This window comes from Anastrepha obliqua, chromosome 6 (assembly GCF_027943255.1).
Source record: "Anastrepha obliqua isolate idAnaObli1 chromosome 6, idAnaObli1_1.0, whole genome shotgun sequence".
Taxonomy (NCBI): domain Eukaryota; kingdom Metazoa; phylum Arthropoda; class Insecta; order Diptera; family Tephritidae; genus Anastrepha; species Anastrepha obliqua.
The window spans coordinates 26606129-26750307 of record NC_072897.1 but is presented as its reverse complement, the minus strand read 5'-3'; the positions used below and the strand labels follow the sequence as shown (position 1 = coordinate 26750307).

Sequence of the window (144179 nt, the reverse complement as noted above, 5' to 3'; positions counted from 1 at the left end):
ATATGCAGGGCAACGAAGTACCTAAAACACCCAAAGAAGAGAAGTGTACCTATTAAAGATTGCAATGATAGATGGTGCAGAACAGATAAGAGCAAAGCTGATGCTTTTGCAAAGCATCTAGAAAAAACTTTCACAGCCTTTAACAGCAGTAACAATAACGACTCTGACGTTCTTCAATTTCTCGATGTCCCGTGCCAACTATCGTTGCCAATTAAGCATATTACACCTGCAGAAACTCGTACCGAAATAGAAAACTTAAGTAAAAATAAGTCACCAGGCTATGATAAAATTGATTCTAAAGTGGCAAAGTGTTTACCAAAAGTAAGTAAAAGGCATTATGCTGCTGACACATATTTACAACGCTATATTAAGATTAAACCATTTTACTACACAATGGAAATACGCGGAAATTGTTATGATTCCCAAGCCAAATAAGCCTGAAAATGAAGTAACGTCTTACAGACCAATAAGTTTACTGACACTTTTCTCTAAAATATTTGAGAGAATATTTTTACGGAGAATATCGCCAACTTTAAAACAACTTAATAGGTATAAAACCTGAATATCAATTTGGTTTTCGCCGACACCATGGAACTCCCGAACAATGCCACCGAGTGGTTAACTTCATTGTTGATTCTTTCGAGAGAAAATAGTATTGTTCAGCTGTCTTTTTGGATATCAACAAGCATTCGACAAAGTTTGGCATCATGGTCTTTTATACAAATTGAAAAAGATTTTCCCCTCACAGATATATTTAATTCTAAAACCGTATCTTACTGAAAGATCATTTTACGTGAAAGTGAAAGATGAAACATCTAGCATTGCATACATCAAAGCTGGGGTACCTCAAGGAAGCGTACTCGGTCCAGTTCTTTATACTATTTTCACATCAGATATGCCAGTAACTGAAAATATACTTATTGCAACATATGCTGATGATACCGCTTTTCTAGTACAAATTGCATTGAATTACTTGCAGGTCTGGTTAGACTGCTGGAAGATTAAAGTTAATACTACGGCGAAATGACTGTCCTGACTTGCAGATCAATGGAAACATTATTCCTAAATGTAACAGTGTAAAATATTTAGGCTTACACCTAGACATGGAAGTGTCATGTACAAGCTAAAGCTAACCAATTAAAAATTAAAACAAGAAAACTTTATTGGTTACTTGGACCTAAGTCACCAGTTTACCTTGAAACCAAATTATTATTATACAAAGCCTTATTGAAGCCAGTATGGACATATGGCGTACAACTTTGGGGAACAGCCTCTAATTCAAATATAGAAATCTTACAAAGATATCAGTCGAAAACCCTTAGATTGATAACGAGTGCACCCTGGTTCATTACCAATAAAGCCATTCATTCAGACTTACATATTCCTTTCATAAAAACTGAGATTAATAGATTCAGTACAGTATATTTGCAAAGGATCAGCTATCATGAAAACCCACTTGCAATAACTCTTTTAGATGAAACTAATGAAATAATTAGACTGAAAAGACAACATGTTCTAGATCTCCCATTTCGTACCTAATCACTATTTATTAATATGTTTACAACATATTCATATAACGTTATCACATGTATAGCCTTAACTTTGTATAAATATATGTATTACATATAAGTATATTATTATTGTTTTCACTGGAGATCAATAATACATGTCAAATAACCACAATGTTATATAACTTGATTATTGTTCTTAGAATAGATTGCAAATAAAAGTATTAAAAAAAAAAAAATACATGCATATACATACATATATATGCTCATTCAAGTAGGAGAGAGCCAGATTTCGAACGTTGCCGAACGCGGAGGCCGATTGCGCGTCTTTGTCGTTCGTTCCGAGTTCTCGCTTGCAGTTCACGCATTAGCTTACATTTGCTTGCGTACAGAATAGATTCGTACATTTGATATGTCCATATGATTTGTATGCACCTTTACATATAGATTTGTTCTTTTTGTATATATTTGCAATCGTAACAAAATTTTTTGCAGTCATAATGGCAAATCACAAGCGACTTAAAAAAACAACAAAACAGTAATAGTACATTATTATATAAATAAAATATGGGAAGATAAAAAGAGCATATTTAATGAGAAGGTTGACATTCTGACTCATCGATAATTTTTTAATATTTGCAGTATAATTTGATACAGTCATTCGAATACAGTTATCCAAATGTATATCTGTAAGCCGATTGCGGTATTTATTTTTAATAAATTTCACATTGGAAAAAGAAGATTCACACAAATAAGTTGAACTGAATAACGCTTTCACTTTCAACGCAACACGACATAAAACTGAATACTTATCTTTACTTACTAAAGTCCATATACATTTTGTATTTGAACCTAAAGGTTTTAAAGTCAAGTCACTTTGAAAAGCAATCAGTTCCATTTCTGTCACAGCAATGTCTTCGCCAAAGTTGTTCATAACACAAGTTGCAAACTGTTGTATATCAATGTCCATGAAGGGTGAAACAACAAATTGCGTCACTAAAGCAATTTTGCTGAAATCCTTGAAACGATTTTTGAAGTTTTCCTTCAAGTTTAGAAACTCTTTCCATATGATATTTACTGTCATAGGGCCCTAATAGATTTTTGGATATCTTTCCGGAAAGAATAGGAATATGCTTAGTATCGCGGTTTTTTAGGTTTTGTTCGTAAAATTCAAGTTTTGTAATATATGCATTTATATCAAAAATCATTTCAGCTAATTCTTTATCCCTGCCTTGAAGCTGCAAGTTAAGCTCATTTAATTTCTCTGTAATGTCCACAAGAAAACCAAAATCTCTGGACCAAGTCGAATTTTCCAGCTCTGGACCAAGTCGAATTTTCCAGTTCAGGAATCGGTTCATCGCGTTCTTTGAAAAATTTGAGTATAGCAGGCAGGACATCATTGAAACGTTTGAGCACTCGTCCTCTGCTTAACCATCGCACTTCAGAGTGAAGAAGTAGCTCTCCGTATTGACAGTCAATTTCATCAGCCAAGGTTTTAAATAATCTTCTTTGTAACGCTTGAGCTCTAATCTTGTTCACAATTTTCACCACCAGTTTCATAACGTTGTTCAAGTTTAGAAAATTTCCACATGATGCTTGCTGATGTATAATACAGTGGTAACTAAGAAATTGTGGAAAACTTTCATCCTTATGACATAGCGCCACGTGCCCCTTATAACAACCCACCATAGCTGGAGCACCGTCAGTTGTCAGGCCTACCATTTTTGTTATTGGAATTTTCTCAGAAGAGATGAGATTTTTTAAATGAGAAAACAGCTCTAGCCCAGTAGTATGTCCTTTGAGTGGAATAAACTTCAAAAGATCTTTTTAATTGTAAAATCACTAAAAGCCATCCTGACAAATATGGCCATCTGTGAGGTGTCAACTACATCTCTTGATTCATCCAGTTGCAATGAAAAATAAATACAGTTATCTAAGTCACTTGTTAACTGTAAAAAAATGTCACTGCTCATTACTTCTACTCGTCTCATCTCTGTATTAGCAGAAAGTTGCATAGATTTTATAGCAGACCCTATTTCGTCTTTATTTCTAAAGTTGGCGAATAAAGAATCTGCAGCTTCCAAAAATGCTTGTTTTATGATTTCCCCGTCTTCATAAGGTTTTTTCTTTTGCGCAATTATCTGGGAAACACGATAAGATGCTTCAGTTGCAGCCTTATTTTTGTCGATTGTTTTCAAAAATATTGACTGTTGTCCAATTAACTGGATTTTTAAATGTTTCAGTTTTTCTTTTCTGGTGGCAGAATTTAACGGGAATGCCTTCTCAAAATTCGAATGTCAATATTTCTCAATATTTCCTTTTTTAGGAACTGACACAGATGTATTACATAACAAACAAACACTTTTGCCTTTAACTTCTGTGAAGAAGTATTGTTCTTCCCATTCCGAATGGAAATGGTATGTCTTCGCCTTCTTGCTACTGCCTTTCATAATGTTTCGAACTCTAACCCAACCGCTGCACGCAGAACGTTGATAATGCCGTTCAGTATTAAACTGAGCGCAATGTCGACGTGCATTGCGTATATATAAAGCCAACAAATTCTCGAACACGCTAATCGGTTCCAGCCGATCCTAGAACGGAGACGCGACTTCGCGTCGTGTTTGTCGGCGCGAAATCGCTTACCGCAGTTTTGCCGCTGTTTATCTATTTATTATGAAAATGTCTGAAATTTGCTAATACTGGTATGATTTTCAGACTTTTGGATTTTTTGCAATGTGAGCAGCGCGAGCTACCAGAATTGCCTTTGCGAGCTACCGGTAGCTCGCTATCGACGTGTTGGCGACCACTGTTATAAGGTATAGTATGTGGTAAATATTACCATACATTTTTTCCTTCATATATAATAATAAATTAATAACAAAAACATTAAAACAACAGGTATTATTAACAACTAGTCGTCACTAATTCTAAATTCAGTAAGGATGATGATGATACAATTGGTTTTATTTTGAATTCGGCAAGTAATTTGAATTAATAATCCTCATAGAGAAATGTTTCATTACCATACACATAGGAAGAAGACATATGCAAATACAAATATGTGAATTTACGATATATACATATGCGCATATACCTGTACATACATATATTTGCTCACCCAACTAGGAGAGAGCCATATGTCGAACGTTGCCGAACGCGGAGGCCGATTGCGCGTCTTTGTCGTTCGTTCCGAGTTCTCGCTTGCAGTTCAAGCATTAGCTTGCATTTGCTTGCGTACAGAATAGATTCGTACATTTGATATTACCATATGATTTGTATGCATCTTTACATATAGATTTGTTCTTTTTGTTTGCAAATCGCGCGAAATTGTATATATGCATGTTTATATATATTGGCATAGGACATATGTATATTAGACTATGAAAATTGCACAAAAGTATATGTATGTATGCATGTTTATATGCATATATTAGTATACAACATATCTTATAAGGTATGTGGTAAATATTACCATACATTTTTTCCTTCATATATAATAATAAATTAATAATAACAACATTAAAACAACAGGTATTATTAACAACTAGTCGTCACTAATTATAAATTCGGTAAGGATGATGATGATACACTTGGTTTTATTCTAAATTCTTCAAGTAAATCAAATTAATAACAATCAATAAGAAGGCATATGCAAATGCAAATATGTAAATTTATATACATATGCGCATATACATGCATATATATGCTCATTCAAGTAGGAGAGAGCCAGATGTCGAACGTTGCCGAACGCGGGGGCCTATTAATTAGCAAGATAACGACCACTGAGCAAAATAACGACGAATGAGCAAGATAACGACGATACAACAATAATATATATAATATACAATATATATAATCACATCATTGTTATGTACATAAATATAGTAACGCACACACGCTCACAAACCAAAATATAACAAAACACAACATAACATAACATAACGTAACATAACATAACATAACATAACATAACATAACATAACATAACATAACATAACATAACATAACATAACATAACATAACATAACATAACATAACATAACATAACATAACATAACATAACATAACATAACATAACATAACATAACATAACATAACATAACATAACATAACATAACATAACATAACATAACATAACATAACATAACATAACATAACATAACATAACATAACATAACATAACATAACATAACATAACATAACATAACATAACATAACATAACATAACATAACATAACATAACATAACATAACATAACATAACATAACATAACATAACATAACATAACATAACATAACATAACATAACATAACATAACATAACATAACATAACATAACATAACATAACATAACATAACATAACATAACATAACATAACATAACATAACATAACATAACATAACATAACATAACATAACATAACATAACATAACATAACATAACATAACATAACATAACATAACATAACATAACATAACATAACATAACATAACATAACATAACATAACATAACATAACATAACATAACAACATAACATAAGCATATTATTGATTTTATTGTATTTTAAAAATTAGCTTTTAACTACGATGTAAATATTTTTTGTATTTTTCTATTTTATACGACGAGAAATTTTTGGCATAACATAACATAACATAACATAACAAGCAGTTCAAGCAAGGTAACGCCGCATGAGCAAGATAACGACGCATTTTTTGGTGCGTGCAGCCGGCTACATCGAATTATAAGACGTTATCACGTCAAAAAATCCTTCGATCAAGCACCAGTTTTTTATGTTTTTAAAAGCAGTCTAAATTTTATTGAAACCTGAAATTGTTGAATAACTCGAAAAGCATTTGTGGGATTCATTTCATAAAATACATATATAAGTATTGTGTATGTAATACTTGAGTTAATTACTTATCTCATATACTTAGTCTTACCATAAATTCTGTGACAAATTTTACAATGCACACGGCGAAAACAAATTCGCAGAAAAAATATCCGTTATTTTTGTTTTTGTTCGTATGCATTGTCAACTCATAAATTATGCTCTGCCTGTCGGAGAGGCCGCCACTGTTCTCTACGGCTTCGCTAAGCCTATGCTTTATCAGTTTCTCAAAGAGTTTTCCTGCGCTATCCAGCATACATAACGGTCTATAAGAGGACGCTAATGTTGGGTCTCCCTTCCCCTTACTGATTAGTACCAGTTTTGGTTTTTTCCATATTTCTGGAAAATTTCCTTCTTTTAGGCATGCGTTGTACATGTTTAGCAGCAAAAGAGGGCGTTCGATTGCCAATAGTTTCAATATTTCTGCAACTATGCCATCAGGTCCTGGCGCTTTATTGCATTTCATTGCTTTTGCAGCATCTATTAGTTCTTCTTCTGTGAATGGGACAGGTTCCGTTGCTTCATGCTCGAGTTCTTCCCTCTCAGCACAGTGTGTTGGGAAGAGTGTGTCGACTATTTTGCTTACCACTTCGGTTTCCATATCAGCAGCAGGGGATTTGGCTCCTAGCTTTTTCTTAACGATTTTGTAACCCAGTCCCTATGGGTTATTGTTTAGATCGTTTCGTAGCTCTTCCCATTTGTCTTTTTTGCTTTGACTTATGGCTTTCCTCAGTTTTTTTCTGCTCTTTTTGTATTCTTCGGATTCCGGTATCGCCGGGCCCAATCTTCTGGCTCTAGTATACTTTCTACGCTTATGGATGCACATATCTCTAAGTTCTGCGATCTCATGTGTCCACCAGTATACAGCATTTCTTTTTTTGTTCTTATCTATTTTAGGCATAGATGCGTTGCAACCTATCGTAATGCATTGCATTGTGGTCTTGACTAGTGTTTTTGCTGTACTATTCGTACAGATCGTCGTTTTATTTTCGTCAATAGTTGCAAGGAGCGTCGCTGGGTTTAGCTTGCTTATGTTCCATTTGCGTGTACTTTTATTTCGATTTTCACGCACTCTTTGGTTTTCCATTTCAATGCAAAACGTGATGTATTGATGGTCACTCCCATTGTAATCTTCCAGGACTCTCCAGTCTTTAGTAAAGGAGACTATGCTTTCCGATGCTAGGGTTATGTCGGGTGTTGTGCCTTCACAACCTGGCTTTCGGTACGTAGTCGTTCCTGTGTTGAGTACCACTAAACCTAGTCTGGCTGCCATGTCCAGCACTCGTCTACCTCTTGAGTTCGTTGTCGTCGAGCCCCATTCGGTTGCTTTTGAGTTAAAGTCTCCCGCTATTATTAGTCGTCCCTCTAAACTAAGGGCTTTGTCTTCAATACTTTCCAGTTTCCGGGTGAATTCATCTATATTGTAGTTCGGTGTAAGATAACAGCTTATCATTGTGAATTGGCTGTTTTGAACGTAGACGAAACCATCGCCTGATCCTTTCGCGATTATTACGAAATTTGTGCCCCTAGGCAGCCAGATGGCGGCAGTTCCCGACTCGTCTTCGATCCAAGCTTTCTCGGATTGAGCGTATTGTTCGCTTATCAATACTGCTTGAACTCCTTTTTCTAAGACCATCTGCTCCATTAGCAGGTCTGCGTTTTTACTCCTGTGCATATTTGCTTGAAGTATAATCATATTTTTATCTTGTCTTGGCATATTCTTTTGTCATCGGGCATTTGCCCGAGCCTGGCATATGCTTTGTCTCGCTGCGATTGGCATCAGTGCATAGGCAGCATTAGGGCTCTTTGGTGCACTCTTTCATTTTGTGCCCAGCTTCTCCACATCGGATCCTTTTCCGCTTCTGTCTGGTCCTTTACAGTTTGATTGAAGGTGTCCGACACCGAAGCACCGGTAGCAGCGCTTCAGAGATGTGCTAGCTCTCATCCTTGCACTAACCCATCCGATTTTGATATTCGTTTGCTTAAGCAGCTTTTCTGCGCTTTCAATAGCGAGAGTAACATAAGCCCGTACTTGTTGTCGTTCATTAGGTTTTGTGATCCTAACATCGATATTTTCATTAGTGCCAGCTAGCAAAAGAGCGCCTGTTTTGGTTCTTCTTATGCCTTTCACCGTTGTGGTTTCGTCTGGCATGGTCTTTTCTCGGATGCTTTTGAGGATTTCAGCATAACTGTGGCCCTCTACCGGCTTTACCAACACAGCCTCCGATTTTGGTTTTCGTACTCGTTCATTCTTCTTTTGGCTGCTTTAGCCTTCCTTGCTCCGTCGTTTTGTGCTCCATCACTTCCTTTTGGCACGGTATTGGGCCTAGATTTTTGCCGGCTTACCACTTGCCATTTCTCAGGCTCTCGAACTCTTAGTTTCTTCGAAGAGTCGGGTGCGGCAGGACTTGATGCATTCCGTTTTGCGGTTCAAGGAGTACTCTCCTGAACAACACCTGTTTTTCGAGCTGTTGCGGGGGTGTCACCTCCGATTTCTTTCGTGGATGTGTCCGGCAAGAGACGACCTTTACCGGCTTTCTCAGCTCGGATCCAACCTCTTCTGCAGTTTTTCATGACGTCGAACAGTTCGTCAAGCTCTGAGACTCCGGTCTTTATTTCCGTGGAGGTATTCCTACTCTTCAATATAACTGCTTTCATCTTCCTAAGCACTCTCAAACATTTCTCTACAGCTTCCTCTTCTTCAGCTCGCATTTTGAGAATAAACTCTTGTCGCGGAGATGCATTGGTTTCCCGTTCTGTGTTTGCGTCCTTTGCAGTTGCAGGGGTATGTGACGGCGTATTGGGCGCATTTGCAGTAGTTTTAACCTCTTTTGACGTTACTCTTACGTCGAATTCTTGAGGCGTCTTTTCAGGTCCTTCATTGACCGTCTTTGATTTTCCTATGTTTTGCAATGTTCCAGTCGTAAGGGGCAAATTCGCTTTTTGTGGTGGCGAGCGAAGCAGTCGAGGTTTCCTTACGAAAGGGCTCTGCTCTATATCTCCATCAGTAATGGCCTTCTGCTGTTTTTCTTCTTTTTGTCTTTTTTCCTTAATTGTTTCCATTCTTTTTTATTTAAGTCTTTTAGTCAAGAGCGGGTGTACCCTCGGAGGCAATGCTCCTACCCCAGTTCCCTGAGGCCTGACCTACGCTTTACCGATCCCGGAAAACACGGACCGACCGGCGCTCGCCCGGAGCAACGAAAGCTACTACCCTTTCGCCCAATGAACACTTCCTTACCAGGGTCCAAGGCGGCTGGTTACTGATATACAACGAAGCTAACACATCGGCAGAGCGAACTCACATCACCCCTTTGAGGTCGCAGGTGGAAAGCCATAACGACCTATCCAGGGACTCCCAGTGCGCCCCGTTGCATACCGGTCATGCTTTTACAGTCGCACCTAACATGGTGAACAGACACTGACCAGCACACCGCCCTTGCGGGTCTTGACTAGGGTCCGCGGGGTCGTCGTACCCGTCACCTCCTTGTGGGAGATGCCCTTGCGGCATGTATTAGCTATAGTAACACTGTTAACACCAAACAACGAAAGTACCACATACTGAATAACGAGAGTCAAATTCGTAATTTTCAAGACAGGTTAACGCAAAATATTGTACTTAACATGCCAATCAAAAACCCGAGTGAACTCGACAATGCTGATGAAAGTTTGATACATGATGCAGCTCTTGCCTCTACACCTAAAAAAATAACAACGATAGTCGACATACCTCTGTGCATGTTTCTTCAGAAATTAGAGCCTTAATTCAACCAAAAGAGACGATTACGAAGGAAATGGCAAACTAGTAGAAATCCAAGAGATAAAACAGGGGCCGAATCGTAACAATCGTGAACGAGCAATTCTTATTAGTTTCTTTCTAGGTATACGCAGATCAGAAGTACAATGCGAAAAGAAAGTTGTCCTTCAACAAAATTTCAAAAAGGCAAACAGGCGGATGGCCTTACCAGCAGAGGGCTTTAACTCCAGCTGAGGAAGTAATAGTTGAAGCTGCTGGTCTTGAAGCATCTGTTTCAGGAAACAGCATGGTGCAAACATATGGTAGTTCATAACCTGCAGCAGTCGCAGTTGCTTCAAGACCAGCATCAAGTGCTTCGGCCTCAAGCAGGAGCAGTGGACGTAATTCGAACCATTCAACTAGTAGTGTTCCAAGTCGTTCCTCCTCCAACAGCCCTGCTTCCTGTACGCCTTCTCGTCCAGTCGCTCCAACTCCACGAAGAAGAACAATAAATAAAGCTTCGCTGCTGGAAGAAAACATAAAATTGACAGCAGATCACCATAAAGCTATGAGGCAGAAAATCGATAGGCTGCTTCAAATTAAGGAGAGGCAACTAGAGATTGACGAGAGGCAGCTTGAAATAAGTGAACGACAACTAGCTGTCTCTAGGAGGATTTTGGCGATGAAGGAGGAGAAGCACCGAGCTATAATAGTTGTAAAAGAACTTGATTTGAAAATAAAGAGTATTGAATTAAACCAATTGAAGGTCAATGGAAAAGAAAAAAAATAGTGTCCCTCCTTCTGAATTAAAATCCTCTTTGTAAATATGTATATATTCAAAATTGTTATTCAAGTCTTATGTAAATATGTATATATGTAATTGAAGTTTTGTTTAAGTTTTTGTAAATATGTGTATATTCTAGGTTGTACTTAAGTTTTATGTATATATATATTTGAAGTTTTATTTAAGTTTTTGTAAGTATGTATATAAATATTTAAGTTTTATTTAAGGTTTTTGTAAATATGTATATATGCATTTGAATATTTATTTCAGTTCTTTTCAAATAACTATACCTGAAGTTTTGTTCAAGTTTAAATTAACTAAATTTTACGTTTTTAAATGGAGTAAAAAAAAGCATTAAATGAAATTGATTTTGAATAAGTATCCATTAGTGTTTCGAGTTATTTTATTTTATTTAGGTCGGTTAGCATTATACTTCAAAAGCATAATAGTACAATATGAAAACAAGATGGTTATGCCGAGTTCATCAACGAGATTTTAATTTGATCTCTGATTGTTTGGCCGATTCTAGTATACTGGCCTTCTTCAGACACTATGGCAGATGCGGTTTGACTCTCTGAATTTGTTGCTGTAAAGTTCACATTAAATTGTATACAAATGTTGTGAAGCGCTGCACACACTTTCGCAAACCTAGCCACTTTTATAGGATCATATCTTCCTCTTTTGTTGTATTCTAGGATTCTCCACCGACCTTTCAGTATACCATTAGTTCGTCCAATGATGCACCGTGCCTTGGAATGAATTTCATTGAACCTTGCTTCACCTGATCCGTCCGATGGATTTCTGTACGGTGTTATGCACCACGGCTCAAGTGGATATCCAGAGTCCCCTATTAAAAAAAAACAACACGTAATTTAGCACAATCTAAATCAATTGTAATTATATATGTATAACACATACCTAGCAGCCAGGCATTGTCACTCCTATTGTGCAAAAAACGATGTTCCATAACCATTCGTTCGTTTGAATGCTTCCATATGAATGAGTCGTGGGCTGCACCCCCATATTGGCAGTTTATTGCGAGAATTTTCGTAGTGTGGTCGCAAATCTAACAGAAACAACCTTAAAGTAACATTCCATCTCTTTATTAAAAAACTCACCAACATCGCATTTATGCTATGAAAACCCTTCCTGTTGAAATACATGTGCTCGTTGACCGTGGGCTTTTGTAGTCCAATGTGGGTGCCATCAATGCATCCAACCACTATTATTAAAAAACGAACATTAAATAAATTTTTCACAGCTAAAACATGGATTGAATTTACCTCCTGGAATTTGATAGTTCTCAACAAACCACTCTTTGCACCTTCTCGAATCATCTGGCTCAAATTTAATATGTTTAGGACACAATTTGGCTTCAATTTCTTCCAAAACATTGCCCGTTAATTTCGAGACAGTGCTCTGGCACATTCCTATCAAATAGTCATTGCCTATTGCATGCTGATAGCCACCACTTGCGAGTACGCTGAGACACGCAGCCAGTTGGAGCACCGCCGGAACAGCTTTTGTGTCTTGGCAATTTATATTTATGTTATTTAAAACATAATTAAATGCTTCTTTGCTTAAGCGAAACCTTTTGATAAACCTGAGGAACTGATAAAGCGAAGGATATTTTTTTACCTATTTTTCGTCATATATAAAGTACTTACGCATTGTTTGATAATGCTAGCGGATTGCTTTTGTCTCGAAGTTATTTTCGCACAACTCTTTCATTATTTTCTTCATCGCTGGAACTTAAATAAAAGAAAATACTCGGATCCATTTAAACTTTTTTATATTTTCGTTACTTTCTGCGGTTTATTTTGACACTTCAAATTCTATTGTGACTTAAAAAAACGAAGAAGATGAGAAAAATAATCGATAAACAAAATTACAATTACGATATGTCTGCTTTCGACTGTTATGATCCCAACTCGTTCATTCGATTATCGACTCACGTAATTTGTGTTCGAACGATTGTCGTTTCGTTAACGACTGTCACGATTCGACCACAGTTCTAAATAAAGCCACTAGTGAACTCAAAGACAAATTGAAAGACTTTAGAAATAAATCGATCTCAAGCTATATTCAAAACCTTAATGACAATAATAATGATGATTATAAAATATGCAGGGCAACGAAGTACCTAAAACACCCAAAGAAGAGAAGTGTACCTATTAAAGATTGCAATGATAGATGGTGCAGAACAGATAAGAGCAAAGCTGATGCTTTTGCAAAGCATCTAGAAAAAACTTTCACAGCCTTTAACAGCAGTAACAATAACGACTCTGACGTTCTTCAATTTCTCGATGTCCCGTGCCAACTATCGTTGCCAATTAAGCATATTACACCTGCAGAAACTCGTACCGAAATAGAAAACTTAAGTAAAAATAAGTCACCAGGCTATGATAAAATTGATTCTAAAGTGGCAAAGTGTTTACCAAAAGTAAGTAAAAGGCATTATGCTGCTGACACATATTTACAACGCTATATTAAGATTAAACCATTTTCCTACACAATGGAAATACGCGGAAATTGTTATGATTCCCAAGCCAAATAAGCCTGAAAATGAAGTAACGTCTTACAGACCAATAAGTTTACTGACACTTTTCTCTAAAATATTTGAGAGAATATTTTTACGGAGAATATCGCCAACTTTAAAACAACTTAATAGGTATAAAACCTGAATATCAATTTGGTTTTCGCCGACACCATGGAACTCCCGAACAATGCCACCGAGTGGTTAACTTCATTGTTGATTCTTTCGAGAGAAAATAGTATTGTTCAGCTGTCTTTTTGGATATCAACAAGCATTCGACAAAGTTTGGCATCATGGTCTTTTATACAAATTGAAAAAGATTTTCCCCTCACAGATATATTTAATTCTAAAACCGTATCTTACTGAAAGATCATTTTACGTGAAAGTGAAAGATGAAACATCTAGCATTGCATACATCAAAGCTGGGGTACCTCAAGGAAGCGTACTCGGTCCAGTTCTTTATACTATTTTCACATCAGATATGCCAGTAACTGAAAATATACTTATTGCAACATATGCTGATGATACCGCTTTTCTAGTACAAATTGCATTGAATTACTTGCAGGTCTGGTTAGACTGCTGGAAGATTAAAGTTAATACTACGGCGAAATGACTGTCCTGACTTGCAGATCAATGGAAACATTATTCCTAAATGTAACAGTGTAAAATATTTAGGCTTACACCTAGACATGGAAGTGTCATGTACAAGCTAAAGCTAACCAATTAAAAATTAAAACAAGAAAACTTTATTGGTTACTTGGACCTAAGTCACCAGTTTACCTTGAAACCAAATTATTATTATACAAAGCCTTATTGAAGCCAGTATGGACATATGGCGTACAACTTTGGGGAACAGCCTCTAATTCAAATATAGAAATCTTACAAAGATATCAGTCGAAAACCCTTAGATTGATAACGAGTGCACCCTGGTTCATTACCAATAAAGCCATTCATTCAGACTTACATATTCCTTTCATAAAAACTGAGATTAATAGATTCAGTACAGTATATTTGCAAAGGATCAGCTATCATGAAAACCCACTTGCAATAACTCTTTTAGATGAAACTAATGAAATAATTAGACTGAAAAGACAACATGTTCTAGATCTCCCATTTCGTACCTAATCACTATTTATTAATATGTTTACAACATATTCATATAACGTTATCACATGTATAGCCTTAACTTTGTATAAATATATGTATTACATATAAGTATATTATTATTGTTTTCACTGGAGATCAATAATACATGTCAAATAACCACAATGTTATATAACTTGATTATTGTTCTTAGAATAGATTGCAAATAAAAGTATTAAAAAAAAAAAAATACATGCATATACATACATATATATGCTCATTCAAGTAGGAGAGAGCCAGATTTCGAACGTTGCCGAACGCGGAGGCCGATTGCGCGTCTTTGTCGTTCGTTCCGAGTTCTCGCTTGCAGTTCACGCATTAGCTTACATTTGCTTGCGTACAGAATAGATTCGTACATTTGATATGTCCATATGATTTGTATGCACCTTTACATATAGATTTGTTCTTTTTGTATATATTTGCAATCGTAACAAAATTTTTTGCAGTCATAATGGCAAATCACAAGCGACTTAAAAAAACAACAAAACAGTAATAGTACATTATTATATAAATAAAATATGGGAAGATAAAAAGAGCATATTTAATGAGAAGGTTGACATTCTGACTCATCGATAATTTTTTTAATATTTGCAGTATAATTTGATACAGTCATTCGAATACAGTTATCCAAATGTATATCTGTAAGCCGATTGCGGTATTTATTTTTAATAAATTTCACATTGGAAAAAGAAGATTCACACAAATAAGTTGAACTGAATAACGCTTTCACTTTCAACGCAACACGACATAAAACTGAATACTTATCTTTACTTACTAAAGTCCATATACATTTTGTATTTGAACCTAAAGGTTTTAAAGTCAAGTCACTTTGAAAAGCAATCAGTTCCATTTCTGTCACAGCAATGTCTTCGCCAAAGTTGTTCATAACACAAGTTGCAAACTGTTGTATATCAATGTCCATGAAGGGTGAAACAACAAATTGCGTCACTAAAGCAATTTTGCTGAAATCCTTGAAACGATTTTTGAAGTTTTCCTTCAAGTTTAGAAACTCTTTCCATATGATATTTACTGTCATAGGGCCCTAATAGATTTTTGGATATCTTTCCGGAAAGAATAGGAATATGCTTAGTATCGCGGTTTTTTAGGTTTTGTTCGTAAAATTCAAGTTTTGTAATATATGCATTTATATCAAAAATCATTTCCGCTAATTCTTTATCCCTGCCTTGAAGCTGCAAGTTAAGCTCATTTAATTTCTCTGTAATGTCCACAAGAAAACCAAAATCTCTGGGCCAAGTCGAATTTTCCAGTTCAGGAATCGGTTCATCGCGTTCTTTGAAAAATTTGAGTATAGCAGGCAGGACATCATTGAAACGTTTGAGCACTCGTCCTCTGCTTAACCATCGCACTTCAGAGTGAAGAAGTAGCTCTCCGTATTGACAGTCAATTTCATCAGCCAAGGTTTTAAATAATCTTCTTTGTAACGCTTGAGCTCTAATCTTGTTCACAATTTTCACCACCAGTTTCATAACGTTGTTCAAGTTTAGAAAATTTCCACATGATGCTTGCTGATGTATAATACAGTGGTAACTAAGAAATTGTGGAAAACTTTCATCCTTATGACATAGCGCCACGTGCCCCTTATAACAACCCACCATAGCTGGAGCACCGTCAGTTGTCAGACCTACCATTTTTGTTATTGGAATTTTCTCAGAAGAGATGAGATTTTTTAAATGAGAAAACAGCTCTAGCCCAGTAGTATGTCCTTTGAGTGGAATAAACTTCAAAAGATCTTTTTTAATTGTAAAATCACTAAAAGCCATCCTGACAAATATGGCCATCTGTGAGGTGTCAACTACATCTCTTGATTCAGCCAGTTGCAATGAAAAATAAATACAGTTATCTAAGTCACTTGTTAACTGTAAAAAAATGTCACTGCTCATTACTTCTACTCGTCTCATCTCTGTATTAGCAGAAAGTTGCATAGATTTTATAGCAGACCCTATTTCGTCTTTATTTCTAAAGTTGGCGAATAAAGAATCTGCAGCTTCCAAAAATGCTTGTTTTATGATTTCCCCGTCTTCATAAGGTTTTTTCTTTTGCGCAATTATCTGGGAAACACGATAAGATGCTTCAGTTGCAGCCTTATTTTTGTCGATTGTTTTCAAAAATATTGACTGTTGTCCAATTAACTGGATTTTTAAATGTTTCAGTTTTTCTTTTCTGGTGGCAGAATTTAACGGGAATGCCTTCTCAAAATTCGAATGTACAGTTTTATGATGCCTCTCAATATTTCCTTTTTTAGGAACTGACACAGATGTATTACATAACAAACAAACACTTTTGCCTTTAACTTCTGTGAAGAAGTATTGTTCTTCCCATTCCGAATGGAAATGGTATGTCTTCGCCTTCTTGCTACTGCCTTTCATAATGTTTCGAACTCTAACCCAACCGCTGCACGCAGAACGTTGATAATGCCGTTCAGTGCGCAATGTCGACGTGCATTGCGTATATATAAAGCCAACAAATTCTCGAACACGCTAATCGGTTCCAGCCGATCCTAGAACGGAGACGCGACTTCGCGTCGTGTTTGTCGGCGCGAAATCGCTTACCGCAGTTTTGCCGCTGTTTATCTATTTATTATGAAAATGTCTGAAATTTGCTAATACTGGTATGATTTTCAGACTTTTGGATTTTTTGCAATGTGAGCAGCGCGAGCTACCAGAATTGCCTTTGCGAGCTACCGGTAGCTCGCTATCGACGTGTTGGCGACCACTGTTATAAGGTATAGTATGTGGTAAATATTACCATACATTTTTTCCTTCATATATAATAATAAATTAATAACAAAAACATTAAAACAACAGGTATTATTAACAACTAGTCGTCACTAATTCTAAATTCAGTAAGGATGATGATGATACAATTGGTTTTATTTTGAATTCGGCAAGTAATTTGAATTAATAATCCTCATAGAGAAATGTTTCATTACCATACACATAGGAAGAAGACATATGCAAATACAAATATGTGAATTTACGATATATACATATGCGCATATACCTGTACATACATATATTTGCTCACCCAACTAGGAGAGAGCCATATGTCGAAAGTTGCCGAACGCGGAGGCCGATTGCGCGTCTTTGTCGTTCGTTCCGAGTTCTCGCTTGCAGTTCAAGCATTAGCTTGCATTTGCTTGCGTACAGAATAGATTCGTACATTTGATATTACCATATGATTTGTATGCATCTTTACATATAGATTTGTTCTTTTTGTTTGCAAATCGCGCGAAATTGTATATATGCATGTTTATATGTATTGGCATAGGACATATGTATATTAGACTACGAAAATTGCACAAAAGTATATGTATGTATGCATGTTTATATGCATATATTAGTATACAACATATCTTATAAGGTATGTGGTAAATATTACCATACATTTTTTCCTTCATATATAATAATAAATTAATAATAACAACATTAAAACAACAGGTATTATTAACAACTAGTCGTCACTAATTATAAATTCGGTAAGGATGATGATGATACACTTGGTTTTATTCTAAATTCTTCAAGTAAATCAAATTAATAACAATCAATAAGAAGGCATATGCAAATGCAAATATGTAAATTTATATACATATGCGCATATACATGCATATATATGCTCATTCAAGTAGGAGAGAGCCAGATGTCGAACGTTGCCGAACGCGGGGGCCTATTAATTAGCAAGATAACGACCACTGAGCAAAATAACGACGAATGAGCAAGATAACGACGATACAACAATAATATATATAATATACAATATATATAATCACATCATTGTTATGTACATAAATATAGTAACGCACACACGCTCACAAACCAAAATATAACAAAACACAACATAACATAACATAACGTAACATAACATAACATAACATAACATAACATAACATAACATAACATAACATAACATAACATAACATAACATAACATAACATAACATAACATAACATAACATAACATAACATAACATAACATAACATAACATAACATAACATAACATAACATAACATAACATAACATAACATAACATAACATAACATAACATAACATAACATAACATAACATAACATAACATAACATAACATAACATAACATAACATAACATAACATAACATAACATAACATAACATAACATAACATAACATAACATAACATAACATAACATAACATAACATAACATAACATAACATAACATAACATAACATAACATAACATAACATAACATAACATAACATAACATAACATAACATAACATAACATAACATAACATAACATAACATAACATAACATAACATAACATAACATAACATAACATAACATAACATAACATAACATAACATAACATAACATAACATAACATAACATAACATAACATAACATAACATAACATAACATAACATAACATAACATAACATAACATAACATAACATAACATAACATAACATAACATAACATAACATAACATAACATAACATAACATAACATAACATAACATAACATAACATAACATAACATAACATAACATAACATTGCATAACAAAACATAACAGAACATAGCATAACATAACATAACATAACATAACATAACATAACATAACATAACATAACATAACATAACATAACATAACATAACATAACATAACATAACATAACATAACATAACATAACATAACATAACATAACATAACATAACATAACATAACAACATAACATAAGCATATTATTGATTTTATTGTATTTTAAAAATTAGCTTTTAACTACGATGTAAATATTTTTTGTATTTTTCTATTTTATACGACGAGAAATTTTTGGCATAACATAACATAACATAACATAACAAGCAGTTCAAGCAAGGTAACGCCGCATGACCAAGATAACGACGCATTTTTTGGTGCGTGCAGCCGGCTACATCGAATTATAAGACGTTATCACGTCAAAAAATCCTTCGATCAAGCACCAGTTTTTTATGTTTTTAAAAGCAGTCTAAATTTTATTGAAACCTGAAATTGTTGAATAACTCGAAAAGCATTTGTGGGATTCATTTCATAAAATACATATATAAGTATTGTGTATGTAATACTTGAGTTAATTACTTATCTCATATACTTAGTCTTACCATAAATTCTGTGACAAATTTTACAATGCACACGGCGAAAACAAATTCGCAGAAAAAATATCCGTTATTTTTGTTTTTGTTCGTATGCATTGTCAACTCATAAATTATGCTCAGGTTCGTGGCAAATTTCGCTTGTTAACAATGGATTGTGGAGGTAAGGAAAATCGTATTCCAATGATTTATGAATTGCTCGAAAAATTTAATAATTCTGGAATGTTTGTTTACTGCACGATCGATTGTTTTCCTCAAACGTCTGAAGTTACAGACATAATAGGAAGTGGTCGTTCTCGCGTGGTTCGAATCAGTGCAGCCATAAAAGCCGTTCGTGCAAGAATACGCTGAAATTCCCGTAGAAAGCAGATCCTATCAAGACTAATTAGAGATGATCTCCACATGAAAGCCTTTTGTCGCTCTACCTACTGATCATCTGTTGGCAACGCGCTTGATAGAAATTATACTCCACAGTAATGGTTTAATGGGGAGCGTCTTGTAAAGAGGCTCTTATGAAGCGCAGGATTGGTCTAAGCCCCACGCCAGACAGTTCACTAAGATAATTCAAAAAGTGTTTACCTAGACAATCTGCTCTGATTTTAGCTAAGGCTGGACAAGTGCAAAGGAAGTGCTCAACTGTTTCTTGCTCTCCTCAACAATATTCAATATTCATGGGAGACTACTCTTAGTCCCAAGGAATGCCTACAAAATAGGCAATGACTAGTGATACAAGCCACGACGTTCGAGATATTATCTCTTGAGAAGCTAAGCAGTTCTTTTGCCCTTTTCTTGTTTTTTTTTTCGGCCACAGTAGCCTAGCTGCTACGCCTGTATCGTCATCTTTCCATGACATATTGGCCTCTTGGATAATTTTTTTTTTCATTATTAATTTACTTGTGGCTCTTGGCATCCCAATGATACTTTTTTCACTGAGCAGTTGTAGAACAGTGGCGGCCGCCGTAGCCGAAAGGGTTGGTGCGTGACTACCATTCGGAATTCACATAGAGAACGTAGGTTCGAATAATTCTAATAGTGGTGGCCCCTCGGCAGGCAATGCTAAACTTCCGACTGTATTTCTGCCTTGAAAAAGCTCCTCATAAAAAATATCTGCCGCCTGGTTATCCGAGAATATATTTATAGTCGTATTTGTTATGGCATGCGTGTTTAGATACGTAGCCACTTACCTATTTATAGCTAGAGCCTCTGCCTGACAGACGCTGCAGTAGTGTGGCAGTCGAACGGTTAGTTCCAGTCCTAATTCCTTCGAAAATACTCCATAGCCAACCTCATCGTCTAGCTTGGAATCATTTGTATAAAAATTTAATTTCCCACTTCTCCATGGCCTTGGTGTCTGCCACTCCCTTCTTTACGGTATACTCGTCTTGAAGAACTTGTCGAAGGTGAGATTTAGTGCAGGCAAATTGATAAGCACTTCCAGCGCTTTGTTTGGGGTAGTCCTTAAAGCACCAGAGATGCATAAGAAAGCTGTCTTTGGACCTTACTCGTGATTTTAGCGTAGCTCGCTTTTTGAGCAGATGGCTACCATACAAGTATTCTATATATTAAGGTGTTACACTTTTATAAATAAGAATGAATATATGAATATACTGTATAATTTAATAACGAGTTTTTTTTTAAATCATAAATATCATAATACTGAAACCCGAAAAGAAAGAAAAGTTGTAAACATTTTAAGTTGAAATAGCAACAGTAATAAGATTGGTCTAACTACCGAAGTATAGAGCCAATGTGTAACGCGAGGTGTTAACCCCCATTTAATACCGACCGCTGTTTTGCAAGTATATAATGCAACGTTGACCCGTTTTACTCTTTCTTCAATATTAGGTTTCGATGTGAGCTTCCTACCTCATATGAGCCCTAAGCTCTTGACATTCTCCCTGCCTTCGGAATGTGGCCCATGTTTTGACAACTTCTAATGATAATTTTAATAAACGGTTAGACAATATCCCGTGATTGCTGCATACCGTCTAGTCCAGGTGATTTATAATGATGCAGTTGCCACTAATAGACTTCCTAAGTCGGATTGCCTTTACTGATTACCGGAGTCGTTTTGTTTCACCGGCTTGTTTCCTGGGAAGTGCGTGGCGTGCAGAATATCTAATGATTCCTCACTGGACGTAGTCCATATATTGCCTTGACTCTGTAGATAGCCTAGGTTACATGGCGTCTTTGAATGAATTTTTCTTAATCTGGTCGCTTCTGAAGTTTCTTCAATTCCTTTGCAATAATTTTGCCAGGATTCACGTTGCGCAGTTCTGACTGCTTTTATATACTCTTTCAGTTCGGCCTTATAGGCTTGCCAGTCCTCTGACCTTCTCGAGAGATTGGCGAGATTGAATAACGTTCCATTGAATTTTTGTAGCGAGGTTAGTTGCTTGGTCCGCCAAGGTGGTTTAGACTTCGCTCTGAGCCTAACAGCCGGGCAACTAGCTGCTAAAGAGCTGTTCATTGCTTTAGTTACCTGATTAACCAATTTCTCCAGCTCCCCACATGTAGTGAGGTCTTTGGGGGCTAACTTTGGTAGTAAAGTTTTTAGTTTATTATTGTAAACTCCCCAGGCGGTTTTTTCTTATATTTTTAAACTTACGGACGTAAGTTCAGAGTGGTGGAGATTAATTTGGATCAGCTTTATGTCAATCTATCCGTTTCATCTCCACCATCGTGACATTAACGTCCTCCTCCGAGATCTTTCTACCCTCGGTGTCAGCGAGGAGATCCTCTTCGTTGAAGAGCGGCCCCACACCGGTCAGCCTCTCAAAATCGGTTGAGCTTTGGTTGCAGACCAACCCTTCTTCAGTATCGCTACGCAATCCGGCCTTGTCACTCTCCTCATCTGAATCCAAAGCTGACTCATCGCTGCGATAGATCCGAATGGTTGCGCCAAAAAACCCGAACCTTACAACATTAATTTTCTGCACCAGTGGGGCAAACAATTCTCCATTGAGGATGAGCATCACCTGTCTTCTTCCCTCTACTGGCTTTTCTACTCTTCCTACCTTCCAGTTGTGAGCTGGCAGGCCGCTATTACATGACTTAAAAATTTGTTCAATTTTGTTCGACTCTACTGGCTTGGCCGGAATCCAAACTCAAGTTCGAGGTCTGCTTGGAATTTCTTCCTTACTAGCCGTTTCGAGTTTGGCTCCCAGCCAAACCTCTCCTACCTTGGCTACGGTCAACCTGTAGAGCGTGACTGACGCCTTCGAAGGCGATGAGCTTTGCTCTACCTTGATATCAGCCTGCGTGATGGCAAAGGGGAGGAGGTCCGGTGTGTTCCTCTAAGATCTGGAGGTAAACATATGGCCACCTACTTTTTGTTTTTTGGCTACCTTTTCTTCGCTTTACCTATGGATCGTTGGCTTTTAGGAGTAGTACCTGCCGATTTTCGCAAGTCGTTGGATATTACTCCCTTTGCCCATTCCAGTGATTTAGCCTGCTCTTCTGTTAGCTGCTCTGTTGCTACCTCTCCTAGTCTAAGGAAGACCCGCCTTTTTTTCGTAGTGGCTTTGCTTAGAGGGACGGACATGTTTAGCCATGGCGGTCTGACCACCACCTTGCTCGCAACTGTGGCAGCAGTCGGAGTCACTTTCGTCGGTGTTTTTGGAGGACCGACCTCCTCGTTAAATTCATTCCCATTGTGGTCCCACGAGGGTCGGACAAGAGAGGTCCGCCTTTACAGAGGTACGTGTGTACAGGTAAGGCTAGATAGAACCGGAGGGCGCCAGGTATCCGGAGCACTCCGTTCGCGACTGTGCTATTTTTGATCTGGGTCCCCAGCCAGGCTGAGCCTCGGCTAGGGTCGTATTACACCTTTTTCCAACCCAGAGCAAAACTTGGCCATCTTTCAAAAAAAAAGTAGTTCGAACCATGGGAATGGAATGCACTCGTTCAATACTGGAATGTAATTGAACAACAACACTACAATCCACTGATAAGGTCTGGTTAATGATTTGACTAAGCCTCCGCACCACGGCGGAGGAATGTTTGTTAAACGCGTATCAAATACCGCAGCCTGTAAATCCATTTGTGGTAGTGAGAGCGGGCGCAATGGTGCGACCTTTGCTTTAGCTGCTACCAGCCTACTGACAATGTGACTACCAGCTTTGATTCGAAAATGTGATACGGCAGCGTATGCATTTTTTACTTCCGTCTACGAACTTATGCAGTTATACCTTAAAGTAATCTTCGTAAAGGACTGAAGAGTAGGAACGCGGTACCGATTCGCTAGTAATAACGGGGATGTATTCAATCCAAGTTTTCCCTTTCAGTTAGAGTTCATAAGTCAACGGCGGTGATCCCAGTCTATTTCACTTCGCCCGATATCTTGAATAAGAATCTTTAGATATGAGGATAAGCAAACTACTAGACCCAACGGGTCGAAAACTTACATGAGCACTTGCAATACTTCTCTCTAAGTGGGCACCACTCTGGCCGTGAATACATTGCGCTTAAGCCGAACAAACTTCAGCACGTAGCTGAATCTATCGGAGTCTTGTTCCCAGCACATACCAGGTATTTTTGGGAAATTTATGATGAGCTCACTGCAGTCAAATGAGTTAAGCTTTGGCCCCCATTAATCGCTGCTTAAGACACATTTAGAATGAACGTCCCGAACATTTTCGCCAATTTGATAGCTTCGTCGGTGGTTCGATTCGAATCAATAAAATCTTCAGCGCATTGGTGACTCTTTATTGCACACGCTGCCTGAGAATCTTAAGGAGCGTGAATCGAAGCATTTAGGTTTCGCACGTAATGCGCTATACATGGAGAACAAGAACCGTCAAAACTCGAAACGTTGAGCCTGTAAACGTTTATGGAATCATCGATATTTGTACGCCAGAGAAAACGCTGTGCATCAGAGTCTGTGTGTCATAACTTTATGCGGTGGAACATTTCTTCGATATTGCCGCAAATTGCAATTCTATTCATGCGAAAGTTGAACAATATATGTATTTATAGGTGGAGTTAACATATCTGGCCTTTTCAGTAAGAAGTTATTTAGGGAAACTTTTCTAGATTACGCGGCGGCATTGCACACAAGTTGTGTTTATATTGGATTGTGCGGCTTGTGGACGATAAAAATCGGCAAATACCAAACTCTGTCACCACAATCATTTATGGCTTCCTTCGGTAACCACGTGGCATAATTTTTGTAACTAAGTTGCCAATTTGTTGCGGTATATTGCGGTTGAGTTCTGGATTGCTAGAAAACTTACGTTCGAGACACTTAAGGCGACAAAGAGCAGTAGGCAAGATGTTCGGCAATTGTATATTGCCATTTGACCACAGCAAGCTCGCTATGTACCGACCCTCACACAATTCGCAGTTACGCAAGATTTCTACGGCTCGTTGATCTTCCATTTATGGCACCGAGATTCCAATATTTTCGGTGAACATGAAAGACTTTAGAAGTTTCTGCAGACTCTTATCGCGCTCACAGTCGCATTTGTGTAAGTTTAATATGGTACCTTTATTTTGATTGTTACCGCCACCAAAAATTTTCTACCCAAATCCGGTTTTCACCCCCATCTGATTTGCCATCCACCTCCACGTACTTTCAGTGCCATTATTAAATTGGGGTTTCACACCAATAATTAGCTCAGAAACTATGTCGCTAAAGCTTGGCAAGGAAATGCCTTTCAAATGGTCATATTTTATTTTCAATTGGTCAGTAATCAATGGTGATGATGACATATAATATAATATTTAAGCTAATAACCGTAAAAACGCCGCGGAGTAGATATACATATCTTCGCACCTTGAATATTACATAAAATTCGTAAATCGATTCGTTTCGAATCAGCTTCATATCGGTTTATATCTCCAGTCCAGTGAATGCATCGAGTGTCATGAACGCCAGACTCACCCAATACATTTGTAGGTCAGTGTAGGTCCATCATCCATAAACGCGTATGTGGATATTGTTTTATTTCTCCCTTACAAAAATACCGGAAATATTCGAAAATATATGGTGTTGTTGCTGGAACTCGAACCGTGGTTATTCAGCATCGTTGAAACTTCACTATGTTTGTTGTCATCAGAGTTATGCAAGAGTCTGTGGCGACGTATTGTGCAGTTGTCCACCCCGCACGACTTGTTACTCCAGCAGCGGTGGCTGTGTGTTCCCAAACATAGATAGGCGGCATAGATTTTTCCTCTTAACAAAGTCCCATCTCTCATTCATGGCTTCACAGTGCTTTAAACTGCTCGCACTGGGGAACTTTATGTGCGTTTTTACATACGGCGTATCTGGACATAAATTCAGATTTCTCGTGTTGTTTTAAAACGGCATGAGATTAATGGCTACGCAACTTAGCTTCAAGCTTGTTTGGTTTCTCTGAGAGTAATGCCAGTTGAATAAATTGCCGAGTTAAGTTTTGAATCCTGAGAGAATGGGCTAATTGGCTGTTGAGGTAACCGCTTAGTTTGCTTGCATGAAATATTGCTACTATATTCTTGATAGCACATGCATAGTCGATGAGTACATCAAGTTCACCCTTAGGCCTATGCTAAGGGCGCCCAAACTACATACATTCCGAGCGTATTTATGACACCGGGCACCATGTCCGGTAATAACAGTAAATTGCACACGGCCTCGCTAGTCTTATCATGTAGACATTTTTGAATGCGAACTAAATTCTCTTGATGAGAGTAACCAGCCTTTTTTGTGCTCCGCTCATATGCTTATAGCGAGGTGGCCAGGTATCACTTCCAAGTTTCCCTGGTAAACATAAGCTCCCATAGAGGTAGGGAGGAGCTGGCGAATTGGGGCGCCATTAAGGGACGGCTGTGTGAAACAATCGTCAAATACCTCATGGTAAACCAAGGACGGGTACCTCTTTTCGAATCGAGAGATATCTGTTGTGGCTGTAGGGTGATCAAGTGTGCCGATAAGTTCTTCAGGGGTTTTCTGGAGAGGTGCGTTGCTGAGGTCGGCAATACCTGGGAGGGGCTCTCGCTTAAGCTCATCCTTGCGTCGAAGATCCCTAGAAGAACCAGAGCACGCATTTGGCTACCGAAGGTGAACCCTGAGGTTCCTGGTACTCCGGATGGCGACCTGGACGGGAGAGGACATCTCGACGATCAGCTCGACGAACTACGGCCGTCTGCGACGGACGTGGTACCCGAAGCCAAGAGCTCCATTAGGATTAGGTGACCATCCTTTAAAAAAGTAATGCTAAGGGTAGCTCAGATTAACCCTTAGCCACCGATAAGCAGTGTGTCATCCTCAGGAAGACATAGATATCTGCCTGATCCAAGAACCCTGAGCTCGGCAGTCTAAGATCATGGGCCTCGAAGCAGACACTATGAGTGGTGCGTGTAGAAGCATCTAGTGGGCTCTGCTTCTATTTGGTTTCAGCGTACATGACCCCCGAAAATGCAGCACCTCCTGAGGAAGTTGGGTGTTTGGTGGACTCACCTTCATTTACTAAAGAGACTATCCTCATCTGCTGCGACGCCATTGCGAGACATACCATTTGGGGAAGAGATAAAGCGAGATAAATGATCGAGGCGAGTCTCTTTTTGACTTAATTATAAGTCAAAATCTGCTTATTTGGAATAAAGGCAACACCATCACGTATATCCAGCATCAGAAACATCAAACGGTTGGGAGGAAGTTCATTATATCACTCTTTCAACTAATTCGCTTGCCCTCATGGTTGATAATTGAAAGGTTTTTCAGAGAAATTCCTTTTCGGATCACAGGTCAATCCTTTTCGAAATCAATTTCGCACGGAAAACCATATCTCCCCACAGCAACCCTAAAAGAACCGACTAGTCTCCGTTCAATAGGGTTTTCAATAAAAAATGTATCATGCGAACTTTTTTCTACTCATGTACTAATCAACTGGACAAGCAGATGGAACACTTGCAGGGATCCTATCAGACGACCTCAAAGTGGCTTGTCCAGTATCTTTTAGCAAGAAAGACTTTCCTCCCTGGTGTAGTAAGAGACTGACCGACTAAAAAAAGAAGGTTAGGAGTACTGCGTATCCATTAAAGCCGTGAAGGATTTTTTCAAGCTACGCAAAATCCTTTCGCGGGACCACTCCTGCATAACTCTTGTAAAAAGTGAAGAAGGAGAGTAGGCTGAATCTGTAGAAGAATCTTTGACTATCCTGGTAAATTACCACTTTCCGGACAATTCTATTACCCCACGTGACATTGTCGACACGAATCGACAGGTAGGACTACTTGATGTTTCCTGGAAATCTGTTCTGTCATTTGACAGAATCAATTGGGTAATAAATAGTTCTTCCTCCTTTAAATCTCCTGGTTCTGACGATATCTTGACTGTGATGCATCAGAAACAAGTACCTTGGTGGTTCCTACCCTGCCAGGAATCTACTTGGCGTGTATCACTCTTAATCACGTCGCCGCCAACTGGAAGAAAACGAGGGTTGTTTTCATACCTAAGGCAAGTAGGAGGGGCCACGACTCGGCCAAGGATTTTAGGCCTTACCTGATTTATCCTAAAGGTGTTCGAAATATTGATTGATTATCATATCCGGGAGCACAACGAATCCAAATTATCTCTAGCGCAACATGCTTATTTGAAAGGGAAATATACGGAATATTACCCGAGGTCGTAGGGAATGTGGAAAAATCTCTGGTAGGCAAACAATTAACTGTGGCGGCCTTCATAAACATAGAAGGTGCTTTTAATAATATCAGGGCGGAGTTAATTATCACTGCATTAGATAGACTAGAGGTGGAAAGACCTATCTATCTCTGGATCTCGCCTCCTGCTCGGCTGCTGGAAAGTTAATGCGGCCGCAAGAGCGGCTAAAGTCCCTAGATCCGTTCACAGGGGGACGCCGAAGGGTGGTGTCCTTTCGCCCCTACTTTGGTTAGTTGCTATTGACGAAGTTATGATAATGCTTAATAAGGGTAATGTTAAGGTAGTGGCATACGCCGATGATTTGGTCCTGATGGTATTGGGACCGCTTCCCTCAGTAATGTCCGCTCCATTGGAGGCTACACATTGAAAATCGGGTTAAAAAGACCAGTATAGCCTTCTACTCCTGCAAATCTATGTTTGGTAAAATATGGGGACTCAAGCCACAAGTCGTGCTGTGGATGTAAAACGCAGAGGTTGTGTCAATTTTAATGTATGGAGGACTGGTTTGCTGGGAAGCTCTTCGGAAGGGCTATAATATCACTAAACTAGAGTCCAAAAGACTGCATGCAGTGGCGTCACCGAAGTGTGTAAAACTTGCCCTAGTGCTGCCCTGAATGTCGTTTCCCACTTAGTTCCCATCGCTTTTGCGTCATTTCCATCGCAGCTCTATGTGCACAAAAGTTAAAGGAGGTTGAGGCATTTTCGGGCAGTTAACACCGTATTTCTCCAAACTTTGAACCCATCTCTTTATCCGCAAACTAGAGTTTGAAGGTCGTGCAAGGGCAATCATTCCAAATACGAAGGATTGGATCGAGGGGAAATCTGCACCGGACCTTGCATTTCAGTCTTTAAATCATTCAATTTATCTATCTCCTTTAAACTGCCGACCACTGCTAGTGTTTTTAAAGCAGAAGTTTTTGCGATCCTGCAGGCATCCAAAATGCTTAGGAAACGCGGGAGCGAGGGAGATATTAACATTTTCTCCAATAGTCAAGCCGTGATCAAGGCTCCGACGCCATGATGCAGAACGAAACTAGTAAAGTCCTGTAAGGAGGAGATCCCTTGGGTATGCAGGTAACATTGCCCTGATGTGGATTCCAGGAAATAGGAATATAGAGGGAAATGAAATTGCTGATGAGCTTGCCAGGAAGGGGACTGAATTGGTCTCAGGGTCCTCCTACCGGTCATCGGCCTCCCCCTAACAGTTGTTAAGGGGGAACTGCACAAATAATTTCTCAGGAAAGCGTAGAAAAGATGGAGCTCCATTTTTCATGTGCTATTCCGAAAACCCCTTGACTCCAGTACAATAGGGGGACCCATGAAGTTGTTTGGACCGCCGTTCAATTTCCAAACTCATGGCTGTATTTACCGATCATTGGACGATCGGCACACACCCCCATTTCAGAAGCTGTGGGGACCTTTCAGAAAAGGAGACTGTTGAGCACTTTCCATGTAAATGTCCGGGTTTGGCAGCTAGACGATTGAGATTACTGATTGCTCCTTTCTTCGACAGCCTGGGGCAGTGCGCCAACCTAAATCCCATCAATCTTCTCCATTATATCAACAGCTCTGGCTGGCTCTAGATATCTGCTGGTTGGAGGTCTCATAATGGTATCAAAACGGAGTTTTAGTACTACTTGAGAAGTGCCAAACCGTCACTTCAACCATTTCACCTACCTATATGCATTAAAAAAAATATGCCACTCTTGGGGGTCATTGCTAAATACCGGCAAACCTTTTGGAATACATTGTCCCGCTGCAAACCGCGAAGTGCTTTACTTGTTGCTGTTGTGAACGTTTTAAATATGTTTGGTGAATCATCGTTGCGGTTTCTATGTGGGGCCTAACTAAGCGAGAAACGATGTATTTAGCTGTTGTTCTGATCAAACATATGGGCATCACTGTAAACGATTATAGGTTCCGCACCATAAGGCCGTAACCATAACCATAGCAGTACATACATATGTACCTACTGAATATTGGTTTCCATCGTAACCGTAAGCGGCTGTGAAATACTTTACATTTGTTTTGGCATTTGCGATAAATCTTTGAATATTAGAAATGAACGACGAAAAATTAATTGACTTAGTAGAAACTTATCCGTGTTTTTATGACAAAATGCAAATGTTATCATTCATTCTAATTCAATATCAGCTGTTTATGGTTACGGCAAGACTAATCGACAAATGCTTCGGCTATGATTATGTTTACGCCCTTATAGTTAAAGCTATAGCATCACTATTTGCAGCTTTTGCATGGCATTTGCTTGTATACACAAACAGAAACCTACACAAAGCACGTGTCGTGATAGATTTATCCATGATGAAAAGATTTTTACAATTGTTGCCAATAACAGACCGTTAACCGGCTCTCCGAGAATTTGACAGTGCCAGCTAATGGACTGACGTAGCAGGAGTTATGAATCGATTTGTTTACTAAAAAACTGAGATTGTGTAGGTGATATACGAAAAAAATCAACACAACCTCTGTCCAAGATGCTTCGTTGCCGCCTGAATAACGAATGAGAGTGTGAATACGTGTGAAATGAGCGGGCAGAATTCGGCTGCCGACTACTCCTCTGAGGAATGATAGTTTTACCCAAGAATGATAGAAACAAACAAGGTGGAATTATTAAGGTAATGGCTGCCACCCAGCTGAGTTGTTCACGGTAGATATGAACAACCTCAAAATGACTTATTCTGTTTGTATTGTTTACATTCGTGTGTTTGCAAATACTTCTACGTATTAATGGGTAATCTATTTTTATTAGACAATTGACCTGCCCGATTAAATTTTATATTTGGTGAATCATACAATGCACTGGTTCGACTCGCTGATTATCTAAAAAGGCGTACAAACACTTATTAATGCAGGTCCACAAGAATTGGTAATAGTTTTATCTGGCGGTGGTTTATATACTGCTACATTGAAGCTCCTTTTTGAAGCACCTTGTCCCATATGGGTAAGCCGCATTACCAAGGAAGGCGCCAATGAAGCATGGGCGTTGTTACAAGCTGGCTGGTGAGAATATGTAGCATACCAACAATTGGAACTGTTCAGAGCTGTTGTATATGTTCGTCAAACACAATCCCTTAATTGAAGCTGCCGAATTACCACATGCACTTTTGGAAGCTGGAACCAAATATTTCAGTTTTAAACATACAATTGCGATTATAAACTGTGTCCGCCAGTGAATACATTAGATCTTTTGTTGCACGGATTAAAATTGAATGCTAATTCAGATATCGAGTATAAGCAGATGTACATAAAGGCATAAATAATCATTTGTTTTTTATAACATAGCATTTATATCACAGATTTAGAGGACGTCAGACAGACTTATCGATACCGCACAGCGCACAGCAGATGATAAAATCCAAATGGATAAACTAAAATTAAAAAAAATTTAAATTAAATTAAATAATTTATTTTTCAATCAATTTTGCAAAATTTAAGAAATTATGTTCTAAATACAAATTATAAAAATAAACTTTTTTTTTACATCTTAAAAAAAAGAAAAAATTCTAATTCATCATCGATTTAAACTGTTCAACACAAATCTCAAAAAGTAAAAAAAAATATTTTTTTTTAATTATCAAAAATGATTTCACAGGCATGTTAGAAATTTGTTATCCAGAATTTTTAAGTGTATAGTTTTAGATTTAAGTCTTAGCGATCTATTTGTATGTATTCTATATAAATTTTCTACAAAAAACATGAAGCCAACATTTTTTATGCAATATGGTATACGCATCTCAACAGTATATACATAAATTCATCATAGTCATTAGTACCATATTCGCATTTCCGATAGCCATCAATATTCTATGAGAATACACAAGTAAAAATTGCAAATTAAAAATGTTATACAAATACAATTGAGCTTTAATTTTGCCCTTGTTTGGAAGTTTTTTTGCGTTGTGTTTCTCCATTTTAATCTTTTCCGTGCCCGCTACATTAATTTTTACCTTATTAATACCCGTGGTAGATACTGAAATATGTCTTAATAATTAAAATACCGCAAACATAGATGATTTTTTTCAGGCGGCCGCCGTAGCCGAATGGGTTGGTGCGTGACTACCATTCGGAGTTCACAGAGAGAACGTCGGTTCGAATCTCGGTGAAAACACCAAAATTAAGAAAAACATTTTTCCAATAGCGGTCGGCCCTCGGCAGGCAATGGCAAACCTCCGAGTGTATTTCTGCCATGAAAAAGCTCCTCATAAAAAAAAATATATCTGCCGTTCGGAGTCGGCTTTAAACTGTAGGTCCCTCCATTTGTGGAACAACATCAAAAGGGGAACAAACACCAAACACCCAAAAAGGGAGTACCCGCCAATTATATATATATATATATATATAGATGACTTTTTTCATATCTACAAGAGCTTTCAATTCACATATATGCTACGTACTAAATCTTCAACGAACTGTCGCCACATTTCCCGATTTTTTATATTGTGAAAAATTCCAGCGCAATTTTTCAGCTAACTTTTCTTCAGGTAGTAAATTAGCAAAATTTTTCTTCTGCTAATCGCTATAAGTATGAAAAACTATCTTTGCTTAGTTTTTAGCGGTTCTAACACCCATTGTAATTGTATGGAATCATCCTAGCCGGCGCTCCGCTTAGAAAGAAATATTATCTTAATGCAAGTATCGGTAAGTATTCTCTTTGCTTACCTGACACATCACCATCGCAAATGCTGGCATCTTGAAAGCAATTTGGTCAGACGCACAAAATAATAAATTAATCGAAAGTACTTAGCAATGAGAAGCTCGAATTGATTTAGTTACGTTGCAAAAGCAAATCGCCCTGAAAACAAACAGCAGATTTTGACGTGATGCCTACACAAAAAGCAAAAACCACTACATGTATGTTTTTACTTATATGTATGTGGTTGCCATCACCTGTAATAAATTGGTCTTGGAAACAAGATTGTGCCCAACAGAGAATGTGTGACGTCAGACTAGCCTAGTTGTGCAGTGTTGCGAACTCTTTGCTCTTGGCAATACTTTTAGTTCTTTCTTATACTCAAAATGCGAAAATTTTTAAGTTGTGATTTTTTTAGTTTGAAGCTCGAAAAATTCTAAGTTAAAAAACAAAATTTGTATGCCCAAATAAAGGTTAAGCCGCTCTCACAAGAATTCAGTGCTATTGAAAATTTGTTGATTCTTATAAAATTTGGTGTTCTGAAGGTGCAAATCTAATTTTTTGATCCTTTTGAGGTTACGCAACAACAATAGAACTTCTTGTCACAATCCTTCTTAACAGATATATGTATAAATTTTAAAAATCCTTTGAATTTACGGAATATGAATTAAAGCCATAAGGGTGTATTCGTACATAGTAAAAATAAGCACAAAAATAGCAGATAATACTACAGAAATCATAACAAACTTTTGGTAAAAGGAGTACTCTATCTTATCACAAAACCTCAAATATAACAAAAACGTGTTTTTCTGCCCTCTTTTAAAAATATTCTCTTTACGTAAGTCTTAAATACAAGGATGTATTTTAAAAACTCTGTTTTTTCTATACAGTATATTGCACATAACCATAGTACATTTATTTAAATTTGTCACGCGCACAAAGTCCTTTAAGCAATTCAATAAAAATTTACTATTTTCATTTCTTCAAATGGGCATTTTATTGCTTTTTTCTATCCAAACTAGGCAACACTGGAGTTGCAAGAGCGAAATTTTCCTGCTTGAAGGAAAGAAGAAGAACAAACTTGGAAAAATAAATGTAAATAAAGGGAACAAATGTAACACACAAATAAAGCAGGCCACAGACGGAAGCAAATCATTCGCCACACACGTGTGAATTTGTTGACGATTTTAGTTTCATGGAGGAAAAAAAGTTTTTGTTGTTATTCTAACAGTACACTTAACCCTGTCAGTGTAATGTAGATCATCGGTCGTCTTCGTCTAGCTCATCTAACGGTGGACCCAGGAGACTTGCTGTTTCGACAGGTCGGGTCTAGAGGTAGAGACGTGTTAGATGAATGGGTTTGATAAGCCATGTGAAAAGGTGGTTAGTGTCGTGCGGGGTGCCTTGACATGCCGGACATATGTTTGGTATGTCGGGGTCAATTCTGGATGAGTAGGAGTTTAACATGCTACAGTATCCAGAATGTAATTGTGCCACAGCTACGCGGGATTCTCTGGAGCTCTTCGTCAGGGCCGATGGCTTTTGATGCTTTCATTTTTTTGATGACCCCCTGAACTTCATCACTGGAGAAAGCAAGTGGCGTACTGTTGTTCGCAAGTCTGTGCAGCCTTCTGGTGACGCGACGCTTGAATCTGTTGGCCAGAGTATGCAGTATGAATTGCCGGCTAAAGTAGCGCGTGCATCTTTTTGGGTCCGGCGAAGTGCAACCGTTGAAAGTGATATGTCCTTGTCGGTGTGGTTCGTCGGGTTCGACAGGGACTTACGGTGGACCAAAGCTTACTCAAACCTTGTCGCCAACCCATTCTGTGCACGTTATAGTCGTCCCTGGTAGGGAAGGAGGGAGGAGGTAGCCTGCAGTTTCATCTCTTGGACCGCAGTTATCTTGATTCCATCACGGCTCATGAAGTCGACTATCTCATCTATCTTACTCATGAGTCCGTCGCAGTTAAGTTGGAGGAGTTCCAGCTCATAGTATAGTCGTAACTCGGTGTGTGAGGGACGCGTGAGGTTGCCTGTGTTGGCTCTGCTGTGCGTTCCGCTGTTGTTGTCGCAGCCTGATGTTGTAGGGCGGTTGCGCCACGGGAGGCGGCTACAGGTGCAACATGAATGAATGAATGAATTTGAAAAGGTCGAGCCAAGGAGCACCAGGAGATTTGGTGGCTCCTAAAACACTCAGGCTAAAGAGCCCATTGTATTTAAAGCTCTGGAAAGGGGGAAGATAGTCAAGGAGGGAGGGAGAAAAGTATCAGAGAAAGAGATAGGAAAGAATAGAGACAGAGATAGAGATAGTTAGTCCTGTGAGAATTTTCCAGATTCCTTGGCAAATCTGTAAATATCCTCCAGTTTTAGAGAACGAATGTTACTCATTCTCATGACATAGGAACCCAATACTCGTAGTCTTGCTCTAGCAAAGGCACGACACTCACAGAGAAAGTGCTCAGTGCTATACGCCTCCTCCAAGCATGACAGGCATACCGGGTTCTCGATGATTCCAATGGTGGTCATATGCTGACCCCATGGGTTGTGTCCTGTAATGATGCCGGCCATCAACCGAATATCTTTCCTTCTAAGTTTTAGTAGAAAGTTTGACAGTTTTCTATTCGGACTTGTCACAAAACACTTTGCAGTTCTGCAGCGTTCCAGACCGGACCATCGCTCTTTATGTAGATTGCTTACATAATCGTTGATCCAATTCTTGATTCCTGCGGGACTGATTCCGATTATTGGCTCTGGCCCCTGTGGGGGCACCGCTGATCCACGGTTTGCCAATTCGTTGGCAATTTCGTTTCCTTGAACACCGGAGTGTCCCGGAACCCATATAAGTACAAGCCTGTTTTGTCTTGCGACAGAATTAAGCTTCTTCTTACATTCTTGAACAATCTTTGAGGTTTGCTTCGCGTTCTCCAGGGCCTTCAATGCAGCCTGACTGTCACTGAAGACTGCAATCTGTTTCCCGCTTCATCTCGTCTCGATTATCCATTCGGCTACTTTTAGGATGGCAAAAACTTCTGTTTGGAAAACAGTTGCCATTCCCCCCATAGCATAGTGATACTTGTTACTATCGTTTAAGTACCATCCGGCTCCAGATCCAATTTCAGTCTTGGACCCATCGGTAAAGAAAATATCCGTCAAACCTCCCTGCATGCATTCTGGATTGCTCCATTGGTCACGCAATGGAAATCTGACATCAAATTTCCTTCCAAATGAATCTGTGGGTATCAGGTCATATTTAGGTACCAAAAACAGTGGATAGTGCTCCGAAAGCAATTTAAAGATTTCTCTGTGCCCCGAAGTTCCATCTTCGTGCCAGAAACCATATTTATGGAGTCTATACATTGCTTTTATTGCTTCCTGCTGTACCTTAAGATCCAGGGGGAGCAAATCAAGCATAGCATTCAGGGCATCACCAGAGGTTGTACTCATGGCACCCGTGATGCATAAGCATACACTTTTTTGCAGCCTGTATAGTTCCCGGATTGTGGAATTAACCATGCTCCGTCGCCACCAGACCGCAGAAGCGAAAGTGACGCTGTGTATATCCATAGGGCCACAGCAGGTTTCAGACCCCAGGTTTTGCCAAAGGCTCTACGGCATTGCTGAAAAATCTTGAATGCACGATTCACCTTCAGTGAAACGTGTGACCAAATGTCACACCTTTCAGTGTTGGAAGACTGAGTCCATCCAATTTCCGTTTTCTCGTAAACAAGGCTATGGTTGTTTTGTTCGGGTTAACGGAAAGACATTGTCTCATGCATCAGTTATCGATTTTGTCAAGAATCCTCTGCACTTTCGTGCAAAGCCTCCTTAAGGATTTATCTGATGTTAGCGAACAGACGTCGTCCGCATATGCTTGGACGTGAAAACCGACTTCCTGCATCGCCACTCTAGAGAGTCTGCGACGAAGCACCACAGCAGCGGAGAGAGAACACCCTCTTGGGGACATCCTTGCTTGGCCCTGACTGTGATTTGTTCGTCACTGCTCTCACCAGCGGTTAACAGCCTCTCAGAGAGCATGGATTATATCCATTTTACAATGGCTTGATTAACTCCATGTCGTTCGGCAGAAGAACATATCGAGCCGAAAGTGGCATTATCAAAAGCCCCCTCAATGTCCACGAACGCGCCCATTGTGTATTCGTCAGCTTCTAGCCCGGCTTCAATCCTGCTGACAAGATCGTGTAAGGCTGAGTTACATGATTTTCCAACCTGGTAAGCGTGTTGATTTCTACTAAGTGGACTTCTCGGCAATACCCCCACTCGAATATGTTTCTCCACCACTCGTTCCAGACTTTTCAACATGAACGATGTCAAACTTATTGGTCTAAAACTTTTTGCTAGGGAATAGTCATCTTTTCCTGGTTTCGGAATAAATACTACTCTTACGCGTCGCCTATGGGATGGTATATAACCAAATGCGAGATAGGCTGTGAAGATCCTTTTCAGGGCCTCAATCAGCCTGTCTCCTCCTTTTTTAAGCATTGCTGGATATATTCCGTCAGGTCCAGGGGACTTAAAGTTCTCAAAGGAAGACAAGGAAAACCTTATCGATTCCCTTGTCACTATCCGACGACCAATATACCAGCTGTACCTAGAGGCTCCACCGTTGCTACCGTTATTGCTCATGCCACTCTCAACTTCAGAGAGAGTTCTACTACCCGGAAAATGGGTTTCGAGTAGAGCATTAAACGTTTCCGATTTTGAAATGGTGTATGAACCATCAGGTTTTCGAATGGAATCCAGCCTTACTGAGCGGTCTAAATGAAGGACCTTACAAAGTCTCGCTGCTTCTTTCATTTTTTCGACGTTACTGCAGAAAATTCTATAGTATTCAAGTTTGGCTTTTCGTACTTTTTTCTTACATTCTCTCTGTGAAAGTCGATGACTAGCCCAGTCCTCTTCTGTTTTGGTCTGCAAGGCCTTATTAAGAAGTTTCCTGGACCGTACACGAAGTTTCGACAGTTCAGGGTTCCACCAAGGAACCGCTTTCCCCTGCCTGCTTTGCCTGAGTAGGCACAGTTCCTCAAAGCAATTGATTAAAGTATCTTTTAATTTCTTAGTAGCATCTTCAATCATTTCTGCTGATTTGAGTTTTTTCAGGTTTGGTAATCGCTCTATTACAAACTCACCATACCTATCTCAGTCCACATTTCGAGGATTCCTACCGGAAGGTATTGATATTGTGTCAATTCCCAGTCGGAATTCGATAAGGCGATGATCAGAAAGAGAGTCCTCTTTCAAAACTCGCCATCGGTTGATTTGATTTCCAACTGACCTATTGGCAAGTGTTAAATCAATCACCTCTTGTCTCCTTCTGGTCACAAAAGTTGGTTTGTTACCAGTGTTTGGATAAAATCCAGTAACTTGAGACCTCTGGGGTTGCATTTGCTGCTTCCCCACACAATGTTCTGTGAATTTGCATCACAGCCCACTATTAGCCCCAGACTATTGGATTCTGCGTACTTGACCACTTCTCTTAGCTCCCTCGAAGGAGGTGGCTGTAAAGAGTCATAGGGTAGGTAGGCCGAAACTATGAAAGCTTCGACACTGTTCCCACCGATATCTCCGGAGCATAACTCTTTTAACATCGTGTGTTCGATCAACCTCGGCATGATAATACATGCTCGTGATCTCACATTCCCTTCACAATGAAGTATTTGTCCCCATGACATAGCACCTAGACCACAGATACGCTTGTGACATACCCATGGTTCTTGTATAAGTATAATGTGTGGGTTTGTTTGCAGTCATGAGACTGAGTATATTTACGCTTTGTCCTCCACCCTATCCTGGACACGGAAGTGGATTCGCCCCAGATGTAGGTGAGGACGGGACCCGTACTTCGACTTAAGAACCTTGAGGGACCCAATATCGATACCCAGTACCAGGTGGGAACCCGCCTCCGAAGTGGAAGCGGATTTCTGCCTGGTGCACGAGTATACTCTCCAGAGAGTCGTGTCAAGATCCTTATTCTGAACACGGATGCGTTTGAGGAGTTCTGCTGAATTACAGGAAGGACCCGGAATCCAGACACTTGCTCGTACCAACCTTTCTTTGCTACTCTCAACGAGAATAAACTTGCTGTTTTCGCAGGCTGGAATCTTTGCTATCGCTTTTTCTAGCCATTCTCGGGAAAAAACATTGGAACAGTGCACCTTTACGATGCCGTCCACCACGCTTTTCCCCTCGAACGTCGGCGCGTCTTTCGACTCACCGATAGCTTTCCAAAGATAGCTGTCAAGATAGTCTTGTTGCCCTTTGGACAGTAGACCATCTTGTTTGTCGGTATGTATCTCCACCGTCATTGCCTTTGCTGCCATTCTCGCGAATGATTCGCCGGACGTTGACGGAAGAGTGTCATTCGACATTTCAGGTCCCTTAGCCTCTGCCTTGTCAGGCAAATGTTTGTCTGCCTTGGATTGGGTCAAGGGTGCAGGCATTTCCGAATTCCGTCTCTCGACTTTCCTCTTCTTTGCCTTTCTCCTCTTCCCGGTCGTTGGCACAGACCCCGTTTCGTTTCCGGAAGAGCGCAGCGCTACAGAGGAATCCTCTGTTGTGCCACGCTTTTCCGTTTCCGTTACAGGTGTCGAAGTTGACGGAGCTTGAGTCCTTGCCTTAGCTAGTGCTTCGGCTTGCCTCGCCTTCTGTCTCCTTCGTTTGATCTGCCTTGCGGTTAGACCAACACCTGCGTTCGACTCTCCAATAACTTCAGTCTTTTTACCGGTACTTACCTGATTCACACCAGGTTTACCCGTTGCCAAAGACTTACTCGGTACCAGAGATCCGCCTGAGTCTACTGAGAGATTGTCCGCCATCCCCTCATCCACGATATAAGCAGAACGCTTAAGGTGATGGGAACCCCCCGCCATGCAATTTCCAAACTCATTGCGGTGATCACTGGCCACTGGGTGATCGGCACTCACGCGGAGAAGCTTGGAATTCCGTACAACCCCCATTGCAGAAGCTGTGGGGATCCTACAGAGAAAGAGACTGTGGAACACTTTCTCTGCAGATGTCCGGCTTTGGCGGCTAGGCGCTTGAGATTCCTCAGCGTCCCCTTTGGGGATGACTTGATGAAATTCTCCAGCCTAGATCCCTTTTCTCTCCTCCGCTATATCAACAGCACTGGTTGGCTGTAGACGGTCTTATCTCCTCCTTTAATCCTTTCACAGGTAGTGGTCCAATTTATGGTATCAAAACGGCACGTAAGTGCAATAATACTTGTAGCGTACCTGGGGTACTCTTGCCATCTTACCTACCTACCTACCTACCACATCCTCCACAACTTGTTCAGTTGCTTCAGATCGTTTCGACGACGGTATGTCGCTCACACTCACTCGGCTCTCCATTGGCATAGCCAATGTGCCCTGTTTCACCACTAGTAGCGCGCTTCCTCTGGAACCCTGGGTGTCAGTTCCGGTCATAGGAGAATGTGGGGTTCGGGCCTGCACATCCCATGCCCGAGCCGTCGATTGCTCGACGGGAGGATTTCCCGAAAGTGGGTTACCTCGTGCAGAGAGATCCTTTGTTAACCTCCACATTGCGATGAAATGCATCTTATACCTCCTGCCAGGTTGTCGGTACGGTACTTTCCACATAGTACTTGGGTGGCCACCAATTCCGGATACCCATTTCCTATATGGAGCTGCCCTCTTAGTTCGTGGTAAGTTAATCTCCATAGCATGGGGTTAACTCGCCACTTAAGCCTCATCCCCGCGGCAAGGAGACCGATATGACAAGGTGACCAACATAGTCACGCGTCAACTCACGCCTGGTGCGTTGGCCAGAGCACCACCGAAAGTGGCACCAGCCATTGAAAGAGTTGCACTTCACTCATGTCAGGTTCCGATGAGACCTGGTCTAACACACGACTATGGGGGGGACCAAGAGCTGCTGGTTGGTCCCCGCACTGAAAAAGGAGATATGTTGCACCGGTGGGCTCCTAACCATTGAGGTTCGATTCGTGGCGGCAGTTTGAATGCATTAGACGATGAAGCCCTTGAGGCAGGAGCCGCCTGGTGGTGTGAGCAACACGAAGTCACATACCGTCTTAAGATAGCACCAGCTAACCGAGGTGGAGTTCGGGTGAAGCCGTTTGTGGCATATGCAGGTCCAGGGTTGAGTTCGATATCAGCCCCTGTTATGATCGATGTTCGACTAAGCACCCTTAGAGTTGCCTGTCTTTTTACGGTCAGTGTCGTATGTGTCGATGTGTGTCATATCAGGTATCATGCCACCAGATATAATGGTCTCCGAACTAGGTAGAGTATACGACAAAGTCAAAAGCCTAAACAGACGACTAACGGCGGAAGAGCCCAAGGAAGAAAGACAGGAGAGCATAAGTGAGTGGAAAAATCGCTGGGACAAAAGGGAGGTGGATACACAAACTCATCAGAAACGTACAGGCATGGGTTGAGAGAAGATATGGTGACACGTATTACTTCCTGACACAATTCCTGACGGGACATGAATGCTACAGAGAGTATCTTCAAGGACTGGGCCACGTCGACGCACCAAACTTCTGGTTCTGCGCAGCAGTATCGAGAACTCGGAATATATTTTCTTTTCCTGCCCGAGATACGTGTCTGAAACAATGAAATAATAAAAGTGAGAGTCGCCTTAGGTAACATTGTAAATCACATTATGCAATCGAGGTTGCTGTGGGTAAAGATGAGAGAACGGTCTTTTTTTGCTTCATATTGATGTATGGGCACCACTTCTCATCTCCCGTGACGATTCGGTACAGAAAGTGCTGTTTATGACCGCGTGTTGCTCGGTGGCGGTAGAGATGCTGAGCTCGAGAGGTACCCAGACTCCCAATTTTTCGGTAAATCCCATTCAATGAAGGTGACTGAGAATCGTTTTATGATCACAGCTCATTTTGTCCGCCAATTTACGACTGATTTGGCGACCGTTCTCCTTCAAAAGTGATTTGAGATGTTCTTCATCAAATTCAGAAAGCCTTACGTTGTGGGACGTGTCATCAACGTCACGTTGCCCTTTTGAACTATACAAACCATGAAAAGTATAAAAGAGGAGGTGTCGAAAATGTTGATTTTTGACTCTTGGGTATTCCATTTCTAAGTCTCAAAACTAATAAAAAAGTAAATAATTCAAAAATACAATTAACATAGTTTTGTAAAGCAGAAAGAGTTCTATCGAATGTATTCTTACCCTTTGCCAAACCGCAAATAAAATGTTGTAAAATAAAAGAAAATATTAAAACGCTATGAACTTATTACGCAACCCAATAAATAGTGGTTCATATGGAGTAACTACCTTTGGTACTCTTGATTAATGCTCTGTTAAAAAATCGTAACTAACAAAAATATTCCCTGGTTCAGTGGCGAAGACAAACACACAAGGCCAATAAAAAGGATAGTAAAAGACCGTCACCACTACGAAAAAAAAAGTCATTCTAAACAGAATTTTTAAAAATCTGCTAATTTAATTCCTCATAGTCATACAAAAAACTTCTGTGGAAAACCCCCACGATGTGCATTTGACTATTGATTGCCAAAATGCGCTAGCCAATAAATCAAAATGCTGCAATTACGGCGAGCCACATCCAGCTAACTAACGGGGTTGCATCATTGCAAAAGATTAGATCAAGAAAATTATATGTAACTGATAAATCAAAGACGAGCGGAAAACTCACCTTACTGAGGATAAACCTATCGCATTTTTGCCAACTACCCCTTAACCAGTGTCTTACGCACAACTAACGAAAACATCCGCTCGAAATGTTACCCTAGAAAATTCAGATGCTTTGCCATTTATCTTACCAAAATTAAATGAACAGGAAGAGGTTTTTAAAACTTTTGAAGTGCGCTTGGGCTCCTTGGTGCCCAACATGCGGTTTTTAAATTATGACTAAATGTCTTAAACTTATTTCATGGAATGCAAATTGTTTGTTCTAGCACAACAATGAATTAGAAGCAGTACTTTATAATAAAACCATTGACATTGATTTAATCGCTGAAACTCACTTCACGAAACAAAGGTATTTGAGTTTCAAAAACTACACCCAGTACAAAGGCATACATCTTGAAAATTGTGCAAGGGGTGGCAGCGCTGTTTTAGTAAAAAATACAATAGAACGTCGTGTAGGTAAGGAAATGTACACAAAGAAATTCCAAGCTATATCCGTTTCCGTTTTGGCCCCTTGGTGGCATAGTCCGCTATACATCAATATGCAGTGCTCTTGACGCCGGATCGATGTAAACAGCTATACTAGCTTAGATATTGAAGGCGCCTTCGATAACGTGGATTATCGCTCTATAAAAGGAGATCTTCTTACTAAAAAAAAAGATACTGTGAGAGGGGGAAAGCGATGCTTGGCAGCAGAATAATTAGTTCAATTATAGGGGCTGAAAATGTTCTGTCAAGGCATTGGAAAGATGTCCACAAGGAGGTGTTTTGTCACCACTTCTTTGACCTTTAGTCTTTGATTATCTGCTAATAAAACTACAGGGTACAGACGATCTAACGGTCATTGTGTCAGGCAAATTTAGAGGTACAACTTCAAATATCACGAACCAAGCGCCGATCCTCATATCAGGATTATCTTTTAACTTTAGCAAGACAACCTCTGTTCCTTTTATAAACATATTAAAGTCGGACCTTGCTAAAATAATTATAACGCAGTAAAATATGTATGTTGTATCTTAGATAAACGCGTACTTATAAATTGGAACTTTCCCCTCGAAGTGGTGATAGAAAAAGCCACTAGAGCCATGTAGACCTGTAGACGCATTTATGGCAGAACATCTGGTCTAGACTCTAAACTGATGCATTTGATGTATACCATGATGACTAGACCGATCATCACCTATGCCTCCTTTGTTTAGTGGCCGTCAAGTCAAAACACTTGTACCACCTTTTACCTACAATAGGGGACTGCATAATATGCGTAAAGTAAACATAAGGAATAAAGTGGTGCACAAATGACTTGCTTATTACAAAGCAACAAGTCACACATTGCATGTGACACTGTTTGTGATGACAAAAAGCAATGTAGGCACACAACTTGAACAGCAACGAAGAAAAACTGTCTTCAACAAGCAATACTACTTCGGCTCTATCGACAGTGCACGAATTGCACGACGCTGCTTATATGCTTGCATGGCAATGGTAGAAAAACATTCTCATACAAGCTTTGCCGAAAGACATCAAGTACAATGTGTGAATTGGTGTCATATGTATGTATGTACGTAGTGTGTATTAGCACACTTTCGAGATGTATGAAAATTGCAAACATACACATTTCTTCGCTCCCCGCGCACTTTTGCGTATTAAGGGGAGAATATTAATAAATAACGGTAAACTTTCGATGAATAATTTTTAAAGCTATTGAAGTTATGAAATAAGACAGCTTTTAGTAAATTTAAAAGCCAATAAAGTGCGCAGAAGAATATTTGCAGGAAAGTGTAAATTATATTCAAATATTAATCAGAATTTAATTTTTATTCTACAATACCATCATACCAAACATTAACTGCCTATTTGATTTTAAAATATCAGGAATTCATGTAAGTAAATAATCCACATCTGACACAATTCACTTGTTTGAATTGAATTGTTTTTCATTGCCTTTCAGTGTCATTGCTTTTCTTGCTATCTTGCCGAAATATGTGTGTAGTGACAATGCTGAGAGAGAAACAAGTCATACAAAAGCATGATTTGGTTTTCTCTCTAGCTGCTATTGCCTGTTACTGTTAGTTGAGAACAAAACACTGCATTGTTGTGTGAATTTAGCAAATGACTTGAAAGCACATATATGTCGACTTGTGCACCACTTTAATAAGGAACATATTTGGTTTTCTGACAGGTCAGTGTTATGCGATGCTACGACTATTAACTTGCCTGTCAAAATCGATTATTTCTGTAGTTTTATTGACATTATCGACATTTTCTTTAACATCAAAAATGCCTGAACGGAATCGACGAATCCAAAATTGCCCGTAATTCGATGTTACAGTATCGGCACTATGAAAATCATTCATAATTTCAGCGGTCTGGCTTGCATATCGCCTTTATCAAAGAAAAACTGTAAAATGTACCGAATTTTCTCTTTCTTGACTTCCATTGTTAACACCTTATAAGAAACAACTGAATGGAACAAACCAAAACAGCAAAAGGAATTTTCAGTGTGACATGACCACGACCATAAACTTTAAATTGTTTGATCGATACTTTACAAGATCTCGATCAGTACAGCCATCTACCGAGTATATAATGGATTTATTTTTTCCCAAACTGATATATAATTATATTCATTTAATATATTAAATCAGTTTAACAATATTATGTCAAAACATAATATATAAAGTTTAACAATATTATTTGTACATATATATAGGGTTTTCCAAACGGAGGTGTTATTATGATATTCAAATCAAAATGGAATTTTTTTATATAAATGATCGGATGTTTATTTCATTATAAAGAGGAAGGTATGCCGTTAATAGTGGAAAATAACATCAGGCAAATGACCACCACGGCCACGCTTACAGGACAATACCCTATGCATGAAATTTTCCATAACCGAATTGCAAAGTTCCCGCCCTATGTCCTCGACAGCGTCACGAATTTCATCTTTGAGGTCTTGAATCGAGCCTAGGCTGTTGGTGTAGACCTTCTCTTTCACGAGGCCTCAAAGAAAAAAGTCACCTTGTGTTAGGTTAGGTTAGGTTAGGTTTGGCAGCCGCATCGCACAGAGACAACGATGGCACTTAGACCACGAAAAGGGTCCGTTGTGAGCCGCGGGGGCTGGGATACATTTCCCTCTCCATATTAAAATATCCTGAGCTTTTGACAAAGCGTAAAAGGTTGTTGATACTTAAAGTGTATATATTATCTGCATATATTCGTTAAGAAGTAGGATTTTAGAAATCGGTTCCTGCTTCTAGCTAGAGTTGGACTTGTGCAAAAAAAGGTGTTGAATTGTTTCCAACTCCTCCTCATTTCTGCAGCTACGACAGAAATCATGCGTGTAAACACCTAATCTCCTTGCATGATTTCCTATGAGACAATGTCCTGTGAGGGCCCTAAGGTCCTAATTTGAAGTCTACTCAGTTTTATAATACTCTTGGACAGACGTAAATTTAGCCTTGGCCATGTTTGCCTAGCAATTTCACAGGTGTTAACGCTAATCCATCATTGATTTGCAGAACTGATTAGTGCGTCCTTAATGAGAACCTTACAAGTTGGGAGAGGTCTCCATATAATTACTTATGTCTGGCATACAGGTACCTTCTCTTGCAAGTTGGTCTGCCCTACAGTTCCCTGGTATGTCTCTGTGGCCTGGAACCCAGCATAAGATTATACGATATTGCTTGGCCATCTCATTAAGAGATTGGCGACAACGTAAGCCACTCCTTGATGTTGTTTGGAATGCATCCAGGGCTCGTAGGGCAGCTTGGCTGTCTGATAGAATGCAGATACCCGTTCATGATATTCTGTTTATTGTTAACCATTTTAAAGCTTCATGAATAGCGTTTATTTTCGCTTGAAAAACACACTACAGTGATCTGGTAGTTTAAAGGATTCACTAATACAAAGCTTTTCGCAAAATAACCCTGATCCTACACCAGTGTCCATTATAGATCCGCCCGTGTAGATCTTAACGGGTGTGTGGGGTGTTGGATCTTCTTCAAGCCATTCCTGTCTAGATGGGATTTTCATTAGGAAATTCCTTTCGAAGCAAAGAATGGGAGGGTGATAATAACAGTCACTGGGTATATCCGTGTAGGACTTTCAGATGGTTGAATGTCCATATGTGACGCTCCTCCATTGTGAGTTCGCTTCGAGCCTTAAAGCGGAGCAGGCCGCTGAGTATTTGCAGAAGAGATCTAGGGGTGGCAGATGTAGCATGATGTCCAAAGCCATGGATGGCGTAGTTTTCATGACGTCACATATTGCTAGTTCCGCTGATCTCTGCACCTTATTCAATAAATTAGAATAGGTTTTTTAGTTAGGTTAGGCAGTATCCAAAACCGCGACCCTAAAGTTTTTTCGAAGTGTGGCACCGCTGCTGTCTTCAAAGCTTCGTTCTCGTAGTTCGCTTATGCACCAAGTAAAAAATGGTTCGGAGTGGTTGTAGAATATTGTACGTCTTGCGCCTCTAAAGGTTGTGGCATAAATAAAAATGCGTCTGTAGATAAAGAGTGATAAATTTCAATATGCACTGCGCGAACAGCGAGGCATGTGAATAATACCAGCGTCCTGGCATCTAGCGACAACGAGGTCTATTGGTCCAAAGAAATCTATAGCAGTGTGTCTAAATGGGCGGATATTCAACGCAAGGCGTTCATTTGGCAGAGGGCTCATTTGAGGTGGCTGTGGTGCTGCCTTACGGAATCTACAAATTCGGCCCGTCCTTCCGCTCACCCAGAATTTTTAGCGGGTTTCCTTGACCACGACTTCGTTGTAATGGTGGTGATATTTTTGATGGTAAAAATCGATTATTACAAGGTTCACTGGAATGTGTAAGTGCAGAATTATGGGCCTTTTCACGCTAAGAAGAATTCCTTCTATCGAACCGAGTCGACTTTTGATTTTCAGTAATCCAAATTCATTTCAATTGAATTGAAACGTGCGCGTGTACGGACGTTGGTTCGTGTTAAGTGCTCGTAAATAAATAAATAAATAAAACTTAAATAAAGCACAAATAAGCACAAAAAAACTAAAGTGTGGAGAATTGAATTTTGTAAATATTGAAGTGCAACAGACGCTGTCGTAAAAAATAAATAAATTAAAAGTATTTAAAATAAATTTTGATTGCAAAAAGTGCAATAAATCTGTTAGAGTTGGTGGTACAGTTGCTTGCAGTGGATCTTGCGGGAGTTTGTATCATCCAAAATGTATTGGTGCGGATTATCTACTCAAATCTATTGAGACTAACGAGCTTGTGTGTGTGTTATGTGGAGAATGTAAAAATGCACTCAAGTCGTTAAATGAAAATATAAAGACAGTTAGAGAAAGTGTGAAAGGAATGGATATGGAATTAAAAGTCCAAAGTGCAACAATTAATGAAATTAAAGAAGTGTTAGAGCAGATAGGCACGAAAAAAGAACAAAATAGATGTGTGCATAATTTGATAAAAGAGCGTATGCCAACTTATGCCGAAAAATTAAAGGAAATTAAAAAGGCAGAACCGAAGATAATCTTAAAACCAAAAAAAGGGCAGGATGCTTTAATAACTAAGAATGAAATGATAGAAAAGATCAACCCGGAAGGGATACAAGTTTCGAAAATGAAAATGCAGAGAAACGGTTGTGTTGTGGTAGCTTGTGAAGATAATGCATCGGTGTCGAAATTAAAAGCCAGTATAGAAAGAGAAATGAGTGAAAAATATGAAGTTCAACTTCCCAAAGAGAGAAATTTTAGACTCAAAATTCTTGGTCTACCAAAAAAACTCAGTGGCGAAAGCTTAATGCAAAAAATAAAGGATAAGAATAGCTTTTTAGAAAATGAGGAAATTTCTTTTAAGGTGATATACGAAACTAAAGATAAAAATAAGATAGTGAAATACAATGCAATTTTTGAAGTGCAAGTAAACGCATATAAAAAAATATTGGAATTGGGTACATTAAGAGTTGATTGGGGAAAATATAAAGTACTAGAATCATTCTTTGTAAGAAGATGCTACAATTGCTTGGGCTCTTAATTCTGAAGCTTAAAAACTTATTTAGCTTTTCAACGTCGGCCTTGACTCTTATAGAAACGTATCTTAGTGACCGATTACAAGCCGTATGTAGTGATAATACCATGTCAAACTTTCTCCCTGTAACCAGAGGTGTACCTCAAGGCTCTATCCTTGGCCCTCTTTTATTTGTCTTGTACATTAACGATTTGTTCGGTGTGATTAAATATAGTGATGTCCATGTATATGCTGATGACGTTCAATTATATGTTAGTTGTCCCATTAGCTGCATTGATATTTGCATAAGCAATATGAATTCTGACTTGAGCCTCACAAGCAAGTGGGCTTCTGAAAATGGGTTAATTCTTAATCCTGATAAGTCCCAATGCATCGTTATTTACAAAAAATATATCAAGCTCGATGGCTATACACAAGTCAAACTAAATGGCGCTGAGATTAAATATGTGGACAATGTTAAAAATCTAGGGGTTACATTTAATAGAACTTTGACATGGAGCAACCACATTTTTACTGTCATAGGCAAAGTTTATGGTATGCTCCGAAATTTATGGACAACCCAATATTTTACACCAGTAAACACTCGACTGCTACTAGCTAAAACGTATTTGTTACCAACGTTACTGTATGGTTGCGAGTTATATACTCCTTGTGATAGTGTGTGTCGTAGTAAGCTTAATGTTTTGTATAACAACATTGCTAGGTACGTGTACTGTAAAAAACGTTATGACCATATTTCAGTATTTGCGAAAAAAATTGCTTCCGTATCCTTTAACGACTTGCTTAGGTTTAAATGTTTAGTTTTACTCCACAAGATCATAAACACTCAAAAACCCAGATACCTCAAAGATCGACTTATGCCTTCAAAGTCCTGCCGCTCGTTGAACATAGTCCCGATGAAATACAGTTGTTTGGTGACTGAACGTCAATACTTTGTGTTCTCTGTCCGTCTTTGGAATACCTTACCTTACAAAATTAAACGTATAAAAGAAAGCTCGTGCTTCAAAAATAAATTGCTTCGTTATCTTGCCGAAAATTGCTGAATGTACTTTAAATCTCTTCCCATTAATCCCTACTCCTGCTACCACTATTTTTTACCTTACTTTCCTTTTAATACTTTCTCCAACTTATACTTCTTTACAACTATCTGTAATTTTAATTTTAATTTTGATTTTACTGTTAATCCTTTTATGTCAACTATTCTTAAGGTCAATCATTGTAAAAATAACCTATGGTTGTATGTTTTGACTTAAATAATAAAATAAATAATGAAAAGTGAGCATTTCAGAGAACTCTGGATATGATTGATACTTGGTACTGTGCGAATGGGTTATCGGCAAACCCCACCGAAAGTGGTATTATCCTCCTTACTAGAAGGAGGAAGCTTGATGGACTCGTTCGGCCTAAGCTAAAAGGAGTCACAATCCAGCTATCGAAAGAAATCAAATATCTTGGAGTAATCCTCGATAGTAAACTCCTTTGGAAGTTACACGTTGATACAAAGACATCCAAAACACTGAAAGTTTTCAGACAGAGCAAAGGTGTCTTTGGGAAAACGTTGGACCTTTCTCCTAGCAAGGTCCAACGGATCTACTCGGTTAGGATGAGACCTATCATCACCTATGGTCTAGAGTCAGCAGACTCTTTCTCGTGGGAGTCAGGAGGACCTTATCGAGACTACAATGCACTGTGGCCACCTGTTGCACCGGAGCTTTTCCAACTACTTCAGGCCCGGCATTAGATGCACTGATTGGTCTACCACCACTTGATGATTTCATCCAAGGAGAGACCTTGAAGTCCACCTGCAGGTTGAAACACAATGGGAACTGGTATGACCCCTGTCCGGCATTGGAAAATAGAAAAGACATGGACTCCGATTTAACGATTCTCCCCATGCCCCTTGACTCCATGCCATCAAGAGTCGTACTTGAAAAAAAATACAGTGTAGTCCTGCCAGAGGCTCAGTTGTGGTCTTACTCTGAAAATGAGCCCGGCAAACACTGTTTTCGCATTTTCACGTATAGCTCCGGCTATGGGGTCTACGTGGAATCCAGCAGGACAAAACTGCACGTTGCTCTTGGAATTCATGCGTCTGTGTTTCAAGCGGCTGTTCAAGAAGCGATGAACTTTATTGTAGAAAACAGGTGTGTCTGCAGCGACAGCCAAGCTGCGCCCATGGCCTTAGACAGCCCCCAAACCACATTAGGGGTAGTCGAGTCCTGTAAATCCAGGCTGAACTATGTCGGTAGACATAAAAGCCTGATGCTAACATGGGTCCCGGGACACGTAGGTGTCATGGGTAACGACACCTCTGACTCCTTAGCTAGGATGGGCTCTGAGGTCAACTTCTTTGGCCATGAGCCTATTTTGTTACTCCCTTCTGCAGCCATCAAAGCCACGGTTAGCAAGTGGGTCACTACAACCGACACGCGAGCTTGACAGACTGAGAGAGGCTGCAGATGGACTAAACTGATGTTACCTGTCATGTCCGATAGACTGCGGCAAATCCTGTCATAGAAAGGAGTGCAAACGGCTGGTTGGACTGATGACGGGCCACTTTCTGTGGGCGAAGCACATGGAAAGGGTGGGCATCTCAGACAGCGCACTCTGCCCAGCTCGTGCGACTACCCCACCTTCGCTCGAATCAGGTTTGGGGTCTTTGACACTGATGTGTTAAGAAGCGCCCACCTTGGCTCCTTGGCTCCAAAAGATCTACTCAGATTTCTTCGAAGATCGGGTAGATTTAAAGAAAATTAAAAAGGAATCCAAGTGTATTATAATGGACTTAATTAATGTCTGAGTGCTGCACTTGCTAGTTGTCCCGACAAAAAGAAACAAAAAAAAATCAAAATTAAACTTTTTTAGCTTATCAGTTGGCCTTGATGCAGACACTTAACTTCCTCTCCGAAGGCCTCGCTTTGGCACGCAAGAGGAATAGAAACATCGCCACTGTAATTGTGGTGCCCTACAAAATCATCTTGACGAACTTTGATTTAGCTGGTCTTCTGCTTATTTACCGAAGGAAACGCAATGCGTATCTTGTATTACAACGCAGCTGCCCTGAATCTTGACACATTATGTAGAGCTTCCGTAAAGGCTATGAAGCTAAGTATTGTATTAAGCTAAATGTGATGAACTAACTCAAATTCTGCGAGTTCGCTAAAGTCGTTTCTGGTTTCCAAAGAAACCGAAGTTAAGAATTGAAGACCTTGGAACCAGCGCAATTCGCCATTCAACTTTGTTCACTGGTTCAATTTCGAGGTGCCATCGGTAACGTTGTCTGCTGAGTGCATCCACCTTCAGTTGATGATGCTAAATTACACCAAAATTTCTCCGACTCGTGCGCTAACAAATCGACTGAACTTTCACGTGTCCCATAGGATCTAGTGGATAACGTTTTTTGAATCGGTCTAGTGTATCGGCAGTGTCAATTTATTTCTCATAAATTTTTGAGAGTCGCAGGCCGAAAATGACACTCACCATCTCTAAACGCGATATAAAAACTGATTTGAGTGGCGTTACTCAGTGCCCACTTAACAACATTAACCTTTAACATCTGCTACATACGCCTTATTGTTCGTGTCACAGAATATATCAAGCTAAACTTCGTGACTAAAGATGTCCGGAGTTCGGTGGTTAAACTTGACGAGAGCGGACGTGTGCTTAAGCGAAGAAAATAAATAAATAAATAAATAAATAAAATAAAAATCTTATTGTCTAAAACAAACAATCAACCAAAAACATTATGAGTGAAAAAGATAATAGCAACAATCCGTATGGATTATTGGAAAATGATTGAAATGAATATTATTTTTCCCTAAATAAAAACAATTCGGTCCAGAATACAGAACAAAAAATGTGCACAAATATTACTTATTTAAAGTAAAGTGAGCCACAAGGTGACCTTAACTTACAAAACACAATCCACAACACCAATGCTAGTGATAACTCTTGCTCTAAAAACAATGTAAAACAAACAATAAAAAGAAGAAAAGAGCAAAGGGACGAGCAAACCGACGAACGTCGCGATATTGAAGACGGTAATGACGAAATTGAAAACAAAAATCTTTGTTGGCCCTACTGCATGCACTTACTGCACAGGTCGCTGAACTAAAAAGCATAATAGTGAATCTTAACTCTGAGAAAGCCTCTCTCATAGAGGAAAACGAACAATTAAAAATATACGCAAACGTCAATCAAAGCAAAGATGATCCAGATATTACTATGTCGGAAGATGTAAGCAATCAAAATGAAAGGGAGCACAATTTCCCCTCTCTTCCCACAGTAGAGAACCGCATACAAACAATGGAAAGTTGTCCAAAAGCAACGCTTAAGTTGACAAAATTCATACTACTAAAACTAAAATTAAAAAAAAGAAAGAGAACCCGCCTGTGTTTATTTGCTATAATATCAATTAAAAAGAAATGACAAATAACCTACAGTAGTTATTAAAACACAAAAACTTTGTGTTTAATATTATCAACAAAAATGTAACACACATAAGTTCATGCGTCATAAATGACAACAAAAATATTAAAATTTATTTATTAGTTAGGAAATTAAATTTTCCCTATTCAATAATTATTAAGCAACTCTCAATTATTTACGAACATGATGAAATAGTTAGTTAACTTAATGTCTTAAACCTTGATATTGAAATTGTAAAATTATAGAAATTCAAAAATAATAATTGGCAAATTCAACTTAGCCATAAATCTAACTTGTCGGAATTCTATAATATTGGATATATTCTTAATTATAAGGTTAATTTTGAAAAACTAAAACCAATGATACCCTCACAATGTAAAACCTATCAACGTTATTTACCCTACCGGTGTGTTAAATGCCTAGACAATCATGGCCCTGGAAAATGTAAAATACGTCTTAAGGAAAATAACCACAGGGAACACGTTTACACTGATAGTGAGACAGGTCAGTTAGTTAAGAAAATAGGTATCCCAGTAAGTTGTATAAATTGCAATAAGGAAGGGCACACTGCTAACTATTTGAATTGTCTCAAACGCTTAGAAAGGGTAAAATGAATGAACGAACGCAAGTCTCAGGGCTCAAATAAAATCCCAACAAATACAGCAATACGCGTAACAAGTAATGTTAACAAGTAAGGTTAACGAGTAAATTCACCTTCATACGCTTCGGTTATGCATGGAAATAAGCCTAAAAGAATCATAAAAAGCGGTAACACTAAACCAAAAAATATTAAGAAAGACTAAGCTGTTTGATACTGTTAATAGGGAATATATTAGATTATTTGGTGGCAATATTTCTCACTGCATGAAAAAAATTTAAAGCTTTTCAAAAGCTTATAAACAATCACGTAATGATGACGAAAAATCATTTGCCTTGTTTGGGTTACTAACAGAATTAAGACTCAGTAATGATTAATAAAAATATCAAATGCATACTCATAAACGTGAACTCTTTGATATCAAAGCACAAAAGACACTACTTTAACCTATTTTTGAAAAAACACAAACCGGTTATAAAGGGTGATTTTTTAAGAGCTATAGGAAAGTTTTTCAAACAAACACACCTAAAATTCAGAAAAATGCATGCAATTTTTATTTAAATCGATAGTACAGTCCATATAATTTAATGTTTGAAGATTATTTCATGCAAATGTTGACCGCGGCTGCTCTTCAAATGGTCTATCCGCTTAGTCCTATTTTGGCAAACTCTTTCCAATCTTTCGGTATCTCCCTTATAAATGCTTTAATGTTGTCTTCCAATGCGTTAATTGAAGCAGGCTTGTCTGAATAGACATGAGCTTTAACAAAGCCCCACAAAAATAATCTTAAGGCGTTATATCGCACGGTCTGGGTGGCCAATTAACAGGTCCCGAACGTGAAATAAAATGTTCACCGAACTCACCTCTCAACAAGTCCATTGTTACGCGTGCTGTGTGGCATGTGGCACCGTCTTGCTGAAACCACATGTCATGCAAGTCAAGCTCTAGCATTTTGGGCAAAAAAAAGGTGGATATCATTTTACGGTAGCGCTCACCATTCACAGTTACGTTATGATTCGAAGCATCTTTGAAGAAGTACGGTCCAATGATACCTCCAGCCCATAAACCGCACCAAACTGTGACCTTTTCTGGATACATTGGTACCTCTTGCAATTCTTCTGGCTGAGCTTCACTCCAAAATTGACAATTCTGCTTATTTACGTACCCGTTGGTCCAAAAATGAGCTTCGTCGCTGAATACAATTTTTCGACTCTAAACTTTCTTAACAGAACACACATTTTTATAATAAAATTCAATGATTTGCAAGCGTTGTTCGTTTGTAAGACGATTCATGGTTAATTTATAGACCAAACTGAAGATGTTTCACAGTGAAACAAAACACAAAACGTGCGTCAGCTGTTTAAACCAACTGTTTAAAAAGATAATAGCTAAACAATCACCCTTTAGTACTTATAGCCGAACATCGCCTCAATCCAAGACATAACGTTAATTTCAAAGGCTATAACTTTATTAAACAGACCGACAGCGCTAAACAGGTACATAATAGGCAAAACCCGGGTGGTACGGCTACTGCTATTTACATAAGAGAATAATATAAATACGAAATGATAAAAGTTCCACACACCGTTCATTGGAGAAAGCAGCTTTCAAAGTTTTCTGTACATCATATAATCGCCCATCTGATTTATTACATGTAAATGATCTTAATTTAGTTTTAGACTCTCTTAATTCAAATAAAATAGTAACTGGTGGAGATTTCAATGCTAGGCATACCAATTGGGGAGACTCCGTCATAAACGGGCTTACTGTAAAGTTTTAAATGATTAAAAAAATGTATTGTTTAAATTTTAAATATATTTATTGAAATAGTATCATTTCAAGCTAGGCATCCAGCTTGTGAAACGATTATTTTCTTTCTTGTGTCTTACATACTACGTACAAGCGTTTTTATAGTAATTTTTGTCAATGCAATCCAATAACAATTTTTCGGTGTTTACTTGTGTAAAATGATTCTAGCATTGCGCCATGGATCGCCATGTAAAGTTTTAAATGATTAAAAAAATGTATTGTTTAAATTTTAAATATATTTATTGAAATAGTATCATTTCAAGCTAGGCATCCAGCTTGTGAAACGATTATTTTCTTTCTTGTGTCTTTCATACTACGTACAAGCGTTTTTATAGTAATTTTTGTCAATGCAATCCAATAACAATTTTTCGGTGTTTACTTGTGTAATATGATTCTAGCATTCACGCGCCGCACATAAAATAATTACGTTAGCTATGTTTGCGTTTACTTTCAAGTGTAATGAACCTTTTAAGAAATATGATACTCTATTTAAACGGCACAGCACAGTGAATGCATAAGTGGACAATAAATTAAAAACCAAAAACAAAATGTTTATGAATATTAATGTTAAGGCATATCCGACTTATAATCATACTACACCTCCCTTCTTCGGAAGAATGCTCATACAACTTTTTTTTGTATGAACATTCTTTTACATTGAATTGTTAAAATAAAATATGTACATAAGAGTAATCTTAATTTTATATATATGTATATATTGTATTAATTTTCTAAGTTTAGACGCGTCTTTAAAACTACTTATTGTTGATAAATCTTAAGCCCATTTTTGTGAACTATTTGTTCTTTTAAAGATAACTTATCGACTATAGTAACATTATTTTTATTATCTATTGCTTTAATGGTATAAGGCCCACAATATTGGAGTTCTAGTTTATGGGCCACTTCATTCCTAAGTAAAACTAAATTGCCTATGCTAAAATTGTGATCTAAACTATTTTTATCATAAAATGTTTTTTGCTTAATTTTAACTATGTCTATCATATTGCGAGCTCTTTTATGTGCTACTTCTAGCCTAAATCTTACTTCTCTAGCGTAGTTATCTATGTTATATAATGGAGTAATTTGGTCTACATTTTTGAACTGCTGAAACATGTTTGGTGTTTTTCCAAAAACTAATTCATACGGACAATAGTCATGTACTGTAGAAGGAGTGGTGTTAAAACAGTATGTGAAGTATTGTAGCCACTCATCCCAGTCGTTTTTGTCAATCGATATGTAAGATCTTACGTATTGATTGAAAGTTTTAGGTGATCTTTCTATTACTCCTAGTGTTTGGTGGTGGTAAGCAGTTGAATTAATTTTCTCTATTTTTAGCAATTCACATAGCATTAGTATTGAATTTTTGTATTCTGTACCCATGTCCGAAATGAACGTCTTCATTGGACCGTAGGTAAGAATAAACTTTTCAAATATTGCTTTCGCCACTGTCTTGGCGTTTTTGTCTTGGATGGGTATCGTGACTAAATATTTTGTCATGTCGCATATTATTGTGACTGCATAAGTATTGCCATTAATTGTTGTAGGTAGTGGGCCTATTGTGTCTACAATAACTGTATCAAATGTACCTGTAGGTGTTGGTGTTATAGTCATTGGGCTTTTTAAATGCTTTGTTATTTTGGTTTTTTGGCATTTTTCGCAAGTTTTTACATACTTAGCAACATCTTTTGACATTTTGTTCCAGAAGTAATGTCTTTTAATTTTCATAAGTGTTCTGAAAATTCCGCAATGACCGCCTTCTATAGGGTCATCGTGGTATCTTTTTAGAATGTCCATTACAGTTTTAGCATCATTGATTTGGGTCACCTCATTCAGTAGCGCTACTTTTACTTTATTTAATATCATATTGCCCTTATTTTTAAAATCATTAATCGAGACAAATTCGAAAATTTTCTCGCTAGGTGCCACTTGTAAATTGTTAATGCCATATTTGTCGACCACTTCGTCGAGCCTAGAGAAGAATTGTCCTAAGTCAATTTTCCCATTAATAAATAAGTCATCAATTTTTATATATGCCATTATAGATTTTCCTCGTTTGATGTAACATCGCGTGGGTGTAATCTTTAATTTATTGTATTTCCTGACGTCAGTGTTATTAATTGGGACATATATTTTGGGCTTATCATATGTTTTAATGTGCTGCTGTGTAGTTGGACTGCTGTTATTTTTTGACATTGATCTAGTCACTATTTTGTATAAATTTTGATTCTTTTCATTTATTTCCTTTAAGTCATTGATTGTAATGCGAGACAAAGCGTCCGCGACGTGATTATCTTTTCCTCTAAGATATTCTACTACGAAATCATACTCTTCTAAATGAAGTCTCATTCGTGTTAGTTTTGAACTTGGATTCTTCATTGAGAACAGGTAAGACAGGGGTCTGTGATCGGTTCTAACTAAAAACTTTGTACCATAGATATAAGGTCTGAAATGGGTTATTGCCCAGTGTATGGCAGCTAACTCTTGTTCAATTGTCGACTTGTTGCTTTCTCCTTTTGTGAAACTTTTGGAGGCATATGCTACTGGTAGATGTTTTCCTTCATATTCCTGAGTAAGTACTGCACCACACGCGTATTTGCTTGCGTCTGTTGTTAAGTAAAATGGTTTCTTAAAGTCGGGATATTGTAACAATGTAGGACTCATTAATGCTCTTTTGAGGTACACAAATACATCATTGCATTCTTTTGTCCATTCGAAAGCAACTCCCTTTTTAGATAACCTTGTTAGGTGTCTTGAATATTCAGCGAAGTTTTTAATAAACCTGCGATAGTAGTTGCAAAAGGCGACGAACCTTTTTGCACTATCTCCGTCTGTGGGTGTAGGATAATTTTTTATTACCGAGTACTTATTGTCGTCTGGAAGTATCCCCTTGTTTGTACATTTATGCCCGAGGTAGGTTACTTCATGCATAAAAAATGAACATTTTTCAGGATGTAATTTTAGATTATGTGTTCTACATAAATCGAAAACATTTTTCAAGTTTGAAAGCATATGTTTTTCAGAGCAACCAAGGACTACTAAGTCATCCATATATAAGAAAGCTTGCTCTGGTTTTAAACCACTGAAAGCAATTGTCATCATTCTTTGGAATGAATTAGGTGCTACCTTTAAGCCATATGGTAGTCTAGTAAATCTGTATGAACCGTTGTTGGTTGAAAAGGATGTGAAATTTCTTGAATTTTTATCAAGTTCTATTTGATGAAATCCAGTCATTAGATTGAGACATGAATAATACTTTGCCCTTCCGAGTTGGTCTAAAATGTCATCTATTCTCGGTAATTTATCTGCAATTAATTTTTTGTTGATTTGTCTGTAGTCGATTACTAATCTCCATCTTTTTTCTACTGAGTTCGGTAGAATGTGTGTGGGGTATACGGTAGTTCTTTATGTATACCGGCTGTTTGTCTTTAACCATTAACTTTTGCTTATAAAAATTATTTGTTGTTATTGTTTCTGTTTCTAACCCAAATATGTCACTGTATTCGGAACATAGGTTTGTCAATTGTTTTTCATATGTTTTAGGAAAAATTTTTCTCAATTTGTTGAGAATATCCGTTTTTCTTTGTGCATTTCCTGTGTCATTGTTTATTATGTCGTAATCAGAAACATTTTCAGTTAAAATGTTGCTTTGCTTTAAAGATACTGTATTATAATTTGTATTTAAAATGCGGATATAGGCGTTGTCAGGTTTTACCAAGGTATTGGCTATAATTATTCCAGGTGTGGTTCTTGATTTGGAATCAGTGCTTCATCCAAGGTATTAGGTAAGTTTATTTTTCGTATAACTTCTGACCTTGCGGGAATGATTATTTCGTCGTTACAAGTTGTTGTTATTGGTATTTCTATAATTTGTGTTAAATTGTCTGGTCTCAGAATTAGAGCATCGTAATTTTGAGTAAAGTCTAATACACAATTGAATTTTTTCATGAAATCCATGCCTATTATACCATCACATGGAATTGGAAAGTTATCCGGGATAACGTGAAATTTATGTGGAATTAAAAATTTCGTAAATTTTTAATCAAAAAATATTGTACCAATAGAACTGATTTTGCCTTGCCCTATACCGCTTAATGCTGTAATGTGTTTTGTGTTTATTTTTTAGTATCTACAAGTAGTGTAATGTTTGTATTTAAATATGCTATTTTAAGTTGTACAAAAATGCTAAAGTTAAGGTTAAGCGTATGTATCTTAGAGGAATAGATCAGTTTTCCGAGTTGTTTTCGTCCGATTGGGCAACTCGTACATTGTGTGTCATGTTCCGGTTGAAATTTGGTCTGCCTTGTCGGTAACGATTTCTATTTTGATTATTATTTCCTAAATTATCAAAATTTGAACGATTTTGATTTCTAGGGAAGTTGTTTCTTCTTTGAAACCTTCCATTTCTTGCAAATCGTCCATTGAATGGTCGTTGACCAAAATGTAGTATTGTGTTTTGTTGTCCTGTAGCTTCAGTACAGCTACCAATGAATTTGCTTATCGCATCGTTCATATTGTTAAAATGGCCAGCTTCCATTATTAATTTGACTTTTTCAATGCTGCAGTTTTTGGTCAATGCTTTTACTGCAGTTTGTGTCGAGTATTTGCTTGCGAGTTCTGCCGACAACCCATCTGTGATATAGGCATTTTCTAAGTTTTTTGTAAGAGCTTCTATCTCATTACAATAACTATTAGCTGGTTTATTGTTCTGTCTGATACTCATTATTTTTGCAGCTAATACTTCTACCGATTCTCCTTTAACTGACCTGTTAAGTTTTGTGATTATTTCAGAGATTGTGGTTTCTGTGTCTATGAGATTTCTGGCATTCCCTTTTAATTTTGTTTTTATGAGTGAAACAGCAACAGTTTCGTGCTCACCCTTGATCACTTCAACTAATTCTAAGGAATCTAAGAATGACCGTAGATTTTCTGGTTTACCATCGAATTCAGTCACTAGCTTTGCAGCCGTGCTAACTCATTAGATCTATTCATATACTTTTTCTTTAGTTTTTTATTATGCATAGCATATAATTTTAATGCTAATATCAATAAGGTTACGACTGTGATTATAATTAAGCAAATTTCTACTAAATTTAAGCCAGTGTTAACGACTACTTCGTTTACTACATTGGCATTGGGTTTATCAACTTTTGATAAGGTTTTTCCCATTTCTGAAAGACTATCTATTGGGGCCCTTATACCGTAAATCAAATAATTTATGCAATGTAATAATGTATAATGTAAGAAAAATTTTTTTTTTTTTTTTTTTTACATTGGATTAAAAAATTTTTTTTTTTTCAAGTTAATTCATTTATTAAGTAAGCATATTATATTTAACATATTAAAACATTTTCATAAAAATGACCTTCTGAGTAATTTTTACAGTCAAATTTTTTATAAGGCAAACAGAAGACAAAGTTGTTTAACTTTAATTTATGTAAAAGAAAATTATTTTTGTCTCGAGCGGTTAACGCTTACAGACTCTAACTGTCTGCATTCAATCATGCACAGTATTTTACTTAAATTCTTTTCTCTGCTGGAGCAGGAATTCCAGTTGGGTTATGCGCTCCCAGATTGCGCTAGCTTTTTCCCAGGATGGTGGTGGCTGCTGGTTTACCTCCCTGATGAGTATGCTGATTTCCCTCTTTATTCTGGTGGTGTAGCCTCCTCTTCTTTTTGGCTTGCTCACCTTTGGGATGGAAACCTCTTTTGGTTTTTTGTTGAGCCCGTTCCGTCTCCTGTATTCCTCCAAGGAGATTGGTTGCGGCCCTTGACCTCGGTTGTTCATCTATTTTTTTGTTGTAATGGTTTAACTAAGTAAGTTCTTCCTTCCGCAGCTGACGGATCGTTTTGGCTGATCACGTCAGGACTTAATATTTTGTGCTTTTTTAGGGCACTTGCAAATATATTGCAATTTTTGGTGCAGATATCGTCAGCACTCATGCAATATTTTGCACTTTGTTTGTGCAAGAAACTTGCATTTTATAGCTTAGCAAAATTAATGCTCAAGCTGGCAGGATCGCCATGTAAAGTTTTAAATGATTAAAAAAATGTATTGTTTAAATTTTAAATATATTTATTGAAATAGTATCATTTCAAGCTAGGCATCCAGCTTGTGAAACGATTATTTTCTTTCTTGTGTCTTACATACTACGTACAAGCGTTTTTATAGTAATTTTTGTCAATGCAATCCAATAACAATTTTTCGGTGTTTACTTGTGTAATATGATTCTAGCATTCACGCGCCGCACATAAAATAATTACGTTAGCTATGTTTGCGTTTACTTTCAAGTGTAATGAACCTTTTAAGAAATATGATACTCTATTTAAACGGCACAGCACAGTGAATGCATAAGTGGACAATAAATTAAAAACCAAAAACAAAATGTTTATGAATATTAATGTTAAGGCATATCCGACTTATAATCATACTACATTACATATACTAAATAATTGACTTCAACACTGTCCTACATTAAACTGGATACCAACAAAACATCCCACTAGGGTATCTAGGTATTCAGTTTCATACTTAGATATACATTTAGTGTCACCGTTTGCTGGGATACAATTTAATGAAGTAAATGGATATATTAATTGCTTTAACACTCATGAATACGAATCGGATCATAGCGGAGTAGAATTGATCATAAAATCAGATCATAATGTGCTTAATTGGCCGTTAACTGAGTTTTTGAATTATGATAAAACTGATTTAAAACATTTTAATGATATACTGTTAAACAATCTTAGTACAAACTATTTACCAATCAATCGTAATTTAACACGAAATGAAATTGATAACTGCATTATAAATTTAAATAAAGCCATCGATACAGCTCTTAACTTTGGAGCTGTTCCTAAAGTAGAAGTGCGCAATACTCGGCTTATAAACCTACCTAGTGATATATATATGTACTAGATTTAATTTCTGAAAAGAAACGATTACGTCGCATTGCGTCAAGATGTGTTAATCCTCAGAGGAAAAACACTTGAAAAGCTATAGTGCGTAATGTTAGTAAGATTATAGAAGAGCGTAATTGTATACACGAAGAAAAATACTGGACAAATTACTTTTCCATTATACGCATGAATATCAAAACATAAATAAAATTAAGGGATTATGTGGATTAAAAAAAGTGTCAAAGATCCCAGACCTTGTAATTAATCAAGACGATATTGATATTGCAAATCTGGCTGGCAACAATAGTAGTAACAACATTTTTTTTAAAGAAAACGTGCATAAAATAAATGCATTAGCGTATAAGTTTGAACAAATACATGGCCAGAACCAGCAACTCGGAGATACAATTCTTACAGCTCATGTCGAAAGTAGTGTATTAGAATTAACGAACACCGCTGAGCCAATTGTACATTTTACGAACAGCATAACAGCTGATGGTGAACAAATTTTTATAAACGCGGACAAAATCGACATTATCTTACGATTAACAACGAATAAAAAGAGCTGTGTGGAAGATGGTATCTCAAACTTTTTGCTAAAGAAAACAACAAACACTTTCTGGAGATTCTTAGCAATTATCTTTAATCACTCACTTAATACAGGTTATTTCATTCTGGAATGGAAAACAGCAAAAATAAAATGCATTCCAAAACCAAACACTGACCTTAGTTCTCTTCTTTATTACCGCCCAATATCTCTTCTTTCAAATATTAGTAAATTATTGGAAGATTTTTTGCTTGAAAAAATAAAACAACATATTGAAGAGCGACACGTCTTAAAAGATTATCAATTTGGGTTCCGGCCATACCATTCAACTTGCCACGTACTAACATTACTCTCTGATTTTATTTCTAGTAATTTAAATCGACGACAGACGACGAGCTTAGTCAGTCTAGATTAAAGCATTCGATACTGCTTGGGTGGAAGGAATCATTTTTAAAATGTACAGGAAGTTCAATTTCGAAAACAATCTTTGCAGTATTTTGTATAGTTATTTAAAAGAGCGATCATTTTATGTTAATCAAGGTATATTTAATTCTTTGACAAGAATAAACTTCAATAAAACAACTTATTTAAAAGAATACGAAAAATCTTATATCCCAATGCTCGTAAAAAACTACAAAAAAATTAAAATGAATGGACTCAACATAAAAAACAAAGAACAAATTAAATACTTGGACGTATTTTTGGAAAGCAAATTTACCTTTATAGACATGTAGGTTTCATTTTGACAAAACCAAAAAAATGTTCTTTAGCTATTGTAATTTAGTAAGAATGCAGGGTGGCCCATCGAACTGCATTAAAATTAATACCTTCTATTCAAATATGAACGAGACGTTATCAATAAAACGGTCCGCGGATGACATATGGCAAAAATAAATTTTTTGTTTTTTGGTAGGACTGTTATAAGCTTACATGGAAAATATCAGTGTGATATGTCACATAGTTTGTTTTCTGTGCTACTGTAAACAAGTCAAGCTCGAGTGTGTTCTTCGAATTCTCTTTTATGACTTCAATTGTCTCAAAATGTTTTCCACGGAGCGGCAACTTGAGCTTGGGAAACAGGAAAAAGTCACATGGAGCCATATCAGGCGAATACGGTGCTTACGGAACGATATTAACATTATTTTTGTTCAAATAATCGCGAACAAGACGTGATGTGTGAGCTGGTGCATTATCGTGATGCAAGAACCATGGCTTGTTGTCTCACAATTCCTTCCTTTTAAGACGAATGTTCTCGCGCAAACGCTTTAAAACGTCTAAATAATATTCAGCGTTAACCGATTTTGCGATTTGTGCGATTTTCAAGCACAATTTCCTTTCCGATGTTTTCGTCGTTTTCTGATGTTGCTGGACGACGTTCATGAGGCAAGTTTTCAACCGATATACGGCCCTCTTTGAATGATTTGTACCACTGGAAAATACGTGCACGCGATAGAGCAGAGTCTCCATAGGTTGTCTGCAACATTTTTAAGGCGTCTGAAACCGAAATTTTGTTGGAATAACAAAATTTCAAACAAATTCTTTGTTCAACTTGAATTTCCATCGTTAAATTCGAAGAACACACTAGAGCTTGACTTGTTTACAGTAGCACAGAAAACAAACTATGTGACATATCACGCTGAAATTTGCCATGTAAGCTTATAACAGTCCTACCATCCAACAAAAAATTTATTTTTGTCATATGTCATCCGCGGACCGTTTTATTGATACCGTCTCGTTCATATTTGAGCAGAAGTATTTACAAACAAATAATTAGACCAATCTTATCTTATGCTCATCCAATATGGTTCAATATTTCGTCGAACCAATAGGAGAGACTAAGACGATTTGAACGATATGTCTTAAGAATTTGTAGCGGTCTCAACCGCCAACGTTACAGAAGTGGTACATTTCGGAAAATAATTTGTAATAAAAGTTTATATGAAAAATGTAAAATATCACGCATAGACTTCTTCTTAATGAAATCGTCCGTAAGATTTGTTGATGAAATGACACTGCTAGAAAGTGAACTGATAAATAAATATCTGTCAAAGGCAAGGAATATGGTTCCATATGTAGAAGTCCACGCAAGTGGGGAAAGTTACTGACCACCATTCACTTGGGAGTGGCCAGGACGATTCTTCTGCATATGGTTCAAGCAGCTCACAACGTCCGGCATTAGCCCACGTATCCTCTGGGTAGCTTCCGAACACCCGTTCCGGAGTGAGCTAACGTGAGAAGGCGAAACATTCTAGGATTGCTGGTTGTGCGTTGGGTTTGGGACCCGCCACTTAAAAATCCCTCCAACGAAAAGATTAAAAAAGCCTTGAATGAGACCTCCCTATACTGATGAAGACCTCTGCAAACAAAATAAGGATAACGATTTGAGGGCGCGCACCTGGAATGTCCGGTCCTTTAGTGGGGAAGGTGCCTCTGCCCGGCTGGTTGATGTCATCGTGAGAGTAAAGGCTGATATCACTGCCATTCAAGAGATGCGATGGACGAGCGTCTCGCAACAATCCGCATCAAAGCCCGTTTTTTTTAAACATCGCTAATTTGCGCCCACGCCCCGACAGAAGAGAAGGACGATGCGACCAAAGATTCCTTCTATGAGCGCTTGGAACGCTCCTATGAGCGCTGTCCCCACCACGACATAAAACTCGTGCTTGGCGATAGTACCACAGTCGGAAAATTCAGCCTGCACAACGAAACATCCGGTAACGGGAAGAAGCTGATCGACTTCGTCGGTGCCCGTAACATGGTAGTCTGCAGCACCAGATTCCAGCATAAGAAGATTCACCAAGCCACCTGGCTGTCTCCTGATCGAAAGACACGAAACCAGATCGATCAAGTTGTGATAGATGGAAGACACGCTTCTAGTGTATTAGATGTACGTACGATCCGAGGGCCCAACATCGACTCAGATCAGTACCTTATTGCAGCCAAACTGCGCACACGCCTCACATGCAAAAAACATACATCTACCTACGCAAAGAATGTTCGACATCGAAAAGATGCAATCACAACAGACAGTCAGAAGATTCGCCACTCGACAAACCGGCATGCACGAACAATGGAGCAACATTTATCGTTCTCTACGTACCGACGCCGAAGAATAAATCGGATTCCGGCGAGCCCGAAAAAACAGTTGGTACGACGAGAAATGTCATGCTGCTGCAGAAAGTAACGATGCCGCCTATAGAGCCACGCTGCGATCGGGCGCAACGCGAGCCATGTGGGATCACTATAGAAGCTAAATAAGGAAGAGAGACGTTTCATCCGAGAGAAGAAACGAGAGGCCGAAATACGTGAGTGCGAGGAGCTGAGATGCTGGCCAATAGGAAGAACGCCAGAAAATTCTACCAGAAAGTTCGGCGATTTACAGAAGGTTTTAAGACCGAGGCGTTTTCCTGTAAGAACAAAGACGGCGATCTGGTGACTGACGTACAGAGCAATCTTCAATTATGGAGGGAACACTTCTCGAACTTATTAAAGAGTGACAGCTGCGCATGCCGCAGGGAATGTGAAGATCTCGATACCCCAATCCTTGACGACGGAATTGACGTTCCGATAACCCAACCATAACGAGGTGAGAATAGCGATAACGCGGCTAAAGAACAACAAAGCCGCTTGCGCCGGCTGAGCTATTCAAACATAGCGGTGAGGAGCTGGTAAGGTGCATGCATCAGCTCCTATGCAAAATATGGTCGGATGAAAGCATGCCTGCCGATTGGAATTTAAGTGTGCTCTGCCCAATCCATAAGAAGGGCGATCCTGCAATTTGTGCCAATTACCGCGGGATAAGTCTTCTAAGTAATGCAAATAAGGTTCTAGCGAGCGTATTGTGTGAAAGGATGAAGCCCACCGTCAACCAACGGATTGGACCTTATCAGTGTGGTTTTAGACCTGGAAAGTCTACCATCGACTAAATATTCACAATAGGCCAAATCTTGATAAAAATGAAAGGAAAATCGACACACACCATCTTTTCGTCGACTTCAAAGCTGCATTCGACAGTACGAAGAGGAGTTACTTGTATGCCGCGATATCTGAATTTGGTATCCCCCAGCAGCGCCGTCAGAATTGGGAAGGACCTCTCCGGGCCGTTTGATACCAAACGAGGTTTCAGACAGGGTGACTCGCTGTCTTGTGACTTCTTTAACCTGATGTTGGAGAGCATCGTCAGAGCTGCAGAACTTAATCGCTCAGGCACAATATTTTATAAGAGCGTACCATTGTTGGCGTATGCCGATGATATTACCATCATCGGCCTTAACAACCGCGCTCTTAGTTCTGCCTTTTCCAAACTGGATAAAGAGGCAAAGCGAATGGGTCACCAATCTATTTAAAAATATAAGAAAATAGTAATATGTTACATAAAAATAATAAGGCAATCTATTTTCATAGGCGATACAATACTTACAACTTCAAAGATGAAAATTTAGTTTATAACATTGATCAATTTATAGCCAAATAAATTATAGAAGTTTAATATACGTTATCTCCTTTTTAAGCCCTTTTTGGGAGAATATAAATAAGTTTTAAAATTATGCCAAAGACATACAAAATAATAATCATAACCTATTGTATATATCAAAAGAAAAATAATTGTTAAACTCCTAGATAAGTGCAACGCTAAACAATCTAATTTTATCAGCTCCAACTTTGTAAGCTCCAATGTTTAAGGGGGCGTCCATAAATTACGTGAGGTGTTTTTTTTAATTTTCCGTACCCCCCTCCCCCCCTAGTGAGATGTCGTGAGATTTTATTCAGCCCCCTCCCCCATCCCCCAATCTCACGTGAGATTTTTCAAAATGTGGGTTTCTTATGTAAACGCGTTGTATTGTTATTGTAAAAAGAAAAAAAAAATTGCTTCGTGCTTTTATTTACGACTAGTTAAGACTAGTAATCAATATTGCTAAGAGTTATAAGTGCAATAAAAAGTTAACAATAGAAGACTTAAATCGTAACTACTGCGATTAAAAAAAGAATATCTACTCTAATTCAGTCCATGGCGAATCATGCGCGGTTTCAAGAGAGACTATTGGGACCAACATGTCCATATGATTTTAAATAAAATCATCTGCTCCTTCAACTTCGTTCTGATCTATCCACTCTAAGCCGTTGACGCTTGCGCACAGTAACTCATTAGCTCGTCTTGTGACAATCCGTGAGGGTCGCACTTTGCGGTACATACGCGCTTGCTTAGCTGGTGCAATGTGAGCTGCTCGCCTGTGCTCTGCAGTTCTTGTGATAGATGCGAAGTAAATACCGCATGTACTGCAGCATATTTTCTCTAAATCATCACGTATACTTGGGCAATAGAGATCATAAGGCGTGCTGATAAAGGCATTCAGCGGTTGAATCGGTAGGCTTATTAGAAATGGAGCAAATGACTTTCCGTCATGTTCTTTAAAGTCCGGAATTGTGAAACGTCCATCAACCTGAGTGATAGGGTATGGAGGTGGCAGAAAACGGTCGTGAAGAATCATATGCAGATCACTCCGGCGTGGGCTGCAGCACTTCTGGTCATCGCATTTCACAACCTAAAAAAAAAATTAAAAACAATTTCCCTTTGTAACTCTTAATAAAAATTTTTTGACATTCGCGCTCGTTAAAAAACTAGAAAAAAAATAAAATAGGCACGCATAAAAATTTGGACCAAAATAGTATGATTTTTTTTGTTTCAATCAGAAAAAAAATTGCGTGATATTTGCCGAGACCCCCCTCTCTCCAACGTAAGATTAGATGAGATTTGACTCGACCCCCTACCCCCTTAAACATCTCACGTAATTTATGGACGCCCCCTAAGTGATTTTGGGTAATGAATGAAAAAGTGAAAAAAGTAAAGATGTCCGAGGGTTACAGGGTTACAATATAAAGTATAGTTATATTTCAAGGGCCGATATTGAATGTGAACCACACCTAAACGTCAAGCTTTTTCTGCATTTCAACACGTTAAAGTTATTCAGGCTTATTATGAAAACGGGCGTTCAAATCAAAATGCATATTGCGCACTTCGTGAAGAAAATCATCTTCTGTGATGAGGCACATTTCCACCTCAGTGGATTCGTCAATAAGCAGAATTGCCGCATTTGGGCGAATGATAATTCAAGAGTGGTTGCTGAAAAACGAATGCACCCACAAAGAGTGACTGTTTGGTGCAGTTTATGGGCCGGCGGCATCATTGGGCCATATTTTTTCCAAAATGAGTCCGGTCAGGTAGTTACTGTGAATAGTGTTCGTTATCGTGACATAAAAACGAACTTTTTATGGCCCGAATTGGAAGATATGGATGTGGACGATATGTGATTTCAACAGTAGGGTGCCACTTGTCCCACAGCTAACGAAGCAATGGCTCTTTTGGGCGAAAAATTTGATGGCCGAGTAATCTCACGACGCGGCGATGTCAATTGGCCGCCAAGATCATGTTATTTCACACCGTTGGACTTCTTTCTTTGGGGTTATTTGAAAGAAAAGGTGTACGTCGATAAGCCAGCAACAATTCAAGAGCTAAAGGATGAGATAATTCGGCACATTAACGGCATAGAACCTCAATTATGCCTCAGCGTCATCGAAAATTTGAACCTTCGGATGGAGGTGTGCCGCGGCGGCCATTTGGCCGATATTTTGTTTCGTACGTAATTGAGCCTAAATTCCTAAAAAAATTGTATTTTATTCAAAATCAACACCGGCCCTTGAAACCACGCTTATACCACCACGTTATGTATTCGTAGCAATAATCGAACTCATGACTGCCATGGTTCGTGCTCCTCTTTTTGTCCACACTCTTCCCAGGTGACCCAAATTGCCAAATATTTTGCATTACGATTTTTGCTTGAACGAGCTAACCTGATTGCTTTGCCGTCCAGGAAATTGCATGCAGCGCATTGTTAGAGTTTGTCGGCCAATTGCGCCGTGTATATGCTTGACTTGCAATGTCAAGTCGATAATCTTTGATCCGTATTCACGCTATGCAGCCCCAATCGCAATTGGGTTTTCGTTGACGAAACGCAAAAAAAATTTTGTTTGAAATAAAATTTCCGAATGGTGGAAAATAAGCAGCACCAAAAGAGCGATTCCCATATCGCCACAAAGCTATGATAGATACATCGCAAAACTGTTTGTACTTGTCGAGTAGATGAACACAATTGCACGTAACGCAATAAAGTTGTGAGCTTGAGGCCCAAGCACTCTTTTCTTAAACTGGTTATTAATAACTTTAACGACATTCGTGGGACTACTTACGGAGACGACTTGATCGCGCCCATCACCAATTTGAAAAGCCATTAGTCGAACTCGCCGCTGTCAGCGTGAATCAGCGAGATCTTATATCGACCCCACTCCAGTTTCATCATTTCAAATCAATGGCTAAGTTGCAAAGGAGCTCAGAAGGTAACATCGGGTCATTCAAGTAAGCGGAGAAGCCAATGGCTTTCACAGTGGAGCAGTAGTTTTATTCCGCAGGTAGGAATTGAATTAGGTTTTTTCTTTTTCTTTATTTGCAAATTCTTAATACAGAATATGTATAAACAATCACAGTAATACATTTTAAATTGATTTTACTACAAATATGATAAATAATTTTTTTTCTTTTTTTTCATTTAACAAAACTATAAAATATTATTATACTTTGAAAAAAAAAGAAAATAATATCTGAAATTCATTAATAAAGGGAAAGTAAAAATAATATAAACATAACAAAATTTTATACATTGTCACTGTCTGACAATAAACGCATACGTTTGCGTAAGACCATAATATCACTGCCATCTGCTAGAATTATTTTGTTCATCATCTTGTGAACTTATTTCTGGATTATCATCTCTAGTTTTGGGAAGGAAATCAGTTATTAACCCTAGAAAGATAACCTACGTTACAGAGGCGCCTGCGAAATAAACATATTGCTTTGTTTTTTTATTAGTCGCGTGTATTAACTTGTCCTTCTCGCTCAACTCAGTCGTCGGTCTACCCTGTCGCGGGAGGGTTGTGTCTATACTGTAAGTACCATAGTTCAGCGGCTATGACCAGTTGATGCGCTCGCGAGGCGTATGGTTATCTCTTATTTTATGGTTTTATGGTTATTTTTTATTTTTCTGTTTTAACGTTTATATTATATATTTTCGTTTTAGCAAACATTCTTTACGCAGATATCATGACGAGCAGAAGGGTACTGGCAGAAGATGAAATATGTTCCATTTTGTGTCGAGAAGAAGATTTGTCACAGCCTGTACCCTCAGAGCCCGCTGGAAGTTCAGAGCGTGACCATCGTATAATTGTTCCTGCTGGCAGAGTGATCAGAGGTAAAAAAAGAAGTTGCTGGTAGTAGACCAGACTAAGGGTCGAAGTCATGGTAGAACATCTGCCATTAATATAATTCGCACAAATAGAGGTCCAACACGTATGTGTCGAAATATATTTGATCCACTATTATGTTTTGATTCGTTCGTCACCGACGAAATAGTTGAAGAGATTGTTCGGTGAACAAATGTTGAAATCTGAGTTAAACGTGGCGCCTTCGCGAACCGTAGCACGTTCAAATATACAACCTCTACATAACTTCGAGCTTTGATTGGTATCCTATCCTTGAGTGCAGTAATGAAAGACAATCATTTATCAGGTGATGAGCTGTTTGATAGTTCTTTTTCGGGAACAAGGTATGTAGCAGTAATGAGCAGGGATCGTTTTGATTTCCTTATTAGATGTCTCAGGATGAATAATAAGTCTTTACGGCCCCTTATTCGGCAAGAAGATCCTTTTATTCCAGTCAGAAAAGTTTGGGATCTGTTTATAACTCAATGCACACTGAACTATTCACCGGAAGAGCATGTCAAAATCGATGAACAATTACGGGGATTTCGAGGAAGATATATAATAAACCGAATAAATATGACATCAAAATTATAATGATGTGAGATATTGCAACTAAGTATATGTTGAATGCAATACCATATATCGGAAGAGCCACAAATACCAATGGACTCTCGATCTATTCATGGAACAAATCGCAACATAACTTGTAATAATTGGTTCTCCTCGGTACCTCTCGCGAAATCACTTCTTCAGGCACCGTACAACTTGACCCTTGCTGGCCCTATAAGATCTAATAAACGCGAGATCCCTGAAGAGTTGAAAAACACCCGATCTCGACCAATAGGCACATCAATGTTCTGTTACGATGAATGTTTGACACTAGTGTCATACAAGCCGAAGCCCTCGAAGATGGTTTATCTGTTACAATCGTGTGATGAAGAAGGTGTCATCAACCCAACAACCGGCAAACCTGAAATAATAATGTATTACAATCAGACTAAGGGCGGCGTTGACACATTTGGTCAAATGTGCTCAACATCGTCCTGTTCGAGAAAAACGAATAGATGGCCAATGACCATGTTTTATGGCATACTAAATAGATTTGAATTTATCAATTCATATGCCATTTACTGTCACAATGTTCTAACAAAACGTGATAAGCCTTTGAATCGGAGAGAATTCATGAAAAAACTCAGTACTCAACTGACTGCACCGTGGATGACGCAAAGACTGGAAGCACCCACTTTGCCAAGGCATGTGCGAAGCAACATTCAAAATATTCTTCCAAAATCTGCTCTATAGGCTTCCACAGATGATGAAGAACAATCCTCAGCCAAAAAAACGGCGTTATTGCAGTCTTTGCACGTCTAAAAAGAAAAGAATGTCAAAGATGACCTGTGCCAAATGCAAAAAGACAGTTTGTGGTGAACACAAGAAAGACGTTTGTCATGACTGTCTTTAAAGAAATTTTTTATAATATTATAGTTTTTTTTACACTGATTATATAATATTATAGTCTACTAGTTTGTAAGGATAAAACACTATTTTTTGTGATATTTTACGGGATTTGTTACCATAAACTGTAGACTGTTGATTTTTGTTAATTTTTCATAGAGGTCTAGTGATTTAAGTTTAAACTTACTTAAAATATAAAAAAAGTAGTATAAATGTATTTTATTTTTACAATAATGCCAAACCTTTAACATGACTAGATTAACTTAAATAAATATCCATTGTTAGTATAAAATTGAAATAGAGAAGCATGCGCCTCTGAAGCGTATGGGTGTCTTTTAGGTACGTTGTCATATGGTTATCTTTCTAGGGTTAAAGAGTGTGTTTGATTTCGTGATAAGCCGTTATAAAGTTCCCTGTAAGATATTATTAATGATTCCAGTTCACGTCGAAATTTTACAGCTCGTTCTTCATCAGGATCATGTTGTTCAAAATGATTACCTAATTTACTGGCAAGATTAAATAAATAAATAAATAATTGGCGCGTACACTTCTGTTAGGTGTTTGGCCGAGCTCCTCCTCCTATTTGTGGTGTGCGTCTTGATGTTGTTCCACAAATGGAGGGACCTACAGTTTCAAGCCGACTCCGAACGGCAGATATATTTTTTTTTATGAGGAGCTTTTTCATGGCAGAAATACACTCGGAGGTTTGCCGTTGCCTGCCGAGGGGCGACCGCTATTAGAAAAATGTTTTTATTAATTTTGCTTTCACCGAGATTCGAACCAACGACCTCTCTGTGAATTCCGAATGGTAATCACGCACCAACCCATTCGGTTACGGCGGCCAAGATTAAGACGTTCTTTAATTAGAGTTGCACTTATCATCATTATCGCTACGTTCTCTGTCTTGATGAGTCTCAAGGGTGGGGTCTATAATTTCATTTTCGTTTAAGGTTGTATCAGCTAAAAATTTCCATATATCGGCAAATCATAGATAGATCATCGAATCCATCTCTAACAATTGTATGTGCCAGCGTTGTAACGTGAGTAAAAGCAGCGTTATTATGAATGACAGGATCATGATCTCTGCTTTTGACACATTCTGGCCAAATATTTTTCTAACATAAGTTCTAGGTTGATGGCTTTAAGTCAGCTAACGTTAACCCAACTTGATTAAAGCAGTCCATAATATTTTCCATATTATTTTCCACATATCAATGACTGTTAAATCCCCTTTATAGTCTATTTTGTCTACGTATTAGAATGAATGTTTTATGTAATATAGTACGTTTTACAAGTAGCAAAGACCCCTTGGTCTAACGGTTGTATTAAGGATGTAGTGTTAGGCGGCTTAATGCAAAATTGCACATTTGGTGCACCAAGGCTGGATGGCTAGATTGTCTAGAATTAAAAGAACTTTAAATTCGAGACATTCTGCATTCATGTACGCTCCATTCTGAAATTAAGTATTCCTGGAACCATTCTGTTCCATGTCCAGTTATTTGTCAATTTATTGAAATCTACACTTTATATAGAGCTTGGTCTTAAAGCACGATTTACTAGCAATGGTTTTAACATACATACGTTCTGCTGAAGCATTGGAACCAAACAGCAATGTTGCACGGCCCTTTGCTACTTTAAACCATCGGCAGTTTTCTACCATTTTGCAACATAAGTTCTGCTCGGCATTTTTTTTTCAAAAGATGCCACTTTCATTTACATTCCAAACTTGACCTGGGGTGTATCTTCCATCTTCAATAAGTTGTTCAGGAAAGTTTTGTGGCAGAAAATTTATCTGCAGACGCAGTTTCTCCCTCAATTTTTATATTATAAAGAGCATGTCGTTTAAGAAAACCTGCCATCCAACCTGTTGCTTGTTTCGACTGAGATGAAGTGACTGGCTCAACTTCTTTAATATGTTTGTAGATTCTTAATGCAGTTTGCTTAATCCTACATGAATTCTCACCACCGTTCCGTTATGTAGTATCGTAGATCGTTGGCATGGGATTTTGGATTGTTTCGGTAGAGTCGCGTCTGCTGATTACTCTCTCACCATACAGTGTTGCCAAACAGTAAATTTCAAAATCATTTACCAAATAAGCTTTGAAAAAATTTAGTTTCTATTAAAATAACTTAAAAACAATGTTGAGTAATGTTAATTATGGACAAATTATCTATTTGCTTTTGGTGGTTTTTGACTTTGGCATATTATACAATGAAAAATTGTAACTGGTAACGCGGATATGTGTATGCAACATTGTGTCGACATAAGCAAACACAGGCATACCTACAAACCGATGTATTGTGTAAATATGTAACTACAAGAACGCAGTTGTTTTCTAAGGGATAAGTTTTGCTCAATTTTGTGTATCCACGGAAAAGGACTGCGATACCAGAGAATGTTAATGCAGTGAGAAGGAGCAAATGTTAAATGAGCTTTTTTCGAGTTCTTATTTGTAGATTCATAATAAGGGATTTTCAAATTCAACTTTCCTCACTAGTGGGGAATTGCAGATATTTACCCCGCGAGTGACGCGTGTGGAGGGTTTCTATATTTACTTACCACGCTAGGACAGGAATTCAGATTTTTTCTGCGTTTACCAAACTACTAAGGAAGTTCATAAGATTTTTCGGCACACTACTAAGGAAATCGACTTATTTCATGCCCACAGCGAAGCGAATAAATTTGCGATTAAGAAGGCCGTGCGGCAGTTAATTTGTGGTGCAGAAGCTAAAGTCGGCGGAATTATTCGTTTTGTTTTTTGGCACGTATTTAATTCAGGTTCAAGTCCTGAGGTCATATTTTTTTTTGGCACATTTTTTTTTTACAATTCAAACCAGGAAAGTTTGGTAAAATTTTTGAGTTTATTTTAATTAAAATTTCTTGAAAATACTGTTTTTTTTGTATTTCATAAATGGAAATTTCTTTTCGGTATAAAATAGTTCATACTGGATATGACCTGATTTTTATATAAATCAATCAAAACAGAAAATATGTACATATGTCTTTAATCTCTTTCATTAAATCCAAATTATATTGATGAGAAAATATCATTCTAATATCCGTCCAGAAAGCCAAACGCGCATACACAGATACATATGCATATAATTACGCATACAAACTTTCAACTAACGCAGAATATGTCCATATAAAACTGCGAATCGAATAAATGAGTGATTTAGAAAAGTTCATTATTAATTATAGTTTAGCGCAATCGTGAAATACGTGTTGTGTATGCAGTACATCGTCCCGTATTTGACTCAGGTTCAAGTCCCTTAGATATTTTTCTTTGTTCGATATTTTTATTTAATTTTTTATATTTGGTTTAATTAGAATTGATTTAAAATAGTGTATTCAGGTTTTTCTAATACCAGTTATTTAGAAATTTATTTTCTATATAACAGTATTCATACTTCTTTTGAAGTAATTTATATGTAAAACAGCCATAAAGGCAATCATATGAATATGCATTCCTATATTTAATCTCTTCAGTCAAATCTGAACTACTTACATACACATATTGATGAGAAAATATTCTCCCAGCAAAACCTGCGTGACCGAAACTCTCACACAATTACACTTTTTTATATGTTACAAACACATATGCACTCGTATTTCTTTGGAAATCGACTTTTTTTTTTGATGCTCCGTCCCCTTTGGAAAAGGTGTAAGCAGTAAGCAAACTTCATTCATATATTTTTTCTCATTTTTGCATCAATAGAAAAAAAAAACAAAAAAAAAACGGCAAGTGGCTGTCAAAGCAATAACTCAAAAAGATATCTTTTCTCTCTTTTTGATATCAAAGTAGGCCGAGAATCAAATTGTCAACCTTTGGCAAATATGTAAGCAGTAAGCAAATTTCATTCATATATTTTTGCTCATTTTTAAATCAGTCAAAGTAAACAAACGCCGTAGCCGAGTGGGTTGGTGCGTGACTGCTATTCAGAATTCACAGAGAAAACGTCAGTTCGAATCTCGGTGAAAGCAAAAATTAATAAAAACATTTTTTAATAGCGGTCGCCCATCAGCAGGCAATGGCAAAACACCGAGTGTAATTCTACCATGAAAAAAATCTGCTCATGAACATATCATAAAACAAAATGAAATAAATGTATAAAAAAAAAAAAAAATTTTTTTTGTGATTCGAACCAAGGATTTCGGATCGGAAGCCCACATTGCTAGCCGCTGGGCTATCGCGCTGTGCTGTCGCCGCTGGCCTAAAAGTTGTTTTGTTCGTCGCTACGTTTATATGAAACTGGCACTGGCAAACGAATCCATATGTATGAAAGGGATAAAAAATCACACGTACACAAAAAATTTGGCACAATTTTCCCAACGACCTTAACAAAGTGATTGTAAAGGGGCGGGGCTAGTGACAGTTTAACGACCACGCGTGGCGGTCATGTGCAGGGTAACCTGACCACCACTCTTCTTGCTGGGCTAATACCCATGGATGCATCCAGAAAGCCAAACGCGCATACACGCATATGTATACAAATATATACAACCCAGCAAAACCTGCGTGACCGAAACTCTAACACAATTACACTTTTTTATATGTTACAAACACATATGCATGCAGGTTTTGCTGGGGCGTGACCGCAACTCTAACACAATCGACTTTTTTTTGATGCTCCGTCACCTTTGGAAAATGTGTAAGCAGTAAGCAAACTTCATTCATATATTTTTTCTCATTTTTGCATCAATAGAAAAAAAAACAAAAAAAAAAACGGCAAGTGGCTGTCAAAGCAATAAATCAAAAAGATATCTTTTCTCTCTTTTTGATATCAAAGTAGGCCGAGAATCAAATTGTCAACCTTTGGCAAATGTGTAAGCAGTAAGCAAACTTCATTCATATATTTTTCCTCATTTTTGCAACAGTCAAAGTAAACAAACGCCGTAGCCGAATGGGTTGGTGCGTGACTACTATTCAGAATTCACAGAGAAAACGTCAGTTCGAATCTCGGTGAAAGCAAAATTAATAAAAACATTTTTCTAATAGCGGTCGCCCATCAGCAAGCAATGGCAAAACACCAAGTGTATTTCTGCCATGAAAAAAATCTCCTCATAAACATATCATAAAACAAAATAAAATAAATGTATAAAAAAAAATTTTTTTTTGTGATCCGAACCAAGGATTTCGGATCGGAAGCCCACATTGCTATCCGCTGGGCTATCGCGTTGTGCTGTCAGCGCTGGCCTAAAATTATTTTGTTCGTCGCTACGTTTATATGAAACTGGCACTGAAACGAATCCATATGTATGAAAGGGATAGAAAATCACACGTACACAAAGTTTTTGTCACGATTTTCCCAACGCTCTTAACAACGTGATTGTAAAGAGGTGTGGTTAGTGACCGTGTAACGGTCACGCATGCCGGTTACGTGATCGGTAACCTGACCGGCACTCTTCTTGCTGGGAAACCTTCAACGAACGCAAAATGTATGCATATAAAAAACAACAACTGCGACCGTCTTCTTGTCCGGCAGTGAAAAGATGGGATATGTATACCCTATGAGCAAAAAGAACCGGGAAGGTGATGTTGACGGTTTCCTTCGATTGCCAAAGCATAGTCCACCATGAGTACCTTCCATCGGGCCAGACAGTCAATAGAGAATATTATTTATCCGTTTTGAAACCTTAGAGAGATGCTGTGTGTTGCAAACCGCCGGAAATGTGAGCAAACAATTCTCAGATTTTGCATGATCATAACGCGCCATCGCACTCATCAAAGATAATACAAATCGGCCTGCCGGGGGTGTTTGAAGGACTGGGTTAAACGTTGGCACATGTGTGTTGCTTCAGACGGGTCATATTTTGAAGGAGATAATATAAATTTGCTTTAAATTTAACTCTGTTTTGTTTAATTTAAACATTCCCGGTACTTTCTGATCATAAGTACATATATGCGGCTTTGCGGACAGCAATGTGTGATTCGCTGGAAGTCGCATTAACTCGCGACTGTCGCACAGTTAGAAGACATATTTACATACATATAAGGGTGCATACATACATACGGAGCCGCGGCCACTCGACATGACAAAAATTTAAGATTTATCAAATATTGGCAAATAATTCCACGCGAAATATTCCAATATTGACTATTTTCGAATGGTCGCGAAAATTGGCATATGGGCGGCTCATTTTATGAATGAAATTGAAATATGAGCTCTAACTTATGAATGAACTTTTTGTTTTTGTACTAAATTGTCAGCGCCGTCGCTGATAGAATCATGGCCGCTGTGACTGCGTCTACGAATGTATTTTGTTTTTGTAGTCGCTAGGCTTAGATTTTAGCTTTGGGCGACATGCGCATGTGAGGTATGTGTTTTTGTTGTGTTCTAGAACATTTTAGAATGTGTGGTGGCAAAGCGGCCATCGCGCTTGCTGTTGCTTTTGCGTCTATCAAAGTATTGTGTTTTTGTAAGTATAATATTAGGAATATCGACTGGTGAAAGACAAAAGTACACGGAAGCAAGAAGGGAGCGCTGTGCTCGCGCATATATGCATGAATGTATGAACGTGCATGGAAGTAGTAACATATGAATACAATTATTTTGTAGGAAGTTTAGAAGGCAAGTAGGTATACTCGTATATGTATGTATATATGCTAGGACATAAAGTGGGTATATATACATACATAGAGCAGAATTGTTTTTGCACTTGTTAGGAAGAAACTCGTTCACTAGTGCGTATGTTTATTTGATTTCTTGTAAGAATGTGATGTGCTGTGACATGTGTACATACATAAGTCAAGGTTATTTGGGCATACTTGCATATGTGATATGATGTTCTTGCGCTTGTGCATTATTGTTTTTCATATACAAATGTACATACATACATATGTATGTAAATGCTGTCGAATACATAAACTATAAATTGACATACAATATAAAATAAGTGTTGATTTATCTTAAACCGTTTTATTTTCTGAATGCAAATACCTCCTATTGACATGTACATACATATTATGTACTTATGTATATTATCATATACCATCATTTATTTACATATAAAGTATACGTTCATTTATGTGCATAAGTGTGTAATGAAAAACTTCATGAATTACTTTCAGAACTTTATTAAAATTTATTCGCGTCGCGCGCATGCACAAAACCTTTTGTTCACAACGCAGGCGCATAAATAAACGCTTTGCGTATTTATCCTCCCCACGTGATTCGCCTTCAATTCTCGGTGGAAATTTTTTTTTATTTTCGTTTTTAAATTTTTTTTTTAATGTAATCGTAAAAAAATTTGTAATAAATTTTATGTATCCGCTTATCATTTCAAAAGTAACAAAATGGTAAAAAAATAAGCAGTCGAAGAAATAAACGCACCGCCTATTTTTCCTCGCCACATGTTAGACTCGAGTTCAATTCCCGGCGCAAACTTTTTTTTATACATTTTTTTTTAAATCGTTTTTTTTTTAATGTAATTGAAAAAAAAATTATGTAATAAATTTTACGTATTCGCTTATTATTTCAAAAATACGAAAATAGTAAAAATTTAATTGGTTTAATGTCGAGGTGATTAATGTGTTGTGTGTTGAGGTGAAAGATGTGTGGTGTTTCTAATTTTTGTGTGGGCAAAAGTCAGTGAGGTGTCTATAAACCCGGTGTGCTAAATTCCCTTACTTCAAATCTTTCAAATCTCAATTGTACTAAAAAAAGCTCACAGTAACATTTGCACCTTCTCATTGCATTAACATTCTCTGGCGATACGTTGGCGAGTGTGAGCACCAAAATATGACCCGTCTGAAGCAACACACATGTGCCAACGTTTAACCCAGTCCTCCAAACACCCCCGGCAGGCCGACATGGCCTTCAGCTCCTTCGTCGTATTCTCTTTGATCTTTTTGATCGGTGCGATGGCGCGTTATCATCTCGCAAAATCCAAGAATTGCTTGCTCACATTTCCGGCCGTTTGCAACATACAGCATCTCTCAAAGGCTTCAAAACGGATAAATAATATTCTTTATTGACTGTCTGGCCCGATGGAAGGTATTCATGGTGGACTATGCCTTGGCAATCGAAGAAAACAGTCAACATCACCTTCCCGCTTCTTTTTGCTCATAAGGTATACATATCTCATCTTTTCACTGACGGACAAGAAGGCGGTCGCAGTTGTTGTTTTTTATATGCATACATTTTGCGTTCGTTGAAGACTTGTATATATGTATATATATGTATATATATTTATATACATATGCGTGTATGCGCGTTTGGCTTTCTGGATGCATCCATGGATATTAGAATATTTTCTTATCAATATGTATATGTAAGTAGTTCAGATTTGACTGAAGAGATTAAATATAGGAATGCATATTCATATGATTGCCTTTATGGCTGTTTTACATATAAATCAATTCAAAAGAAGTATGTATAACGTTATATAGAAAATAAATTTCTAAATAACAGTTATTAGAAAAACCTGAATACACTATTTTAAATCAATTCTAATTAAACCAAATATAAAAAATTAAATAAAAATATCGAACAAAGAAAAATATCTAAGGGACTTGAACCTGAGTCATATACGGGACGATGTACTTCATACACAACACGTCTTTCACGATTGCGCTAAACTATAATTAATAATGAACTTTTCTAAATCACTCATTTATTCGATTCGCAGTTTTATATGCACATATTCTGCGTTAGTTGAAAGTTTGTATGCGTAATTATATGCATATGTATCTGTGTATGCGCGTTTGGCTTCCTGGACGGATATTAGAATGATATTTTCTCATCAATATAATTTGGATTTGATGAAAGACATTAAAGACATATGTACATATTTTCTGTTTTGATTGATTTATATAAAAATCAGGTCATATCCAGTATGAACTATTTTATACCGAAAAGAAATTTCCATTTATGAAATACAAAAAAACAGTATTTTCAAGAAATTTTAATTAAAATAAACTCAAAAATTTTACCAAACTTTCCTGGTTTGAATTGTAAAAAAAAAATGTGCAAGAAAAAATATATGACTTCAGGACTTGAACCTGAATTAAATACGTGCCAAAAAACAAAACGAATAATTCCGCCGACTTTAGCTTCTGCACCACAATTTAATTGCCGCGCGGCCTTCTTAATCGCAAATTTATTCGCTTCGCTGTGGGCATGAAATAAGTCGATTTCCTTAGTAGTGTGCCGGAAAATATTATGAAATTCCTTAGTAGTTTGGTAAACGCAGAAAAAATCTGAATTCCTGTCCTAGCGTGGTAAGTAAATATACATCCTACATACAGTTGCACATGTCCAAAGCATGGATAAGTTAGGTCAATTCCACATAATTGAAGTGTTTGACCTTGAGACTTATTGATTGTTATAGCAAAAGCAAGGCGAATGGGAAATTGAAATCGCCTAAATCAAAAGGCAAATCTGTTGAAATCATTGGAATGCGCGGAATCAAAACATCTTCACCTTTAAATTTGACTTTCAAAATTGTTGCTTCAATTACATTGTTCATTGTCCGTTTCACTGCTAATCTTGTCCCATTGCATAGTTTCGGCTGGTTGATATTTCGCAACATAATGATCACTGCGCCGACTTGCAATTGCAAACGATGTTTGCCACCACAGCCAGGCAAATTAAGTGAATTCAAAAATTCAATTGGATAACTCACTACAGCGTCGGGATTAGTGATTGAATCAATTGACTTATAGGTGACAACTTCACCTGGAATTTTAGTCAAAATACTGACATTGATTTCATTGGCATCGACATTTGTGGCAGCTAATATAGCTCTCTCGCTTAGCCAAACTTCATTTCGATAGTTTTGTGCAATATTTTGGAATACATTTTGCACTAATTGTACTCTTGATTCTGTTACGGTACAAAATTTAGTTGGAAGTGTGATCATGCCTGTATTCTTATCAATTGGCTTTCGTCCATTTCCAATTTGCAACAAATGTTCGGAAAATTCAGCAGCTGTTGGATCATTCTGTAACTGCACAGGAACATTAGTAGTAAATGTGAGTTTTTGAACATATCTCTACAGATTAGAAGATTTATGGCACGCTCTCAATTCATCAGCTGCTGTTGATTTGGGAATAATCGAATGATTGTCGAAAATCACCGGCCAATAGAATTAGTGCACCACCAAATATGTTTGTGTTATTTCGAAAATCTTTCAGTGTTCTATTTAGGGCTTCCAGTGATTTTTTAAGAGCCATCGTATATTCATCCCATACAATAATTTTACATGTTTGTAAAACCTTTCCCATTCCAGAATTTTTAGAAATGTTGCAAGTTGGTTCTTCATTTACTTGCATGTTTAATGGTAACTTTAATGCAGAATGTGCAGTGCGACCGCCGTCCAATAAAGTTGCCGCTATTCCAGATGATGCCACAGCCAATGCAATATTATTCTGTGATCGAATGGTGGCCAAAATTAACGACAACAAAAACGTTTTTCCAGTCCCACCTGGTGCATCTAAGAAGAATATTCCTCCTCTTTCATTTGCAACATTGTCTATAATTGTGTCATATGCCTGCCTTTGTTCTGTGTTTAATTTTGGTAGGTTTGTTGTTACAAATGAGTTCAGATCATTTCGATCATATTCTTTTTCACGTGTTAATTCTGCATTCGGACGATTTGGTGCGATCATACCTAACTCACTCAGAGTTTTATTTGCAATCATCAGGCAAAAGTCTTCGATTTTAATTAATGCCTCATTATATAATTCATCATCTGTATAATTAAAATTTGGATTTGCAGTAATGCGACGTACTTGATGTAGGATATCTTCTGTCATGTATTCTTGGTAAGTACTCCATAATTCTTTTGGGTTTGCTGGGAAACATGTAGTAATAATGATGGCAAATAGTGTTCTTATTTGGTGTGGAGAACTTGTTGCACATGCATCCATAAGAGTTGCATCCCACTGATTATCATTTTCGAGCAAATTCAATTCTTTGCATGCTTGCTGATAAGTACAACAAAGATGACCATTATTTCGTTTCAAACTTTCGAATGATCTTAGGCCGGGAATATCAACTAAGAGTAAACGTAAATAGAAACATTCCACTTTACTTGGATGCACAGTGTAAAGTCCTCCGATTGCATCACCCAAATGAACACCTGGATACCCATCTACAGGTATTCCTCGTTGCCTTCGTACCCAGGACCTTGATGATGCATTCCATGTATAATATTTAGGAACATTTGAATAAAGCAATGTTCTTGCAAATGAATCTGTTTCACATAAGTTGAAAAATGAGGTTAGTGTTGTTGCTGGTGGTCGTTCGGCCATTTGTTGAGCAGTATTTTTAGTGAAATAAACACTTTGTTCATTTTCTAAATGGACTGACAAATGAATAACAGCTGGATGGCGATCATGAATCGGAAATGATAATATTCTCCAAACTTCTTCGTTGCTACTAATGTATCTTCCCATTTGGTAATTAGTATAATAATTTCATCATTTCGATTTACAACTATAAATACTGTCATGTCACTTCCTTTATTGATATATTTGCTTATGTATTTGATGAATTTTACGGAGCTACAATATTCAACATTTATATGTTCGTTAAATGTTTTCGATAATAATTTGGAATACGGAACTATCCAACGGTTATCGATCTCCACATCTTGATTATTTATTTTCACAGTGACTGTTTTTCCATTATCTTCTGGTGATCTTCTACGGTACAATGGATATCCATCATTTCCCGTCATTGTTTCAGCAATTAATTGCCTTGGGTAGTTTTTTGAATATTTACCATCAACCATACATGGAGAATTTTGATTTAACGTACGACACGGTCCATGAATCATGTCTTTGGTTACAGTAGTATGTAATTCTGGATCTTCATTTATATCTGGAATTTCAGCACATATAATATGATCAATTTTATCTGTGGTTAGTTTTTGTTTTAACCAAATTAAAATATGCGCATGAGGCAAGCCTCTTTTTTGTCATTCCACAGAATACATGGAACATTGTACATCTCCGTAATCTTTATGTTTTACAATGAAATCCATTAGAGACTGTAGCTTTCGTCTAAACACTCTTGCAGTAATGTCATGCCTATCAGTAGCTGATTGTCCAGTATATTAATGATTCTTAACCCTAGGACTTATACCCAAGTAGAGGTGTGGCCAGTAGCTACTTTGGAGTGATGTAGCTCCTGTCATTTTTGAAGGAAAGACATTTTTCTTTATTATTTTCTTTATAAAATATTATTTTATTGATTATTTCTTATAACTAAATATGCAAACAAATTTAAATTATTCAATTGTCTTCATTATTTTCACAATTATTACATGTAAATGTATTTGAAGAATGCTGTGTGCATATTGGGCGCTGACATATTCTGCACATGTTACGCGTTCGTCTTCTGTGTTGGTCATGGATGTAGCAGAGAAAACAGCTGTTTCCTGCTGTTTTTTGGTTTTACACCAGCAGCTGCAGACGTTGATGGCCTATTGTCAGCACTTTCTTGCAAGGCCGTACTTATGAAACTCGCGACTGCAATTTTTGTGTTGAAGTTCCGCATCACTTGCTGATTCACCGACCGCTCTTCAATTATGGGCATAGACAGTTCCTTGGCGAGCTGGCGAAGAAATCTCTTACGCTTCGCATTGGTGCATCTGATGTTGGGATTATTCTCATAATATATGATGTACGCTGCCCATGCCGTCAAATCAATCATATTGAAGAATAGGGACAACGGCCAACGCTTTGTCATCCTTTGGCAAGTATATTCTCCAAGCAATTGGTCCATCACGTCGACTCCTCCTTTTGTCTTGTTATAAAACTCGATCATTTCTGGTTTGCCGCTTTCGCCAATGTGATCATCGTCATGCATTGGTGATAGTAATATAACTGCTTTGTTTTTTTCGGCACATAGGAGCATATGGATATGTTGGGCCTAAAACCGAATGTGCTTGACCTTTCTGCACGATCTTTGTGTGCCAACATCTCCTTTGGTATGTAGGGCTTATTTTTCCGCAGAGTTCCAACTGCCGTCAAATTCATGGATGACAAGCTTTCCAGTAGATTTAGGGATGTAAAAAAATTGTCCATCGTTATATTTCGGCCGTTCCATGAAAGCGGCTTACTAAATCCTTCACCACGCGTTCACCCTGGTTAGTTTCCCGTCCCATAGGTGCTTGGCCATTATATATTTATCCATACAGTGGATATGCGTTTTTGGCATCACATACCCACCACACTTTGATGCCATATTTTGCCGGTTTCGATGGGATGTATTGCGTGAAACGGGTGCGGCCACGATATGGAAAGAGCTGCTCGTCTACCGTTAGATATTCACTTGGCTTATATGTCAGCTCAAAGTTGTAGTTCATCATGGTCCACAGCTCGGATATTGGTGCAGCTTTGTCAGTTACCAAACGTTACCTTATAAACCGCAGTATGGCCTGAAAGCGGTTAATGCCCATTGACGCACGATATAATGGACAATTTTCCACCGACCACAAGTCCGGCACACATTCGGCATTGCTGCGGTTTGCGCCAATCATAATAAGTACTCCAATGAACGCATACATTTCGCTCAAAGTAACCTTCTTCCATGTTTTTGGTTCCGCCTCTGGATGTTTTGCGTTTAATTCCGCATATGTAGCTTCTGCTTTTTTGTTGGTGCAGCGTACCATAATATCCACCATTTCCGGATCATAAAACATTTATATGTATTGACTATTGATATCATAGTAGTTGATCTTGCGGGCCCACTTCGCTGTCGCAAAATATTTTGTTGCCTAGTTTGGCGTGCAAGTCGTGGCTGTGAGCTCCATATGGTATCATCACGTGCTACGAATTCAGCTGCACGCAAATTAATCTCCTCAGAATCATCTGCAGCATCAGATTCATTGTCAGATTCTTCGTAATCAGCCTCATCTACCTGGGCATTGTCAATTGTGTAATCAGGGTCTTCTACATCCGATTCAACCACGCCATCTGCTACTGCTACTTGTTCGCTTTCATCCCCTTCAGGGGAGGAAAATTCAAATAATTCATCATCTGAGATTACGTCAAACAGGTTTTGTATGTACTGCTCTTTTTCAGCGTCAGATAATCTATATAAAAATAAATCTATATAAAAAAAATAATTAATTTTTATTCCATTTATGAAATTATATTTGAGTTATTTGTATTTACCTCATATATTGATTTGGAGACAAATATTCCATGTTCCTTCTGCTATCCATGTTGTAATATTTTAAATTTTTTCTGACTTGTTATTTTCACAAATATAAATCAACTGCACACTTCAAAAGAACGCTTTACAATGAATATAAACTCGCAAAACTGCCGTTTATATAGCTGCAACCCTTAAGTTTCTGGAAGCATTTCTTACCTGCCAGGTAGTTGGATTATATCAAATGTTGTTTGTCAGCAAATTCTAGCAAGGGTACAATATAATGTTTTCTTCTAAATAATTAAGAGTGCGCAAAAAAGGTTGTATTCTAAAAATTCTAACAACAATAGAAATTATTGACTTCTTAGAAATAACTTAGAATGCGCGCAATTCTTAGAAGCAGGCTACAAATATATGTTTATAACTATTTAAAATGTTTGACAGTCAGCTACAACATTATATTAAAAAAAATAACTGGTTTCTCAGAAAAAATGAGAAGAAAACGAGTAAAACAGGCTACTACTGGCCACACCTGTACCCGGGTATAAGAAGTCGTAGTAAGAGTTGGGTATAAGTCCTAGGGTTAATATCATCCCATTTCGGATTGCATGTGAAAGTTATGAATAAGTCGGGTCGACCATAATTTCTGACATAACACATTGCATCTTGGGCGTATTCATGCATATGCCTTGGACTGCCTGTATACGATGAAGGTAATATTACCATTTGACCAATGTTATTAACGTTGGTATCGTTGTTAATTGCATTCGTAAATCTATGTATTCGTCACAGCGTAATTTTCTTTGGTTGAATCTAATGTAATTCAATCGTTCTGTTTCTATTTTCGCATACATGTCAACAATATACTGATGAAATAATTTACTTTACTTTATTTAAAATGTGATTCTCTTGATTTTCTCTTATCATGATTCTGTATGCATAATAATTCATTGCGCTTACAGTTTTATTTGTTTCTTGACCATTTGCTGGATTTATTTGTTTTATATCAATCGAATAACCATCTTCACCACGACAGAACATAAGAGGATATTGTAATGCATCATATTTTCGATGCGTTTCATTAATACGATGCAGTGTATCATTTCTTCTTTGCAAAACAATATCTCTTGGTTGAAATTCATCTCCAGATATAACAATTGCAACCTCGTTGCTTGAAGTTGGTTGATTGTACCTTCCACGATGTTCGCCGGCAGGCGTTTTATTTGCATCAATTTTAATTTTATGAATATCAGATGACAATCTTTCGAGTTAAGTGATATGCTTGCCCTTGAATCTGAAAAAAGCCATAATTTGTGTCCATAAAATCTAATGATTCATTAGATGTGTCAGCGAATGTTGTTGAACGTTAAAGATTATGTATTACCTTGAACGTTGGCATGAACTTATCGGTTATAATTATTCCAGCACCAAAAGATGTCATTTGAAAACATGAATTATATGTGGAAATTTTTTCAAGAAAATGTCTGGAATCGGGTGATGTTCCCGATAATAATGTAGCTAATGGCTCGGGCGGATATTGTATGTCTGGTAAACGAACTTTTTCTGCAGCGCAACACATGCCTGGTGTTTCAGTTTTGAATTTCAATGCTTGACGAAATCCGCAAATTTTATCCATACTTCCAACGACAACGTATTTGTGAGATGAATAATCAAGTTGTGGATTATATTGAACTGCTGCACCATTCAAATTTACAGAATTGATATTTATTGGCCGGTTTTGAGAACGTGGCCTAGTACGATCTCTTTGTTGACTTAATCTATCAGCATGATTTTCCTCACTTTCATTTTGTCTGTGATTTTGCACATTTCTATTGTGACGTGTATTACTTCCGATGTTAGCATGTCTTCTACCTCTTGGCATTTCTTTTATCGAATCAAAGTGGTCTTCTTTATGTCACTCTGAGCTCTTGATTGCTACTTTTCTTGTTTTTAAACTTGAATTCAAATTAACATACTGTTAGCGCCATCTTTTAAAAATATATTTGAACTGTGAGCACGCGTTGAAATGAAAATTATACAGAACAGAAATGGGAAATGATCAGCAAAAATAATATATATTTTTGAAAATTTTCTTGAAAATATCTACGGAAAGTGTGAAAACAATCTCTTCTCTTAAATATCTTAAGTAAAAACTTCTAAAATATTAATTATTTTTGCCGATTTCTTTTGTGTGTATTTTTCACACCATTTATTCACTGTTTCACTTGTTATCAATCATTTGCAAAATTAATATATATTTTGTAAATTTTTCGGGAAAATATCTTTGGAAAATGTGAAAACAATCTCTTCTCTTAAATATTTCTGACGCACTTTTTTTATCTCTTTGGTTGATGCCTGGAAACTGCTTCACTTGAACACTTTACCAAATAAAACACTTTCTTGTTAGTTTTAACACTTACTTTCACTATGCACTATTACTGATAACCTTTGGTAATCTTCTAAGAAATCGGCCTTGCTTAAGTACTTTTTTAGCGACGACCTGTTCAGGCTCGTTGAACTTATGGTTTTGCTTCGGTTATCCCGAAGTGTGGGTGTAAAGAAGAAGTATTTAAGCAAAGTGTTAAATTAGTCACAGCAGCATTGTGTTACGATTAATTATTGCAGGCGGTCAGCTACAGCTGTGCCTGCTAATTTGTATGTTTCTATTCTATGCGAATGCAGGCGTGCAGCCACTGCTGTATAAATATATGTATATGTATGTATGTTTGCATTCCATTGAAATGTATGTAATGGAATGAAAATTAAGACATAAATACTGCTGCGTTAACTTGTACATATGTGAGTAAAATGTACGCTCCATGCAACCGTTTACAATAACAACCACACGCGTAAAAAGAACGCTGCCTCATGTATACTGTGTGTTGACGAAGAAGTAAAGGAGATTTTAACCAAACATAGTTACAAACCTTCTCCACATGTGTCTCTTCAATGTGGCAAAGTTTGGTTAAAATCGGTTGAGCCATTCTCCGTAAAGTTCATCACAACGCGAAAAACGGCTGAATTTTTATATATATTATATAGAAGATATATAAAGTCTGTCTAAGGCATCTGTTAAAAAAAATTTCTTCATGGAGAAATGCTTCATTACCAGGCACACAGGAAGATGGCATATGGAAATATAAATATGTGAATTTATATATGTACATATGCGGCGGCGGTCTTACCACAGCAAAAATATTACGATTCGCTAAAAAATCCGGTTTCGCGGAATATAAGGAGTTCTGCGGGGGCTTAGCTGAAGGCCGCCGAACGGGTCACAGGATGCGGATAGTGAACGGCCTTTAGATATAAAGGTTAGCTGCGAATAAGTAAACTTACGAATAAGCAGTCCCGGACAATCAGCGGGTGTTGGACCACAGGTGTGGAAGGCCAAACAGTGGGCCTGAATTACAAAACTCCACAATGCCAAGCTCCACACTGACGAGGCGAGTTGGTGTCGCCTCAAAATAAGCATCGTGCCCACTAGCATCCCTAAGCAGTAACTTTTTAGGAGTTCCTGCACAAACAAATGGAAAACTATGAAACCCTTCAGAAGGCAACGGGAAATCACTAAAGTATTATCCCACGAAAATCATGCAAGTACAACCACAACAACGGCCTTCAGTCTCCGGCAAATCGAGGGGCTAAGCATCCTCGGAGGTAAAACAAAAAAACATCTTAGCATTGGTACGTGGAACGTCCGCAGTCTCTATGAGGCTGGAAAATTAAAAAACACAATTTTAGAAATGAATATATTGAATATAGATATTCTAGGAATAAGAGAAACGAGACTGTGGTGAATTCAAATCAGAGAACACAACAAATTTCTCTTCAGGAAATCAAAATACTAATCACAGAAATGGCGTCGGCATCATTGTTAAAGAACAGGTAGCTAAATGTGTTATTGCATTTATCCCTAAATCAGATAGAACACTTTTATTAAAAATTAATGCGAAGTCACTCATTATTAATATAATTCAAGTATATGCACCTACAGCAGATAAAAATATAGAAGAAATAGAAAATTTTTATGCCGACATTGATGAATTAATGAAACTTACCAAATCACACGAAATTAACATTACTCAAGGTGACTTCAACGCGAAAATCAGTGAAGGTTATGTAGATGGTATAGTTGGAAATTTCGGCCTAGGCGAAAGAAACGAAAGATGCGACCGACTTGTTCAATTTTGCCAAGACCATAATATGAAAATAACTAATACATGGTTCCATTTACCAGCGCGTAGACTATACACATGGAAAACACCTCAGGATAGCTACCAAAATATCGTTCGCAATCAAATTGATTTTATTCTTATTAATAAACGTTTTGGATCATTTGTTAATAAAGTTTCAACTTATCCGGGAGCAGATGTCTCATCAGATCACAATTTGTTATTATCAAAAATCTCTGCAAAATTATCTGTGATAAAAAAGAAACTAAAGCAACAAAAACTAGATTTAATAAAATTAAAAGAAGACGAAAATACTAAAAGTGTGCTAACAACCAAAATCAATGACGAGCTCCTCAGCATTGGGTTAAATTCTAACACTGAAAATGCGGAAAGATTGTGGGAACGTCTTAAAACGTTACTTAATACTCTTTCGTTGAACCATCTAGGTAAAAACGACATGAAATCAAAAACAAGTGGATAACAGATGAAATAATTACGTTAATGCACGAACGACGTACTTACAAAAATAAAAATCAAAATAGATACAGAGAACTTAACTATGAGATTAGACGCAAAATACGTGATGCAAAGATTGATTGGGTGAACAGCCAATGTGAAGAAATTGAAAGACTACAAAAACTATATGACGATTTCAATCTTCACAAGAAACTTAAAGAAACTGCCGGAATTTATCGCAAAAATGTATTTAATTTTTTATTGGATGACAATAATGAAGTTGTGTTAGATCTTTGTGAGAAGAAAAAAGTCTGGCAAACATTTATTCCCTTTTTTTCTATTAGTGTAATAGACCTGCGTATCAGTCAGCACCTATTGAAAACTTATCAGGACCTGTTATAATAAGAGACGAAATAAAAAATGCCATAAAAAGATCCAAGGATAAAAAGGCAACAGGTCCAGATGAGCTTCCTTCTGAAATCCTGAAATTAATAAATGACGAAAATATAGAAATCCTCGAAATAATTTTCAACTATACTCTGTGGGCAAAAAAAAAAATGTAAGGAGCCAAATCAGGCGAATACGGTGGTTGCGGAACGATATGCGGGGAATTTTTGGCGAAATAATCGCGAAGAACGAGTGCAGTGTGAGACGGTGCATTATCGTGATGCAAAAACCAAGAGTTGTTGGCCCATAATTCTGGTCTTTTTAGACGAATTGCTTCACGTAAACGACGCATAACGCTCAAATAATATTCCTTATTAACAGTTTGACCAGGTGGAAGGAATTCATAGTGCACCACACCACAAAAAACGAAAAAACTGTCATCATGACCTTTATTTTTGAACGACTTTGACGTGCTCTTTTCGGTATGGCCTCGCCTTTAGCACAATATTCGCTTGATTGGTCGGTTGCATTTGAACTTGTCCTGATAGGTTCATACACATCAACGCGACGACTTTTTTACAAGAAATTGAGAGTTTTCGGTACCAAACGAGATTTGACTTTTCGTAGGCCCAAATGGTCTTTCAAAATGGTTTTCACAGATCCTTCTGACATTCCGATCATATCAGTAAGGTCTTTAACAGTCAACCGACGATTTTTGAGCACTAACTCCTTCACTTTATTGATGTGTTGGTCATCTGTTGACGTCGATGGTCGTCCAGAGCGCTCCAAGTCATTAACACGTTCTCGACCCTCTTTGAAGTCTTTGTACCACTTATAAACATTTTTCTGCAGCATGGTCGAATCACCAAATGCCTTCTGCAACATGCTAAACGTTTCCGCTGCCGAAATTTCATTCCGCAAACAAAATTTGATGGCACTTCTCTGCTCAATCAAATCAGACATTGTAAAAATCGAAAAATGCACTCTTGGTCGTTTGGTAAACACAAGCGTAAATATATTACTGATAATGACATTCACATGAAAGTTGGCCCAGATGTTATTAACCGTGCTGCCAACACATGAAAAAAATTACTAAAGCGAAATTTTAATCCCGCGAAGTTTGACAAATAAATTTACCTTACTTTTTGCCCACAGAGTATTTACGACACGGGAAAATACCCACAATACTGGCTTAGATCTACTTTTATTGCGCTACCAAAGAAGAAATGTGCAAGGAAATGTTGCGATCACAGACTTATAAGCTTGATGAGTCATTCATTAAAAATTTGTTTGAAGATTATTCATAAAAGAATTTACAACAATCAGCAATGTGAGAAACACAATTCGGATTTAAAGAAGGCATGGACACACGTGAAGCGCTACTTTGTATTCAAGTATTAGTTGAAAATTGCAGAGACGTCCAAAAAAATGTGTTTATGTGTTTCATAAATTATGAAAAAGCGTTAGACACTGTTCAGCACGATAAGCTCATTGAGATTCTACAAAACATGGATATCGATACAAAAGAAATTCAATGTATACGCAATCTTTATTGGCAGCAAACTGCAGAAGTTAACATAAACAACGAAACTACAGACGCTATACCTATACTAAGAGGCGTTAGACAAGAATGTATTCTCTCACCATTACTATTTAACATCTACTCCGAAAGAATCTTTCAAGAAGCACTCCAAGGATTAGAAAGTGGCATTAAAGTTAATGGGACAAACATTAACCACATCAGATACCCTGACGACACAACTCATTTATCAGACAGTCTAAGTGGACTACAGGAGCTAGTCAATGTTGTTATGCGTTGCAGTAAAAACTTCGGGTTAAAAAATCAATATTAATAAAACTAAATATATGATTGTCAGCAGAAAAAACACCTATGTTGACACAAGCTTAACAATTAATGACATGCTCATAGAAAGAGTAAAAAATTTCTTATGAAATTCTTACTTAGGTTGATGGATTAACGAAAATTAGAATTCTTTAAAAGAAATAAAAGCTCGAATTGAAATTTGTAGGGCTGCATTTCATAAGTACAAAAAGGTTCTTAATAAGCATGACTTCAATATTACATTAAAAATTCGATTCGTTAAATGTTACTTGCTGTCTGTACCTCTGTATGCTATGGAGATATGGACCATTAAAACCACTGAAATGAATAAAATAGAAGCATTTGAAATGTGGATGTATAGAAGAATTCTAAGAATACCCTGGATAGATAGAGTAACAAATGCTGAAGTATTGCGTAGAATTCAACATGATCGATAATTACTTACCACCATAAAAAGAAGAAAAACTGCGTATATGGGTCATATTATGAGAAACGACAAATATCATGTACTTCAACTAATCCTGCAAGGAAAAATAGAAGGCAAACGAGGCATAGGCAGAACACAACTATCCTGGCTGAGAAATATAAGACATTGAACTGGAATCGACAATGTAGGAACTTTATTGGGAACAGCAAGAAATCGAGACCTTTATCATGAAATTATAACAAATTTATATTAAACGTAAAATATTTTTGTAATTCGATATTTAATTGTAATATATTATATATTGTATAAGTTGTATGATCGTCTATATTCGGAATCGAATTGGCAAATAGTCGCTGCTCAAAGTGCAGTCAGGATAGAAGAGATTGCCTCCAGAAGCCAATCTTTCGAGGGACAGGGTAGCATTTTTGGGAAGCTAACATCGTATTTCTCTGAATTTCGGACAGGTCACTCTATTCGCAAACTGAAGTTTGAGGGTCGTGCCGGGGCAATCTTCCGATAAGAAAGAGAGGAAAATCTGCACCAAAGCTACCACCTCTGTCCGAGCAGAAATTTTCTTTAAATCAGCCAATTTATCTATTTCCTTAAACTTGTCGAATATTGCTCGTGTTTTTCAGGCAGAAGTCTTTGCGGTCCTGCTGGCATGCAAATTACTGAGGGAGCGAGAGAGATATTAAAAGTTTTTTCCCGATAGTCAACTCTTCAAACTAGTCCCCCCTGAAAAGAGGAGATCAAATCTCTTGGGTGTGCAGGTAACATTTCTCTGATCTAGGTTCAAACATTGGAACATAGAAAGCAATTAAGCTGCGATATTTTCTTCAGTTCGCACTCTACGTAAACGTGTTGGTGGTTTGATGTCCAATAACGTAAATTTGGTTCTAAATTTAGTCACAATAGCTCGAATAATCGCTTCAGTGGGTCAATTAAACTGACCATAAAATGGAAGAAGCGCGCGATAAATTTTCCTAGCAGAACACGCATTTTTATAATAAAATTCAATGATTTGCAATATTGACTATTTTCGAATGGTCGAGAAAATTGGCGTATGGGCTGCTCGTTTTATGAATGAAAGTACTTTGCTCTTAGAACTATGAGCTCGAACTTGTCAATGAACTTTTTGATGATGAGTTTTTGTTGTACAGTACAATAGCTGAAACTCTTCAGCGCCGCTGTGCCTATTTTAGACTGTTCAGCACTATGGCAACTGGAATGATGGCCGCTACGGTTGCGCCAATTAATGCATTTTGTTCTTGTAGTCGCTAGGCATAGAATTTTAGCCTTGAACGACATACGCATTTAGAGGAATATAGTGAGTGTCCTGTGTGTGCGGTTATATGTACATATATGTATATTAATAAGCATTGTTTTGCTGGAAGTACAGAATACAAATATGTACGTACCAAGGCTAGGGTATCAAGTGTGCATACGCACATACAAATAAGTACATGCATATGCAAATGAGAATTGGTTTAGCATTTGTTAGGCAGGAATTTGATCTTTCGGATATTTACTCCCTAATTATAGGTCATGTTGCTTCAGTGCATACATATGCATGCAACACTATATTTATTAAAGATGTTAAAGAAGTTTTCTTTTATTTATTTTAATTTTAAAGTTTTATACTATCTATGTAATAAATGTAAACTGAAAAAAATTCGTTTGGCGAAGGAACAAATAAATGCATATTCAAATGTACATATATATGATAAGGCGATGCGTCGTGAGATAGGTCATTGTTGCTGCAGTTGTAACACTATACGAATTGAAGATGCAATTGAACTTTTGCACAAACATAACTAACATATTATATATATATTGATATACATATATTGTACATGTGTACATTAATATACCAAAACATTGGCATGCTCTATGAATTCTTGTCTAAAACTAATTTCGACTCGAAAAACTAGTAAATATTGTCATCAAATTTTTAAATTTACTAAAACGCACACAACAAAATATGAAGTTGTTTTATAATGTATTTTGTTTAAATTCTTCTTTTTAAATTAAATCAACAAACACTAAAGTTACTTTGATTTTAAATGTCGGGGCATATAATTCAAATATATGTATATTTGTATGTATACTTGATTGTACATTTCAGTTTGTTTGAAAATAGAAATTCAGTAAAATTACGTTTATCAAGGGAACATAGAAATGCACAAGCAAATTCCTTCCAAAATGCCGTCGGCTATTTGTCTATTTGATTTCATACAGAAACCAAAAACTGAACAGAGCCAGTGTACTTGTACATAGTTCACTGTAATCAGCTCTGTTAAGAAGTTCCCCGCTGTCGAGTTGAGCGAGGTGAGTCTTCGGGGGCTCACTTCATTTTTGACAATTCGCATTGATTGTATCTCGTGAGACTTCTCTACACATTAACGTTCTCTGGTGGAAGAGTAGGCGAAAGAAATAGAAGCAACCAAACACAAGAAATTATACGCACATGCACATACTTTCTTGCCACGGCGTCTTCCGCATAAAAACGGAAACAAAATGCATTTGGAGGATTTATATTAATTTGTGCTTTCACAATTTAACACGCGGCTTTTCCTTTTCATTAGTATGTTTAATTTAAATGCCACAAATCACAATACTACCAAGCCATTCACTGAATTTTCACAAACACGTAATTTTTCCTACTTTTGCTTGTTTTTTTTCGTTTATTTTGTATTGCGAAGGAAGCTGAGGTCAGACTTGTTCAAATCGCGAAAAATAAAGTAACTGTTTTGAATGGTGCCACCTAAGGAACTCAATTCGCATTATAATCAAAGCGAGTTGAATACAGAAGGTTATATATGTGTTTATAACCGCATCAAGCCAGGTTTAATACAGAAGGTCGTATTTGTATGTGTGTATAACCGCACATACAGGGCACTCACTTTTTGCCTCTTCATGCGTATGGCGTCCAAAGCTACAATTATACCCTAGCGACTACAACGATCGTAAAAGCAGCCGCAACGGGATTCCGGTAGGAAGAACGCACGCTTCCAATAGTGCGATTTGGAGGTGCCCCAGTAGCAAAGGAAAGCAAAGATGATCCACACCCCACCGTCGGGAGGTGCATAAAATAAGGAAAGTATTAAGAGTGTTATTATTAAATATTATAATAGCAAATTTATAAAACAAAGTGAAAAAGTGTAACCATAAAAAAAAGAAAAGTTAATTGAATTAAGTTAATTGAAAAAAGAAAATTAGAAGAAAATTTAATTTAATTTAAAAGAGGAAATCGTAACCTAAAAATTTGAAATTAAGAACACTAACTAATATAGTAATTATTGAATTTTTTTTATTACCTAATAATAATATCTGGCCGATAAAATAACATGAATCGAAACTGGGATTCACCACTCAATGGACCCTCCAGGAAATTACATATAAAGAAAAAAATATGAATTCAATAATAATATCTGGCTTGTACAGCTAATAAAATAACATAATTCGAAGTTGCGATTCATCATTTTCGAGGGGGATCCTCTAGCTTTTAACAACGAACATTCTCTGCAATTCTCCCCTCCCAGGAGCCCTCCAGAGAATTATAAAGAAAACGTTTAAATAAAAAAATTTTTGAATTATGGAAGTTTTTTTAATAAATTTCTCGACCTTTGCCTAAAATTGGAGAACCAAAACTTCCGTTCTCACTACGCGCTGGGTAGTAATAGCCAAAACAGGAAGTCTCACCACTTTCTCCTACCTCTCCCAACAAAAAAACTAGTTAACGAATTTTATCCCCAGATGACATTCATGGTAAAACCCCACATGCAAGCATAATACTTTCCGAATCATCATCGCCCTCAGGCTTCTATGAATAATTACCATCAGGCTCCTATTAGTATTTACCGCAAATACCAATTTTATAAGTCACTAAGTCAACCTCCTACTAAATCTCGAATCCTTTGCCCAGACCAATGGACGTCGATAGGTCCTTACATTCAAGGGTGGTCAACTATATGAACAGAACACAAATGAATAAAAAGACCATCAAATATTTCACAACAAAGTGCCGCTATGACAACAGCGAAACTTTGAAATAGAAGCGCGTAAATAAAGCCGCATTGACAGCTGAAGAAAACGGACTATCAGCTCAGAAATCCGCTGATGGAAATTTACTTCCTGAAACCCAAGGTCATATCGACATTCATTTTTCAGGATGAACAGTTCTTCGTTGCCTTACGTACAATGCAAAACGAAGAACCATAAAATCCTTAAAATGCTTATCGATACTGGGTCAAGCAAAAATTACATCCAACCCTGCTACGTCACAAAAAACAACCCAATGACGAGCCATTTTTTGCAAATTCCATTGGAGAATAAATCCAAATTACTCATCATACACTTATCAATATTTTTGGCAAAAATGATACAACTTTAAAAAACGACAGTCTTAAAGAACTTCGTGCTACTATATCATACTTGACGACACTCTAACACTAGGTAATGGCATTAGAATTAAAACCTACGGTTCATAAAATAGGTATCAGAACTTTACATATGACTGCCACACAAACAGAACAAATAAATTATTTAACTAAAAAGTACCCCTACCTTTTTACTATCGTGGTAGGAGACAGACACCCCAGTATATACTAAATACTACCCCTACAATTGGCAATGAGAGATCTTGCTACCACTGAAATAAGCTAATTATTAAAAAATGGAATCATTAGACTATCTCGGTCATCTTACTACTCACCCGTGTGGGTTGTACAAAAAAAAAATGACACATCTAGACAAAAGAAATACAGACGTGTTATAGACTACAGGAAATTGAATACATTGACAATAGTAGATAGATACCCAATCTTAGAAATCAGTAAGGCAATTTCGTAACTGGGAAAAAACACATATTGTTCTGTCCTTGACTTAAGAAGCGGCTTCCATCAGACTCCTTTCAAGGAATCCAATATCGAAAAGTCGGCTTTTTTCGGTCAAGAATGGTAAATATGAATTCACGCCCCTTCCGTTCGGACTGAAAACGCTGCAGCTATCTGTCAAAGAGGGCTAGGTGACATATTAAAATACCATATAGAGAAAATTTGTTATGCCTACATAGATTTTTTTATTATTAGTATTTTCATTGCAACTAGTATAACATTACATACATACATTTGGTATACTAATGAGCAATTTTTGTCGAGTTTTGTTACAACAAATAAATTATGTTAATCCTCAGCAAAATACAATTCATTCTTTTAACTGATTTTTGTTTATTTATTAGTTTAAATCTAGAGGTTTTTTACTTTTGAGCCTTCGTTTCCATTTTGTATTATCGTTAAGAATTCTAGCTTCATCGTTTACATGCTTGTTTAGTTTCTCTAAATGCGACTTTGCAAATTTCTTTATGGTTGCCGTAACTGTATCAATATTGAGGTCTTGTTCTACATCTTGCGTCCTAATATATCATAGAGCCCGAACAGCATGCTTGAGCGCCATAGTCCGGAATCCTTGTCTTTGCAATGTGTTGCTATAGTTGGTGCATTCCCATAGCTGAATCCCATAGGTCCAGATAGGTTTGAGAACTTGTTTGTAAATAGGTATCTTATTGTGTGCGGATAAAGCTGATTGCCTTCCCATTACCCAACGTATATTTTGGAATTTTAGGTCCAGTTCTTCTCTTTTCTTTTTCACGTGGAGTGCGCACATACCTAAGTTTCGTGTGGAGCGTCATATCTAGATACTTTGCTGTATTATGCTGCAAACAGTCACCGACGTATAGTAGTCCCTTACCGCAGCCCTTAGAGAGCACAAAAATGAGCAAAACTCATCCCGTAGAGAACAACTGCGTTCTTTTAGTTACATATTTATACAATACATCGGTTTGCCATTGCCATAATGTTGCCATGATATTTTTGCTTAGACACTTTTTCACACATCCGCGTTATCAGTTACAATTTTTCATTGTTAAATAAACCAAAGCCAAAAACCAACAAATGCGAATAGTTCATTTATCTATAATTAACATTATTCGATTTGATATTTTGATTTCGAAATGTACTGTTTGGCAAGACTGCGTGGTGAGAGAGCAATCCTGAGAGGAATTTTCAAAAATCCTGCTATAAAATCTACGATACGGAAGGGAAGTAATTTTTCATTTACATGGGGTTCTCAATAGATTGATCGTAACAGCTAACAGGGGACTGCGTTTACGTCGGTGACTGTTTGCAGCATTAGAGTATGGTACTTTAATGCTGTTTATGTATATTGGTAGGTAGATGGTTCATTTGTTTGTAAAATTGATGTGTACAGATTTTGTTCATACAGTTTAATGTGCCATTTATATGTTCACTTGTATATTTTATTAATAGCAAACTGCAGTTGTAAAGTAGACTCTATTTCTGTCTTTCGGACAGTTAGGATTGCAATGCCATCAGCAAATGTTGCTATAAAGTAATTGTTGCTGTTATGAAGGTCGTAAGTAAAAGGTAGATAAAGAAAGCGGCCAAGCACACTTCCTTCCGGCACACCTCTTTCAATTCTGAAAACTCATCTATATACATATCTGACGCGAAAATAGCGCTCGGACAGGTAGGTTTTTAAGATATTAAAAAATTGTATTGGCAGTATTTTTTTTATTTTCCACAGCAGGCCAGCATGATGTACTTTAGGGGCATCGAAAAAAACGGCAGAACAAACTTTTTTTCTTCAAATGTATTCTCGATGATTCGAGTAATTCTCGATAATACGCTTTATCAAAAATTTTTGCAACAGTTTTGATAAAATGGGCAACGATGATGTTACATCGTTTGGAGGCTTTCCTGGTTTTACAATCGTGATAACATTAATGAATTGGAAAGTACAAGTACTGCAGTTTAAAGCAAGTGTTCATTATGTTTGTTAGTTGGTCTACACAGATGACATTATAGTTTTCGACAAAGATGAATAAAGCCACCTTCAGAATGTAAATAAGATTTTCAAGACGCTCCAAAAAGCAAACATGGAGTTTCTAGGTTTCGTTGTCACCACTACAGGAATAAAAACTAATCCTGCGAAAGTCAAGGCAATTCAGGAATTTTCTTGCCCAAAAACTTTGAAGGACTTAAGATCTTTCCTTGGCCTATCTGCCTAATACAGACGCTTCATCAGAGATTATGCTAAGCCAGAAAAACTCCTGACCTCGCTTTTGAGAGCAAAAACCTAGTTGTGTTCGATAGTTACGCCATGACTGCTTTCAATAATATCAGATCCACACTGACATCCTAAGAAGTAGTACTATCATATCCCGATTTCAAGAAAGAGTTTCATCTTATCACAGACGCTTCAAACTATGTCCTAAGTGCCCTAGGCAATCTGGGAAACCTATAACGTTCATAGCCAGATCACTAAATAAAACAGAGGAAAATTATGCGCCAAATAATAGAGAAAAGTTGGCAATAATTTGGACTCTTTTCTCCTTAAGAAACTGCATATAGTATATAGATTCGCTAAAGTTGTAATCTTCACAGATCATCATCCCATTAGCACTAAGTAACAAAAACCACAATGGAAAAATGAAAAGGTGGAAGTGTATCCTCGAAGAATACAACTACCAGATGAGTTATAAGTCCGGTAGAAAAACCGTCATCGCAGACGCGCTATCCAGACCACCACAAACTGATTAATGCCCTTACAACTACAGATCAAAGCAACGAAAGCTTCTCTCACCTTCTTATTCCTGCCACTGAAGCCCTCATGAATGCTTTCAAGAATCAACTCTTCTTAATGATTAGGGACGACGACAGCTATGCGTTCCAGTTATCATTTCCAAGCTTTCACAGACTCAAAGTTATTCTGACCAAGAGATCATAGACGTTTTCAAACGCTACCTCGACCCAGCACTCGGCAACGGACTGTACACATAAAAAGATTAAATTTAGTAATATGATATTAAAATTCGTTGTACTCAAACTCTACTTCAGGATGTCACGTCAGATTCTGAACAGGAACAAATTATCATTCAAGAACATCAGCGAGCTCATAGAAATAGCCGTGAAAATTAAGCCCGAATTCTAATTGAACAAATCGCAAAAAAATCTTCAACTTGTCGTGCACAGAAATACAATAGACATCCAACAAACCGGAGATTCAACCAACCCCCATTCCACAGTCCCCAGGCGAAATAGTTCATATCGACACACATATATTCCACGGAAATAAAAATTAATTCTTACCGCCATTGACAAATTTTCTAAATATGCCCAGGAGAAAGTGATACCTTCCAGAGCAATAGAGCACATTAAAGACCCAATCAGAGAATTAATGCTCGCGTTCAGAAATCCAAAGGTTGTAATAATTCACAACGAAAAATCTCTTAACTCTTTTGACCTTTACATCATACCGCCTTACAGTAGCACAAGTAATGGACAAGAACACTTTCCGAAATCATAAGATACCTGAAAACCAATCAAAACGGCGACAGCACTTGAAGAACTTCTAATCAAAACAGTACAAGAATAAAATTCCTCAATACATTCAACTACAAAGAATTAACCAATAGGCGCATTTTTGGAAATAAAGTTTATAGTGCCCTACAACAGTTGACCTGAAAACAAGAACCCGGAGAAGTCATTTACGTTTAAATAAATAAAAGACTAGGAACTAAGTTAACTCCAAAGTATAAAAAGGAGACGGTTTTTGAAAATCACAGCACGACGGTTAAACAGTATCGGGACGAACAATTTACAAGTCTCTAGTAGTAGTAGTAGTAATTCTTTATTTATTTATAAATATAGCATCGTACATTTCAATCATTTTTACAATAATTCGTTTAAATATATAAATATACTAGCAAACCCGGCCCCCTTCGCTGGGCACACTAAAATATAATAGATATGGTATAGAACAGAAAATATATGGTTTTCATATTATTTATTTCTTTATTCTTTATTCAAGCGCTTTGGCATAAACAATATTTTTTGTTTTCCTTTTTGTTTTTGAGTAAATATGAAATATATATAAAATATAAATTGAAAATCAGGAAAAAAGAAGATGGTTTTTAAATTTCAAATCAACGCATATGAATAACTAAGAAACAAACGTCTTTTTTCCTGATCATCCATGAATTTTTCGTTTCAATTTATATGTTTTATTAAGCATTGGAGCTTTTTTAACCATTATCCATTTATATTTTTCAAAAAAATTTCATTCACACATAATTTCATTCGGATTTCACATTAAATTCTCAAATTTCGTAAGAAGTTATTCACTGTTCCAAAATCCACTCCAAAAAAATTCACAAACAATTTTTACATATTGCACTTACGTTTTTTCCTTATGGCATCCAAATCAGAAAGAAATATTGACACATTGTAACTCACACTGTCAATTTGACAGTTCATTTCCGCCCTAAGTGTTAAAAAAGTAAGCGACATTATGGCTGGATCAAAAGAACGCTGTACCCGTTGCCAGTGCTCCGAATTACAACCCAACTTTACGAAACCCATTTTCAATACTTACTTAACAATGTGTGTAAGTTTGGCTTAATTCGGTGCAAAGACACGGCGGGTCCACGTTTTGGCATATATTTCGAGACCCTAGTCATCAATAGGTATGAAAATTAGCCCGTACTAAAGCACTTATCAACAGCTTTCATTTGATACCCATATTGTACATACACAACCAAAGGTTACCCGGATCCACGCTTTGACCTACATCTCGAGACCCCAGTCACGGAGCGGCATGAAAAATACTCTGTACTAAAGCATTCCCCAACAGCTTCAATTTGATATCCATATTGTACAAACACATTCTAGGGTCCACGTTTTGGTATCTACCTCGAGACCCTAGTCACGGAGCGGCATGAAAAATAAAAAAAATAGGAAAAACAGCTTCCATTTGATACCCATATTGTACATACACGTCCGAAGGTTACCCGGGTCCACGTTTTGACCTATATCTTTATTCGAATTTTTCTCACCTTCTAAACCTTCCCTAGACCTCCACGAATGATTCAAGACCAAGATAAGATAAATCCGTTCAGCCGTTCTCGAGTTTTAGCGAGACTAACGAACAGCAATTCATTTTTATATATAGAGATGAAGAAAGAATTAATAACTTTGTGGCAATAACAATGTTGTCTCTCACAGCTTAAAAATTAAACTCTGTAATAAAAAAAGTCTCTAACAAAAAATTAAATATTATTCTCCCCTTTTCCGGTAGGTAAAAATTTACCAATATACATTCTTTACCCTTTGTATTACTACTACAACTTCCTCTTCCAACGTACACATTTAAGACCATACCAAGTCCCAGCTAGTAACGATACACAATGGACAAGCGGTAAAATCAGATTTATTCATCTCTTCGACTTAGAGAAATTCAAACAAGTTTTGACAGCGGCAAGTGACAGATGACCAACCAAATCCCTAACGATCACTTCCTATATCCCATCATAAAACATAAAACCATTCAAACCTTTGAAATCCTGAACGCATTAAAACCATTCAAATCGAATATAATAAAGATAAATTGGTATATTGGTAACGGCATGGAAATACATAGTAGATCTTAATATAATAACAAAAATTCTAAATAATTTGAATGAAAATAATAACAATCAAGTAGTAATTAACAAATTATTCGAGAGGCGAATAAATAATATAACTCATAAAATTAACAAGGTGTTAAATGCAATTAAAAAAGACGAAGATATGTACTATAACAGAAATAATAATAAATTTGCAAAATAAGATTAAATTAATTAAAGAAGAACTAATACATATTTTAAACTCTGTAATATTAAATAAAGAAGAAATGCAATTGTCAATTAAAAAACTAAAAGAAGAAAAAATACATGTACAAGTGCCGAAGAAGCACTAGAACTTTCTAGAGTGAATGTATTAAGCAATGAAATGAAAGTTGTATGTATGTCTGGTAAAAATACCTCTAACTCTAAGAGAATCATTATAAGACCTGTAAAAAGAAGAAACAATATTGTAATTAAAACTGACTATAGTGAAATATTGAAAGGAAAATATTCAATATTCGGAATAAAAAATGAATTTGAAAGCTATAATGATACAGCAATTTGTAAAGAAACTTATTTTATAGATTTAAGTAAAGAATTATGAGTAACTAACGGCGGCCGCCGTAACCGAATGGGTTGGTGCGTGACTACTATCCAGAATTCAGAGAAATCGTAGGTTCGAATCTCGGTGAAAGACCGAATTGAAGAAAAAGTTTTTCCTAATAGCGGTCGCCCCTCGGCAGGCAATGGCAAACCTCCGAGTGTATTTACAGTGGCTCACAGCTATTTCGTGTGGCTGTATGTTAAGCTAAAAAATTGTAAAATTATTTTTATTTGATTTACTTTAAAAAAAATTTAAATGCACAATCAAAGATAAATTATTTCTAATTACAAACATGTATAAATGCATTCAAACTTTTTCTGCTTTAGTAGAATATTTACAACAAAAACAGAATACTAGGTAAATTGACGTCACAGCTTATTTCGTGTGTTCACTTTTACCGTTATCGGTGCCAGTAAACCGGTTAGCAATTATAGGAAATTTGTTTTGTATAGTATATTAGATTATATCCTTATTTAGTTTACACATTGAAAGTAGTCGGTTGTCCAGCTTAATTTAAAAATACCGTGAGGGATCGTCGTACGTCGATTGAAGGGCGCGAATTAGTGATTACGCATTACAAAAATGGAAAGTCGCAGAAAAAAATTGCTGAAATTGTAAATTTAAGTACTTCCACAGTACAGTACATTATTCAACGCTTTTCTCGTGAAAAAAGAGTGGTTGACAAAGGCCGCCAAGCTCCAAAAAAATTTTTACAGAAGCTGATGAAAGGTGGATATTAAGAAAAATTAAAAAAGACCCACAAATTAGTGCGCCAGCTTTGACAAAAGAGGTTGAAAAAGTACTTGGTAAGTCATGTAATCCTGAAACAATAAGAAGAATTCTGCGCAAAGCTGATTTCCATGGTCGTACAGCTCGAAACAAACCGTTTGTTAATGAGCGTAACAGAAGATTAAGGATGGAGTTTGCCGAAAACCATGTTAATAAAGACCAAACATTTTGGAATGACGTTATTTTCGCCGACGAAAGCAAATTCAACCTCTTTGGTTCCGACGGAAAGTCTTTCGTTTGGCGTAAGCCCAACGCGGAGGTGGACCCGAAGAATCTGCGTGGTACAGTAAAACACGGTGGGGGCCATGTAATGGTTTGGGGCTGCATGTCAATAGCTGGTGTCGGAAACTTGGTTTTTATCGACGAAATTATGGATAAAACAGTTTATTTGAATTTATTAAAAAATAATTTACTACAAAGTGCTGAAAAATTTGGCATTCGGGACAGGTTCAGGTTCTATCAGAACAATGATCCGAAGCATAAGTCGGAATTAGTGCAGCGGTGGCTTATATGGAATTGCCCTCATGTGGTAAAAACGCCAGCACAATCACCTGATCTCAATGTAATTGAGAATTTATGGAATATTCTGGATCAAAAAATTAGAAAACATAACATAAGCAACAAACAAGATCTAAAAACAGCATTGCAAATGGAGTGGGAGAAAATATCTCCTGAATACACTGGAAAACTTGTTAGCTCCATGCAATCCCGGTTAAAAGCTGTATTAAAACAAAAAGGCTACCCTACAAAATATTAGATTAGTAAAAACTTAATAAATTTAAAAAAACATGTTTCTTCTAGTTTGGTTAAGCACACGAAATAAGGTGTGACGTGGATTTACTTATAATTTTGCTTTTGCTGTAAATATATTACTTAAGAAGAAATAATTTAAGTTTATTTATGTATGTTTGTAACAAGAAATAATTTATCTTTGAATGTACGTTTAAGTTTTTTTTCTAAATAAAGTTTATAAAAAAATATAAAACTTTTTTATTTTGATAAACGGGCACACGAAATAAGCTGTGAGCCACTGTATGTGATGAAAAAGCTCCTCATAAAAAATATCTACCGTTCGGAGTCAGCTGGAGACTGTACGTCCCTCCATTTGTGGAACAACATCAAGACGCACACCACAAATAGGAGGAGGAGCTCGGCCAAACTCCCAAAAATGGTATACGCGCCAATTATATATATAAGATTCTTTATAGTTTAAGCTCAACTTCTTCAACAACAAATGACCATCACGTCCCTACGATCCAAGAAATAAAACCATGAGTAATAATGCTAAACCAGTTTGATGGCGAATTAGAAGGTGACGAAATAAAGGTGACCAAATAAATTAATGCACACGTGTAATAGTATTCAACAATTAAAATAAATAATCAACAATTCAGAAACCATCCTCGCAATACTTCAACACGAGCGACTTCATGTAGAAACAATTGCAAAACACTAGTTCAAAATTTTTTATTTTTCAAAAAAAAAAATCGGAATTTTTTCGAAATTCAATATATAAAAAAATGTAATATATTTTTTTTTGTAACTTTTTCCAAATCAAGAGGACACCTCAAACTTCAATTGAGCTGAATGCCCAGTAGCTAAAATGAGTTGTTTTTGAGTGATGAAGTTTTGAGTAAAAAGCCTGTTTCGCATGTTTTTTTTTTGCAAAATAAAAAATGTTTAACTACTGTTTTGCAATTGTTTCTACATGAAATCGCTCGTGCAAGTAATGGCGATCATTTTGAACCCAGAATTATTAAAATCGGTTCAGTTTTGACTAAGTTATGAGTATTTAAAAAAAAAAGTTTCTTATATAATTAAAAAAAAATCGATTTTGAGCCGAAAAACAAAATTGCCGATAAATCTTGAAACAATTTTTTTTTCGGGCGAACAAAAAAATACGTGTCTCATTATTTTGACCAGAGAGAAACATATTTGAGTTACATCGAAATCGAAGAACATGACCCGAATAGCCCGGTTGAATTGAAATGGAAAGCATTAAGTATAATTCTAAGTTAATGAAACAATTGTAAAAGAGGGCCCAAGTCCACCGGCTTTTTTAAAAGCAAAGTTTTATAAATGAAACTTTAACTTATATGTATGATTTCATTATATTATTATACTTAAATGTATTGAAGCACACAGTACGACGCAGAAAACTGTAACAAATAAGTAGGTCCATTGTGATACCATAGGTCCATTGTGATTCATAGGTCCATTGTGATACCATTGGAATTTATCCTTTCCCAATGGGTTCCTTTTCAAACCATCCGGTAGCTTTAATAAACGAGGAAAGCTTCGTTAGTTTTAGATGCGCTATGTCCGCTACATCAATTAAAAATGACATGTCAAGAGTGCGGAGCTTCCTTGCCGCTAAGCTTTCACACACACATAAAAGGTGTCTGACTGTTTCCTCTTCTTCTGTATTAAAACAGTTTCTCCTGAAATCGAAGTACGGGAGTCCTAACCTTCTAGCGTGGCTGCCTATTAGACAATGACCAGTTAATACCCGTATCATATTTCTCTTAGCTTCTCTGTTAAATCTCAACAAGCTTTTTGATCGACTGCTGTTCCATTTCGGCCATGTCTGTCTGCTTAGTTCGCATTTTGAGAGGTTTTTCCAACTTGTATTTACCTTATTGATGGTTTCCCGATCTATGTATAAGTAGTTTACAAATGGCTATAGGCATGGGTAAAATCATCTTATCAACTTGGAGGTCGAGCGTTGTACCGGTTCGAGCAAGTCCATCTGCCTTGCAGTTCCCTGCTATATTCCTCTGGCTTGGCACCCAAATAAGGTGTACTTTGTAGTATTTTGATACGTCATTTAGAAGTTTATAACATTCTATGACTGTTTTTAATGAATGTGTTTTAGATTCTAGCGCTTTTATGGCTGCTGGATTGTCCGAGTATATGAAGACTTCATTCTACTATCGTTTTTATTACCGTAGGTCTCTCTTTTATGGCAGTGACTTCCGCCTAAAATACATTGCAATAATCAGGTTGGCGAAAAGATTGGCTAACTCCAAGTTTATCGGAGTAAAATCTTCCACCTATTACTCTGTTGTCTAGTTTTAAGCCATCTGTATAGATGTTTGTATCATTTTCCTTAACAATAAGCCCATTGTCCCATTCCTCTTTGGAAGGAGATACTGTGACGAAGGATTTATTTCAGTTGATATCCTTGGTCATACAGAAATTCATTGTAACAGGATTGCAGCAGAATTTTTCTAAAATCGAAGAGTGTCCTCTCTGGTTTGTTGTGAATAGACCGATTTCTCTTAATCTTCTTGCTTGCCAAAATGCTCTATTGGTAGTGGGTTAAGCATAATGTTACGTGCCTCTGTGGGTATGGTCCTCAGGGCCCCGCATATGCAAAGACTGGCCATTCTTTGTACATGCACCATGGTTTTTTTGATACATAACTTATCTAAAGCCGGTCAACATACTAGTATACCGTACGTTAGGATTGGTCTTACAATTGCTGAGTAAAGGTGTAAAGGTAATATAAGATAGATAGGGAAAGACCCCAACTTAGTCCTATTAGCTGTTTACAAGAGTAGAGTGCTATTGTTGCTCTTTTTACTCTATCTTCGACATTTGACTTCCATCTTAGTTTTCTGTCTAGTACTAGACTTGAGAACCGGGCCTAATCACTAATTGACAGTGCCATTCCACCTAGAGTCGGAGGAGTTGTTTTTGGAATTATATGTTTCCTGGTTAATAAGATAAGTTCAGTTTTGTTGGGGTTGCCGCTTAGCCCATTTGCTTTTGACCAGTTTTCAACCATGTTTAGTAAATCTTGAATGATTTCACAAAGTGTATTGAGAAATTTCCCTCTTACAACCATTGCAAAATCATCCGCATATGCCACGACGTGTTGTCCTCTCAATTCTAGGCTCTTTAGCAAGAAGTTTATTACCAGCACCCAGATGAGGGGCGACAGCCTTGAGGTGTTCCTCTACAGACTCTTTTCCTGATCTTTTTGGCCCCTAGCGTTGCGATCAGAAATCTGCTCATGAGCACGTTTTTGTTGAACTCAACCAGAGTGCTGGAGATGCCGAAATCAGTCAGTGCCGTTATTATGGTATTCGGTAGGATGTTGTTAAACGCACCCTCGATATCAAGGAAGGCTACCAGTGTGTATTCCTTTTTATAAATTGACTTCTCGATTTCTGTAACAAGTGAGTTGCTGTTTCTGTAGATTTCCCTTTACAGTACTCATGTTGTGAGACATTAAGCTTGTTTAATATACTCTTCTATTATTCTTTCTAATGTTTTTAGTGAGAAGGAGAATAAGCTATATGGCCTAAAGTCCTTGGGTGTTGTGTGTGAATTTTTTCCTGCCTTGGGAATAAAGAAAACTTTTACTTCCTTTCATACTGATGGAATACGTTTAAGCTTTAAAGCAGCCTTGAATATGTCCATTAACCACTCCATAATATAGTTTAGTGAATGTTGTATTTGGGCCGGGAATTATCCATCTGGACCCGGTGATTTAAATGGTTTAAAGATGTTCATTGTCTAGGTTATCCTAATTCCAGTAATTATGTCTTCAAGGTCAGAATTAGATCTTTGTGTTCGATTGTTGATTAATATATTATATTAGGTGACTCGTTGCTGGGAAAGTGGGTGTCCACTAGCAACTTCAAAGTTTCATCACTCGAGATAGTCCAACTATTATCCGGTTTTTGGAGGTATCCGGAGGAGTAGTGACTTTTTGTGGTTCCTTTGGGTTCTCCAACCGTCCTCCAACCAGACCTTGTAGCTTTCCTAACTTCTGTTTTGGAAATTCTTAGTGTAATGTAATAGCAGCTCAAGTCTCTACACTCTCGTGTCGCTTTCGCTCTATTAAACTGTCTTCTGCTGTCATTGCTTAATGTGTTCAGGTCTTCAGACCACCAAGACGGTTTTTTCTTCCCCTTATATTTAATTATAGGGCAGGCCTTATTTAGCGCAGCTCTACAAATCTCCGTAAGGGTTTGTACGTGCTCATTCAGTGATTTTTTATTTTCTATAGGAATATTTTGAAAAATAGGAAATCTTTCCTTAAGTTCCCATTTATAGACGTGCTAATTGGTCTTTTTCTAGTTCCTGCTGGCAGGAAGAGCTGCTTCCCTCAAATTTTATTTCTATATAGCGATGATCGGAGTATGAGTGTTCATTCAAAACTCTCCACTGCGTCATCTTTCCGTAAAGGGTGTGACTTGCTGGAATAATATTAGGAACTTCCTGTCTATTTCGTATAATAAATGTGGGTTCGTTGCCTTTGTTACACACTAAAAGCTTACTACATATAATATAATTAAAGAGAGACTCACCATGTTCGTTGGTATCCGAGCTCCCCCATATTTCATGGTGAGCATTTGCGTCGCCTCCTATGACTAATTGACGATTGTGTGCTTTGCAGTCTTCCATAAATGTTCTTATCAGCGGGGATGGTAGTGGACCTGTGTCGTCTCCGGCAAAGTAATACGAGGTTAGCCAGATGTTGCTTCCGCTCACTTCCCAGCTACCCGTCGTAGTATCTGTGTTACTGAAATTTTGAATCATAAATATATTAATTTGTATTTTTACAATTATAATGCCCTTTTAATACCTTCACAATTGGTCTTGTATGACTTATAATCTGACGTCCTCAGGCCGCAAATTGCGCCATTCCCTACCTATGGTTCCTGGATGAGAACTACATCTGGGTGATCTTCTGCCAGACGATCCAAGAGGGCAAGGCAGGCTTCCTTACAGTAGTGTAGATGTATCTGTAGAAGATGTATCAGCTGTTAGCGTCATGTCTGGATCTTCTTTATTTTTGCATAAAAGTTCCCTTTCGGAATACTTACGCTGTTCTATGGAATAATTACTCACCCGTTCAAAGTACATCCTCCCTAAGCCCATTTCTGAGCCTGAAGAGGCGTATTCTTCTTCGGTGGGATATCCAGTTTTACTCATCGGTTCTGTGTCGCTCATGGGGTCTAATTTGCTTATAAGTTCTGTGTTATCCTTAGTGGTGAGGAATTCTATTGCCTTCGTATCGGTTTTGTAAATATGTAGTTTTATTCTTACAAAACCGTATTTCAATGGCCCATCACATTTCGCTAACGTTTCAATCGAGTTTTCGGTCAGGAGTAGGAGAGCCTGCATGGTAGCGCGCTTCTGCTCTTTCGATTCTTCTGCGCAGTTGTTATTACTTAACGTTTTGACATATCTCCACTCCTGCGTTCAGATGTTAGGATTGCAAACCCGTATGAGTTTTATTATATCTTCCGGGTCCTCGAATGTTGAAGGTAACCAGACCCTTGCTCGCGGTCTGGACGGAATATCCTTCCTGTCCACAACCACCAGCTTGGCATTCGGGTACACTTCGCCTATTATTTTTATCTGACCTTGGTGCCAGCCTAAATCTTCGCGCGCAGGCGGGGGGCCGGGGTTCTCCAGTATAATCTTCAGGGCTACTTTCGTTAGCTCGGTCTGAACCCATATCCATTGGACCTTGGGGATCATTCCTTCGGGGTGGTTCTCATCTATCAATCATGCGGTCGTTCGCAACCTCCGCAAAGGATTTTCTAGGCGTCCCGCCAGTGATTTTGTGCCTTTTTGCGTTTGGCTCATTTTGCTCCAAGGACCGCTGTCTTATTGGAGCAGATTGTATTGGTTTGACATCGGGGTTGAAGTCAGGAATGAAATTGGCTTATATCTTTTAGTATGTTGATCTCCAATTGATAAAAAGTGCACAAAATCATATGTATATAGCCGCAAAGTTAGAAACTTATTCCGAAAAAGGCATGCAACTTATTTGGATATTACTGTATATACATTCCAAAGAAAGTTAACGTATAGAGAAATCTGAATGACAGACAAATTTCTCACCAAAAGTTAATGGTAAGACACTAAATTATGTGAACTTAGGTGCAGTCAAGCAGTATTCGTTTGTGATTAGAAGCAAAGAAGAATGCTAGCTTTCTCATAATTGTATGCCCAATATATTTGCATTTTTTCAAAATCATCCAAAAATATATATTAATATATCTATTAATATTTGTCTGCCTAAGACACCTTCTAAAACTTTGTTGAATTCCCTGACTGAAAAATTAGAGTTGAACGATTCGCGGCTTTGGTCCCTGTTGTTATTAACAGCGGTGCGTAGCTCACAGAAACTTCAATGTTAAATACTTGGAACTTTGGGCTTAATCCGAAGGCTGAATGTGTGTGCAGAAACCTCCAAATAAGCCGCACTCCTGTTTCGGAGTAAGTTCCTAACTTTGGGATACATATGTTTTGAAAAGGAACGTGCTAATTTAATACATAATTTAAATAAAAAAAAAGAAATAATTCTTTCGAAATTTTCTCTAACATCGATATGTCCGGAACAGAACTTTTTTATTAGCTACTTGTGGCTATTTTCTGCATCTGCGGTTATATGTACGCTCAAGCGTGCACTTGACGTACAGCAGCTGCGACTGTCGAGCATTGAAAAGACATACTTACATACTTATATGGATGCAAACATATATACGGAGCCGCGACCATTCGACATGACGAAAAATTCACGATTCACCAAATATTCCCAAATATTTCTATAAGAAATATTCCAGTATTGACTATTTGGTTTGATTTCTTCAATCTTCGATGTAAGTTTTTGTCATCGCTGAAAAAAATTGGCATATGGGAGACTCGTTTTATGAATAAAAGCACTTTCCTCCTAGAAATATGAGCTCGAACTTATATGAATTTGTTTTTGTTGTGCTGTACAATATTTGAAAGTGTTCAGCGCCGCTGCGACTAAAAGAATCATAGCCGCTACTGTGCAGCTGTGCCTATAAATGTGTTCTGTTCTTGTAGTCGCAAGGCTAAGAATTTTAGCGCCAATAAATGAATTTTTTTCTTGTAGTTACCAGGCTCAGTTTTGGACGACAACGCATTTAGAGGAATAAAGTGAGTGCCCGGTATGTGTGGTCATATTTCTGTTTTTTTGTTTTTGTTTGTTTTTTTTGACCAAATATTTTCAAATATTTCTATAAGAAATATTCCAGTATTGACTATTTAGTTTGATTTCTTCAATCTTCGATGTAAGTTTTTGTTATCATGTATGTGCGGTTATATGTCTGTTTTTTTGTTTTTGTTTGTTTTTTTATCCAAAGGGGGAATCTTACATAGATACCGTCAACGTAGAAGGCATGAACGATTCATAGTGTTTCCTATTCAGGACCACGCACAGTCAGTATTATCATACTAACTGGACTTGCTAAAGAGTAAACCAACGTACTAAGCCTTAACTCCGACCTCTGTAGCTTTAGTTTGCCCTGCGGTACCGCCGTTCAAGCATTGCATCACAAGGCCAAGCTGGCCTGTAAGGCTTCTCATATATGTTTCTGCCTCTGTATACAATTTGTTACTTTTTTGTCTTTTTCCTTTATTGAGTTACCAACCGCGCTGTTAGTTCTGCCTTCTCCAAACTGGATAAAGAGGCAAAGCGAAAGGGTCTGGTGGTGAACGAGGACAAAACGAAGTACCTCCTGTCTTCAAACAAACAGTCGGCGCACGCGCGTATCGGCACCCACGTCACTGTAGACAGTTATAATTTCGAGGTTGTAAAAGACTTCGTCTATTTAGGAACCAGCATTAACACCGATAACAATGTCAGCCAGGAAATCCAACGTAGAATCTCTCTTGCCAACAAGTGCTACTTTGGACTAAGCAGGCAATTGAGTAGTAAAGTCCTCTCTCGACGAACAAAACTAACACTCTACAAGACTCTCATCATGCCCGTCCTAACGTATGGCGCGGAAGCTTGGACGATGACAACATCCGATGAAGCGACACTTGGAGTGTTCGAGAGAAAGATTCTGCGTAAGATTTTTGGACCTTTGCACGTTGGCAACAGCGAATATCGCAGACGATGGAACGATGAGCTGTATGAGCTTTACGACGACATAGACATAGCGCAGCGAATAAAGATCCAGCGGCTACGTTGGCTGGGTCATGTTGTCCGAATGGATACAAACGCTCCGGCTTTGAAAGTATTCGATGCGGTACCAGCTGGTGGTAGCAGAGGAAGAGGGCGGCCTCCACTGCGTTGGAAAGATCAGGTGAAGAAGGACTTGGCTTCACTTGGTGTGTCCAACTGGCGCCGGTTAGCACGAGAAAGAAACGACTGGCGCGCTTTGTTAAACTCGGCCAAAATCGCGTAAGCGGTTATAGCGCCAATTAAGAAGAAGAAGAAGAGTTACCATTCTTTTTTTCACAGTTCCTGTAACGCATTCGCATCCCTTTCTCTCATCTTGGCCCACAGCAACTTCGATTGCAGCATGTGATTTACAATGTTGCCTGGGGTTACTCTCTTTTATTATTTCTTCGATCGGCATTCTTTCAGGCACGTATCTCGGGCAGGAGAAGAAAATATGTGCCGCGTCCTCACCACTGCTGCCGCAGAACCAGCAGTCTGCTTTGTCGTCGTGGCCGAGTCTTTGAAGATACTCTCTGTAGCATCCATGTCCCGTCAGGAATTGTATCAGTTAGTAATATATTACGTGTCACCATATCTTCTCTCAACCCATGCCTGTACGTTTCTGATGAGTTTATGTGTCCACCTCCCTTTTGTCGCTAGGTCCCAGCGATTTTGCCTTTCATTTATTCTCCCCTGTCTTTCCTCCTTGCGCTCTTCCGCCGTTAGTCGTCTGTTTAGGCCTTTGGCCTTGTCGTATATTCTACCCAGTTCGGAGACCATTACATCTGGTGGCACGACACCCAATAGACACACACTATCTCATACGACACTGTTCTGAAAGCACAGGCGACTGTAAGGGCCGTTAGTTTAAATAATACTATTTGAAGTGCCCCAGTTACATGTTATATTTAACTTTTGTGCCAGATTACAAATTTCTTCAACCCAAAATAACTGTTTTTCTAAAATCTTTTTTGATAGTATATGAGGCAATCTATTATCATCATATTCAAATAACGTTTTGAATATATATTTTAAATGAAGCTGCAGTGTATACAAATGAAAACTTGGAACATTTGTCTCCAAGAGAATGCAATAAGATGGCGTATTACTCGGGAGATGAAGTACCCTTTTTAAAAAATAAAGTTGAATATTGTCTACTTCTTCAAACAACGAGTTTCCCCATACCTGAGCAGCATAACTCTGGATTGCTCTAGTCACCGCTAAATCCAGTTTCCATTTTGCCGACAACTTAATTTTATTTTTACTAAGAAATGTGCGCCAAGTTGCATTTATGCGATTTTTCGCTAGAACATTTCTATTTTCTATTTGTTGCTTGAAACTCAGTTTTGATGTTAGCTTTACACCCGTGAAAAAACCACTTTTCTTTTTCTGCTATTCTACCGCCACTCCGAAAAATCATTATAGCTGACCTAGATTAGTTTACTTGCATATTCCACTTATCGCAGTATTTTTCTAAGTCGCTTATCATTTTTTGAAGAGCACTAACCTCATCTGCCAATATGACGATATCGTCAGCATATAATAGCAAACGGATATTTAACTCATCTATAAAGAGTCCCCCTCCAAGCAGTCGTGCATTCAAGTAAAGAGTAAAGAACTTTTCACTCATTTCATCTCCTACTTTTACTATCGCACATGTATTTCTGTAATAACTTTCAATAAAGTTTGCCATTTTGGTGGAGATTCCTATTTCATGAAGCTTGTATAGCAATAGTTGTCTAGGGACAGTATCAAAAGCGGCTTTAAAGTCCACAAAAAACGCGTACACTTTTTTCTTCTCCCTATACTTAATATGGACTATTGCTGCTATGTTATATAATATATGTTATCTACAGTTGAATGTCGCTTTCTGAAACCTGCTTGAAATTCTGTTATACTATTTTTATTTTCTACCCAGCTTGTGAGTCGCTCATTTAAAATGCCCATCATTATCTTTGCAACACAATTCATGAATGAGATACCTCTATAATTGGAGGGAGATTTCCTATCGCCTTTTTTAGAGAGCGGATATATCAGACTTGTTTCGAAACATTCAGATACTTGGCCCATATTATATAGCCTATTAAAAACGTTTGCCAACTCAACAAGAAACCGGTCATCGGCATTTTTAAAAAACTCATATGAAACCATGTCTGAGCCTGGAGCTTTTGCACATTTCGTTTTTTGTAACATCAATCTGATTTCATGTATTGAGATTGGTCTGTCTAGACAATCATCCCTTACTAAATTTGCCACATATTGTATACATGGTGCACAGCGAGTTGGATTTAATAATGTTTGAAAATAGTGCATGAATATTGCTGGCGATACCTCTAGACAAGATTCTGTAACTGAACACCGAAGGACGTTGACCATCTTCCACCAATCCTTACTGTTATTAACCTCATTTATTCTGAGTTCAAGATTGTCATAGTAATTATTCTTGCTCTCTTCACATAGTTTCTTGTATTTTTTATTTGCCTGAATATATTTCTTTTCATCACTTCCACTCAAAGTTTTGTTATAAATTCTCAGTCGTTTTAATGACATCTTTCTAGCTGACTGACATTTCCAGGTAAACCATTCCGATTTTTTCTTAATCTTTCTTTATTTCGCCTCTGTGAAGTTGATATTCTAATTATTTCAGTTAAATCTTCAAGATCTAGCTCTTTTTTTACATATTTCTTTTTCTGTAGGTTGCTAATAAATTTCTTGTTATACAATTCTGCTCGTAATTCATCCCAAACAATTTTTGATAACAAGTTCGTCTTGCATATTGAAGCTGATTTTCTTGCAGGCCATGTTTTATTGTCCACTATAAAATCAGACGCATGTTTCAATATGTCCCGTGATATTGCACATATATCATTGACAGATTCACCTATATTACTAACATAAGTAAATTTTCCCTCAACATCACTACTTAACATGCCATTCAACACTATTAGACCATTATTTATACAGAACTCTATGAACTGCCTTCCACCTCTATTGATTTTTTTGTCTCTTGAATTCCTATCTGCTTTTCCTCCTACAATATCATTTAGTAAGATTTCATCCATATTTACCTGTAAGTCTCCAATTCGTACATTAAGGTCACCGATTACAACACCATTTACAAAATCATTTTGAACAAAACTTTCTTTTACAATTTCAAAATCATGTATCCAGTTATTACCCTTCAAATATAATGGAATCAAGTTTACAGTTTTTTCGGCCACACAAAATTCGATTACGTCTAAAACTAAAGAACAAATATATTTTCCCAGCATATTTCCAGTACATTGTAAAGCAGCATGTGTGTTTGTACTCATAGAAACCCATCTAACTGAAGAGAAAATAAACCAAGCAAAGAAATGACCTCCCAGATCATAACACTTTTTGGAAAGCAGCAAGTCGAAGTAGCAAATTTGGAAGAGCTTCTTGAGGATGTGTGTATGGCGTTAGTAAGGAATTGCAAAAAAAGGGCATAAAATGTAGCTTTAAAACTGAAAACGGAATAGATGTAATAAGATTTCACGAAAAGGGGAACAACATTACATTTATACCCTTGTATATAAGAGGAGCAGCTTGGCAAAAGGAACCGGAGTTAGTGAAGGAATTTTTCAAGGAAACTCCAGAGAAAATTGCAATGGTTATGGGTGACTTGAATGTCAGAATTGGAAATATGCAACAAGAGATCGAAGATATGTACATAACCACTTTCAAAGCAGACATCGGCAAAAGGACCTCTACAGATGATGTACTAAATAATAAAGGTAAAAATTTCTTGGAATTTTGTAACGATTATGGTTTTATAATCTTGAATAGCAGAACAGTTGGTGATGCGGAAGGCAATTTTACGTTTATTAGTGCAGTAGGAAACCCTGTAAATGACATCTGTGCAGTTTCGCATGAAGGATTGAGCTATGTTGAAAGATTTGAAATCGAATTAAAAGTATGGTCTGATCATATGCTAATTAAACTGACACTAAACATAGACATCGACGGTCGCCGTAGCCGAATGGGTTGGTGCGTGACTACTATTCGGAATTCACAGAGAGAACGTAGGTTCGATTCCGGTGAAACACCAAAATTAAGAAAAATATTTTTCTAATAGCGGTCGCCCCTCGGCAGGCAATGGCAAACCTCCGAGTATATTTCTGCCATGAAAAAGCTCCTCATAAAAAATATCTGCTGTTCGGAATCGGCTTAAAACTGTAAGTCCCTCCATTAGTGGAAGAACATCAAGACGCACACCACAAATAAGAGGAGGAGCTCGGCCAAACACCCAAAAAGGGTGTGCGCGCCAATTATGTATATATATATATATAAACATAGATAGAGCGCCGAACGAAATGGAAAATAAGCCTGCTAGCAAAAGTAATACTCATAGAAAAAGATGTATCAAAATATCAATTGAACCTTAACAAAAATCTGATTAAGCTGGCAAATCGAGGAGAAATGATAAATCTTGAAAAACTTGGCAGTGTAATAAAAATGTCTGTGCGGAAGACAACAGCGAAGAACACTAAAGCCGTTTTCAAAAGCGCTTGGTTTAATATGAGATGTTTGAATGGAATGGAGCTTTCCTTTAAATATTTGAATGAGCTAAGATAATCCAACAAAACAGACGATAAGCAAAAATATTTGCAGGCAAAGCAATTGTTTAGGAACACATGCGAGAAAGCGAAGAAAGATTATTATGAAGAACTGGAAAAGAGAATCAATAAAACCGCAAATTGAAAAGAATGGTGGAGCCTTGCCAAAGAAATAAGAGGATAATCATTTAAAGTTGGTGTAGATATTACGACATCGGAGTTTAAAAACTATTTTTAAGAGTTACTAAATCAGCCTCAGTTAACAAAAGATAATCATTATGCACTTGCTTTGCATACAAATGCGGTCCTTGATAAAGATGTGACACTAATCGAAGTCCAACAAATAATTAAAAATGCTAAAACAAACAAAGCACCTGGAGAAGACAGAATACTTTATGAGCTACTAAAGGCTGCCTCAACAGAATTTATCATGGAGCTAACGAAAGTATACAACATCATCTTCGAGACCGGAACAATCGACGAAGCATTATTTAAAACAATAGTTTTCCCAATCTTTAAAAAAGGAAATAGCAAGTAACTATAGGGGAATATCATCTATGAACTGTACTGCAAAAGTTTTAATGGGATTGATTAATGAAAGACTTACAAACTGGATAGAAAACATTAACATGCTCACTGAATTTCAAGCCGGCTTTAGAAAAAACTACTAAACGATGGATAACATATACAATCTTGCATCTAGGTATAGCACATTTAAAGTTCAACGAAAACAAAAAACGTTATGCCTATTTGTGGATTTCAAAGCGGCTTTCGACAGGGTACCCAGGAGGCCATTAATTTACAAACTTCGTCAGATGGTATTATCCAACAAAATAACAAATCTGATTGAAAATATATATTCGAATACGAGAACAGCAGTTTGGACAGGAAGGGAAGTATTAGATTACTTTGAAACCGTTCCAGGTGTGAAATAAGGTTGTCCGTTATCACCTTTGCTCTTCACATTATACCTGAATGATCTACATGACTGTTTAAAAGGTGGTCTACTGATTGATAGAATAAATGTACGCCTTCTTCTATATGCTGATAATATTGTTCTCTTAGCTGATAATCCAAATGTCATGCAATCTATGATTAAAAAACTAGAAATATATTGCGCTGAGTGGAGCATGGAAGTAAATCTAATGAAATCTGAGATACTGGTCTTTAGAAAAGGTGGTCAACTAGCCAAGGCAGAAAAATGGTGGTACAAAGGTGAGGAAATAAAAGTGGTAGCAGAATATAAGTATCTTGGTGTCATTCTCACATCCAAAATGGCGTTTGCTAAACATGTGCAAGCCAGAAATAATTCAGCAAAAGCTAGCATTAATAGTACATGGAACAATTTCTTAGCTAAGCCATACATCTCATACAAACCTGAATGGAAGCTGTTGCAGGCTTTGTGCAGAGCCATACAAACATACACTGCTCAAATCTGGGGTTATACGCTGTTCGAAGAATTAAATAAACTTCAGCGTTATTTTATTAAAAGAACTTTCAAATTACCTGACTTCGCCCCGAATTATGCAATAACGCTAGAAACTAACGTAGAAGATAGCTACTTATATTCGTTAGAACTACATATGAAATACATTTGGAAAACTATCTATAAATACAACAGCAGTAGACTCCCGCACAAACTTACACAGTGCATATTACGAAAAAACTTGTTTTGGCTCAAACAACTCAGTGACTTGGTATGGAGTTTGGCCTAAAGCTTGAAGAAAACATAACTGCTACGGACCAGCTTTTATTAAACAGTAAACTACAAAATTTAAACATGGCCAAATAAAAAGCACTATCAAACACTACACGAATATATAAACACTTAGATCACTCAAAAGGAGTATCATACTTTAGAGAATATATGCAGTTAGCTGACATAACAACAATATTTAAAGCATGAAGTGGTTTGTTAAAACTGAATGCAATAGCTTATGGAAACTCGGTAAAAATTTGCACACTGTGCAACTCAAACGAAGAAGAAGACATGTATCACCTCTTAGGAAGGTGCCCTGTACTGAAGGAAATCAGACAAAGATACTTAAATGCAGAGAAGCTAAACGACGCTGAAGTAATATAGTATATACTAATTGGCCAAAATTGGAGAACACTAACTGGTTTCATATACTCAGCCTGGCACTATAGAGATTTTCTTATAGCAGAGATCAATTATTAATTAATTTAAGAGCTGTGACAGACAACATCGTTATTGTCACATTTTTATTTATTTCTTTATTTACTTTAATATATTAAATGAACTAATGTATGAATCACATTAGCCATAATTTTTTATAAATTAAACCAGCGGACCCTCACCCGCTTCGCTGGGTGAAAGAAAAATATAAATGAAAAGTGTTCTTTGTTTTTTTCTTGTTTCATCATTTAATTCATGCTCGGCCATTATTTTGTGACTTATTCTAATAACAATGTTTTATTTATTTTAGTGACTTACTCTAATGATTGTAAACTAACAACTTATTCTAAAGCCTTCTGATGCACAACATTTTTTGTTTTATTTTCATGCGGTGTATAAATATAAAGTAACGATCGTTTCCCTACTCGAGAACATCCTACATACAGTTGGCCATCTCCAAAGCATGGATAAGTTAGGTCAATTCCACATAATTGAAGTGTTTGACCTTGAGACTTATTGATTGTAATAGCAAAAGCAGGGCGAATGGGAAATTGAAATCGCTTAAAATTAAAAGGCAAATCTGTTGAAATCATTGGAATGCGCGGAATCAAAACATCTTCACCTTTAAATTTGCCTTTCAAAATTGTTGCTCCAATTACATTGTTCATTGTCCGTTTCACTGCTAATCTTGTCCCATTGCATAGTTTCGGCTGATTGATATTTCGCAACATAATGATCACTGCGCCGACTTTCAATTGCAAACGAATTTGCCAGGCAAATTAAGTGAATTCAAAACTTCAATTGGAGAATTCACTACACCGTCGGGATTAGTGATTGAATCAATTGACTTATAGGTGACAACTTCACCTGGAATTTGAGTCAAAATACTGGCATTGATTTCATTGACATCGACATTTGTGGCAGCTAATATAGCTCTCTCGCTTAGCCAATCTTGATTTCGATAGTTTTTTGCAATATTTTGGAATACATTTTGCACTAATTGTACTCTTGATTCTGTTACGGTACAAAAATTAGTTGGAAGTGTGATCATGCCTGTATTCTTATCAATTGGCGTTCGTCCATTTCCAATTTGCAACAAATGTTCGGAAAATTCAGCAGCTGTTGGATCATTATGTAACTGCACACGAACATTAGTAGTTAATGTGAGATTTTGAACATATCTCCACAGATTAGAAGATTTAAGGCACGCTCTCAATTCATCAGCTGCTGTTGATTTGGGAATAACAGGCAAAGTTTGTCGAAAATCACCGGCCAATAGAATTAGTGCACCACCAAATATGTTTGTGTTATTTCGAAAAAATTTCAGTGTTCTATTTAAGGCTTCCAGTGATTTTTTATGAGCCATCGTACATTCATCCCATACAATAATTGTACATGTTTGTAAAACCTTTCCCATTCCAGAATTTTTAGAAATGTTGCAAGTTGGTTCTTCATTTACTTGCATATTTAATGGTAACTTTAATGCAGAATGTGCAATGCGACCGCCGTCCAATAAAGTTGCCGCTATTCCAGATGATGCCAAAGCCAAAGCAATATTATTCTGTGATCGAATGGTGGCCAAAATTAACGACAACAAAAACGTTTTTCCAGTCCCACCTGGTGCATCTAAGAAGAATATTCCTCCTCTTTCATTTGCAACATTGTCTATAATTGTGTCATATGCCTGCCTTTGTTCTGTGTTTAATTTTGGTAGGTTTGTTGTTACAAATGTGTTCAGATCATTTCGATCATATTCTTTTTCACGTCTTAATTCTGCATTGTATGCATCAAGCATCGGACGATTTGGTGCGATCATACCTAACTCACTCAGAGTTTTATTTGCAATCATCAGGCAAAAGTCTTCGATTTTAATTAATGCCTCATTATATAATTCATCTGTATAATTAAAATTTGGATTTGCAGTAATTCGACGTACTTGATTTAGGATATCTTCTGTCATGTAAGTACTCCACAATTCTTTTGGGCTTGCTAGGAAACATGTAGCAATAATGATGACAAATAGTGTTCTTATTTGGTGTGGAGAACTTGTTGCACATGCACCCATAAGAGTTGCATCCCACTGATTATCATTTTCAAGCAAATTCAATTCTTTGCATGATTGCTGATAAGTACAACAAAGATGACTGTTTATTCCAAACAAACACATCCCTGCATTGTCCTCTTAAATTCCGAAAGGCGAAAGAAGGACAATGCAGGAATGAACAACAGCACCAACATCGCTATAAAAAGTTTAGTTTTTAACTAACAGCACACGGAGAGCAAGGAAGACCGCAAGAAGGAAATCAAAATCCAGCTATACCGCCAATTACACAGGTTATTATACATATCTACCTATTATTATAAATATAATTAGTACTCACACATACACATGTATATACCATATATACCCAATTATAAATAAATTAAATTATAACGAATCGAAATTACCCTATTTTTCATTTTTCATTTCTACGGAATCGGCCACATATCGTCGATATACCCCGACATTTTGGTCCTTCGAGCCGGATTTCGGAAAAGCAGTGAAAAATATACCCGAAGTGTTCAATCATAAATTCAACAGATAATAATCTACAAAAAAATATAAGCAGAAGCTGCCAAGACATCATACCATAAAAACTCATCAAAAAAAAAAAAAAACTGTAAGTACGACCCAAATAATTTCAAATATTTTATCATAAGTGCAAATCGCAATTTTTCAAAGTAAAATTAAAAAATGTGTGATTAAGCTAGCTTGAATCGCTAGTTATTTTGCTATATATTCTGCTTTGCACTTTTATATATATATATATATATATATATATATAACTTCTATGCAAATATGAACGAGACGTTATCAATAAAACGGTCCGCGGATGACATATGGCAAAAATAAATTTGTTGTGTTTTGGTAGGACTGTTATACGCTTACATGGCAAATCTCAGTGTGATATGTCACATAGTTTGTTTTCTGTGCTACTGTAAACAAGTCAAGCTCGAGCGTGTTCTTCGAATTGTCTTTTATGACTTCAATTGTCTCAAAATGTTTTCCACGGAGCGGCAACTTGAGCTTGGGAAACAGGAAAAAGTCACATGGAGCCATATCAGGCGAATACGGTGCTTACGGAACGATATTAACATTATTTTTGTTCAAATAATCGCGAACAAGACGTGATGTGTGAGCTGGTGCATTATCGTGATGCAAGAACCATGACTTGTTGTCCCACAATTCCTTCCTTTTAAGACGAATGTTCTCGCGCAAACGCTTTAAAACGTCTAAATAATATTCAGCGTTAACCGATTTTGCGATATGTGCGATTTTCAAGCACAATTTCCTTTACTTTTCCGATGTTTTCGTCGTTTTCTGATGTTGCTGGACGACGTTCATGAGGCAAGTTTTCAACCGATATACGGCCCTCTTTGAACGATTTGTACCACTGGAAAATACGTGCACGCGATAGAGCAGAGTCCTCATAGGTTGTCTGCAACATTTTTAAGGCGTCTGAAGCCGAAATTTTGTTGGAATAACAAAATTTCAAACAAATTCTTTGTTCAACTTGAATTTCCATCGTTAAATTCGAAGAACACACTAGAGCTTGACTTGTTTACAGTAGCACAGAAATAAACTATGTGACATATCACGCTGCAATTTGCCATGTAAGCTTATAACAGTCCTACCAAAACACAAAAAAATTATTTTTGCCATATGTCATCCGCGGACCGTTTTATTGATAACGTCTCGTTCATATTTGAGCAGAAGTATATATATATTATCCTTGTCATGTCGGTCTCCTTGCCGCGGGGATGAGGCTTAAGTGGCGAGTTAACTCCATTCTATGGAGATTAACTTACCACGAACTAAGAGGGCAGCTTCATATAGGAATTGCGTATCCACTCAACCGAGGAACGGCGGAATTGGTGGCCACCCAAGTACTATGTGGAGAGTACCGTACCGACAACCTGGCAGGAGGTATAAAATGCATTTTCCTACAATGTGGAGGCTTAACAAGGATCTCTCTGCACGAGGTAACCCACTTCTGGGAAATCCTCCCGTCGAGCAATCGACGGCTCGGGCATCGGATGTGCAGGCCCGAACCCCACATTCCCCTATGACCGGAACTGACACCCAGGGTTCCGGAGGAAGCGAACTACTAGTGGTGAAACATGGCACATTGGCTTTGCCAATGGAGAGCCGAGTGAGTGTGAGTGATACACCGCCGTCGAAACGATCTGAAGCAACTGAACAAGTTGTGGAGGATGTGGAGATGGCGGACAATCTCTCAGTAGACTCCGACGGACCTCTGGTACCGAGTAAGTCTTTGACAACGGTTAAACCTGGTGCGAATCAGGTAAGTACCGGTAAAAAGACCGAACTTATTGGAGATTCGAACGCAGGTGTTGGTCTAACCGCAAGGCAGATCAAACGAAGGAGACAGAAGGCGAGGCAAGCCGAAGCACTAGCTAAGGCAAGGACTCAAGCTCCGTCAACTTCGACACCTGTAACGGAAACGGGAAAGCGTGGCAGAACAGAGGATTCCTCTGTAGCGCTGCGCTCTTCCGGAAACGAAACGGGGTCTGTGCCAACGACCGGGAAGAGGAGAAAGGCAAAGAAGAGGAAAGTCGAGAGACGGAATTCGGAAATGCCTGCATCCTCGACCCAATCCAAGGCAGACAAACCTTTGCCTGACAAGGCAGAGGCTAAGGGACCTCAAATGTCGAATGACACTCTTCCGTCAACGTCTGGCGAATCATTCGCGAGAATGGCAGCAAAGGCAATGACGGTGGAGATACATACCGACAAACAAGATGGTCTACTGTCCAACGGGCAACAGGACTATCTTGACAGCTATCTTTGGAAAGCTATCGGTGAGTCGAAAGACGCGCCGACGTTCGAGGGGAAAAGCGTGGTGGACGGCATCGTAAAGGTGCACTGTTCCAATGCTTTTTCCCGAGAATGGCTAGAAAAAGCTATAGCAAAGATTCCAGCCTGCGAAAACAGCAAGTTTATTCTTGTTGAGAGTAGCAAAGAAAGGCTGGTACGAGCGAGTGTCTGGATTCCGGGTCCTTCCTGTAATTCAGCAGAACTCCTCAAACGCATCCGTGTTCAGAATAAGGATCTTGACACGACTCTCTGGAGAGTATACTCGTGCACCAGGCAGAAATCCGCTTCCACTTCGGAGGCGGGTTCCCACCTGGTACTGGGTATCGATCTTGGGTCCCTCAAGGTGCTTAAGTCGAAGTACGGGTGCCGTCCTCACCTACATCTGGGGCGGATCTAGTTCCGCGCCCAGGATAAGGTGGAGGACAAAGCGTAAATATACTCAGTCTCATGAGTGAAGTAATATTTACACAGATTAATCTGCAGCATAGCAAAGCGTCTACGGCTCTCTTGTGCCGTAGGCATGCAAAACTGCAAACAAACCCACACATAATACTTATACAAGAACCATGGGTATGTCACAAGCGTATCTGTGGTCTAAGAGCTATGTCGTGGGGACAAATACTTCATTGTGAAGGGAATGTGAGACCGCGAGCATGTATTATCATGCCGAGGTTGATCGAACACACGATGTTAAAAGAGCTATGCTCTGGAGATATCGTTGCTGCAAAAATAAAGTACTGGAAAAGTGGGAACAGTGTCGAAGCTTTCATAGTTTCGGCCTACCTACCCTATGACTCTGTACAGCCACCTCCTTCGAGGGAGCTAAGAGAAGTGGTCAAGTACGCAGAATCCAATAATCTGGGGCTAATAGTGGGCTGTGACGCAAATTCACAGAACATTGTGTGGGGAAGCAGCAAATGCAACCCCAGAGGTCTCAAGTTACTGGATTTTATCCTGTCATTCGATTTGGTCATCCAAAACACTGGTAACAAACCAACTTTTGTGACCAGAAGGAGACAAGAGGTGATTGATTTAACACTTACCAATAGGTCAGTTGGAAATCAAATCAACCGATGGCGAGTTTTGGAAGAGGACTCTCTTTCTGATCATCGTCTTATCGAATTCCGACTGGGAATTGACACAATATCAATACCTTCCGGTAGGAATCCTCGAAATGTGGACTGGGACAGGTATGGTGAGCTTGTAACAGAGCGATTACCAAACCTGAAAAAACTCAAATCAGCAGAAATGATTGAAGACGCTACTAAGAAATTAGAAGGTACTTTAATCAATTGCTTTGAGGAACTGTGTCCACTCAGGCAAAGCAGACAGGGGAAAGCGGTTCCTTGGTGGAACCCTGAACTGTCGAAGCTTCGTGTACGGTCCAGGAAACTTCTTAATAAGGCCTTAAACACCCACACAGAAGAGGACTGGGCCAATCATCGACTTACACAGAGAGAATATAAGAAAAAAGTACGGCAAGCCAAACTTGAATCCTATAGAAATTTCTACAGTAACGTCGAAGAAATGAGGGAAACAGCGAGACTTTGTAAGGTCCTTCATTTAGACCGCTCAGTAAGGCTGGATTCCATTCGAAAACCTGATGGTTCATACACCATTTCCAAATCGGAAACGTTTAATGCTCTACTCGAAACCTATTTTCCGGGTAATAGAACTCTCTCTGAAGCTGAGAGTGGCATGAACAATGACGGTGGCAACGGTGGAACCTCTAGGTACAGCTGGTATATTGGTCGTCGGATAGTGACAAGGGAATCGATAAGGTTTTCCTTGTCTTCCTTTGAGAACTTTAAGTCCCCTGGACCTGACGGAATATATCCAGCAATGCTTAAAAAAGGAGGAGACAGGCTGATTGAGGCCCTGAAAAGGATCTTCACAGCCTGTCTTGCATTTGGTTATATACCATCCCAATGGCGACGAGTAAGAGTAGTATTTATTCCAAAACCAGGAAAAGATGACTATTCCCTAGCAAAAAGTTTCAGACCAATCAGTTTGACATCGTTCATGTTGAAAAGTCTGGAACGAGTGGTGGAGAAACATATTCGAGTGGGGGTATTGCCGTGAAGTCCACTTAGTAGAAATCAACACGCTTACCAGAGTGGAAAATCATGTGAATCAGCCTTACACGATCTTGTTAGCAAGATTGAAGCTGGGCTGGAAGCTGACGAATACACAATGGGCGTGTTCGTGGACATTGAGGGGGCTTTTGATAATGCCACTTTCGGCTCGATATGTTCTTCTGCCGAACGACACGGAGTTAATCAAGCCATTATAAAATGGATATACTCCATGCTCTCTGAGAGGCTGTTAACCGCTGGTGGGAGCGACGACGAGCAAATCACAGTCAGGGCCAAGCAAGGATGTCCCCAAGGGGGTGTTCTTTCTCCGCTGCTGTGGTGCTTCGTCGTAGACTCCCTATTAGCGGAGATGCAGGAACTCGGCTTTCACGTCCAAGCATATGCGGACGACGTCTGTGCGCTAACATCGGATAAATCCTTAAGGAGGCTTTGCACGAAAGTGCAGAGGATCCTTGACAGAATCGATGATTGGTGCATGAGACAAGGTCTTTCCGTTAATCCGAACAAAACAACCATAATCTTGTTTACGAAAAAACGGAAATTGGATGGACTCAGTCTTCCAACACTGAAAGGTGTGACACTTGGTCTTTCCAACGAAGTTAAATATCTAGGAGTAATCTTGGATAAGAAGCTGACTTGGGAGACACACGTTTCACTGAAGGTGAATCGTGCATTGAAGATTTTTCAGCAATGCCGTAGAGCCTTTGGTAAAACTTGGGGTCTGTGGTCCTATGGATATACATGGCACTTATCAGACCAATCATCACTTACGCTTCTGTGGTCTGGTGGCGACGGAGCATGGTTAAGTCCACAATCCGGGAACTATACCGGCTGCAAAGAAGTGTATGCTTATGCATCACGGGTGCCATGAGTACAACCTCTGGTGATGCCCTGAATGCTATGCTTGATTTGCTCCCCCTGGATCTTAAGATACAACAGGAAGCAATAAAAGCAATGTGTAGACTCCATAAATATGGTTTCTGGCACGAAGATGGAACTTCGGGACACAGAGAAATCTTTAAGTTGCTGTCGGAGCAGTATCCTCTGTTTTTGGCACCTAAAGATGACCTGATACCCACAGTTTCGTTCGGAAGGAAATTTGATGTCAGATATCCATTGCGTGAGCAATGGAGCAATCCAGAATGCATGCAGGGAGGTTTGACGGATATTTTCTTTACCGATGGGTCCAAGACTGAAATAGGGTCTGGAGCCGGATGGTACTTAAACGATAGTAATAAGTATCACTATGCTATGGGGGGAATGGCAACTGTTTTTCAAACAGAAGTTTTTGCCATCCTAAAAGTAGCCGAATGGATAATCGAGAGGAGATGGAGCGGGAAACAGATTGGAGTCTTCAGTGACAGTCAGGCTGCATTGAAGGCCCTGGAGAACGCGAAGCAAACCTCGAAGATTGTTCAAGAATGTAAGAAGAAGCTTAATTCTGTCGCAAGACAAAACAGGCTTGTACTTATATGGGTTCCGGGACACTCCGGTGTTCAAGGAAACGAAATTGCCGACGAATTGGCCAACCGTGGATCAGCGGTGCCCCCACAGGGGCCAGAGCCAATAATCGGAATCAGTCCCGCAGGAATCAAGAATTGGATCAACGATTATGTAAGCAATCTACATAAAGAGCGATGGTCCGGTCTAGAACGCTGCAGAACTGCAAAGTGTTTTGTGACAAATCCGAACAGAAAACTGTCAAACTTTCTACTAAAACTTAGAAGGAAAGATATTCGGTTGATGGCCGGCATCATTACAGGACACAACCCATGGGGTCAGCATATGACCACCATTGGAATCATCGAGGACCCGGTATGCCTGTCCTGCTTGGAGGAGGCGGATAGCACTGAGCACTTTCTCTGCGACTAGGGGTATTGGGTTCCGATGTCATGGGAATGAGTAATATTCGTTCTCTAAAACGGGAGGATATTTACAGATTCGCCAAAGAATCTGGAAAATTCTCACAGGACTAACTATCTCTATCTCTGTCTCTATTCTTTCCTATCTCTTTCTCTGATACTTTTCTCCCTCCCTCCTTAACTATCTACCCCCTTTCCAGAGCTTTAAATACAATGGGCTTTTTAGCCTGAGTGTTTTAGGAGCAACCGAATCTCCGGGTGCTCCTTGGCTCGACCTCTTCAAATTCAATATATATGTAATACATACCCGAAACAGTGCAGTATAAGGCCGGAGTCACACTATGCGTTTGCACCGCTGCGTTGAAAACGCTCCGGCGCGAAAGGATGGCAATGACGTACGCGTTTGTATGACAGTTGTCACACTATGCGTTGTCGCCGCACCTACCGGACGGTTGCCGCAACTTGCTGCGGCGATCCGGCTTGACCGAAAGACATCGACGACACAAGTATTCTTACGAATACCGTCACACTGTGCAGTTCAAACGCAGCGTTTTGCAATTATGTTCGATACGGCCCTTTGGGATAAAAGTGCAAAAGAATATAGTGATAAGAATGCAAGAGAAAACGCGTGGATAGAAGTTGGCGAAAATTTTTATCAAGAGTGGGCGGAATTGGATGTTAATGAGCGGGAAGAAAAAGGTAAGAGATTTTTTATTTTCATATATGTATATATTTTCAATTGTTAGTTTATCTATATAATTAAACAAATTATAATCTTAATACATATATTGGGCCTGAAAAGGCACGGCTCCGGGACCCATAAAATAATTCGCGAAATAATCACGAATTTCTAATCCATGTCCACGTGGACATTGCCCAACTTCATCACAGTCCACTAAGGTGCATGTGTCACTTTCTTCGTAATTAATCCCATCTCTTTTACGAACAAAATTATGCAAAATACAGCAAGCTTTAACGATTTCATGAATGAAATCCGGTTGTACGAGAATAGGAGTATGGAAAATTCGCCATTTGTTGGCTAATAGTCCAAACGCACATTCCACGGTGCGTCGACATCTCGTAAGTCGGTAATTGAAGACCCTTTTGCATGGATCAAGGCCACGGGACGGATATGGTCGTAAAAGATTTGTGGAAATTTTGAAGGCCTCGTCCCCAACCATTACGAATGGTTGAGGATTTTCGTCCGTATTTGGCAATAATTGAGGAGGTGGTAAATTTAATTGGCCTGAGTAAAGTTTTCTGCCTAATGGACTGTCCCTAAATACTGTAGAGTCTCCTTCACTTCCATAGGCGCCCACATCAATAGCAATAAACCTCAGGTTAGCGTCGACTACCGCCATTAACACTATAGAAAAGAATTTCTTGTAATTGAAAAAATTGGACCCTCCTTGTCGGGGTTTAATACAACGAATATGTTTGCCATCTATTGCACCAACACAGTTCGGAAAATCTGTGTTTCTATAGAATTCCTCAGCGATGTCCAACCACATATCTGTCGTAGGCTCCGGCATTTCCATTGTTTTTAGACATTGCCAAATAGCATTACACGTTTCTCGAATGATTGCTCCTATTGTGGGTCTTGCGATGTAAAATTCAAATTGTAATGCCGAGAAACTATTTCCTGTAGACAAGTACCTTCAAAAAAATAAAAAATAATGAAATATTAATAATTATAATAAATTCTATAGTAGGGCTTACCCATATTTAGATGTATAATTAAAATTTATAGTATTAATTATCATGAAATTTATTGATTTTTTTATATTCTTACAGGAAAGGAAATGAAATGCAAATGGCGCCATATCAGGGACAACTTTTTAAAATATCTAAATAGAGGAAAAAGTGGCGATCCAGCAGCAAAAACAAAAAAATATATATACGCTGATGCTCTTCAATTTCTATTGAATACAGTAGAAAAACATAGGACATCAGGCAATATCGAAACCACGGATAGCAGCGAAACCCAAGGACCATCAGGAAATACTGTTGATGAGGAAGAGGACCATCGTCAACCAGTTCTGGTAGCGGATTGCAAACACCATCACGATCTGCATCTCTTCAGCGACAAAATGAGCGATTTACACCATTTCAAAGTGCTCTATTACAAAAATTAGACTTGACAAATACCGACCCAGGCGATGAAGATCCAGATAAAATATATATTCTGTCACTTTTATCTGATTATAAAAAATTAAATGACGATGAAAAAATGGATTTTAAATTTCTGACGCTGGACTTCTTTAGAAATGCACAACGCAGGCGAAGCTCGCACTATTCTGGAATTAACACATCCATGCAAAATTTTCCACCATCAACTCAATCATCGATGTATGTTTTTTCGCAACCGGGATCCAGATTGACTGATTTTTCTTATCAATTGCCGCCGTCATCATATCCCATTCAAGGGCCATATCCAACGCCATCGCCAAATTCTATGCAACCACCATCGCCCATGCATCAATCGTCACCATCGCCGTCATTTGGTCAAATGCAAAGACCTCCGCCAATACCAACACCATCGCCAACTTCCATGCAGCCACCGTCGCCCATGCATCAATCGTCGCCATCACCGTCACTTCTCCCAATGCAAAGTCCACATCCAATACCATCGCCATCGCCGACTTCAATGCAACCACCATCGCCCATGCATCGATCGTCGCCATCACCGTCACTTCTTCCACTGCAACGTCCAAACCCAATGACAACACCATCACCAACTTCAGTGCAGTCACAGCCAGCAAGAGAAACAACACAACATTCTTTTCATGAAGAATCTTCAGAATCCTCGACTTCCATGGACTTTTATGACCATCATTAATGTAGATTACTTTTTACTTATTCATTATTGATGTTATTTACGAAAATAATATATTAACGTATTATTATTTTGTGATGATATTATAATTTAATATACATATATCAATTTTTTACATACCTGAGTGTAACTGTCAATCTTTCTTCTGCACTTATGGAGTTTCGAAATTGTGTATTTTCTCTTGATATCTGAGGTCTTAAGATTTCCAGCAACTCGTCAAAAGATTTTATTGACATTCGATAATATTTAAAAAATGTATCACTATAGAGGCGAATATTTTCGAAAAACCGTCGAAATTTCTCAGTTGATTCACGATGAGAAAAGAATGGATGGACCCAGTGTTGGCGATTCACTGGCTCTCTCAATAATCCTTCCGCTTCCAATAGCGAAATTGCAATTATTTTTTTTCTCAAAATTTTCCGGGACATCTTGTTGTGCTTACAGAATGCAGCAGACTGACGCAGATTGACGCTGACTGACCGTACAGTGTGACCGGTCGATCCGGTGCGGTGAAAACGCATGCATTTCAACCGCTCCGGTGAAAACGCACAGTGTGACCCCGGCCTAACACAGTATAATATACATACATACCCGAAACAGTGCAGTGTAACACCAGTTGCTCTGTCGACGGCGATTATTGCTTTATATTTTTAATAAATCATTTTAATCAAATATACACACCCACACGTATATAAAAACAAAGCAACCCATTCCACCTAACAATTTGTTGGTATCAATATCAACGGTTAACCCAACCAGTACTCACAAACTAAAATTACCCAGTAGGAAATCGAAAAAGCGACCGAGTAGGAAAAAATTGAAAAACCCCTGTAGGGAAAATTTGAAACGTATTCTCAGTTGCCTTTAGTGAATAAAATTTTGTAAAACATAAAAGTTCGAAAATTCATTTGAGCTTAACCTTCAAAATAATAATCGAAATCATTCCCTTCATTACATTCGGTTGTAAATCTCACTCTTTTAAATAAAATGGAAGACTTTAAGATAACAACTTCTGATTTGATTGAATTCGTGGATGATCATTTCCAGACCCTACCTGAAAACGAGTCAGTATACACTTTAGAAATCAAAAGAGTTGAACTCGATTCTCTTTATAATAAATTGAAGAAAGCATATGATGTTTTTCGCAGAGCCCCTAATAGTGCCGACGAGGCCATCGATTTAAACAAAATAAAAGATTCATATAAAAAATGCTATCAAATGCATCTAAACTGCTTAGCTTTAATAAATAAGGATGTGGACATTCTAAAGAACCCGAAACATACCCAAACAATTAAAGAGAGACCTTCAGAGGTCCCTATGATGGATTTCACACCCACAGTTCATCTACCACCATGCGACACGGACATCTTTTACGGAGATTATGTGACATGGCCTACATTTAGAGACATGTTCACAGCCCTTTATACCCATAATCCAAGGATAAGTAATGTGGAAAGGCTCTTCCGCTTGAACCAAAAGACCCGGGGCGAAGCACGAGAAGCAATTAGAGGCGCACCCTCAACGAATGATGGTTTCATACAAGCATGGAAAAATTTAACCGACCAATATGAAAACAAACGAATGCAGGTGAATACCCAACTAAAAATTCTTTTTAATCTGCCACAAGTAACACAAGAAACAGGTAATTCCATTAAAACCCTACAAAGAACGATAAACAGTTCTTTAACAAATTTGACAAACCTAGGGATAGACACATTAAGCTGGGACTCGATTCTAATATACCTTTGTAGTTCAAAACTACCTAAGGAAACCCTAGAAGCACTTGAATACACCCTCGAAGATAACTCCACAATACCCTCATGGGAAACTTTTGATAGTTTTCTGACCCATAAATATAAAACTTTGGAATCAGTAGGGAATTTTAAAGCTTCAGTTTCAAAAAGTCACCAAGCCCAACCCACCATAACAAAAAAAGATTATGAAAAACGATACAACACTTTTCACGTCAACGTATCTAATAACTCCATCCCGGAACAGTCAAAACAAAAAAAAAATATTCCGAACCTAATTTCTCAAAAAAACCATTCGAAATAGACAGTTGCCAAATATGCAAAAAGCAACATTCCATTCGTGAATGCCATAAAATCCTAGCCATGAGGATATTGTTACAACTGTTTGGCAATGTCGCATAGGTTCAGAGACTGCAAAAGCAAATACTTTTGCAGAAAATGTAATAAAAAACATAATACCTTACTCCATAGAGACTCAACAAGTCGAACCCAATCCCCCCCGGAGGGATCAAGAGTCTTAACTTCAACTCCTGATACCAACACAGATACCTTCACACCCACGCAAACCCTAAAAATAAATCCGCAAACCTATACCAACATCATACAGTCCACTCTACCGACAACCCAAGACCCATTCAACCCAAATAGGAAGCAGATTTTATTAGGAACTGCCATGGTTCGGATAGAACATAATGGCCAAAGATTCACTGCAAGAGCACTCATCGATTCGGGATCCGAAGCTAAGTTTATATCCAAAAAACTACAACAGAATCTCGATATACCCACACACTCCATGTCAGCCCAAGTAACTGGGTTAAAGAACTCAGTTTCAGCAACACCAACAAAAATATGCGGAATTACCCTATACTCACCGTTGAATACACATTTTAGAATATCGACACAAGCATTTATTGTAAACAGCCTCACGGATAATTTACCCTCATACCCACTTGACCCTAAGTTGTGCCTTGAAAAGCTCGGTTTCACATTAGCAGATCGCCAATTCCACAAACCCAGACCCGTGGACATATTGATTGGTAGTGATCTAAACCCACAACTTATTCTAGGAGGAGTTTAACGAAATATTTTAGGTTCACTCTTAGCCCAAGAGACAGAGTTTGGGTGGATTTTGACTGGCCCTGTACCCAGATTGTCTCAGTCACCAAACTTGGTCTCTTTTTACAATAAAATGAGCCCGGATAACCTACTTACTCGTTTTTGGGAGGTAGAGGAAGTTCCCAGAAAGCCCCTAGCCTCCCCATCAGACGTACTTTGCGAAGAAAGATATCAAAAGACTACACGTCGAAACCCCAACGGACGCTATGTAGTAACTCTACCCTTTAAGAACCCCGAAAACGTCGAAATTGGAGAGTCAAGACACATAGCGCTAGCTCAATACCTCAGAAATGAAAGGTCTTTACTTAAAAGGCCCGAAATTAAGGCGGAATATGATAAAGCAATTACCGAATACCTGAAACTTGGCCACACGAAGAAAGTTGAATATAAGCACGGATAAAACCCCCTCATATTATTTACCTCATCACGCGGTTATTAAACCCGACCGCATAACAACTAAATTACGAAAGGTATTTAATGCATCAAGCCCAACATCTAATCGAAAGAGCCTCAATGACACTTTATATGTTGGACCCACTCTTCAAATGGACTTAGTCCTTCTAATTTTAAAATGGAGACTCTTTCGATTTGTTTTTAACGCGGACATTCAAAAAATGTATCGACAGCTTCTTGTCGACCCGCAGCACACCGTTTTCAAAGAATACTCTTCAGAAAATCTGTCGAAGACCCAATAGAAGACTTTGAACTCCAAACAGTTACGTTCGGTATAAATTGCGCGCCATATTTAGCTATTCGAACCCTATTAAAGCTAGCCGATGGCGTCCAAGATTCACACCCTATAGCATCGAATATTCTTCGCAACGAAATGTACGTAGACGATGTCTTAACAGGAACCCATGACCTATCAACTGCTAAAAGAGCAAAAGATGAACTAATTTCTGCTTTGGAATCCGCTGGATTTGCTTTACGCAAATGGACCTCAAATGACCCAGAAATATTAGCAGAACTTCCTCAGGAACATAAATTAAACATGGAATTATTGAATTTGCCCGAGTTCGACAATACCAAAACCCTAGGTATACGATGGAACTCCAAAAAAGATTCATTTTTCTTTCTCGTCCACCCAATCGAGAATAAACCCACCTACACCAAACGCGAGGTTTTATCAGCTATTGCAAATTATTTGACCCAGCCGGTTGGCTCAGTCCAGTAATAATAACGGCAAACGACTGAGGTGAAAGTCTTAAGCCACTCACGCTTCATCGATGGCTTAATTTCGTAAAAGACCACGAAACGGCAAACAATATTCAAATACCCAGATGGACCCATTTCTCACCATTAGCAACCATCGAATTTCATGGATTTTCTGATGCTTCCGAGAAAGCTTATGCCGCAACCCTTTATATTCGAGTCACCATCGAAACCGAAGTATGGATCACTCTCTTAGTATCGAAAACGAGAGTTGCCCCAATTAAAAGCATATCGTTGCCAAGGTTAGAACTCTGTGGAGCCGTTCTATTAGCTAATCTTGTTGGCACTACCCTACCCCAATTAAGTTTAAAGCAATATCAAAGCTATTTTTGGACGGACTCAACTATAGTTTTATCGTGGTTAAACAAACCACCATATTCTTGGAGTACATTCGTGTCTCACCGAGATACCGCGGTCATGGAAAAGGTTGGAGTCAACAACTGGCGCCAGGTCGAAAGCCATGACAATCCCGCAGATTTGGCAAGTCGAGGATGTACACCCACGGAACTTTTGAATTCCAAACTTTGGTGGCACGGGCCCAATTGGTTAAGATTCGGACAAGAACAATGGCCAAAAATTCAAAAACCCTATAGCACGACGATCGAAATCAAACCCGTAAAGACTTTCACAATAACGACCCATGAGGATATCCTAGAAAGATTCTCCTCACTACCCAAAACCATTCGTATAGTTGCGTATTTATTTAGGTTCTACTCAAATGCCTCACCCAGGAGACGTGAATGTCAATGTTCAAGCCAAGAAATAACTCCAAACGAATTCAAAGCGACGCGAATAAAACTAATTATTTTTACCCAAAAAAATTATTTCCCACAAGAATATGATGCCTTGTTCTGAAAGAGCCAGATACCCAAGAAAAGTTCATTATTGACCCTCAACCCGTCAATGGACCCGAACAGAATAATGCGAGTTGACGGACGATTAAGCAATTCTGCAGCACTATCATATAACGAGCGACACCCAATCTTACTACCCTATAGCAGCCAATTAGCAAAGCTATTAACCCAATTTACCCATTCAATAACCCTACATGGCGGCAATCAATTGGTTTTGAGACTCATGCGAACAGAGGTTTGGATACCAAAATTAAGGATCCTCATAAATTCGATGATCCACAACTGCAAAACTTGTATATTATACAAGAAGACACAACACACACAAATAATGGCGGCACTCCCAACTGAGAGGACAACCTTAACACGTCCATTTGCAGCCACAGGAATTGATTTCGCTGGACCCTATGACATAAAAAATTACACTCAAAGAGCATGCCTAATAACCAAAGGTTATATCTGTATATTCGTATGTTTCGCAACCAAGGCCATACATCTTGAACCCGTCAGCAATCTTACGACGCAATCCTTTATGGCAGCATTTGCACGTTTTTTTTTCCAGGCGTGGATGCCCCTCCGATCTCTATTCGGACAACGGAACAAACTTTGTGGGAGCTTCCCAACTATTGGTCAAAGATCGACGAGAATTTCTCAAAACTCTACAAACCCAAGTAACAGCTAAAACCCATTTAAAAAAGGCATCACAAGCCCAAAAATTTACCTTCGAGGAACTAAGTACCCTATTAACCCGCATAGAAGGTTGCTTGAATTCTCGCCCATTAAGCCCTTCAAATGACGACCCAAAAAGCTTAGAACCTTTAACCCCAGGACTCTTTTTAATTAGTACCCCAATATTAACACCCGCCGAACCCAATTTAGAAGATACTAACCTAAGTATTATAAACAGACGGACAAAACTAAAAGCACTCCATCAACATTTCTCCAAAAGATTGAAAGAAGAATATCTGAAGGAACTCCACAAGTGATATAAGTTGAAATACCCTCAACGTAACGTCGAAGTTGGTGATTTAGTTGTCGTCAGAAACGAAAATATACCCCCAAACGAATGGAAACTAGGCCGAATAAAAAAGGCATACTGCGGTTCAGATAACAGAACCCGAGTAGTAGACATTCGTACCGCTCAAGGCACAATAACCCGTCCCATAACAAAACTCGTAATACCACCTATTTATTAAAAGTTAATTTTTTATAGGATCATGGCCCCCCTAACTCCAAAAAGGAAGACCATTTCAACGGTCAGGACCACTCGCCGAAGCAGCCCAACAATGAGCATCCGCTCCCTCAGCACGACCCGCAGCTTGTCACCACTCTCGGAGCAATTCGATCTCGCCGGTTTCGTACAACTCGTTCACCCATACAAGAAGAGAGAAATAGCGACATACACCGCACGGCACACCCCAAAATTTCCACCACTACGCGACCCAAATATAATATACACCGACACGTTGCATGTGGAATATGCAAAAGAGATCATAGGTTGGTGACATGCTCCAAATACACCAACATGATTGTAAAAGAGAAATACGACGCAGTCACAACCCACAAATACTGCATCAATTGCTTGGCCAGATCACACCGGACAAAGAGCTGTACAAGTGACAAGAGATGTTCCACATGCAAACATCACTCCTCCCTACATGGACACCCAAGATTGTACACACATGTCACGGAAACAAAAAGAGAACGAGGAGTCGAAGCACATGCCTTCACCACCCCTAGAGGACCACCCTCATTACTGGCCAAGCAGACCCTTGTACCCACGGCACTCATCCGCATCAAACAAGCAGACAAATGGCATAAAGTCAGGGCCCTCATCAACCCGATCCAAAAAATAACCACCATCGGCTCTGACTTAATAAAAAAGCTGAGACTGCCGATAAGATACCTTAACGAACATCGGATTTGCCATCTCGAAATCGGATCACTAATTGATGATCAATTGCGGCTTGAAACACACGCTTTGATATCAAAGGATTTACCCACACGACCCTATGAGCAGGACATAAGCGACGAGATTCAAAAACGTTTCGATCACTTAGTCCTAGCTGACCCATTATTCACGAAGGCAAGCAACGTAATGCTCGAACTTGGAGCCGACCTATACCCAAAAATTATAAAATCCGGCATATTTCATCCCGACAATGGCACAGTGGTCGCACAAAACACCACATAAGGATGGATCTTATCGGGAATTTTAAACTAGACCCTAAGTATAAGTCGTTACCTAAAACAATTTCTTAATATCATGAGAGGTATTTTCCATCCAATTAACAAATTTTTATTCGCAGACACTGCCAGGCGACCGGGATGTTTAATCCAAACAAACACATCCCTGCATTGTCCTCTTAAATTCCGAAAGGCGAAAGAAGGACAATGCAGGAATGAACAACAGCACCAACATCGGTATAAAAAGTTTAGTTTTTAACTAACAGCACACGGAGAGCAAGGAAGACCGCACGAAGGAAATCAAAATCCAGCTATACCGCCAATTACACAGGTTATTATACATATCTACCTATTATTATAAATATAATTAGTACTCACACATACACATGTATATACCATATATACCCAATTATAAATAAATTAAATTATAACGAATTGAAATTACCCTATTTTTCATTTCTACGGAATCGGCCACATATCGTCGATATACCTCGACAATGACCATTAACTCGTTTCAAACTTTCGAATGATCTTGGGCCGGGAATATCAACTAAGAGTAAACGTAAGTAGAAACATTCCACTTTACTTGGATGCACAGTGTAAAGTCGTCCGATTGCATCACCCAAATGAACACCTGGATATCCATCTACAGGTATTCCTCGTTGCCATCGAACCCAGGACCTTGATGATGCAATCCATGTATAATATTTAGGAACATTTGAATAAAGCAATGTTCTTGCAAACGAATCTGTTTCACATAAGTTGAAAAATGCAGTTAGTGTTGTTGATGGTGGTCGTTCGGCCATTTGTTGAGCAGTATTTTTAGTGAAATAAACACTTTGTTCATTTTCTAAATGGACTGACAAATGGATAACAGTTGGATGGCGATCATGAATCGGAAATGATTATGTTGCTACTACTACTTTGTTGCTACTAATGTATCTTCCCATTTGGTAATTAGTAATTTCATCATTTCGATTTACAACTTCAAATACTGCCATGTCACTTCCTTTATTGATATATTTGCATATGTATTTCATGGATTTTACGGAGTTACAATATTCAACATTTATATGTGCGTTAAATGTTTTCGATAATAATTTGGAATACGGAAATATCCAACAGTTATCGATCTCCACATCTTGATTATTTATTTTCACAGTGACTGTTTTTCCATTATCTTCTGGTGATCTTCTACGGTACAATGGATATCCATCATTTCCAGTCATTGTTTCAGCAATTAATTGCCTTGGGTAGTTTTTTGAACATTTACCATCAACCATACATGGAGAATTTTGATTTAAAGTACCACACGGTCCATGAATCATGTCTTTGGTTACAGTAGTATGTAATTCTGGATCTTCATTTATATCTGGAATTTCAGCACATATAATATGATCAATTTTATCTGTGGTTAGTTTTTGTTTTAACCAAATCAAAATATGCGCATGAGGCAAGCCTCTTTTTTGCCATTCCACAGAATACATGAAACATTGTCCATCTCCGTAAACTTTATGTTTTACAATGAAATCCATTAGAGACTGTAGCTTTCGTCTAAACACCCTTGCAGTAATGTCATGCCTATCAGTAGCTGATTGCCCAGTATATAAATGATTCTTAATATCATCCCATTTCGGATTGCATGTGAAAGTTATAAATAAGTCGGGTGGGCCATAATTTCTGACATAACACATTGCATCTTGGGCGTATTCATGCATATGCCTTGCACTGCCTGTATATGATGAAGGCAATATTACCATTTGACCAATGTTATTAACGTGGGTATCATTGTTAATTGCATCTCGTAAATGTATGTATTCGTCACAGCGTAATTTTCTTTGGTTGAATCTAATGTAATTCAATCGTTCTGTTTCTATTTTCGCATACATGTCAACAATATACTGATGAAATAATTTACGACATTTTAAAATGTGATTCTCTTGATTTTCTCTTATCATGATTCTGTATGCATAATAATTCATTGCGCTTTCAGTTTTATTTGTTTCTTGACCACTTGCTGGATTTATTTGTTTTATATCAATCGAATAACCATCTTCACCACGACAGAACATAAGAGGATATTGTAATGCATCATATATTCGATGCGTTTCATTAACACGTTGCAGTGTATCATTTCTTCTTTGCAAAACAATATCCCTTGGTTGAAATTCATCTCCAGATATAACAATTGCAACCTCGTTGCCTGAAGTTGGTTGATTGCATCTTCCACGATGTTCGCCGGCAGGCGTTTTATTTGCATCAATTTTAATTTTATGATTATCAGATGACAATCTTTCGATTATTGTTTTAAAACTTTGCACCAAAACATTGTGTGTGTGTAATAAATCTTTTAACTCTCTCATAATGACTCTGTTTATATTTCTGGAAAATGCACACCGTGCTTCAAGTTCATCATCGTTGTAATTAATGAAATAAATTTGCAAAAATTTTGACTCTTGATCGGCTAGTGGTAGTAATGAACCTATTAAGTGATATGCTTGCCCTTGAATCTGAAAAAAGCCATAATTTGTGTCCATAAAATCTAATGACTCATTAGATGTGTCAGCGAATGTTGTTGAACGTTGAAGTTTATGTATTACCTTGAACGTTGGCATGAAGTTATCGGTTATAATTTTTCCAGCACCAAACGATGTCATTTGAAAACATGAATTATATGTGGAAATTTTTTCAAGAAAATGTTTGGAATCGGGTGATGTTCCCGATAATAATGTAGCTAATGGTTCGGGCGGATATTGTATGTCTGGTAAACGAACTTTTCCTGCAGCGCAACACATGCCTGGTGTTTCAGTTTTGAATTTCAATGCTTGACGAAATCCGCAAATTGTATCCATACTTCCAATGGCCACGTATTTGTGAGATGAATAATCAAGTTGTGGATTATATTGAAATGCTGCACCATTCAAATTTACAGAATTGATATTTATTGGCCGATTTTGAGAACGTGACCTAGTACGATCTCTTTGTTGACTTAATCTATCAGCATGATTTTCCTCACTTTCATTTTGTCTGTGATTTTGCACATTTCTATTGTGACGTATATTACTTCCGATGTTAGCATGTCTTCTACCTCTTGGCATTTCTTTTATCGAATCAAAGTGGTCTTCTTTATGTCACTCTGAGCTCTTGATTGTTTTTAAACTGGAATTTTGGGGGTTAAGTGTGTTTTGGTTCTATTATAGAGGTAGGGCACACAGAGGCGACTGGCAGGAACTGCCTAAAGCCTAAAGACCGACCATTGTGGTAATATTCCACTCCTGCACGAGGTGCCCCTGCTTTCGACCGAAAATGGCGGATCTAGAGAGGCAAACTCGAAAAAACCCGTAATCACAGGTGTTATTCGTACCGTGCCTAAGTGATGAATGGCACTACGTCAGTGTGTCTTTTAACGGTGACCTCCAGATACCGGGCGCCCTCTGGTTGTAATTAGCCTTACCGCAACACCGGGGCACTGTTGCGGCTCGACCTCCATTCCCCTTTACTCGTGGGATTCACTTATGTCTGAAACTAACGATAAAAACGAAAACAAAGAAAAGGCAACAATGCCTTCTACAAACCAGGTCAGCAGTGACCTTTCGGCAGCCACTGTCGAACAACAACAATTGCCGCAGGCAACAAAAGGCAGCGAATGCCCGACCTCTGCCATAGCGCAATTAGAGATGGAAGTAGACGAAATGGACCTAGGGCCCATCGGGAAAACTTCCGCTTTATCACCAGAGG

The 144179-nt window shown here is 37.9% G+C and overlaps 2 protein-coding genes across 2 annotated transcripts; one reads left to right on the top strand and one right to left on the bottom strand.

Annotated features, from left to right (window-relative positions):
- Window positions 1-34958: 34958 nt before the first annotated feature.
- Window positions 34959-86917, bottom strand: LOC129250253 (uncharacterized). Its single transcript, XM_054889892.1, has 3 exons — window positions 86868-86917; window positions 86442-86785; window positions 34959-35119 (listed from the first exon to the last, which is right to left on the bottom strand). The coding sequence occupies exons 1-3, from the start codon at window positions 86915-86917 to the stop codon at window positions 34959-34961; spliced, it is 555 nt and encodes a 184-aa protein (XP_054745867.1).
- A 45801-nt stretch (window positions 86918-132718) lies between these two features.
- Window positions 132719-133327, top strand: LOC129250252 (putative uncharacterized protein DDB_G0290521). Its single transcript, XM_054889891.1, has one exon. It carries the CDS (start codon window positions 132719-132721, stop codon window positions 133325-133327), a length of 609 nt encoding a protein of 202 aa, XP_054745866.1.
- Window positions 133328-144179: the final 10852 nt, after the last annotated feature.

What these genes read in the sequence shown, in the direction of transcription:
- LOC129250253 (XM_054889892.1), bottom strand. Translation starts at nt 86,917, where the DNA reads ATGGATAGCAGAAGGAACATGGAATATTTGTCTCCAAATCAATATATG. An exon ending in TCTCCAAATCAATATATGAG is followed by an intron (nt 86,786 to 86,867) that starts GTAAATACAAAT and finishes ATTTTTATATAG; the next exon opens with ATTATCTGACGCTGAAAAAG. An exon ending in AAATATTTTGCGACAGCGAA is followed by an intron (nt 35,120 to 86,441) that starts GTGGGCCCGCAA and finishes TTGCACCTGTAG; the next exon opens with CCGCCTCCCGTGGCGCAACC.
- LOC129250252 (XM_054889891.1), top strand. Translation starts at nt 132,719, where the DNA reads ATGGATTTTAAATTTCTGACGCTGGACTTCTTTAGAAATGCACAACGC.